We start from the raw sequence: 144,179 nt of genomic DNA on the forward strand, positions 1-144,179 counted from the left end.
TTTCATACGCAAATCAGTATAATGTTTTCCTAAAATTAAATAAGATTTGTTTAAACTGAGACACTGATTTATGAAAAAAGATGTATAGTGGTCCTCAATTGGACAATAATTGTGCTCCTATGGATAAGCAGATTTGTTTCCCTTGCAAAAACAAAGACGAAATTTGTCACCTGTGATCCCTATCTTGGGTATCAAAGACATTGTAAACATCCCAAAAAATATAGGCATTGGGTCAGTGACTACTAAATAGATCATGAAACTTTTGAAAATTAAAACAAATTCCCAATTAAATTTTAAGTGAACCAAACAAGATTGGGATTTTCATTTTCCATTCCCATTCCCTTTTTCCATTCTAATTTCATGTTCCTATGCTTGTAAAAGGATAGGTCCTAAGGGTATATAGGGTGCAATGGAAAGGGGTCTGATATACATATCATCTTTAAGAACTTCATCCATATGCCCTCCTTTTTCGAGTTAGGATCACCAACATGGTCGGACACCAGTTCAACTTTGACTGCACTCAAGTCTACATTATCGAAGTGACCATCCTTGTCCATATGAGGATTAATTGATGATGAAAGTGCTATATTAAGATTGGAGGGAGTCTAGATGTCCATAGCAGTAGGGATAGGCATTTGTATATCAAAATTTGAATCCTCAATGGACCACTATTGGTTGTGCCTGAGATCGTATTAGTGGGCTCAACCGTCATAAGGGCGAGCCTAGGGCTGAATTGGTGTATAGCTAGACTTCAACTTGTCTTTTTGTAATTTTTTGGACTAAGAATATACTTATGCCCCTATTCTTTTCCAATTTAAGTAATCTTCCTAATTTTTTTCCACCAAAGGTTGTGCATTTTTTACTTTTAAAATTGTCTTTACATAAAGTTGTAGAGGGGGTGGTTCAAAACCATTGGTCAAAGAAGGAATGGGGGTTGAATCATTGGATCTAAAAGAGTCTCTTATGGCTACATGGAATTTTTTAAGATTAGCAATAATGGTGGGTTGAAAGTGTTAGAAATAGATAATACTGAGGGCGAGGGGTGAATCAGTATACTACAAACTTTTGTCCACAACTGAATATTGTTAATTACTTTATAACTTGCATATGAAAGTAAACCAACAATTTTGAATAGTAAATGTAACCATACACAAAGAGAACCCATAACACCATTATTTTTTAACTAGGGAAACCCTAGCCAAGGTAAAACCTCGGTGGGGATGATACCCACTAGATGATCCACTAAAAAAATAATCATGTTAAGGATATTGACCCTATTAGGAGTCTATGAAGTAGATATAGTGTCTTGAGTCCTTGTTAGAGGACTAGGCCTTGTTAAAAACCTCAACCCTGTTAGGAGTTGGTTGAACAAATACAATGTATGAAAGAAGAGCCCATTGCCTTAACATGCAATAATCAATAATGTTCTTCACAAGTTTAGGTATACATACAATACTTTTTCACTACTAAAACTCACATTTTATCTGATCATACATCATATCTCGCATCACATAAGGCTTGAATATCTTTCAACCTATCTTCAAATAGTTTGCATGTCATGATTTCACATCAACTACACATTATTTGTGCAAGATAAGATCTCTATTTATATCTTGCAAAACAAGAATTCTTTGCTCAGTCGGCCTTCGTGTCTTCACACACTTGACATAATATAAAATCACTTATGGATTAATATCCAAAAAGTCAGCTTATCGTGACTTAGTAATTATTTTCTTACCAAAATAATTCCTTAAGTCGTACAAGTCATATTTCTAATATACTCTGTTATGTTCTATCAAATACTTGAATTGGTATTTTAACTATAACTTGCATTGTATTGTCCATACACATCTGTGCACTGACTTATGTCATCATGACATTTTCATAAAGCTAACCTCAACTGCGCATGAGATAACTCGAAGTGTGTCGTCTGTACACACATCTACCTTTGCACTATTGCAAATTGTCTAACACTTCAACAATTTTCTATCTGTAAATGCATAAAGGAAATGTTGAATAGATGTTGCCAAAAAAGACAACTCTCTAGAAATCTAACTGACCATATTGCCAACAATCTCCCCCTTTGGCATTTATGGAAACATTTGAGAAAATTGGCTAAGTCCCAAAATGATGTCATACAAAACAAAAACAAATAAAAGTAACAACACAAAATTTCCTTCAAAAGATAACAATTTTATTCATGTTTTGATGGATCATTACATGCCTTATCGCTCCTTACATTGATACATAAGTGTACTCCCCCTTACATATACATATATAATCTCCTACATACAATTGCATTTACATATATTACTCCCTCTTTGACATCAATAGCAAAGGTGTCAAAAAAAACTGTAAACAAAAACTTTGCTTGATGTTGATCAAATTGATAACTTGGAAAAACAATCTGCATACACAAGTTTTAGTCGCTCAACATTTTTCTTCCAAATTTCCTTCACTGTATCAGATATATTGATTAGTGCAAAAAGTACATAGGATGCCACTTCAAATGTGCTCAAGTCAGTATAGGAAAATTTATCATAGGAGGCTTTAATTGCAATACACGCCTCCAATTGCCTTTGCAAAATGTTGAGCTTAGGTGGAAAAATCTCCCTAAGAGTAGAGAACCTTTTTAATACCTTTTCCTTATCATTCTTTGTTCCTCTAATTGCATCATGGATCTTCTCAACTTCAGTTCCAAAATCTTCAATGTTGGCCTCTGGAAACTATAACCTTGTAGTGAGTGTATTGAGTTCACTAATCTGACCCTTTAACAGATCTTCAAAATCTGTTAGGTATTTGTATGACAGTGCGCACCATCCATACAACTTCTTACCTTCATCAATATGCTTTCTTAACTCCCTAATGCATACATCGAGTGCCTTTAAGTCATTTCTTACATTCATGCATACTATATCAAAAAGTGATGCATCATGCTTTGTTTGTGCTTGTGTTGAAGTAACTTCAGACAAGGTTGTGAATTCTTCATTAAAAGACTTCACCAATTCTTTAGCCTTTGACTACAAGTCTGGATTAGTTACAGTTGTAGTAACTATATTCTGCATTCTCTTCGAGACTTCAGTTAATGTCTTCTCCAAAGACTTCACAGGTTTATTCTTTTCAAATAACTTGCTCAATGAGCTCAATAAACCTTTCTAGTCATCATCATCATCAAATAGTGTTGTCACAAGCTTCACCATTGATGATGGCCTAGTTGCAAGTGTTGCAATATATACAATTTTTGGACCTACATAAGGTATGTCAACCTCATGTTGAAACACTACCTTACCAAATTTTGACTCCACATGTTTTAGTCTGAGCAAAAGTGATGATTCTTACACCACAATCTTCCACATCTGCTTTAGCTCAAAGTCTTCTTTGATTTTCTTCCTTCTCTATTCCTCTTGCTTCTTTTTCTTTTCCTCCTCTTTCCTCTTTTCCTCCTCTTTATTTCTTTTCTATAACCTTTCTTCTTCTTTTTTCCTCTATGTTTCTTTCTTCCTTTCTTTTTCTTGCTTCTTCTCTTCTTTTCTCTTTTCTTCGTATCTCCTCTTTACTTCTTATTGCCTCTTTTCCTTTGTCTGTTTCTTCTTTTCCTCTTCTTCTTCTTCCTCATCAAAGCTTGTGTAGTCAATGATATTTTAGACAATTAGTGACCCATAACCTACAAAAGGATTTTCTTTTCCATTTGCAGTTATGTGTGTACTATCCACTAGCATGGATTTAGTGCCCATAACTCTATGAGGAGGTGATGGTGCTTGATGTGTCTCCTCAACATCTTCCTCATCGCTGAATGGTGTACTTGCTTGAACATATACTAGGCTTACTGATTTTGACTGGGCACTTACTTCTGGCATAGAAGTAATATGTTTTAGTATGGCTTCTTCAGTCTCCTTAACTTCTTCATAATTGCCTCCCATCAGAAGAATTGATCTTATTTTGTTCCTCGGCAAGGGCTCAATACCCTTCAAACTTTTGTCCATATCTTCCTTAGCATTAACTTTTAAAAAATTGTTTATCATGCTTTCTCTTAACTTTGTGTCTTCTTCTATCACTCTTTCCTTCCTGTTTAATAACTTATTATATAGGTCTTTTGGGATCTTGTTTTGAATGTTATCACACCTTTTGTTCCTCAAGATCATATTTTTTACTATGGCATTCTCTAGTTGCCTTTTATCCATATTATTATACAAGCTATAAAATTTATTCAACTGTACAAAATAATCATCATTTATAATTTGCATGTTTAGGTTTTCTACCTTTGGTTTCCATGCCTTCTTTCCTACTAGATTTCTACCCTCGTGTTGCTTGCTCCACTAGTTTGTCCTCAATTTCATCCTCTGATTTTTCTGAATCACTGACTTGTAAGGTCTTCCTCCTTTTTCTGGGTCCACTAGAAGTTTGCTTGACCCTTTTCTTTGTAGATGGTGAAGGTTATTAATTTACCTTTACCAATATTTTAGACTTCCTCTATGCAACAACTGAATCATCCTCTGATTGCCTCTTAGGTTGATCACAATGAACTCTGATTATTTGTACTTGTGCAACTGTTGCACAAGGTGCAAGTGTCTATGCACTTGGTTTTACAATTGCTACACCCTCAGAAGGTGTTGCAACAACAATTGGTGTTGTTGCCATCACCTCACTCTGTCTGTTGTTCTTCATTTCCAGCACAATACCTTTTATTTCATCAAAATCCTCTTGAGTTATACCATATTCCTTGAGGATGGAATTCATCTTCATCTCCACTTTCTTCTTAATATCTTTGTTGTGAAGTTTAGAATGAATTTCCCTTACCTTCTCATCATAGGTGCCCCATCTAGGGCATTCAATGTCCTTTTCTAACTAGATTATGATCTATGCATACCCTTCAATAAGTTCTACACTCATCACATATCCTATGGGCTCAATGAATTTTACCCTTGGTTCTACTGCTTCCATGCATGTATTGTCAATTTCCACAATGAAGCATAATTCATCTTTGTACTCTCCACCATGGAGGGAGGTATTACGTACCTTTGTTTCATCTCATTCTAAAAACTCTTCATCATCCTATCTATCTCATTGTCTCTGACATTTTCTAACTTTTCCCTGTAACATTGTGTTCACCAACTTCATTGTGCACTCATTGCTTTCCCAATTTCTCATTCTTAGGAACTTCTCGGTTGCATAGAAGAATAATTGTGTCAATAGAGACTCAAATCTAAAGACTACATTCTTAGTCCTTCAGTTTTGAAATGTTGTCCAATAATTGAGTCCTGACTATCACGCATAGGTTCACTCCTCTTCTATTAGCCACCATTATAGAGGTTGTATGCAAGAATTTGGTTTCTACCGAGTTAACCCTTGAACCATAGTTAAGCTTGTACCCTATAATCTTACTTAACACTTTAACTAATTTGTCTTGAATCATGTCCAGCTTCATAATTCTTCCATCAAACCTGGTGTAGAAGTTTGTCTCAATTGTCTTTCTCATGTTTCTATCATTCACTGGATTGCATCCTTCTTTGCTAAAACCTATGACCTTGTGAATTAGGTTATTATCAATTGCTACTAGTACATCACCTATCCAAAACATCTCATCATTAACATTGTTCAGAATGATTACGGTCCAATCATGATTGTCAAACTCTGTGTAAAACATATACTTTACTAGGTATAACTCATTTAGATGTGTGTACTCAGATTTCAAGGTTGGGTCATTGTTACACATGACTCCTAAGTCCATGTGTATATCCTTATCTCCAATACTTCCAATTTTACAATGGATATAACTCCAAACATCTTCTACATGAAGCACATTTTGCAGGATTTGCAAAAATGAGCCTAATAGATCATCTACTAAAGAAACAAATGTGTGTTTCTTGAACTTATACCTCAGTCTTTCACTAACATCATATACCATCTGATTAGTCATAATTCTTCCAACTGTATGCACTGAAAAAATAATTCAAGCTCCGTAAAATACCTTAAAATTTCGTGTTTAGGGCATCTACAACTTTGTGCTTCAAAGTCTTCTCTATGCACTTCAATTCAATGTCAAGTCGCTCTTTAATCACTCTAAACTCTTCGTATGAACAAATGGTACACACAATCTTGTTCGCAATCTTTAAATCACTTCAAACTGGACTCTGCATTAAATGTGTATCTACCACAAACTCAAAAATTGTCATTGATTACTAGTACACTTGTTTTTCATCTTTCAACTTACTGTGATCATATCTAAGCTTACGCACTCGACCGTAACTTTCTCTCTATGTCCTCTACCTTCTGTTAACTGTGTGACTTCTAATTCACTTTCTAACATCAATTTTGATTAACTAATGCACTGCCTTTTCTAAAACTGCTTAATTCAGATAGGATGAGTCACAAACAACTTTTGACTCCAATCTCTCATTAGGTGCATCAAAATATTGTTCTTCCAAAACTGTATAAGAACTTTTTGGATCCTTAGTTGTCACAAATGCTTCTTTGAATTCATTAACATGTTCCTTGACTGCTTCCTTCTGATTATTATCATTGTTGTTATCATTTCTATTATTGTTTCTTCTGTGATTAGGATTTTTGTTGAAGTTTCTTCTATCTGTTCTGCAATATCTTGTTGTGTGTCCAAAGTTATTACATAACTGACATACAAGTGCATTCCTCCTTTGATTGGTTTCATTCTTACTATCAAGTACTCTACAATTCCTTGCAATGTGTCCAAGATTGTTACATTTGTAACATACAAATTGTTTCCTTTCTCCATCAGATCTTCCTCCATCTTTAGATATGCCTTGTGATCTTTCTCTTTCATTTCATGTAGGGTTGATATTCCTAAACATTCCACTATTTGCATTATTACTATCAAACTTAGGTTTCTTGCAATCTATTGCTTTATGTCCATAACCATGACAATTATAACAATAGAAATTAGTAATAGATTTGAAAGACTTGCCTATGCAATCTCTTTTCATATGACCAGTTTCATTGCATATGAAACATCTACCTCTGAATTCATGTCTAACTTCCTTGGGTGATTCATCTTGCTTAGGTTTATCAATTTTCTCTGTTTTTTAGGCTCGTCATGTTTCGTAAACAAATCAACTAATTCAATCTCTTTAGATACTTCAGTAGTAATGCTTGATTCAATCTTACTCAGATCAAACTCTTTAGGGGATTCAACAACTGGATCTGGTTCTTTTCTAATTTCAACTTTCTTAGCAGGTTTCTCTCCAATAAGATAACAAAGCCCTGTCTTATCATAAGGTCTCTAGTGAAATATTTGTTCATCGATTTTCTCACTATTAGAATAAAGTTTCTCTAACTGTTGCTTAGCCTATGTCAATTCTCCTTTCACAATGGTATTGTACTTTTCTAATTTTGCATGTTCAATCTTAATAGAATCTAATTCTAATGTTACTTGACTCAACTAGGATCTAAGGTCTGTATTCTTAGATTTCATATCAGATTCACTCTTACTACCATCTTTCTTAAGACTCAAGTTCCACAATTTTCAACTCTTGTTTCAAGGTCTCATTTTTTTTTCTTGAGATTTCGTACATCATCATTATCTAATAGTCTGCACATTTGATTCCTTACTAGATTTCAGATCATCAATTTTGTCTTTGAATTTGCCAATGTAAACTTTTGCATCTTCATACCTATCTTTTAGGTTATCTCTTTCTTTTGTAAGAAGGTTAGTCTATTCAAAAGCTTCTTCAAGATTTCTCTTTAACTATTCCATGTCCATTGGGGTCTTACTCAAGTTGTTAAGTCTATTTATAGTAACTATGCTCTAATACCAATTGTTAGAAATAGATAATATTGAGAGGGGGGTGAATCAGTATTCTACAAACTTTTGTCCACAATTGAATATTGTTAATTACTTATATAACTTGCATATGAAAGTAAACCAACAATACTGAACAGTAAATATAACCATACACAAAGAGAACTCATAACACCATTATTTATTAACTAGGGAAACCCTGGCCAAGGGAAAACCCCGATGGGGATGATACCCACTAGATGATCCACTAAACAAAAGAATCTTATTAAGGATATTGACCCTATTAGGAGTCTATAAGTACATATAGTGTCTTGAGTCCTTGTTAGAGGACTAGGCCTTGTTAGAAGCCTCAACCCTGTTACAAGTTGCTTCAACCCTGTTAGGAGTTGGTAAAACAAATACAATGTATGCAAGAAGAGCCCACTGCCATAACATGCAATAATCAATAAAGTTCTTCACAAGTATAGGTATACATTCAATACTTTCTCACTATTGAAACTCACACTTTATCTAATCATATATCAAATATCGCATCACATAATGAGTGTATATCTTTCAAGGTATCTTCACAAGTTCACATGTCATAATTTAACCTCAACTACACAATATTTGTACAAGATAAGATCTCTACTTATATCTTGCAAAATAATAATTCTCTGCTCAGTCGGCCTTCATGTCTTCACATGCTTACATAATATAAAATCACTTATGGATTAATATCCACAAAGTCAGCTCATCATGACTTAGTAATTATTTTGTTACCAAATTTACCAAAATAATTTCTCAAATCGTACAACTCATATTTTTGATATACTCTGTTGTGTTCTGTCAAATACTTGAACTGATATTTTAATGTGGCATACTGTCCGTACACATCTGCGCATTGACTTGCATCATCATGACATTGTCATAAAGCTAACGTCAAGTGCGCATGAGCTAACTTGAAGTGTGTCGTCTGTACACATCACGTCTCTGTACTACTGCAAACTGTCAAACACTTAGACAATTTTCTATTTGTAAATGCATAAATGAAATGCGGAATACATGTTGCCATAAATTACAACTCTCTAGACATCTAACTAACCATATTGCCAACAACAAGGTCATAGTAGAGGCTCCATGGGATCCAAGAGGAGAAACACAACTAGGGCCAATGAGGGAGTGGGGCCATTTGGAGGAGGCTTTCTCGGGTTAGGAGGGTGGATGGAAAAAAAAATACGCAAGCTTAGGGAAACTAGGGCAAGGTTGTGATGAAAGGGATTGGGAACTTGCCTTATGGCCTATCTGGAGTTTTTCTTAAGGATACGACAATTTCTTCTAACGTACCCTTCTTGCTTATCACAAAAAGAAAATTATTGAGGCCACATAAAAACTCAATTGGGCATTCAAAAACTTAATTTCAAGATTAGTAAACAAAAAAATCAAGAGGTCAATACCCGACTTCATTGCAAGTAAGACGTGGGCATCCATTGGGTGAAGAATGGAAGTCATTAAATTAATTCTCAAGATATTTCCAATGGAATCTAGGATTTTGGTTATCAATCACCAAAGCAAAGGTGGGATATTTTAATGGCCACCCATCTTGGAGAAGAAAGAGCAATGACTTCATGGACATTTGATGTAGGGTTCCAAATTATAGCTCTAAAACATGTGCCCCCTATTGACTAGAACTCCTTTTTTAGGGCCTTGGCTTGGCTATGGAGGTCTTTAAAGATAATGAATAACCCCTTATAACTCATACGATACGAGATAAGATAAGATAAATATATTAATGTCCAACGAGAGGCCACAACACGGGTCTATGGGACTAGAAGCTTACGACCAATAAGATAGCACTAGACGAAACACCAAATAGTGCCAATAAAAGAACACCAAATGGTATTCATGAAAGAACAAGAACAAAATCAAGCAACAGACGAAGAAGAGAGAGCGAGGATATGTGTGTAGCGAAGTTGTACAGACTATGAACATCAATTAGCCTTAGAGGTTGACCTCGACACCCAACCTACAGGAAAAGTGTCTCAAATCACCGCCTTGAGGTTTCTGATCACTGCCCACTTACCCTCCTATCAAGCAGCCATAACAAGAACTTGAGCCTACTTAAGTTCTGTCACTTGTGATCTAGTAAGATCCTCATAGAGAGAGAATAACCTAATTTTTGAACCCATGTATTTTGAAACCAATTATTAATGAGATTATGTGTAGGTAATTTAATGGATTAAATGTTGCTTGAAAAAATAACTACTTCTCTAAGCCTATTCTTTTCCAGATTTAATTCTTTGAGCATCTCAGAGTAAGGGGCAATGAACAAAGTTAAACTAGAATGCTTACCTAGGAGTCCTCCATTAGCGCTACCATTTGAGTTCCTCTAGTTGCAAGGAAAGTCACTTTGTTGTTAGTTTCTTTGTCTCCCAAGACCGCTTCTCTGAAAGACTAGATTTTGCTAGTTGGAAGAACAACTTTGTTTGATGCCCTAGAAGGAGAGCCACCACCCATGTCAACACAAAACACCATGGAGAGAAAGAAGCAATAAATAAAGGGTTAAGTCGATGGCAACAGAGACTCTCACTGCGAAAGGTGACCAAATGCTCCCCCATGCGAGTGTGAGCTCTTCGTAGAGTGAATGTACTTACATGTGATTTCCCAAGCTCAATTCATGTAGATTTAAACTTTTAATTATATTTTTTTTTTTTTTTGTATATTACATGTGACTTCCCAAAGTCAATTCATGTTTTTTCATTAGCTAGAAGATTTAAGCTTTTAATTATAATTTTTTAATTTTTGTATATGTGCAACATAACTTTAGGCTTTGATTATTTGAGAATCTAGTGAAACTAAAATTAATTTTTCTATGATTACTTTTACATTTTGATGATTTTCAAATATCATAAGGATTATAGTAGTGAGCTGATAACCACTATAAAGAATAGGATTCAAGTCATAACAACAAATAAGTTGGTAGGCATGTTCATAGGTTTCAACTTTTCTATTATTATGCTTAGATATTCTAATAATTACTACTAGAGTTTCTAATTAAAGTTAGGATTCATAGTCATAAAGAATTACATTAAGGACTACAGTCATTAATTTAAGATTTAAAATGTTAGCCATTGACACAATTCCTAAATGTACATTTCCAAGTGTCTAGGGAAAGATAGTCCAACCCTAAGAGGGGAGTGAAGTCGAAACTTGAGGTTAGAATCACTATAGTTTGTAATTATGAATTATATTACTATTATATAATTTTTCAACTTGTCTAGCTACAATAAAGGTATGATATTTATGATTTACTATTCTTCATAACCAATATAACGTATCTTAATGTATTGCACTAGAATTGGCTTAGAATTCCTAAGAGTAGTTTTAGTAGTGGTTAAGATTTTCCCACTCCATTTATTCTTAAATTATTTGAAAATGATTAGTTAAGACTTCCTAACTATATTTAAGGCCTGGCATTTCTGATTATAATTATGTTTAAATATTGTAACAACTCCAATTTAAGGTTTCAAACTATGATCAAGAATATGGTTGTGAATTGCAATTGTAAATATGTAAACTAGAATTATGGTTTAGTTTTCACTTTATTTAGATTGGGAAAAAGAGAATTTAAAAGGGTTGCCTCTATCCTTAATGTGGAATTATTTTAATATGTACATTTAAGATTGCTTTGTTCCATGTGTACTTATCTACCTACCTTGATCACTCTCTCGCATTTCCATTCCTTTAAACACATTGTCAATCTCATCATTGAATAACCTCTCTTCTTTAGTACTAGTCCCTGTATCCCCAAACAAGTAATTGAAGATGACTGTCCCGACAATATTTCGGTTTCACTGCATTCTTCAACAGTCCGATGACTGTTTTACTGTAGTTTTTATTCTTTGCATTTCTTCAATAAAAAATCATAATTAAAAACCATAACTTTAATAAAACCAAATCAAACAAAAGTAGCCGATAGAATAAAGTAGGGAAAATAACTCCAATCGGTTCCTAGTGCATCTTCGTTTCGCTTCTTTGTTCAGAGCTTGGGGCAAGTTGCCTGATGTTGGTAAAGTAGGTGAGAGGCAGTTTGAAAGATAAATAATTTAGCTGTGAGAAAGGTATTGCATCTAGTTGTCATTTGCCACGATTGAAATGATTTGGGTTGTGACTGCAACTATTTTCCACTTGATTGAAAGACTGGCATTAACCAGCAATTGCCATTCAATCTATCACTGGCCAAAGTTACAGATACCTTGATGTTCAAAGTTGCAGATAGTCAGGCAGTAGTGTAAGGAAATCTCCCCATGACATGACATATAATGGAATGCAACTAGCTTATTCAAGAGTGTACACAAGTTTCTTAAAAACGAGAAAGGTAACATATGAATGGCCATTCATGTCACCAATGAACCAAAAAACATGTATTGATGAGTGAAGATTAAAATGTTAATGAATTCCCCATGCAACAGAAGTAATACAAAAAGTACATGCATTGTTCCATTTATAGAAAAATGATCAATCTTATTTTACACATTCTATGTCTCTGGTTGTTGGCTGCCTCTCCAAATTGACGAAGCTTGATTTCTTTGAGGTGAAGGCCCAGTATAATGCTTATGGAGCTCTTTTAGTTGTTCTGTGAGATCTTGGAATGTTGGACGGCTAGCTGGATCCCTGCAACACGAAATGGGTAAATTAATGATCTTACGACATAGTGTTTAAAAATGTGTTATGCAGTGATACTGAGCTACAGTGTACAAATAAAAAATCAAGTACAATATATTACTCTTTCCAACAGCTTTCAATCATGGCAGCCCACTGAGGATCCATATTATCTGGGATCTGTAACCGCTGATTCATGAATCCTACAGCCCCAACAACCTGTAATATATGATATATCACAATTTTCAGTATATACATCGACTTAAGAATCTCATTCAAAATGACTGGATATACTGTTGAACAAAGTTGAAAACAGGTTCTGAAACTTTTTAGGCAATGAATGTAAATAGTTAAAGGTATGCCGAAGATAATAAGTGACACAATCCTCCTAAAGTTCTAACAATGAGCACATTAAGACAATGATTTAACTGGGAAGAATTTTCAGACAGTTTTCTCGTTAGAGACCACAGTGTGTTTTGTAATTCATAGATCTAAGGACAGTTAAATGTACAGAGATGAGCTGTGTCAGGAGGAGAATAAGACAGTAAATTTTCCTGCTGTGTCTCATGTAAAACACAATGGCTTTGTAAAATCCCCTTGCAACCCATCCTACCAACCTCATGTGACTGAATGTCAAAGTGGGATCAACCAGTCATGGCTATCATCATATAAATCCTCCCAGTGTCCATCCACATCACAATAATATATGGTAAATATGGAAAGTTATGCCCAGAATTCTTTTTCAGACACTTCTAATGCCTTTAGGAATTTAAAAAATGGCATGTTTACATTTATTTTTTATGCAACAAAATCCTCTCGTGTGTAATTTGTACAACATTTTTTTTTTCAATAAATGTAATCATGATTTTCAAGTTCCTATAAGATTCAACAATTTTGATGAGCCCTTAAATTTTAAACTCATTGAATTATTCTCCATTAGCTACCTATGGTTCGACTCTTCAATATTATATCTATACATTTATAGGAAAAATCCCACAGTTATTTTCTATTTACAAGGGCATTGGGTTTTCTAATCTCTTTAGCATTTGTTTAATATCTTATCGACAAGAGTGTTACTAAGAGTACGATCATTATATTTGGTGGTTTAGCTGTAAATATTAAAATATATATAAATCCATATGCTGTATTTGTATGTGTGTCTCGGGATAGCACAAAGGTATACAAGGACATCTAATTTTACAGCTGCAAAGCTTCTTCACAGGCTGCAAGGGTAAATATTAATGGACGGCCACTCGTGTAAACTCCTCCCAGTGTTTGAATGTGTTCAATTGACAGAAAACATCATTTTTTAATTATGTACTGGTTGGAAAGGTGCTGTTTGTCTTACAGTATTGTGTATATAGTTTGATTTACTAAAACTTGGCCTAGGTGACGGACATCATTCATTTTAAGTTTCAAAATTGAAAGTTCACTACCAGCATCAAAATGTTGATCTGGAGGCTCTATCATGAAAAATATATGTTAATAATTTTGAGTTGGCTGTGATTCAGGACAATGCTGACTCACACTGATTCTGTTTGATAACTGCTTCTTGTAACATGAGAAAGGTTTTTTAAATTTTTTATATCTTTGGCAGTATAGAAACCTGAAATACAGTTGCAGATAAATATGATGACAATAAATGGTAGCCAAACACAAGGATCAGCGTAAATTGTACAGACCATAATAATGCTACTTGTTTGAGATATGTGCCTTGGCATAGACCTGGTAGAAGAGGGATAAATGTCTGGTAGTACGGAATCATAAATGCTAATAATTAACAAATATTAACCCTTGTCAACAATATTAAAAAAACTTCGTTTAATATAATAAATCAAAGCAAAGCTCAAAGATATGGAAGCAACAAAACACTCCAGGAAAAAAGCTAGCTGAAAGAAGTGCCACAAAAATTGCCTACACTCATACAAAGGAATTAGTTGGAAGTAACATCAAATTTTATTATGCACAACAAGGAGTAGACGACAAGCCAAGGCATTCACATTAAAAATTTATGTGACAGGAATCTGCAGGTCATAGAGCTTTTGGATGGTTTCAAATTTATTTATCGCGTGTCCCTCATTCTGTCTTAAAACAAAGATAAAAATGTTTTAAGCCATGGCATTGAGTTTATCCCTTAATTTAAGGTCATATTAACATTAATCTATAACAAATTATCAGGTGGTCATGGAATTTAGTTCCAGTTTCCAATTTGTTAAGTGGTGAGTCTTGACTCTTAAGAGAGATATTTGATTAATCATTCCCAGACACTGTACATTTTTTCAGGATTATGACACTAAATTAATTAAGTGGTAGATGGTTTTGAGTTTTAAAAATCCTTGCAGGCTTGGGGAAGGGCAGCCAAATCCAAGTTGCATGTGCCTAGACAGCATATGGAACAAGAGACTGCCTACCCTATCAGGTTTAGATTTATCTCATCCCTCTTTTCTTTCTAATATTTTGTTGATGTGCATATTCTCTTTGAAAATTAAAAAATCTTATTTGGAGATGACATTTTCTTCCAGGAATTTTCATTTCAGTCAGTAGATGACAGTAATTACTCTACCAGTCAAATGCAAATAGCACTGCCTTAGTTAACATTTTTACATATACAACAGATTGGCAACATATTGCAATAGTTTTTACAGCGCCATGCCCAGATACCCTTTGACCCAACAAGTATCATCTAGTGCCCACTTAGAAAGAACTCCCACACCCATCATTTCACTTTTATAACTACATTTGCACAACTGAGAGTGGCCCACCAGTAGCCTTATTTTGCAAAATAGTGAAAAAACAACCCAGAAGAAAAATCATATTTTACAGAAGTCGCGTGTTAGGCAACAAAAGTATCCTCCCCGTCAAAAATAAGATTTTCAGAAGCACAACAGTCTTGACCTCTTGCCCTCTGGAGTTGCAACAAGAAATGAGAAATTCCCAGGATTTTCAATGCCTTTACTTTAACCGAAGTCTTTATACATCTGAACAACTTTTGACTAGAAAAAAGGAAAGCGATGAGCATCATAATAAATTAAACATTGTTAATTAATTTAGCTTTTACTCGTCAATTCAATGGTACATTTATAGCATGTGCTGAGAGCGAAGTTCAAAATCTCGGCAGATTTTCCACAGATTTGTTTTTAAAAATTAGCTTTTTTAAGGAAAAACAAAACCTTTTAAGACAAAAACACTGAGTATTAAACAAAATAGAGTAGAGAAAGCTTCACGCAAGGTGTGAAAATCTCCACAAAGCAAGATATAAAAACCACATGTTAGTTTGGATTAAAGATATGAAATTGCACTATGAACAATATTGATGAGTTTTACTTCAAATATGAGAGAAAGACAGACGGGTTTTGGAATATTCAAACTAGACAGCTTCTTTGGGAGGATATTGTCATCCACAAGAAGCCAGAAAGGAGAGGTTCCAATGCTGTCAGCAATGCCAAGCATAATCTTCGTCTAAGTCACAAGATTCGAGTTCGACAACTATGAAGTTTGGATGATGTTCGACAAGGCAAAAAAAATCAAAAAAAGTTTGACAATAAATTCATCTTATTTAATTTTCCAAAAAAATATAAATATATGATCATGATTGTAAAGAATAATGTTTTTTACTCTTTTTTACGAATAAATAGAATTAAAATAAATAAAACATAATTGTTCTATTTAATTTTTACTAATAAAATAAAAGTGTGAATATTACAAAATAAAAAATAATAAAAAAGTATTATAATAATAAAATGAATAATTATAAATAAACATATTAAATATTAATATTTTACTGATAATAAATAAATATACATATATACAAACATGAATATTTTCCTACAATAAATACATTTCGATACATATATTTTACTCTTAATAAAGGAAATAATAAAAATACCATTTTTTTAATAATCTCATAAAATATAAAAACCTAATAATAAAAATGCTATTTACTATTATAATTTTAATAAAGTTTCCAACCTAAGCAAATAAACAAAAAAATGGTTGCAAAATGCACAGACCAAGTTTTCACTGTCACTGGAGAGACCGTCGACTGGGAAGTTTATGCAGTTAAGCAAACCCACAGGTCGGACAGAGTGAAGCAGAGGTGAACGGCAGGAGGCTGGAGCGGAACGCATCTTCAAATACGAGAGCTTCAAACACAACCTTCAACGGCACCACAATATTCAGATGTTCAGACAATCTTTCTGCCCTACGTTCAGATATGACTGGATGCATTTTCAGTAGACTATGGGCAACATTTTACAAGCTCTTTTTGCCCAGAAATCTGATAACAGCTCCATATGAATTTCAAGAAGAATTTAGATGAATTTTTTATATTTTTTATTGGTTCACTGAATTTCGAACCTAAAGCCAAAAATTCAGCGAACCCTATGACTTAGATCTTCATCATCTAATAGCAGAATTCAAGCATATCACTGAAGTCATTGTGATCTTAGCTGAAGCAGGCAAAGACAAAATTGTAAAGGGTGTAGAGCTGATTGGGGTTCTGCTTGCCTTTGATGATGACGTGGGCTGAAATAAGTGAAATCTTTCAAATGGCTTGCTTAACTCAAAGTTAGAGAGGATACCATTGTCGATCACCTCTAGCATTTTGAACTTGTCATTGATGAATTTGTCGAAGACCAACTCTTCCACAATGAACTAACTTACCCTCAAATTGGATGAGAGTTTTTTAAGCAGGACACACAATTTCTCAATAAGTTTATTAGTGATCACCAAAATATTACCCCCAAGTTTTTGGGCAACTTCGAAGCAGATGTTTCTTAAAAAACTCACACATTGGCATGTTTCTAGGTGATCTTTTAATCTATGGTTGAGAGGCTTTATAACATCCAACCACTAAGCATATTATTCATCACAAACTGAAATCTTTGCAATGGATTGTCAAGGCCAAGTTTGCCACCTAACAGCTTTTTCTGGAGATATCTTTAGGGCCACTTTTTTTCAGACTCACGCTCCACAAGGCTCAACCTTTTACGACATACAAACCCCTACTTGGCATTCATTTCTTCAAGAAGGTTGTTACCTTGCATCTCTTGTTTGGTATTGTCAGAGTATTGATGATGGTTGATTGCTACACTTAGTTTGTTCTTGCAATCAGTTAGAATCTTGATTCAAACACTTTCATCAACATTTTTTGTTTTCTTCTCCCAAGTAATGTGAATGATAGAATTGCCTTAGAGGAAATTTCTTGATTATATTCCCATGTAACCCGAGGATGCATCCCCAACCAAAATACAGATTTCCCCAACAGGAAACGTCTCAAGGATGCAGGCATGAGATGAAAATGTCCCAATGTGCCTCACTTGTTTTTAAGCCTAGTAGAAACATGACCCAACAAGTTTCCTTTTCATTTTAAAAGGGAACACAAAAGCAAAAACGTGAAGGGGTTTGGTTTGCACATAGCAAATGATGAATTGCTTGGGGTTCCATTGGATCAGGATGAGACAATCTATCATAGTGATAGCAAAACAGAAACCAATTTTGATGTGGTGTTAGCAGATGCTGATTAGGGACAACAGCATATTTCTATATTTTTGTCATGTTGTAGTTGAAACTTTCAGTCTTTAAAAAGTTGCTGTAATTTTTATATAATATGAATGCACATTGTCAATTAATGCAACTAAGATTTTGTTAAACTTAATTTGTTTGTCGCTTTCTATGAAATGAAAATCACAATTAAATTTTAATATTACGAGTTAAGGTTTATGATATATATGATGATTGCCTTAGCACACTATCAGATGTATATTTGATGTTTTCAAAATTAATTAGCCACCCCCTATCGTCCCCTAAAAATGATCTACTTCTTGTCCTCATCTCTAAAATGCATCCCCCTATCACTTATCCCTCTCAAACTCGGCATAACATAGTTATACTCATTTCCTTGAGGAATCACGCCCACAACCTCTCGTTCCTAAGATAAATGTTTAATTTTTGCATTCCCTTTAGAGCATTGATGGCAAATAGTTCAGTCCAACTTCCAACTATCTCTAGCACCACTAATTCCATATTGTTAAGGATATTGAGCCCACAATGTCTCATAGGAACAGGTTTCTAGCATTTGGTCTTTTCATGAGGTGGAGAACGAAGAGCTATTTGAATAAATATCTCCTTCAGATAGTAAGTTCATTTTCTAATGGTCACTCTAGATTCCATTAATATCTTGTCGATAAGTTCTTTCTATTTCTCAAATGTTTCTTTTTAGAAACACCTTGTTCGTACATTCTATAAGAACAACTTCATTACATTCTTGTTAATAAGCATCCCATTATTCTATAATCTGGCTTGTGTAACATGGTATCAGAGCTAAGTTATTTAAAAAATTCAAAAAAATAAAATTTCATTTTGAAATTATTTGAGCCCTAAAAACTCCTAAAATTATTCTTTTGTGGGATATTCAAATTTCTTTTTGAGAAATTTGTTTGGGATTTTTGGTTTTTTTTTCTAAAAATCAGTCATATCTGTTTTATCAACACTCAACTAGGGTTTCTATGGCTCTTGCTTGTCTACTGATCATGCCATTCTTTGGCCACCTTTTTTGCAAAACGCACCTTTTTTTGGTCATATTTTCATCGAATGCCAAGATTTTTTGCAGCTTCTGGTTTTGTGCATGATTTCCTCTACTCAACCACCATTTTTTGCCTCCTTCAAGGTTTTTTTTGAGAAAAATGGTGTCCATTTATAGCTGCAGCTTCATTCTTAAACTTAAGTGTTTATTGAGATTTTTGCAGTTGGCTAGGGTTTCATTTGAAACTCTCTTTTTGTGTGCCGGTTTGAAAAACTAATTGCAGATTCTCGGTGAGTTTTTTGAAATCTCAACTTGATCATTGTCAGATTTTTCTAGGTACCTCAGTTTCCATGCCTCACATTTGTACAATTGAAAATTTATTCTGATTTCAGGTTCTTTATGGATTCTTAGAGATCTCTTATGGGTCTTAGATTTCTTTGGGTCAGCCGCATATTTTCTCAAAATCCATGTCAGTCGTTTATTATTTTTCAGCAACCTGTACTTCCATTTGCCTCTATTTTTTGTACTGGAATTTGTGTTTCTAAATCAGTGCTATTGCCTATTCTTTATTTCTCATTTTCAGTGCAATGGAAATGTGTAAGATGGCATCATTGACCAACTTAATGTTGGAAGGCAATCAAAGATTAAACGGCAAAATTATAACACCTAGAAGCATCACATGTTGGTAGTCTTTGAATATCGGCCCCTTGATACAATTACTTTGGGCATAATTCCCAAACTTGAACTCAACTCAGACTCCAAGGCCAACTCGACTCGTGACTCGGCAATGACTTGGCAAAATGAAAAAACCTTTGAAATTTGGAGATTTTTAACAATTTAAAACTTGTTTCATGCACCCTTTACTGAATAAAACATAAAAGACACGATAACATCATCAAATAAAAGCTAATTTTCCATTATATGCATGAACAAGGAACATAAATGATAAATCCATCATATATGTAAATTGTAAATTGTAACTAAGTCTATGAGGAATATAGAATTGAAACCAAAGGGATTTTGGATGAAATAAGTTAAAAACTTGAAACCTTTAGACAATCTTTGTTCTAGCTTCAGTTTGACCTTAGAAACAAAGGATATATTATGGAGGCTTAGAGTGTTGAAGACGCGTCGAATACTAGAATTTGGTACAGAATGTTTTGGAAAATCCCAAAATCTAGATTTTGCATCTTAACTCCTACGACATTGAAACCTATCTCAAACATCCTTACAATATTTATGCAAATATAACTTAAAGTATAACTTATACTTAAATATTACATTTGTATAAATCCTCTCACCCTTTGAGCCAAGTGTTGAATTGCAAAGTAAACTTACAAGTTTTGCTCGATCTTAGTTGAGTTATGCATGCTTGAACTCCACAGTTGGGCAAGTTATGCCAACTCAATGAGTTGTGTGAGTCATGTCCCAAAACTCGGCGATCTAATTTGTCAAGTTGACATAACTCAACTATGTTGACCCAGCTCGCCAACTTGCCCAACTCGCCTAGCTCACAATGAGTTTGAGAACTCTTGTTTTCGGCATAGAGACTACTCCTACCCCAATCCAAGCAAACCAAGACAAATTTGATGAACGAAATCCGGAAGCTAACATGCTTCTCAAGCTCACTATTATAGATGATTTGTTGCCTCAGAGTTCTTCTAGCAAGTTTGCAACAACAAGGCATCTAGAAGCATCTAAAGGAGTTGCATGAAACCTCTAACAAGAGTCAAGTGTTCCTTCTAAACAAGCAATTGTTCTCGATCATGATGGATGAATGCATGTCCTTATAGGAGCATCTTACAAAAGGACATTCAAGATTAGCTTGAAAGCTATTCGTTGGAAAATAGAGGATGAAGATATGGTAGTCATCACCCGGAAGAGTCTAGCCAAATCTTCTAAGCACTTTATAGAGACTCTCAACATTACTTCCAGTAATGCTGATCTTTTCCAGAGTTGTGCAGCAAACTTCTATACCAAGATTGTTGGAAACAATAGTTTTGTACTAGTGCCATCTTGTCCTCCTCAATGCAAGCCTTTGCAACCAAATCTCATCAACGAGATAAAGACAACTCTCAATCTTCTCATTGTCTTCAAAAGCAACCTCTTCCTCAATCCTCAAATGGTTCGAAGAAAAAGTTGTGCAACGATTACTATCACAAGTTTGGTCATAGGAAATTGAGTGCCAAAAATGTTTGGTTGGCAATGCTAAGTAACGTGCTTCATAGCCAACAACACAACATACTGACCAAGCAAGTTTTCCTTTTATGCCATTTGTTATTCTAGTTTAATTAATCGATTGACCATTAAGAGAGTGTATTAGAATCACTTCTTTCTTTCTCTCGAATATTTCTTTTTAGAAACATCTTGTTTGTACATTCTATAAGAACAATTCCATTCTTTGTCAATAAACATCTCATTATTCTATCATCTGACTTGTGTAACAAGAACGTCTTATTTTGAGATGTTTTCTTACCATAAGATTCATAAAAGGTAACAATTGTTTGCTGATCCTTCACGGTATCCTTGGATGATTAGGTACTTATCAAATCTTCCATACCAAGCTCTAGGTACCTGCTTCAATACATACAATGCCTTTTTTAATCTACATACAACATCATATTCTTTCTCTAATTTAAAAACCCTTCTAGTTGATCAAAGTAAACCTCTTCCTTCAGTTTTCCATTCAAGAATGTAGACTTGGCATTCATTTGAATTATCTTTTGCATTATTCTAACCATAAATATGTAGTTGTGTTCCTTGTGAAGATTGTTACTCTAGAAATTGGATATTACACAAAAGTTGTCAGGTTACCGAGCAAATTAACTCACTTTTATGTCTATACTATGTGATGTCCTTATCTTCAAAGACTTAGAAATATAATTCAGATATGAGAATTATGTGTATAACAACTTCACACAAATAGCTCCTTTACACAAACCACCAAGCTACATCAAAGAACAATTATATCATTCCACTCCAAACTTCTCCAATGGTAATTGTTTGTTCATCAATGAGAAATGATAATTCACAGGACTAACTATAGACTCAATAATAGCGGCATACTGCTCTAACACATTCCTAAGGCTCACTCAACAGAAAAATCACAAACTATGCTTGAATAGCAATCCGAGCAACACCTAAAATAAATCTTGAAACTATAAAAGCAGCGACAAACAAAGCCACCATTTCTGCTTCAGTGCAAATACAATCTCAAAGTGAGAATGTAGTCTATGAACAAAGGCTTCGATCCACAGCTCATGGGTTTCCACCAATAAGCTCTCTCCTTCAATGGGATTCTGTGCACTAAAGAAGCTTCCAACAAATCTGCAAATGTAAAGAAGAAAATGATTATCAACACTCCAAATTGCCAAAAGCTCAATATTATATCCATCGTGTATGCAAAGATTTGGACACACAAATCCAAACTCCCTCATTTAGAATTTACACTATTTTGATTATGATAGATTGCAAAACTCCACTTGTAATGACAAAAAAATCCAAAAATTCATCCTATAGAAACTTTCCTCAAATAGCATGAAATTCAAATTCAAACTCCATTGGAATTCCTACTAATTTAATTATAACAAGTCCAATAAGCGCGCTCAGGCTGGAGTAGTACTGGGATGGGTGACCTCCCGGGAAGTCCCGGTGCTTCACCCCTGTGAGCATCACCTAGATCCAATGAGTGCTAAGTGTTTCATTTATTCTCATGAGAGATGGATTCATGTTGAATCACTACTCATGAAATAGGGGTCATCGAGTTTGACTCAAAATCACACAGTTAAATCCTGATATTCACATCACAATTTGACTAGCTGTGGAAATCATCTCCTACTTATCAATTGATGAGCTTAAGGGGCTTTCTAATGAATGGTTCATAAGGCACAACACTAGGTGAAGGTTTTGCAAATGGGGTTGCAAGCTTTGGGTTTAACTGTGGAGGAAACTCCGTAGTTAAGCGCGCTCAGGCTGGAGTAGTACTAGGATGGGTGACCTCCCGGGAAGTCCCGGTGCTTCACCCCTGTGAGCATCACCTAGATCCAATGAGTGCTAAGTGTTTCATTTATTCTCATGAGAGATGGATTCATGTTGAATCACTACTCATGAAATAGGGGTCATCGAGTTTGACTCAAAATCACACAGTTAAATCCTGATATTCACATCACAATTTGACTAGCTATGGAAATCATCTCCTACTTATCAAGTCCAATAAATTGTCATTGAGTTATCAAAGATTGACACCTCTACTTGTAATCATGGAAACTTTCAATAACTTTTCCTACAATAGTTTCTCCAAAATGGCATAAATTGCAATAGCCCATTGGGTGTTTCTTTAAAAATTATTAAATTTCCTTTTGATTTGACAATATTTGGACATTTCTAATTGTTAAATTAATTATCTAAAAAGGGGGCAAGTCCTCCTGCTAGAAATTACTTGTCCTAAAGCAATGAAAATTTGGATGCTCAAACATCTCTAGAGCTTCCTAAGTTGCATCTTCTACTGGTAAATTCTTCCAATCTTTTCTCCCTAGTTTTCAAAAATTCTCAAGAATCAAGATCAAATATCCTTCACGATCCAAGGATGGCAAACCAAGTAACGGCTTAATCTGTAATCCAAGGACTTTCTTCAAACAAGAAACATGAAATACATTGCGGATTCAACTGTTTGGAGAAAGTTCCAACTCATATGCTACCTCGCCTATTCTTCTAATGATCTTCTACGATCCATTGAACTTAGGCTTCATCTATTTAGCCTCACTCTTCTTTAGAGATCTTTGTCTACATGGCTAGAATTCCCACTAATTTTATTTATGACAAGTGCCAAAAATTGTCATTGAGTTATCAAAGATTGTATTGAACTCCCACTCATATGCTACCTCGCCTATGATCTTGTACGATCCATGGAACTTAGGCTTCAGTTTTTCAGCCTCACTCTTTTTTAGAGACCTTTGTCTACATGGCTGCAATCTTAGGAAAACTATATCCACCACCTCAATAAATCTGTCTATTCCTTTCCTATCTACATACATCTTCTATTGATTCTATGCTTGCCTAAGCTATCTTTCAATGACCTTGATAAGTCTTGACTCTAATAAGAAGATCACGAGCTACGGGTACTCTATTGTATGGAAACAATTATTCAATATATGAAAGTGTCATACCCACATAAAGCTTGAAAGGGTGACATACAAATGGACATGTAGTAATCTGCGCAGTAGCAGTACTCTCCCAAGTGTAACCATTTGACCCATGTAGTTTTCTAACTTGAAACCTAATTCCTCTAGTAACCTTCTATCCAATTACTAACAATTTCTCTATGTGACCATCTATTTGTGGACGATAACTTGTGCTAGATGTGAGTTTATTATCTGTCAAGCGAAAAACCTCCTTCCAAAAAGAACTCATGAAAGTACCATCTCTGTCACAAGCAATGCTCTTTGGCAATCCATGCAATCTAAATATCTCCTTGAAAAACAACTTTGTTATGTGGAGAGCCTTAAATTCTAATGTCTATACTTTGTCAATCTATCTAAGACAACATAAAAGAAATCTTTACCTTGGACCTTGGGAAGTCCCATGATGGAGTCCATAGATATGCTTTCCCTTTTTTGTTCCACTATGGGAAGCGGTTATTGTAACCGTGCAAGAGATATTTATTCTCCCTTGTTTTATTGGCTAGTCTTACATTCCATAATGTGTTTGAACACATCCTTTTTCAGCCCTTTCCAAAAAGAGATCTCTCAATCTCCTTACAAGTCTTGTAATACCCTTGATGACCAACCAAGAAAATGTCCTGAAATGCCCTCATGATCTTCTCTTCATTCTTTGATTCTGGTGCTAAAAAAACTCGTATCTTGTACTATATCATCTTGTCTATCACTATACACCAATCATCTTGCATCTTCTCATCCAAGATACTAGAATCAAATCAATTCTTAGCATAATCAAAAATAACATTATCCTTCCAATCACATAAAATAGTCGACGGTGAACTTCAAATGGGGTTCCTAGAAAGTGCATCTGCAACCACATTTGCCTTGCTTTTCGTGTATTCTATCTCCAAATCATAAGAGATTGCAGCTTGCTTGCCCATTTTTCTTGGCGATCATTTAGGTTCTTTTGATTCATGAAGAACCTCAAACTATTATGGTTTGTCTTCACCACAAACAAGACATTATCTAAACTTTTCTAAAGCAAGCATTAAGTTCAATATTTCTTTGTCAAAACAGAATATCCCTTCTCCAAATTACATAATTTTCTACTCACATAAGCTATTAGATGTCCTCTTTGAAATAGGACAACCCCTATGCCTTCACCTAGCGTATCACATTCAACCAAAATGGTAAAGAAAAATGAGGAACTGCAAGCACTGGGCATGAGCTAATTACCTCTTTGAACTTGTCAAATGTTTTTTGAGCTTCCTCAGACCATACAAATGCTCCTTTCTTAGTCAAATCAGTCAAGCGAACAGCAAGTCGAGAGAAACCCTGTAAAAACCTATTGTAATAACAACAAAGCCCAAGAAACTCTCTCAATTGTGTTAGATTGGTTGGTGGTGGCCAGTCTAAAATTACTTGTATTTTGTGTTTATCTGCTTGAACAACCTTGCAACTTATGACATGTCCGAAAGTACAAAATTTCAGTCAATTCAATCTCACATTTTGGATAGATTAGATTGCTGCTCCAAAATTCTCAAAACAACATCTAAATATTCCAAATGTTCCTTCCATGTTTTGCTGAAAATTAAGATATCGTCAAAGAATACCAAAACAAACTTTCAGAGTTTTTTACTGAATATCTGGTTCATGCATGATTGAAAGGCTGTTTGTGCATTAGTGAGCCCAAAAGGCATGCCAAAAATTCAAAATACCTATATTGACATCAAAAAGCTGTCTTTTCCACATCTTTGTCTCTCATACCAATTTGGTGATATCCTGATCTCAGATCAGTCTTGGAAAAGTAAACTGTCCATGCAACTCATCATGGAGTTCATCAATTCTTGAAATAGGATATCTATTTGTGATGGTCATCTTATTCAAAACCCTGTAATCTATGCACATCCTCAAAGTGTCATCCTCCTTAACAAGAACCATTGATGACGCAAAAGGATAAGAACTAGGTTTAATAAACCTCCTATCTAAGAATTTTTTTATAGTCTTCTCAATATCTTCTTTTTATGCCCTTGGATGTCTATATGGCATAGTTATAACTGGTTTGACATCCTGTTCTAACTCTATAAAATGTTTCAATCCTCTATCTAGGGGTAATCCTAGAGGTATATCATTGAAAACTATGTTGTGCTTATCTAGAATTTTTTGAATTTCAAAATTATAAATATCTTTCCCATTTGAAGAGCTTTAAGGATGAATCAAACAAGTGGATGCCCAAGCAACTTGACCCCTTCAAAAAGTCCTCTCTATCCCCTTGGATGTTACCACTCGGGGAGTTCCATTTAAGATCCCTCTGAGAACTTCTTTCCACTCTTATTTTAATCTCGAGTCCATGGATTGATAGTTTTGTGTGAACTCCCCCAAAGAATGTAGCCATTGAACACCCAAAAACATATCAGTTTCTCTAATCCCAATCACATAAAAGGCGCCACAAACTAAATGATCACCCAAATTTATCTTCAATTGTTTGACAACTCTATTGTGAAACCATCTGCAACAGTGACATTAAAACGATTAAATTCTTCAGTTTTCAGCCCTCTCTTCACAACTAACTCTTTGTCAATGAAATTGTGGGGCATTGTAAGTTGCCCCATTATCAATCGATAATGATTCACTTCCTTGCTAACACTTCACGAACTCTAAAAGTGTGGTATTTGGTGCTCCTGAAAGTGCAGCTAGTGAACATTCTTTAGTAACCTCTTCTTCTTCAACTTCATGCTTTGAATCCTCAACATCGTCAAACTATTCCTTTCCCTTTGAATTTGAAACTTTATACGACTTCAATATACTAGACTTTCTTTACCCATACACCTATGCACAGGAGCCCATGGGACTCTACAAGAAAAACAAAGCTTCTTCCTTATAACACTCATTCCTTGTCTCCTCATATGTCGTCCCTGCCATATTATGAGTTATATTTTTTAGTGTACGAATTGGTGCATGTAATGACCTTTTCTAGAAACCTCCCTTATGATGCCATGTATTGGATTTGGATGGATGAGAGAATACATTTTTTGGAATGGATGGCTAAAGAGTTAGAGCCCTTTTAATAACCTCTAGCCTTCCTGCAAAGAAATTGGAGCAAAAGGTTTTACAAATCCTTAGAGAGGTTCAATGAGCCCTTGTGACGAAAAGATGCACAATCCTTTGTTCTAATATTCCAGGTACCATCACCACAACTTTTTGAGATTCCATTATGTATTCATCCATAGAGTGATGTTGCTTGATCATGACTAGCTTGCTGAAATATTCTTCATCTTTTAATTCAAATCTATCAATAAGCTTCTTCCTAAATTCATCAAAATTGTGTATTTGTTCATGGCCTTGTGTGGTCTGACTTTGAAACCACCATTCGGATGCTCCCCCTTCAAGATGTAAAGAGGCAAATTGAACCGCATCTCTCTCCATCATAGGGTTCAGCATATAATAAGTTTCCATCTTTTGTAACCATGCTCCAGGTGAGATTTTGCCACTCCCATCAAAACAAGCAGCTCCAAGTTTTCACAACTTATGCTTTAGATCTTTGCTTTTGTATGTATCTCTTCCTTTTGTGATTCGCTCTTCCTTGCAAGTTCTATGTATTGACAAGCATAAGACATCTCTGCTTTGATCTCATCGGATAAACACTAGTACTCTACAAGCCACCGATGAATAGTTTAAGGATTGAAGGCACTAGTGTCCACAGGTTCATTCCTCTCTTGTTCATTTTCTGGTAATAATATATTCCTTGAAGCCTTGAAAGGAACATTATTGGGTGCATCATTATTTCCACCAGTGTTTGATGAAGCTTCACCCTTTTGACCACAGTGATTCAAATTTTCACCTGACATTTTATTTACCAAGACTCTAAATACATCATTTGTCTCCAATAAGGTTGCAAGTATAACCTCATGAATTTCTATAATTGCTCTCTTAAATCTTCCTTCTTCTTCTAACATCTTCCCTTTTTGTGGATGTGAAATTTCTTTAGCCACCTTTCTTTGCTATCTTATTTGTCTCCAATAGGGTTGCAAGTAGATCCCTTAAACATCTTGTAACCTCACGAAATTCTATAATTGCTCTCTTAAATCTTTCTGCTTCTTCTACCATCTTCCCTTTTTGTGGATGTGAAGTTTCTTCAACCACCTTTCTTTGCTATCTCATTTGGTATCTTAATTATCTGTCACTGGGAATCATTCAAGCACACACTTCAGGCTGGCAAGCTCATGCTTCGATACCACTGTAATGTCCTTATCTTCAAAGATATAGAAATATAATTCAGATCTGATGATTATATGTATAACGGCAAACCAAACTATGGCTTCATACAATGGGCTCCTTTACACAAACCACCAAACTATACCAAAAAACAATAGAATCATTCTACTCTAAACTTCTCCAATAGTAATTGTCTGTTCATCAAAAGAAAAATGATAATTCATAGGACTGATTACAGACTCAAAATTGTACCATACTGCTGTAACACATTCGTAAGGCTCACTCAACAGAAAAATCATAAACTATGCTTAAAAAGCACTCCGGATAACACCTAAGATAGACCTGGAAACCAGAAAAGCAGAAACAAACAAAGCCACCAATTCTCCTTCAGCCCTTAAACCATCTCGGAGTGAAAATGGCATCTACGAACAAGGATTTCCATCCTTTGCTCATACAATGCTCATAGGTTTCCATCCACAAGTTCTCCTTAAACGGGGTTTCGTCCAGTGAAGAAGCTTCCTGCAAATCTGCAATGTAGAGAAGAAAATGATAATCAACAATACAACAAATTACCAAATTCTCAATATTTATATCCACCATGCATGCAAGATTTGGGCACCTAAATTCATACTCCCTCCTTCAAAATTCCCGCTAACTTAATTATATGGTTGCCAAAAGTTGTTTTCCTCCACTTGTAATGGTGGAAATTTTCTAAAACTCATCTTGTAGCAACCATGTATGCAAGATTTGGGTACCCAAATTCATACTCCCTCCTTCAAAATTCCTGCTAATTTAATTATGATAGTTGCCAAAAGTTGTTTTCCTCCTCTTGTAATGGTGGAAATTTTCTAAAATTCATCCTGTAGCAACTTTTCCAAAACGGCACAAAGTTCAAATTCAAACTCCTTTGCAATTCCTACAAAATTAATTATTACAATTGCCAAAAACTGTCATTGAGTTATCAAAGGTTCTCCTCTACTTGTAATGATGGAAACTTTCTATAATTGTTCTTCCAAAATATTCTCCAAAATGGCATAAATTCCAACACCCCATTAATGTTTCTAAAAAAATAATATTTAAATGTCCTTTTGATTGGAGGATATTTGAACATATCTAAATATTAAATTAATAATTATTAAAGGGGGACATGACATCCTAGATGCTAAAGGTAATAAGTACACCTTAGATATAAGTGATGTGCAAAAGCAAAACAAATTCTGTTAACACTGGGATATCTAAAAGGTCCCACGTGGCTGCTAAGCTTATTTTGGCTACAGGCCACTGCTCAACTATTTTAGCAGCAATATGCGGAGCTGGTGGCCCCATGGTTACTGATGTTTGCTGCTTATTTCTTAGCAGACATCTAAAACAGAGTGTTTAAATAAAAATCTAATAATAAATTTTCTAGATAAATTTCTTGGGAAAAAATAAGAAAAAATCATGAGCAGCCATGTGTCTTTTTTTCTTAATAAGCAGCGGCTGCTTATTCTAGCCCCCCATTTATTTCAAAGCTTATTTTTAAATTTTAAGCAGTGGCTGCTCCAAAAAAATAGGGATAGATTCTAAATTATCCCTTTCCCATGATTAAAAAATGGCATGGGGACACTATTGCTGCTTAAATTTAAGCACAAATTGCCCTTAAGCAGCTGCATGGAGACACAGGGTTAGTCATCGTAAGTAAAAAATTATTGTAGATCCATTTATACTCAATTTAATGAGCCCCTTCAAATGTTCTTTGCAAATTGACAAGCATGTATCTTTTTTTCCTCCTTGCCTTCAAAGACTCGTCAAACTCAATTATTAGGAGATGACTTGCCTGAAATGTTCTTCCTACTAGAATTGTTTGAATGGAACCCCTTTAGCTTGAAACGGTCTTTAATATGTGTTATCAGATCTCACATTGGTGTTGTACATTGGTGTTGTGAAAATAGTGATAATTCATGATGTTCTGTCATAAGAGTTCATGCAAACATCTAATTTGTGCTTGTTTTGATATTCATCTTCCAATTATTTTGTTGTGTTTCCATTGAAGCATCCTCCTCCCCTTCTTAACCATTGACAATGACACTTATGATCCATGTCTAGGGTACACTCCTCATGTGCTTTCAATTGCTAAGTGTGGGTTACCTTTTTGGCTTTTAGGGTTGATTTAGTAATATTTGTAATGACCCCTTCCTATTTTCCCCTAAAAGCTGCCCTAATTTACAATTGCAACTGATTAGAGTCAGGTTTTTCCAAATGAATGGTTACTTTAGTTTGTGATCAGTCAATTGAATCCTACAATCATCACATGAACACAATGCTGACATACAAATAGGTGTGTGTGCATGCGTGTAATGTTAAGATTAAATCATAATGCAAACATTATTCATAAATAAATCAAAGGTTAGAACAAAGAGAATATATCTTCATCATTGTGTGGTACTTAAAATTGTGTGTGAATTCCACTTATAGATGTAGAGGCATAGTAGGGTGCCCTAAAACAGCAATTCTCTCTTCATATGGTCCTCGATTTTTAATATTTAAATGTCCTTTTGATTTGAGGATATTTGAACATATCTATATAATAAATTAATTATTATTAGAAGGGGACATGACATCCTAGATGCCAAAGGTACTAAGTATATCTTAGATATAAGTGATGTGCAAAAGCGAAACAAATTCTGTTAACACCGGGATATCTTAAAAGGTCCCCGTGCGGCTGGTAAGCTTATTTTGGCTAGCAGTCGTTGCTCAACTATTTTAGCAACAATATGCAGAGCTGGTGACCCCATGGTTACTGATGTTTGCTGCTTATTTCTTAGCAGACATCTAAAACAAAGTGTTTAAATAAAAATGCAAATAATAAATTTTCTAGATAAATTTCTGGAGAAAAAATAGGAGACAATAAAAATTGTGCCAAATTTTTGTTTTGATATTCATCGTCCAACTATTTTGTTGTGTTTCCATTGAAGCATCCTCCTCTTCTTAACCATTTATAATGACACTTATAATCCATGTCTAGGGTCTGCTCTTCATGTGCTTTCAATTGCTAAGTGTGGATTACCTTTTTGGATTTTAGGGTTGATTTAGTAATATTTGTAATGACCCCTTCCTAATTTCCCCTAGACGCTACCCTACTTTACAATTGCAACAGATTAGACTCAGGTTTTTCCAAATAAATGGTTACTTTAGTTTGTGATCAGTGAATTGAATCCTACAATCACCACATGAACACAATGCCAACATACAAATAGGTGTGTGTGCACGTGTAATGTTAAGATTAAATTATAATGCAAACATTATTCATAATGAATCAAAGGTTAGAACAAAAAGAATATATCTTCATCATTATGTGGGACTTAAAATTGTTTATGAATTCCACTTATAGATGTAGAGGCATAGTAGGGTGCCCTAAGGCAGCAGTTCTCTCTTCATATGGTCCTCAATTTTTAATATTTAAATGTCCCTTTGATTTGAGGACATTTGGACACATCTAAATATTAAATTAATTATTATTAAAAGGGGACATGACATCCTAGATGCCAAAGGTAATAAGTATACCTTAGATATAACTTATAAGTGATGTGCAAAAGCAAAACAAATTCTGTTAACACTGTGATATCTTAAAAGGTCCCCATGTGGCTGCTAAGCTTATTTTGGCTAGCAGCCGCTGCTAAACTTTAGCAACAATATGCAGAGCTGGTGGGCCCATGGTTACTGATGTTTGCTGCTTATTTCTTAGCAGACATGTAAAACAGAGTGTTTAAATAAAGATCTTAATAAGAAATTTTCTAGATAAATTTCTTGAGAAAAAATAGGAGACAATAAAAAATAGGAAAAAACATATGCAGCCATGTGTCTTTTTTCTCAATAAGCGGCAGCTTCTTATTCTAGCCCCCCATTTATTTCAAAGCTTATTTTTAAACTTTAAGCAGTGGCTGCTCCAAAAATATAGGGATAGATTCTAAATTATCCCTTTCCCATGACTAAAATATGTCATGGGGGCACTGCTGCTGCTTAAATTTAAGCACAAATTGCCCTTAAGCAGCCGCATGCGGACATGGGGTTAGTCCTCTTAAATAAAAAATATTGTAGATCCATTTATACTCAATTTAATGAGCCCCTTCAAATTTTCTTTGCAAATTCACGAGCATGTATCTTTTTTCCCTCCTTGCCTTCTAAGACTCATCAAACTTAATTATTAGGAGATGACTTGCAAGAAATGTTTTTCCCCCTAGAATTGTTTGAATGGAACCCCTTTAGCTTGAAACGGTCTTTAATATGTGTTATCAGATCTCACATTGGTGTTGTGGCACTAGTGATAATTCATGATGCTCTGTCATAAGAGTTCATGCAAACGTCTGATTGTGCCAAATTTTTGTTTTGATCTTCATCTTCCAATTTTTTGCTGTTTTTCCATAAAAGCATCCTCCTCCCCTTCTTAACTATTTACAATGACACTTACAATCCATGTCTAGGGTCCGCTCTTCATGTGCTTTCAATTGCTAAGTGTGGGTTACCTTTTTGGCTTTTGAGGTTTAATTTAAAAATATTTGTAATGACCCCTTCCTAATTTCCCCTAGAAGCTGCCCTAATTTACAATTGCAACAGATTAGAGTCAGGTTTTTCCAAATAAATGGTTACTTTAGTTTGTAATCAGTCAATTGAATCCTACATTCACCACATGAACACGATGCCAACATACAGATAGGTGTGTGTGCACGTGTAATGTTAAGATTAAATCATAATGCAAACATTATTCATAAATAAATCAAAGGTTAGAACAAGGAGAATATATTCTAGAATGTCTTTCAATCATACTTTTGGAATGGTATCAGTAATTCTAGAATGTCTTTCAATTATACTTCTGAATATTTAATAACTTTCACTCTCCACACAATCAAACTAATAATAAATTTATTGATAAATAAACAATTACTTTTGATGAACTAAAACAAATGTTATAGTATATTAAAATCAATCTATATTCCAAAGATATTTTCTTATAGATTACTACTTATAATATATTTTTAGGTCACAAGTACTCAAATAAAAAATTTGATAAAATATATACATATTTTAATTATTCTTTGGTTGTGAGCTAGAGGGGTAGGGATAGGTGGTGCACAAAAGAAAGGTATTACTCTTTTAATTTTAATATTAACACATTCTTAATATTACAAAGAAGAGGTGCCAAGTATCTGATACATATAGGGAATATATTAGTCGATAGGAGCACTAAGAGCTCACTGTCGAGGCATTACAAAATCTCACACCACCTCAAGCATCTATTATGTAGGTTGTATTGTTTTCAAACCGGTTTCTGAATCTGTACAATGGAACTATAGGACATGATTGAGACCTATTGCACCAAAAAGCTATTGCATCTCAAACAAGATAAAAATTTCAGACATTAAAAAAAATTCAGCAAATTTTTTTACCGAGTTACAGCGACGTTGTGCTCTTTTTGCCCAATAAGTCGGGATAGATTTAATGGAAGATTTGTCTTCGAGTTTCCATGTGAGTGACTCCCAGCCACGTGCAACTCATGAGCCGGACAATTTTTCTGTTATGTTTGCAACTATGGTTGGAGTCAACCATGATTTGTCAATAGTCTTCTGGCATAGGAATTGAAAAGGAACTTGCAATTCTCCCTCTTGTAATGCAGTAGGGTGCCCTCATAGCTCTTCTCCCTTAACTGTCATTGCAACAGGGTGCCTTAGGCGGTTATCCCTTAATTGCAAAATCTTTTCCCACTCCTTTCTAACAGAATATTGCAAAGACAGATGCATTATAAATTCATAAAAATAAGCTAATCAATGTTTCTGCATTATCAATGATAGAATAATACTAACACCCTGGACTCAGATCTGATTTCTGTATTCTGTCCCTGGTACTGGCGATTCAATTCTGCTTAAGGATTTGTGTTATTGTAATTCAATGTTTGTTTATTTTTCCATTCAATGCATAAGTTAGAGCTGCTATATGTATATGGTGCTTGCAGTCTGTATTAGATGCTGACTGATCTTCCTTTCTTGACTTTGATGCAGATATACACTTCCAAATTGGTGTTTGTTATTCCATTTCCCTTTTTTATCTTTCACCCATGTTTCTTCCCCCATTGTCTCCTTCAATTCCATTCTATATATACCCCCTTCTCTCAGATGGAAGGGTTGTATCCTTTCATTCATCTTAATCGCACCCCTTTCGTTTCAAGTTTTTATTAGTTTGACTAAGATGCACTTTTAACGACAATCGCACTTCTTCATTGTTTAATCTCATCCTCACCAGATCTCCCATACAACTATTATTCCTTTTGCCATTGTTGCAACATATTTTCTTACTTTATCTGAGCTGATTAATACATTGACTCTACTGCTGCTTATTAATACAAATTGCTTTGTTGATTTTAAGTTAACTATTCATCGTTGCCTCTTGTTAATGATGAATAACTGTGACTTATTCCAATAGATGTATGCAAACTGTATCGGAAAAACCAACACATTGCACTGATGGTTTTACCAGTTATGAGTCACAGGATGAATGAAGACATCATCAAATAGTCTGAAACGGACTACATGGGATGATCATGGAGCAGGTTGTACATAGCACACTGGAGTATGGAACTTCAAAAAGTTAGCGAGAGAAGACATGATGAAGTTGGTGAAATGTGACTCCTCCCAACATGGTTGGGACAAGACAATATTGCTTTGGAATAAGTTATATACTGAATGGAAATCAGTAATTACAAATGTTTCAAGCCATTTTTTATGCCTCTTACCCAAGATGAGTGACTGATGAAGATTGTTTAACCATGCCCCCTTATAATATATATGGATTATATCCATATACAACAAGATGTGGGATTGTCCATACTGACCTCCAACAATTACCAAATCACAAGCAAGCCCAAAAAAGAAATTCCATACAAAGTCTTGTCTTCTTTGTTATAAAATATTTTAGAGAGATTAATGAAAATATACAGTTTTGTTTGGTATTTATCTAATGCATTAAACAGTTTATAAGAACCGATAAATAGTTCATGCAGTTGATATACATCCTCTATGTCCAAGCAATCTTCTAAAGTTGCACTTAAGGATCTCCACAGGACACTGATTTCCAAGCCTTCATCTTCGTTAAATTATTAGAATGTCTTTCTCTGAATGCTTTCTTATATTATATTCAACAGTTGTAAGATTCTTTAGCACATTATTGCATTTGGCCAAAGTGGAGCTTCTAGTGCATTTATAATGGATATATTTCCTGTATTCATGCATCTTTTCTCAATATTCCTCCATGTTTTCCATTGCATGGGGCAATGGGCAGCCAAAAGAATACTAACATTATAAACTCCAATTTTGGACTTAAATTCAAGCAGATCCTTAGTTGTTTATAAAATCTTACCAAATTTTAATCTCACAGAGGCAGATTGGTTGAATATTGTTTATTAATCATGTTTTAAAACTCTTCACTGGAAGAAGCAACAATCATGTCCTACCTCTAATGAGGATTATCTTCAGTGAATGATCCAGCATTCAATGCTGGAAAAAGTTTATGGTTACCTGGTTGGTTGAATGCAATTAAAATAATAAAAAACCACTGTTGGTCTTGGAGACTTTTTTGTTCATCGTGCTATTACTCTAGGTTTGTATACGACTACATTGATTTTAGTAAAAGGTGTTTTAGATCCATGCAATCCTAAGATAATGCCTGATAAGAAAGATTTTGGTTATACTTTTCCTTGCAATGGTCCGGGATGAGGCAGTACTTGTGACATCTTGGCCTGGGATGCTTTTTATTTAGCAGTTTTCTGGAAGTTGAATACCACTGGATGGGTTACTTTCTATCGGCATTGGAAGCATATCACCTTCTGGCAAGGAAAAGTAGCTTAATATAATGAGTCTTCCACTTATTTAATGGGATGGTTAAGAGATAAACTTTGGTTAAATTCTTCACAACTAATTAATGGAAACAATCCTTTGGGTTATTTTCTAAATTCCAAAGACAGCTAACGCAAGTAATAACCATGTCTTCTGCAGATGAGGGAAATTTTGCATATTCATAGTGAACTAAGCAACCCTTGTATCACTCTGCTTTCTATGCGATTCCCCCGCTTACCTTTATTTGAACTGCCCTTACCTCAATGTGCGGTTGGTGCCGATTAATCCTCGCTTAGTTTCATTGCACCCTCGATTCTATACTACACATGGGGGGTCTTCTGTGATGGATGTGATGGTTCACCCCTAGTGTTGCTATTCGTTCAACTGCCCTTTCCGTCATCAATCTTCATTTCACCCATTATTTCTATAGGGCAGAATGGCACCATCGTTGCACAACCGATCAATCCTTACGTTGGCGGTTCAACAGTTTTTTTTTGTAGTGTCTCTAAATGGGAATTAACCTGTTTGTGCACAAAATTACAGTGCCAACAATAACATATTAAAGTGAACTTGCATTAATCATTAACAGTTTAATGAGCAAATACATTCGTTAGTGAATAAGCAGATCATGATGAGTATTACAACTAGCTATCTGTCTTATAACTAATCATAACTTAGTTGGGTAGGAAAGTGGAAATGGCACCAGGAAACTGCCTGACCCAACTAGCCCAAGAGCATGCAACATCCAAATCATGGCAACTTGCCTCTTATCCCACAAGCAGCAGGAATGTCCAACAATGACAAGTTCCATCCCCTGGCGTAATCAATTTGCCTCTTTGCTCACAAGAGGTAGGAACACCCAACTATGACAAGTTCCATCCCTTGGGGTAATCAATTTGCCTCTTTGCTCACAAGAGGTTGGAACACCCAACTACAACCAGTTCCATCCCTTGGGGTGATCTACTTAGTTTGAGGAAGCCAGTAAACACCATCTACCTAACTACTCCCCTATACACTTAACTGTTTATGGGCTAAATACATGTATGTGAGTGTGTGTAGGAATATAGCATAAGTATTTATCTTACTGTAAGTAATATCCATCAATGCAAATAAGAAACTGCTTGTACTAAATACTTAGAAATTAATATCTACAAATATATGTAGGCAGACTGAATGCATAAAATACTTAAGACTTCATGCCAAATTGCTGATGCAAAGCATAATAGCTGAATATCTGATTTGCAAAAGATCTGATTCTAATCACTGGTTCTTCTGCTGTTTAACTATTTCATCGCCACAGTTTGAAATCACATAATCGCTGTCATTAATATATTTATTGTTTGTTGTTGCTTCTGTTTGTTAAGGATCTATCTCTGCTTATGTCTGCTAAAATATTTTATTCCCCATTTTCTGTTTTCTTTGCAAACTCTCATCCCATACTTCTCATATATCTCCTTTAATGCCTTCATGCTCAAAGAGGGTGAGTTATTACAAGGGATCAGCACTTTTCAATTAAACACATACCGGGTCAGCCTTAATTAGAGCATAATTAATTTATTATTAAATCCTATCAGAAAGGCACTGCTCTAGGTAGAGTTGGCCCACATATTGATTAGACTAAGTTATTCAAGTAATTTCATTTGAATCCCCTTTGGAAATTTGCTGCTCTTAGAGTTTCTTAGCTGGCCCCTTATTGAATCGATGTCATGCCTATCCTTCAAAATAAATATGCATTGCTTATTTTGTTTCTATTTTGGGTCAGCCTATTTGCTCCTAATTCAAGGCATGACAAATTTCTTGCTCCAAATGTGTTCCAAATACAATCCTGAATGTTCTTCTCTGCCTTAGTTATTAGCTTACAGGATGTGTGCCATCATAATTTCACCAGCCTACTTTGGCCATGGATTTTATTATACTCACTTTTTTCGACTATGTGTCATGTCCTGCCATAAGGGGATGTTCACGCCATAGACAAATTGTCTTGCCAAGAATAACAATCAGAAAACTCTATTATTGAACAATAGCAGGGTTGAGATTAAACAGAAATGATGATGATCAGCAATTAGAACCTAGTCATTTCAGTGATCAATGAAGCTATAGACTTAAGCAGCCATTTAATTAACTAATACACAATACAGCCAAAGACAGAAATCAATGATAAGGGATGGTAATAAATTAATAGTAGCCATTTAATATTCAAGACAATGAAGATAAAATATGTTAAGCAACAACAAATGTATAACAGCAATTATAACAATTAAAAATATAAATACAAACTAAAGGGGGCTAACAAACAAATTGAAATAGTTAATATTAATTATGAATCTCATTTGACAAAATTTCCTGAAGGATGCAATTTCTTTATGAAGTGATTTGATTAAGATGTTTTCATTAACAAAGATTAATTAGATATAAAGGCTCATTCCCTTGTAAGAGTCGCCTCTCAAGGAGAGCTCATGGAGAGGGCATGTTTCAAAGACAAACACACTCCTTGGAAGGCATATAAGGCATTGGTGAATAGGGATGGGAAGGCATCAAGTAACAAGACTTGGACCCGGCTCAATTCGACTCCTGACCTGGCTTGGAATCAGTCGTGGCTCAGCAGTGACTCGACAGGCTAGGGTATATGCAAGAGCAATTTGACTCGTGACCTGGCTTGGAATCGGTCGCGGCTCGACAGTGACTTGACAAGCCAGGGTATATTAATAGAAATACCTCATAGAAATATAAAACATTTGATGACTTGGCAGGTCAAGATCACAGGTAATTTTGACACGGCAGGGGTAACCCAACTCGCCAACCCAAGTGGCTTGCGTGACTCCTCGTTACTATGCATCAAAGACAAGAGACGAGACAAGCATTTGATCAAGCAAGAATGGGCAGTTTCATTATTATTAAATTGAACAGCAATCTATACACTGGTCAAAGAAATCTGGTATGCTGTATAAGGCCTGAGATTCTTATTAGGCTGAACTGTTATTTATCTTCCATTTGTTATGAAATTGGAAAACTATATAGATAACACATATTGCTACTATTACACACAAATATATTATTATTCTTGTTAATATGCAATCTATGCATAGACTATAGATATAATCTAAGTTACCGATGCTGCCTCTTGGATGCGGTCGGATGTGGGATGCATTTGGAAACTTTGTGGATGCCAGCAGGATGTGTTTATTGAGTGCTAACTATTGTTATAGTTCTATATATATATATATATATACAACTATTGCTGTCCAAAACTTAGCTACAGACCAAATCACTGCCTAGAACTCTGTGACAGACTCAGTCGCTGCCCAAAACTTAGCTACAGACCAAATCACTGCCTAGAACTCTGTGACAGACTCAGTCGCTGCCCAAAACTCAGCTACAGGCCTGGTACGGGCCTCAATCAGCTTGTACGACACCCTTAATGGAGTATTTCAGACTTGTATGGAACTTCTGTAGCAGTCCCTAACATAGACGGTCCTGTGGCAGTACGACCCTCCAGCAGGTATGTATATAGCACTAAGCAAAGGAAGCCTTTGCGTAAAGCCCTACTCCAACCTTGGATGGCTCTCACAAAACACCCAACATTGCCCACATTGGTATGACCAGCAGATAGACAATTATATATATAATGTGTGGCAATATTACATATATATAGAGAGAGAGAGAGAGAAAGAGACATATCCATACGCATCCGCATCCCTCCCCAAAAAAAGATCACACTTTCCGATCAGTTTCTAAATCCACATCTGAATTGGTAACTTGGATATAATGATTCTTTTAAACTTTCGTCCAATCTACCATTCTGTTATGGGGGGTGGGGTAGGGTATATAAGGAGTGCAAGTAGCATAAGGATCCATTCCAATTAGATTACCCTGGACAGGCTAGGAGGCCAAATGATAGGTGTCATTCAATGCTCCTACATCTGATGAACAAACTTGAAGCACCTTACGAGATCATCCGTGGTGCTTCATGATGTGCATAATGTGCTTCATAACATTACTATGATGATTAAAATTCTATTTTTAATATTGCTAAATTATATAGTTGACAAGATATTAAGTTGACAATTTACATCCCCAAGCATAATCGAATACCCATTTGGGAAGTCTAGGGCAAATTGAGTAAGAGCTTTAATAGGGGACTGTTGATGTGATTTGTGTTCCACTACAACATGCAGCATTGAATACTTAGTATTCCAAACGAAACACCAAATCTCCAACTCTCTTTTGAATAAGGATTCATATGCCGAACAATATACACAGATTGTGTGATCAAATGAGACAACCTCATGGTTCCTTCTCTGTGGACTTCACTCAGTTTTCTGATGTGATATGTTGGTTAAACTTATCACAAAGGGACATAATTTTTTCTATCAATGGATATCAACTACTTCCAATCAAATGACTTGCAAAGGATAAAGGTTTAGAGAATCTAAACTAACTCTAAAAATGTAAGACAATGTCAATGATGGGGTAAGCCTCTAACCAGCCCTTGTTTTGTCATGTCAATGATGGGGTGAGGAGGGTGTTATCTTCTAAGCATGTGGGAATGGTTTTCACATTGTCAATACTCATTCAAATGCCCAATGAAGGCACAATCTAAACGAACATTTCTAATAGAAGTTAAACACTTGCAATTTAGGCCCAAATTGACCTTGCACTGTTACTCGCAATAAGCAAATACCAAAAGGTATGGACACTAGCTCCACCATTAATCAACATTCAACAATATCTTGCATTCATCAACTTCTACTTCTACTTAACTTGAAGTAAAATGATATTCTAAGAAAGGAAATACAGAAACCATGCAATACTCCAAAGCAACAAAGTAATCCATCATGAAGACCAACAACGAATTAGCAATTACTTTGATAGCATGAGGCAACAATTTCAACAAGTCTCCTCCTACTCTAATCTAAAACTAATTCTAATCTTTATGAGCTACAAATGAGAATGCCTTGGACCTTATATAGATCAAGGGTGGAGATTTAGCCAACAAAGCCCTAACCTACCAAACTGCTGCAATCATTAAATACTCATTCAATGATATGAAGGCACCACCCTATAGGCCAATTAGAAAATTACAATGCTTTTGAGAATGAATGAGAAAATAGAATAGGGCCACAATGTGAACTCCATGTGTACACTTGGTATAATCTGATTTGACTGTGCATGGACACATGTAGCTAGAATTTTCACATTGGTTGAAGATGAGTGGTGGCCACCTCAGCATGATTTCCTTTAAGACATGGTAAATATCTTTTGATGATAAATATCTCTTGATACTCAACATTTTCCAGCCTTAGCTTTTGATGGTGTTGGCATGTAAAATGTTTCATCTTCACAACTTTTCATCCTTGTTCTTTGAAATTTTCTCATTTTTGGCTTCTTGACCTTGACATTCTTGAAGTGATGAAGTCTTTCATGTTGTGAGATCTTTCAAAATGAACTTGATTTTCCAAGGAAATTCAACTTTTGATAATTTTCTCTACTTGTAGCCTTGTAAATGTGTTCACTCTCCATCTTGATTTCTCTCTGAGTCCACATTTTCAATTTGATCCTTGACCTCAGACAATCCTCGTGCTTAAGATCTTTGTTTTATGACAAATGTGGAAGTGATATTAGCCACAATAACCATTGATTAATGTCATACAGCAAAATCTATTGATAACAGAAGGACAGTACAGCAGTAAACACATAGTACATTCAAATGGCAAAATATTATTTTCATTAATTGTACCAAAGTCTTCCATAAGCATAATCCCCAGAGTCTTGGCAACCCCTTACATTAGTATTCCAAGTTGGTTAAGAATACCAACCGTTGCAACCCTTTGGTACAACTCACTTATTATAATCCTGTACTAACAAGTCTACTAATATTATTAATCACCTACATTATCCCCCCTAAAAGTTATCATCTTCCAAATGACCAAAATACAAAAAGGAACTAGCTAGCACATATCTTCCTACTGGGACAGGTGAGAAGATGTCCCTGGAGTAATGGATGTGGTGGTCTACAGTAGCTATTGTCATAGAAGTTTTAGACCTCTCCACGACTAGTTGTTTTGCCCGTGTCGCCCACAAAAGTCTCAGTACATCTATTCAATCTTTTTCAATCGTGGCCAATTTCTCCTCTTTCTCAACTCATATAGAATTCTCTTGTCCTAGCTTGGCCTACAACGGTCTTGGCAGTCTACTAGGTAGCTTTCTGAAGCTCCATGAAGGTAGCTCAAAATGTCTCCTCGATTTTTTCTATCTGCACTGCTTGTGGCTCCATTGTCTTGCTCTCCCATGAGCTAGCTCTTGGCCTCCATTCTCCCAATCTCTAGTTGGTGATTTACTTCCCCCTATTGTCCCATCATCATGATGGGAGAGGGTGGAGGTATGTCCTTGACCCCCATCTGAGACTTGGCCAACAATCTGTCAGCCTCAGCATCCATTCTAGTAGTGTGCTCCCCTACACTCCATCTATAAGAATTATTGCGATCGGGACCATTAGTACAAAAGTAGAGGACGATGTACTAATCTGAGCAAGCAATGTTGTTGGTGTGAATACAAGGGCAATTGTGTAATGTCCCCTTTTTTTGGGACATTAGAAATATTGAAGTCTTATTTTATATAATGTTAAAATTGACTCTGAAACATAGACTCAAACTATTAAAAGGTCAAATTTAATGTTATAAAGAGGGCAAAAGGTCACGGAGGAATTAGACGAAATGCCAGAGGGAAGTTGAAGTCACAAGGGAATAGGACGAAAGCCAGAGGGGAGTTGAAGAGTCTTAGTTTGTGTATTCAAAGGGGAAAGAGGCTCATTGTTGCGCATGCTTGATTTATGATTCAGTTTCAGTTTTCTCTCTTGTGAGAGTTATTCAGAAAGCTTCAGCTTTCAGCTAGTTTGAGGATGTAGCCCATCATTCCAGCAGAGAGTGGACGCAAACCCATTATCCAGGAGACATCAATTCAGGTGTTTCATTCGCACTTACAGGTTCTTATTCTAGTATCCCAATCTGACTGTTAATCTGTATTTAAGGTTGGGTTTTTGTACTGCTTATTGTATTGTTGTTGTATAATACAATAATGTGTTTATAGATTTGTATGAGAGTTTTTTGGTTTTATCATTGTGGGTCTGTAATGCATTTCTATATGCTTGAAATCTTGAATATTAATCTGAAAAGAACGAGTTTATATTTATTGGAGAATCAACTGGTTTTCTACTATTGTTCGTAATTCATATGCCTTTGGTTTAAGTTTTGAATATCAATTTTGAAGAAACAATTAGACAACTATCAGTTGGATTATTTCCTATGGTTTACCTTGCTGGTTATTTATGATACGATTTCATGTTTTTATTATCTAGATGCTATTCTGAGAAGAAATCTAGTAAAAATCCAGTTCGGGATATTTCAAATTGATTGTGTTTCCTCCACCCCCTGTGAAGTGGTAATCCTCATTGTGTGTGTGGCCTTTTTATGTGATCTAATGTCAACTACCTTCGAGTGCAAGATCTTCTGTATGGGAACCAGATGTGCTACGGATGATAGTTAAGATGGGGTAAATGATATCCTCTTGGCACCCCAATCTGGAAAGGACAATGCATTGCCAACTCCCTTATCCTCCATCCTATTTGTCCTAACTATCGTGTTTGTTGTACTACCAAGTGTACGCATGGATGACGCACTGCCAGCTATACCCATCGCCATGCCGACTTCTGTGGTTGGTAACACAGTACTTTGAGCTCTAGCGTCAACTCCCATATCAAGTAGTCCATTGTCCAATCCAAATCCATTGCCAAGGTCTGTGCCAAACCCGTTGTCAAGTCCTAAACCAAATCCAATGCTAACCTTCTAGCATACAACCTATATGTGTGTATTTGGTTCCTATCGTATCATTCCTTTGTCTCCTAAGGCATTACCCCCAATCACCTCCAACGCACTTTTTGGTATGGATCCAAGTAATGGCCTTTCTGATTCCGACACAAACTCAATGTCCTCTGATATTTCCTCCACGTATCTTCCTTCCTAGCATGGACAAGTGTTGTCCTAAACTCCTCTCCATCATCTTAGTTGGAAGATATGTCTTGCACAATGGTCTCCTCTTCCTCGAAGCTTCCTTTTCCCCCTCCTCAATGTGATGGGCATTGGTTAAAACTTCTTGTCCCACCTCCTTCTTCCTCAGCTCAAGGTTCCCTATTGAAAATGTGTCTAAATGGAGCCAAGAGCTCATTACAGGCCTATATGTCTCCACCAAATAGGCTAGAATGAAGGTACCCCAGTACTTGGGCACCACTTGTATGCAAAGTGCATCCAAGAATAAATAATGCTATAACATGATGGGGCATTAAGAATGTTTTGTGTTTGAGCTGCAAAAACTCTTTTATCCTGTCTAACAAAAGTTGAGCCCAACTATATATCCTACCATCATTCAAGCCATTCACCTGCAACAACATTTATATGGCAATATTTGTGGTTCCACTTCCCCTCGTAAGCTTATATTTTATTAAATCCACTATGCAACACCCTTCTGAGTTGGCTATGAACACTTTCTTTAACCCCTTGCTATTATTTCTACTTTGTATGCTCTCCCATTGTTTATGAGTTAGGTCCTCCCAGCAAATAAGTTGGACCAACTTTTTCTTGTCCACTATAGACATTTAAGAAGAGAATTTTGCAGTTGGGTGCCCATTATTACTTAATTCTTTTGGAAAGTAAGACACTGTAACGGTCCACTACAAACACTTGTTGAGGACTTATGTGTCTTTTCATCATATTTGTAAACCATGGTGAATAGGAGAGGTTCAAACTCTTTTAAATCAAAAAAGGGTATGAAAATGATTTTATCTACCTCAACTTTGTGCAATGAAAACTTTAATGAATAAATCCATGCCCTCCCACCAACCTCAGTATTTGCTTCCAAAGACACTTTCAAATATGATATTCCTATTGTGAAGGCTTCATCCTTGTCTTTGCCTTTGCTCCTCTTTTTGTTGGAGGCCATGGCCTCTTGTGTTTGTAATTGTTTTTCCCCTTCAACTTTATAGCATATGGCAACAATGCTTGCTTTAGGGTTCCTGTAGCTAGTTCTTGCCATCTCCCTTACTTCCTTCGGAGCATACCAACCTTTTCCATTAATTGTCAAACTTCCTTTTTGAGTGTATAGATTTCTTTTCTCACCATATGGGTGACTTCACCTGTATGAGCATTCCTTTCCTTCCTACAAATTATACCAGGTGTATAGGCTAGTGTATTTATTCATGATGCATAGGACTAGTGTATTTACGGTATGAGTTGTTGTACAAGCTATTGCCTTTCTTTCTAACGTACAGATTGGTGGAAGATTAAGAGTAAATAGATTTCCACAATCCATGAAATCAATTGCTATTCTTTTTCTAGATTTGATTGTGTAGTTTTTTTTGCATCAACGTTTCAGATCACACGCGGTGATCCATCATCACTCATCCCGATGATGGATCACACTCTGTGATTCATCATCACTCATCCTAATGATGGATCACAAAGTGTGATCCGAAATGTTGATGCAAAAAAAGCTACAAAATCGAATCCAAAAAAGGAATAGCAATTGGTGGAAGATTATCTATTGTATAGACTAATGTCTTTGTTTGTGTCGTACATCTACTGACTCCCCTATTTAGATATCATACGAGAAACACTTGTTCATTATGTTTCTTCATTCATACAGGCCATCATACAGATCCTTCTTCTCCACCCTCATATGGATATCTCCTCATGCACCAATCATACAAACTGTACAGACTTGGTGAGGGTTGTCCTACTAGTCATACAACTCAGGATTGACTTGGTGTCTAGTACGGGTTGTGTCGTTCACCGTCTCCCTGCTTCGTTGCTCTCCTTTATCCTTAGTACTAACCCTTGTGGAAGTGTTATATTTCTTTCCAATATGTCATGTCGGTCCTTTATATCCTTTTGGTAGGATTGCCTTGCAACAGTTTTTAATAAGGATTGTTCTTCCCTTGGTTATACCTTTTCTAATCATATAAGTTCCTTTTTTAAACTTTTCCCTTCTTTCTCCATTTTACTTCCACTTTGAGTTTCTTTGCAAGTCCCCCTTGTCCCTGTGTTTCCTTATTAGACCTCTCGTCTGTCCCACACTTCTACCTCAGAAGCATACTCCATATACACATACCTGGGAGAGTTTGTAGCATTCATTTTCACATGTCTCCAAATATTCTAAATCAAAGATTTTGTCTACAAGGGGGACAAGTCTCACTCCCTTGAAACTTTCATCCACATGTCTCCCTCCATATTTTTGGTACCAAGTTACTTCATCCCCTTCCACTATTGGGGGTTCTATCAAGTAGGCAATTACACTCTATAGAGCATTTGTTTTCCATTTGCAAGGTGTCTTTCCCACCTCCTTGGGATATTTCTGAATTATTTCCTCCACATAACCATCCATAAATAGATCATCTTCCTTTACCACTGATTCCCAATATGGTCTCAAGGTTGCCATGTACTCCTCCCAGTTGCTTTCTTCCCCTAAGTCTCTCTCAAGAGTGTCTTGATTAGTGGCTTGGCTCTTCTTTGTCAATGTCATCTACAATAAACTCTTCTCTTCTTCCTTCATAGGGCGCTTTCAACATCATAAACCTATTTATTCTCATCTAGAGAGTAGGTGCACCAAACAAAGCGTTAGTAAGACACTTGTGTACTCTAGGGACTATCAGCTCTTCAACATGTTTTCTTACTAGTTGTTCCTCAAGAGCCACTACTGGATTGGCCCATTCTATATCTGGTCTATAAGGTTCCTAAGTTATTATAGGATCCTCTTCTATCTTTTTCTCGTAGCCAAAGTCCAATCACCTTTGGTTGCATACCCCAGCATGTTGATCCTAATAGTGTATACCTTATTTTTTCCTAGTAAACTTTTAGCTTGGATCCGCTTACAAATTCCTTAATAGGTTGTTCTTCCAGTGTTGCAAGTTTTATAGTCTCATTATCACCTACTTCTCTTATTTTATCAGGTCTTGGCAACGAACTTCCTCAATTTGATTTCGTTATGACAGTTGTATTTAAGAATTAAATGCCATAGTCAAAAGTTCATCTGACGAAGATGTTTATCGTGCCAAAAATTTCTACACCATTGGGCTACCTCTGTTGTCCATTGTGTTGTCCACCTCCTTTCCTCCAATTTAACCAATTTCATTAATTGTTCTTTTAGACTATTTGCATCTCCAAATCTATTCTCTATGGTCAACCTTAGGCTAGGTGCGATATTCTGTTGTCACTACATCCTCTTGACCGTACATTAACTAGAACAAAGTGTGCCTCGTTGTTGCTTTGTAAGTTGTCTTGTAGTCCCAAAGTTCTGCAAAGAGCCTCTCTTCCCAATCTCCAGTATTTACTCCACATGTCTTATACAGGACTAAGACCAATATTTTATTCGTGGCTTATGCTTGTCCATTGGTTTGAGAATAGTACGTGACAAGTTGTGGAATATGCAGAACTTTGTAGTCATGTTCTGGATCACTTGGTTTATAAGGTGTACTCCCCGATCGTTTGTGATGGATATTGGAATTCCAAATCTCGATAAGGTATGCTCGTAAAGAAAGAAAGTCGTGCACACTACTATCTGAAAGTGCCCTTGCCTCTACTCAATCAAGTATTCTGTAGTGACCACAATGTATCCACAACATCGAGCCCTACTTACTTTGAGGGGTCCCACAAAGTCTATCCCCCATCTCTCAAACAACTCTTGGGGTTGTAAAGTAAATAATGGCATTAAGTCCCTCTTGAGGGGTTTTCCTGTTCGCTAACAAGTGTCACACCACAATACCCATTCCCTTGGGGCGATGTGTAACTTTGGCCACCATAGACCAACTAGCAGGACTTTCCATGCAGTAGCGCCATGCCCCATGTGTCCATTATGAAGGAAATAATGGCATGAAGTCACTCTTGAGGGGTTTTCCTATTCACTAACAAGTGTCACGCCCCAATACCCATTCCCTTGTATTGGTGTGTAACTTTGGCCACCATAGACCAGCTAGCAACACTTTCTAAGCAGTGGCATCACACCCCAATACCTATTCCCTTGTGTCAATGTGTAACTTTGGCCACCATAAACCAGCTAGCATGACTTTTTGTATAGTAGCGTCAGGCCCCATGAGTCCACCTATGAGTCCCTCATGTGACTCCCTTACTACACTAGGGTTCTCTTCCATTAGCATCTACAAAGTACATGGTCAGGTCCCATCTTGTAGAGAAGGCATAGGGTCTATCCTATCTCAAAGAGGACATCCAATAGCTTATGACAGTAGAAAATTATGCAATTTGGAGAAGGGATATTCTGTTTTCACAAAGAAATGTTGAACTTTATGCATGCTTTAAAAAGGTTTAGGCAATGTCTTGTTTGTGGCAAGTATGTGGTGAAGACAAACCATAATAGTTTGAGGCTCTTCATGAATCAAAAGAACTTAAATGATCGCAAACAAAAATGGGCAAGCAAGCTGCAATCATATGATTTTGAGATAGAATACATGAAAGGAAAGGCAAATGTGGTTGCAGATGCACTTTCTAGGAAACCAATTTTATGTTCATTGTCTACTATTTTGGGTGATTGGGAGGATAACATTATTTTTTATTATGTTAAGAATTCATTTGATTCTAATGTCTTGGATGAGAAGATGCAAAATGATAGCTATATAGTGACAGACGGACTGATATACTACAAGAAAAGAATCCCTTGGCTGGTCATCAAGGGTATTACAAGACTTGTAAACAGACTGTGAGAGAATTTCTTCGAAAAGGGCTGAAAAGGGGCATGCACAAACACGTTATGTAATGTCAGACTTACCAGTAGAACAAGGGAGAACAATTTTTTCTTGCAGGGTGACAACAACCGCTTCCCATATTGGAACAGAAATGGGAAAGCATATCTATGGACTTCATCATGGACTTCCTAAGGTCCAAGGTAAAGACTGCTGTTATGTTGTCTTGGATAGATTGACAAATTTAAGGCTCTCCACATAGCAGACTTTTTTTTCAAGGAGATATTTAGATTGCATCGATTGCCTAAGATCATTGTTAGTGACAGAGATAGTAGATTCATGAACTCTTTACAGATGGAGATTTTCCAAAAGAACTCATTTCACACAACTAAATTTTCTGTGCAAGAAACTGGTCACAAAATTATCTCCATAGTCGTGTGGCTCTTTTGCTTAAAACATGTGATGTGATTGCCTTCAAATTGTGATGTAGGAAATTTTCTCAAGTGTTATAAAAAAGGTAGGATTTCAATCTAGAGAAAGCCTGCGCGAACTTCAGCAAAGAGGCCCACAAATTTTCAAAGGTTAAAAACCGAAAATCTTCCACAGAAGAGAAACATGAGTCAAAACAAAGTCTTAAAAACCCTTCTACGATTTCTGCCAAAAAGAACATCCACTTTTTTAAAATTCAGTAAAAAGCTCAATAATATTCCTACATTCTTCACAATTTTTCATAAAGATTTGTTAAAAGCTACTGGAAATTATTCCAGATATAATAACTATGAATTAAAAAATTGCTAGAAAAACTATGGGTTTTAATAGCAAGAAATGATAATTGATAGATTGAATGAAGTGATTACAAAGGAGACGAAGGATCCTTGAATAAGAAATTACAAAAACAATGTTTTTCAGAAGAAACAGTACTTCACTGAGAGCTGAAATAGCAAGATACTAAACTATCTAACCAACGATACAATAAGTGACCAGATGATAAAAAATGTTAAGTGACCACTAAATAACTTAGTTACCGATTCGGGCACGTGAATCGGATCCGTGGATTCGTGAATTTTTTTTTTCCCCAATTAGGATTCGTGGGGGATTCGTGAATATATATATATATATATATATATATATATATATATATATATTACTGATCTTGCCCAAGCCCCAACTATATATATATATATATATATATATATATATATATATATATATATATATATATATTTGTTTCTCTCATTTATTAGTATATATAATGCATAAAAAGGTCATTTTAGCACTAGAAAGCAAAAAAATATAGTTAAAAAAGTCATATTAAATAACTTAGACTCACTTAAACCTGTCGATCCTTGAGGATTCACGCTGGATCCTTGAGGATTCGTGCCTGGATTCATGCAGATCCGGGCAGGATCCTTGTTTTACACAGTGGATTCGTCAGGATTCGTGGGCCATGAATCCGGACGAATCCACTGTGTAAAACAAGGATCCTGCCCGGATCTGCACGAATCTAGGCACGAATCCGGATCCGGATCGGACCCAAATCCGGATCTGGCCTCTAGGGCACGAATCCGATAACTAAGCTAAATAATAAGTATGAGAATATTATTCTAATAGAAACAGCAGATGACAGCATTATGTATTGTGGAAATTTGGTATCATTAATGCAAAAGGATTCAAAAACATTTCACTACATTAACAAAATAAAAATAAAACTCAAAGTCGTACCAAGGATGTGGGGATCACGTACCATAACAATAGTATTTAAAGTTAAGGGGTTCAAATGTATACATAGCTCAAGGTGACCTAAACAGCCATAGCAATCATGTAGGAATAGACTAAGAAGGCAGCATGCCGAGATTCAGTAATTGAATAGAAGCATGTTACACGCAAAAATTATCAAAATACAAATAAACTATGACAAATATTGAGGCCAACATGTCCTGTAATACTAATCTAAGCTCCCAAACTGGCTTTAAATAGTCACTAATCCCAGCATTACAAGCCTATGAAGTGCAACTGTGGATGTTTGACCACCTAGTGCCCAAAGAATAATGGCATGTTAAGATTATAAGAACATAAAATCCTACCAGCAATGAAAGCGATCTCCATGTTAAAAAGACAGAAATTTCAATGCATATACTATGTGAAACAAGCAATTGCATATTTAATTCAAGGCTCGGACATTAGATTCAAATCACCGAGAAGCAACAAAACAGCTTCGAAAAAAATTCAAGTCCTCGTGAATCAGACAGCATAAGCTGTCAAATTGGTCTGCCAGCTGCCACCAAACCAATAGGCATGTCAATAACGACGACACATATTACCCCTAAAGAAATAAGTATAAAGATAAAACAATTTGTGGCTTAAGACCAACTGTGGCGTTCAACTGGTGTTGGTAACCACCAGAAAATTGTCTGACCTATCTGGAATGCAGCCAGCAACAGTAATTGGTTTCACATTGAGTTGTATGGCATAGATTCCAAAAGAAAAAAGGCTTTTCATAAAATACCAATGGTGCAGACAGAATAGACACTAGAAGGCATTACTTAAGTGTCTATGGATGCCTATGATGTTAGAAAGCATGCCCTAAATGTCAACTCTTGTACAATAGATATGGATTCAGCAATTGTTTCTCAAAAGACTGACCCGCCCACTTACAACCTGGCAAGTTACCTAGATATACATTTATAACTACTTGTGGTGAAGACCTGACCTTCATCAAGGATTCCACTATTTTTATGAATATCCTTAATGGCCAACAGATGAAGCATTTTCGATCAGTTTTGATGTAGTTTCACTGCTCACAAAGATCCCAGTTTACAAGGGCATTAAGGTCAAGAGGGATGGTATGGATAGCAAAGCTACTAAAACAGTGGAGTTATAATTAAGATCACTTCTTTCAATGCCTTTGAAATTTATGGGTAAACAGATGGGCTCCCATCTCAAACCAAAAGCATGGTACCATTATATTGAACTGGGCTAGTGGTAGAGAAATTCTCGAGGACTTACCAGCGTAGCTTTGCGCAAAATCAGAGCACATTCAATTAACCATGGAGGTAAAAGAAAACTATTATCTCCCCTTCTACAAACCGCATATAAAGCTTTGCGAAAGATTTATGTCAAAAAGACAGTTGCCAATGTATTCATTGGAGTTGATACCAATCACAGAACTAACTGTACAAACCTAAAGAATGAAAAAACTCATCACAACAAATCTCTAAAGAAAAGTGGGTCCTGTAACGGCTACAGAAAGATGTAGGAGCATCTTAGGTTCATTGGCAATCTTGCATCAGCCAAAAACAGTTTTCTTTCTTTTTTGTTTCCAGTTTGTTGATCACATGAACAGTCTTCTTGTTCTTACTTGTTTCATCTATGAACATGGGTTTGAGGACCGGACCTATCATGGATTATACTCCTTTGATCACGGATCTTAATGTTTCATCGTTGGTGTGTTCTTATTCGTTCTTGCCCATGACATTTTCTTCGTTGGCACCTCATGTAACATGTGGGAATTTGCTTCTGCAAAGTTCTTCTGTATATGTGATCTTCCATGGCTTTTCATGTGGATTCTTCAATCTCGTGTGTACCTATATCTAAGCTCACATATCTTCTTATGCTTAAATATGTGGTCACTCATTTCTCCTTGAGGGATGGGACCTATATGTTGTAACATGTTTCACTTGAGGATTTTGTGATTGGCTAGCACTAGTCTTTATTTATTTATTGACGTGCTAGGCAAAAAGGGGACATTCACAGAAAAACACTGAGATCCCAAGTTCGGACCCTACCAGCCAGGTTCGGGTTTGAATTCGCGTTGGGTTTATGGTGGGTCCAGGCAGGGTCCGCGCGACAAACTGTGGGTCCACAGGTCCATGAGGACTCTCAGTTCATAGCGCAGACCCTGCCCAGACCCGCCATCAACCATTAAGGATCCCGTGCAAACCTTCAAGGACCCATGGCCCATGAGGCCATAAAATATGTTACGAAGATTAAAAACCCAAATTTGATGACCCATTTGACCCTTGAAGGACCTTCATACAATGATAAACAATTAAACACTTGTCACTATTATGATATTATCATTATGTTTCAAACTTATTATTTGATGAACTAGTCTATGTTTTGAAATTTCATTTTGCAATTCAGTAATTCAATGTATGATTTTTGTTACAATCATGAATATAGACTAATGAGAGAGTATTTAATGTTTATCTTCGACATTTGGCATTTATCAATGATCAAGCAACATATATTCGTACTATGAAATGATTTAGTTTAGCAATTATGTATGTTTCTCTTATATTTTGTATATATAATGCAAAATAAATAAAAATTGCCCAAAACCACAAACCCGTTCCGGAATCTGAACCAATGCCCAAACCCAAACTAACATCTTAAGAAAAACAACCTGGAAATCTTAAAATGAAGGTTGGAAGCTTAGTAAAATTTAGATGTCTTTGAATTGTAGGGATGACTTCCTTTAAACACCATCATATGCTATGCAACTTCTTGTGCTTTCAAATCTCATCAATCTAGTCATATAAAACATTCATCTATCTTATCTCCTTCCTTTCTTTCTTTATCTAAGGGAGAGAATTTTGATGTGAATCACACATTTCCACGTTGAAGTTTCTATTTTCTGCTACTTGTGTAGCTCTTATTGGTAATGCAAAAATAAATTCAGTACTTTAGAGTCAAACCCCTATGAAGAAGCTCTATATATACAAAAAAGTTATTGGTGGTCTAAAATTCCTGAAATCATTTAAAAAGTTAAAACCTAAGATAACCATATAATAGATCCTTTTAACCTGGTACACTGCAACAATTAACACAAGAAAAAAACCACATCTAACATGTATTTAAAACACAGCAATTCTTCATGAAATGTGCTCCAAAAGGCTCCGCATTTTCCACTGATACTTTAAGATATCTGCTCCAAAGGAGAGCTCATTAAAAACCACAAAATAGTAAAATACAAGAAGAGAGGCATGCCTGCATAGGATTAAGATCGCCCCATGGAATCTTCTCAGTAGCCAACTCCCACAATACAACACCAAAGCTGTAAACATCAGACCTGTTCGTGGCATAACTTCACACATTACTGATGATCTTTGCAGATTAAAAAACTTGAAACAGATGCAACACTCAATAAGACAACACAATGACTCCAAGCTGCAAAATAATTAAAGACTTGTGCTCATCGCACATCATAAATGTCAAAAGAAAATAATGCAGCATGGCATGTAAACTTGATCACATATGAAATAATTTTTTCAATTTCCATTAAATCTCATCAACATAGAGCTTAACAGTTGATATTAAACCCACATAAGCACCCATACAATGCATGAAATTGCCTGTTGCAATGTAGCTATAAGCATTGAATATCAGGGTTACTATTTATTTGGAAATAATTCAAGTCACATTATAAGAACATCTTTCCAACTTACTTTTCATTTGAAGGTTCATTTCGAAGGACTTCAGGAGCCATCCACTGAGGCTGTAGAAAACAAATGCTAACAAATTAACACACTAACCTCAAGATATCACCATGGTAACTAAGCTTTGAGAAAAGAACAAAAATTACCATGCAAACAAACATTAAAAAACATGATACATAGCTACAATTACAATATTCACTAACATAACTATCCACTACCAAATGCATCTCACTCTGCTGTAAAACCATAAAGTAATACCCAGAAAATTAATGATTACAATGTGAAGAGCCATTCATGAAAATGACATGCAATTCACACTTTGAATTGGTTTTAATTAGAAAAAGACTACTATTTGGGGCTTCTGACCACCTATTTAAAGGCTCGCCCCAACTTCTTAAAAGAAGTGTTGAAAGGCAAAAGGGGAAAAAACATCTAAAAATTAAAAAAAGCCACATGTAATAATTGGCAAGAAAATAATAAAGCAAGCATATACAGTTTAACATTGTTGTGAATTACCGTGCCCTTTCCAGATTTGGCCGTCAAAAATGTTGCATTCTTCAGTCGGGATAACCCAAAATCTCCAACCTGAATATCAAGAGAAGCATTTGAATAGGTAGCTAAGAAGAGAACTTGAGTAAAACGACAGACAGAAAAGGAATGTAAATAAAGATAGAAACCTTCACAGTCCAGTTTTTGTCAACGAGAAGGTTGGAAGACTTCAAGTCGCGGTGAACTATTGGAGGATTTGAATGATGAAGATAGTTCATTCCACGTGCCTGTATAAAAAGTTGTTTGGTGAATATTAGGACAAAATATAGAAGCTTTAATATACAGAGAGATCTAATATCCTGATAAATAGACATTCTTGGAATAATAGTTTCTCACTCACTATGTCCAATGCCATGCGCGCCCTTCGTTTCCAGTCCATCCCAGGAGTATTTCTTTGAAGCAAACGAAACAAGCTCCCTCTGCAATTAAGAAGTGTAACTACCCATGAATCACTTCTTGAATGCAATGTGAAACAAAACAAAAATTCAAAGATATGATAGACATGGCTCAAAGTCTTTACAACACTTTACCATCAGCAAAAGTGAATCATTAAGAGCATTTATATATAGAAAGGTGTATTACTGACATTAAAATGTTTCTAGAACAAATATACTTGTTACTTTGGAGTTGGAAATGCATTAAAACCAGTCATGCCACATTCTACACAATAGTCCAAATCCAAATTTAATATTATATAGCTTCGAATAATGAACTTAAAGAGCAAACCTTGCACACGACAGATTGATTGTGAAACCCAGGCATGATGCAAATGTTTGTGTTTCACCACACCTAGCAAAATGATGAATCTTGAACTAAAAAATGCAGACTTGACTTCACAAACCAAGTGTGAAGAATCAACTATAAGTACCTTGGAAGAAATTCTGTGACTATGCAAAGCCGTTCAGAAGTTGTAACTGCCCCCATGAAAAGAAGTATATTCGGATGCCTTAGCTTCTTCATAAGTGCCACCTTTTTGGAAAAAACAGTAAAGAACAAATTCAAATTCTAGTGATAACATTAAATTTTGACTTGTCTAGGAAAAGAGTTTGATGAAAATAGTGTATTCTTAGTATGCAATACAAGCATTATCTACAAAATAAAAAAGAGAAAGAAATCAATTAAGTGGATGATAAAACATGAACAGACCTCCTTCCGAAATGCATCGATAAGTTCATTGGAATATTCCTGCTCAGTAAAAACCTTTACTGCCACATCCTGGATAATATTGAACTGTGTTATTTAGGCATTAGTGAATTCTCAGAAACCCTCCAAATTGCAAGTTATATTTCATTCCTTCCACTCTCTAAAAAAGTAGGTTAGATACAATTCAAAATCTGGGTAATAGACCAAAAAGAATCAGTAACCATACCGAACCATACCAAAGACCATGGTAGACAGTCCCGCAAGAACCTGGCCACATTCATCAACATAAATGAGCAACATGCACAGAATCTATGCTTGCAGGGAACAGACACAAAGAAAACACCTATAATTACCATGACATCAAAATCAAAAATCATTAGTTCAAAGTAATAATTGTCAGATGACAATGAACTTGCTGAAGCCCCAGTCGCATGAGATGGAAGGCAAATGTCAACTTGTATCCAAGAATTCAATAAATATAATAAAAATTATGATTCCTAGCATAATACAGCGCCACAAGAAAATAATTTAAGAAATCATTTGACCAAATTCCAAGAAGACTAGTCTTCTGATTTAATTCAAATGCATCTATCAATTACTAAATGAAGCATGTGAGATAAGAAATACTGATTTTCCAGAGATTTATCTTTACAACTTCTAGCAAAAAGGCACTCAAATGCAGTCATTTGCAATGTTGTTTTAAGAATTGCCTCAATATGAGTTTTTGTGTTTTGAAGGAAAGATACTCGCTTTTACATGGCCTCTAAAATCTTACCTCGACAAGTACTAAGCTTTATAATAAGCACTTGATATGAACTTGAAATTACAAGGTCTATCCATTCAATGTTATCTTGGATATGGATGAAGGAGCATACATTCACACTGCACAAAGACTCCATACCAAAGTTTTGAGCCATTTTCCCAACACATCCTTCTCTCTCCCCTTCTCCTTTTCCTGCACTATACTTGAAATATGAAATAATCGGGTGTATGTAAATATGATAGCTGTCCTGAAAAATGTTTACTTGATATAGATCAGGATGGTCACATTCTCTACAAACAAATACTCGCTATCTTGGTTTGTACCAGTTGCCTATTCTACTGGTGCCTATGCTTTTGAAAATCACTACAAGAGATATCAGGTTGATACTTGGAGTGGCTTTTTAGATGTGTATTCTGACTTTCCAAGATGCAGCTAATGTTCTAAGTAAAATGATTTTAGTGATTACAGGAATCACCAAATAATAAGTTTTCCAGATGCAACCAGAAGAGCTCACTGGTTATGCATTTGAATTCATATTTTTTAATACATTTGCGTCGAGCCTGATGGTGAAAGTCAGTATGCTCTATAAAGGGAAAGACGCATGTTAATTTCTAGTGAAGGATAGAATCATGAATTCATTGAAGAACATATAAGGTGGACAGATCAGCATCTCCTTAGGAACTTAAACACTGGTGGCTTCATACGCCAAATAAATGTCTTGCTTGGTGATGACCTAAAAACATACCTTACCTGAGTACAAACAATGCTGCTACTTTAAGATGTTTCAAAATAAAGGCCAACGTGGAAGATATATAGAGGTGCCACTGTAGGTAGATGCTCTGACAGGGAAACTTCTCATGCAAATGCAATGAAAGACAAAAAAATTAGCTCCAGGTGAAATTATTGGGTACAGTGGACTACAATCTTGCATGTTCAACCTCTGTAAAACTGAGTTTACATACTTACTCTGGCCAACTCATAGCTTTTTATTTACTCTATCTCTTCTAATTATCATACCAAGTATGTTCTTAGTTGCACTTAGATCTTTCATTTCAAGTTTTCAATTTAACTACAAGTTAAGACCTCAGTTCTGAAATTGTTTCTTTCCCTTTACTAATAAATAATATATCAACAACATATAAAGCAATAACCAGGAAATGACCATCGTCAGGCACAAAAGAGTGACTGGAATGTCCCTTTTTCAGTGAACTATTTTGAAGAGAACATACCTCCCATAATGACAGCTGCTGATAGGACTGACAAGCTAATTATGACGAAAAAATTGTTGAAGTTAATACCATGCCTCTGTTTAGCCCAATTGATACATGATGAACAGTACAATTTATTGGATATACCATGCACAATGGATGAGTTATTGTTGGCAAGGCCACGGAGTGCCAAACTTCTGGTTTACTGTTTTGATATGTAAAATGATGTAGATATTGCTGCATTTAATGCAAAAATTAAAATTGACAAATAAATTAAAGTTTACCAAACAATTATCAACATTGCATGCAATTCTTTGAACAAGATAAATGAGCATTTAACTCATGAAAGCCATGCAAGAGAAAAGTCAAAACAAACAAATTGGATTCTAAAATGTTAAGTCTATATCTTATTAAATCTGAGATGGAAAATAGGAATAAAGGAGATTGCCTTGCCCTATTTGTTCTCCAATTTTTAGATCCTCCCATAGAATTTCGTAGTCCAAACTGTCAGCATCCATTTCCAGTTTTTGGACAGCAGTGCTACTTGTGCTACTGCTGCTGCTATTACTGCTTGTACTGTTGATGTTGGTTGATGACCAAGACCCTAGAGCCTCACTAGAGTGATGGCCATCAACTGAGTAGCTTTCTCTACGACCTCCAATGTGATTTCTTCCTTGAAGACCAACCTCCTTTTCACGATCAGAGTGTATCCATGGCCACATAAAGCGAGTCTTTCCCTCTCCTCCATCACGTTCAGCTCCTTTCCAAGGCCATGAAATACCTTTCTTGGCCATCCATGCTTCTGCTTTTGATCCTATGGCCTTGATATTGGGAATACCATTTTTCCCATCATTTTCATCTAAAGCCTCAGATTGAACTTTGTTCCTTGACTTTTCTGAAGGAGATGATGGAGGAGAGATTCCAGACTGCCCCGGTGCAGATCCAGCCCTAGGCGTACTAGCTCCACTGGAAGTTGCATCACCACATCCTTTTTCATCTGACATTCTGCCAAATTCAGGGTAACCATGATCAGAGCATTGGCTACCTCCACTCCCACCTTCATGCTCCACAGAATTCTCTCCAATCCGTATACGTGAACGCACCTTAGACGACACCTTAGAGGCCTGTTTCAATGATACAACCACTAAAAACATCAAATATCAATTGCCGGGAAGCTTATCAGTTATTATCATTCTGCAGCATTTCCTGCCAAGCCCTTCTCATCCCCAAGATAATTTTTCTGAAAAAGAAAGAATGTATCATTTACAAAAGATTACCAGATTGGATAATTTTGATGCAATCGGAATTTGCAAATGTTCAAATTTGGATTTGACTGTATCATTACTCTTCTGCCACTGATCACAGTTTGGTTCATTGAATGCACCGGCTGGTTCCCGGAAAGGGTGAGCATCAGTTGACACACAAATAACACCCACAAATGTACCATCATCATCATAAAATGGGGTATTGGACATAACAGCTGAAAATAACTCTCCGGATTTCTTTTTAAGTGGAAACTGACCCTTCCAACTTTCCCCTACTGTAATTCGATCTACAATACTGTTCGCGACATCAAAACTATTCTCATCCACCAGAAGTTCAATAGCATTCTGACCAACTGCTTCTAATGCCGAATATCCATAAAGCAGCTCTGCAAAACGATTCCTGGAAATTCAAATCAACACACGTAACTTCATGTCTAGCAAGATTTAATGGAGAGAAAAAAGCATTTGCACAAATGCACTGTGAACCAATTCCATTCGTATTGTTTCTAAATTGTACAGTTCCAAGAAAACACCTGGAAGCCATCAATTCAAACTTCCACAACAGCATTAGAACGTCTGTCTAAACAAAAGTTATGATCATTGATTGAACCAAAATCAAGAAAACTCATTTCTATAATACATGCAACATCATTAAGAGTACTGCCAATAGTGGCATGTTGTGATGGTTAAGTTGTTGAGTTGTTATCCTTGCCATCAAGGTTCAAATCTAATGGGGATGAGGTCCCCTATTTGTGGCCTCATTGGTTCATAGCTCCTAGTCAAAGCGTTTACCCCTCTTTTTTAAAAAAAAAATCATTAAGAATACTGAACTATTTTTTGATGTAATGTTTGTCTTGGCATGTTATTAACATAGCAAAATAGCTTTCATAGCTACCAACTCTTCACACTCAACAATTAATATTGAAATTATGAGATTCTATTTGCAAGATTTCTGTTAATTTTGAATTCTAAATGTCTTGTTTAATCAGATGTTGAAAACAGATAATTGGAAAAGCTTCCGTTTTCTACAATTGTTTCCAGAGAAATTTTCCTTTTCTTTTATTGCTTGTTAGGAGTAGATTTTACCGGGAGATAAACAAGAGCTAAGCAAATAAATCAAAGCATGTTAACACATAAAAACTGGAACAAACCCCACGTGTCAGAAATATGATTTACAAATCATAAAGTTAGAATCAAAGGCCACATAGTTATATCCAGACATGATTATGTGTACATGTGAAAATCTTAAATAAAGTAGACACGTTACCATAAAATTGCTCTCTAAGACTATGCCAGACTTGCTGAGAATCGGATTCACGCCCCTCAATCGTTTACAAATTAAATCCAAAATAGCATGACGATTCAATTTGTTTGAACCCTTCTATTCTCCAAGGATAGTTGAATAAAAGCAATATTCAACATCGACAAAACAACTGATATCTCACAAATGGCAATGGCAGAATGTTGAAAGCATACCAATATGTAATTTCTCCTGTGGGCTTGAATATGTGAACTGCTTGCCCCAAGGACTGAAGAATGTTGATATAGTGTCTCTCTGATAATTCGCTTGAAAATTTACCCTCTGGGACTTCCCTCTGTCCAGACTGTGAAGAACTGCATTCCTGCTGTAAGGGAGATGCCTGATGCCTGTGAGGCAAATTCTGCCCTCTTCTCTGCCGGGCGTCGAAACTAGACCTTCTAGAAGTTGCCATCCGTGTTCGTTGCGGAGAAACAGAATGTGATCTCTGTCCCGAGGGCGGTAACCTCTGCCCCCTATGATGCACAGATGCGTGGCGAGACCTGTCTTGAGCGCTAGAGCGCCGGAAGTTTTCAGAGGTGCTGGAGTGTAATAGCGGCCTTGGTTCGGCTGCTAAAGAGGAATCCAACTTGGATCCTTCTTCTAGCCTGGGTGTGTTACAGCCAAGCAATTTAGACATCTCTTCTTTGAGGTGGGCATGGCTCGCCTCCAATTCATTAATTCTCTGGAGCAACTGCTCCGAGAGGGGAGGCAGCGATGTCCCAGCACAAGCCTCTGGCTCGTTACGCTCGCTAATACAACCAAGGGGATCCATGACTGCCCAATCCGGTCCCTTTATTGCAAAGAGGACTGAAGAAAGGCTGCTACAAATCCAGATGCTAACCCATATGCTTGCGAAGCTATGGATGTACAAGCCAAGATAAGGACGACGCAGACAACGACGGTAAAGCAACACTAATCAGCAGTAGTAGCAGCTGCAGCCGCTTCCAGGCACTCCTCATTATACTAAAGTTCAACAAGATAAATAAGGCATTGAAAAAGCTGCTTAACGAATCTCAACAGTACCTTTGACTCTCAAATCTTGTGCAGCGTGGAATTGGAGATTAAACTTCAAGTTGGAGTTGGAGTTGGAGTTTCCATAATGGCGTTTGAAAGAAGTTCCCTTTAACTTTCCATTATTAGGGTTTGAAAATGACAGCAAAATGCCAGGTACGAAAGATTAGCATGCCAGCATGGCAGTCCGAAAGGAAGAAGACCATAAATATAAGGAAGAAGACCTTACTCCTTTTCCTGCTCTTCTTATTAAACTTATTGTTGCTCTTCCTGGGCAGGAACTCCACCGACCTTGCTTTGCTTTTGCTGGGCCTGCGTCATCCCATCCCCTATTTCACCGTTTTTTCCTACGCAACAATAACAATAAGAATACTCATGTTCTTGTTTTAATGGGGATCTTCTTCTACTTCTACTCACGGTGGAAATGGAAATGGTTGTGGCTGACGATAAACATCCCCTAGAGAGATGATCGGCCAGCCGGTGGAAATGTCTGTTCCTTTCAGGTGACGGGACGGGACGTCTGAAACGATTGGCTGACCGTTTTGGACATATATAATACTCGGCATTTCAGCAGACCAAACGGATTGACGGCGGGCTGTTGGACGGAATTCCAGCATCGGGATTTCTGTGCGATCCATTTTCTCCGTGGGTGCTGCAAAAGGAATTTACAAATTCATTATACAAGCATTCTGTTTAAAAATTTAGGATGCACCTAATCAATGTAGGGATTGTGGAGAATAGGATCAGTTCGGTAGTTGAAAAAATATAAATTGGACAATTTTAATATTTTAATATATATTTACAGTATTGTCATGTCGAATATGAGCATCAAACTAATTAAAATTATGAGAAAATAAAATCTAATTATGCTTATCTGTGTTAATTAATCTTCTCTCTATCATTCTAATTTTATAAGAAAAATATAAATTGGACAATTTCAATTTATTTTTTTATATTTGCAGTGTTGTAGTATTGTGCATGTGTAATATGAGGATGAAACTAATAAAAAAATATTATGCCTATGCTTGTTATTTTTGCAGGTAGATATCATGTTAGTCCTTTCTATATGATTCTAATTTTATGGGATGTCTCTTATAAAATTGGATAGTAAATTTATGTATTGTTTATAGAGTAGTTTCATAATGTTTATGAATTACGCAAGCATTCGAATGTCATAGTACTCTTCTCTCGTTATAATTTTATGGGATGTCTCTTATAAAATTGGATAGTAAATTTATGTATTGTATATAGAATAGTTGGATAATGTTTATGAGTTATGGGATTAAAAATTTAGGATATAATCAATTTGAGGGTTTTTTGCGGAGAATGCAATCAATTACTTGAAAAAAATACAAATTGAAATAGACAATGTGATTTCACTTCTTGTTTTTGTATATTCTTTAGTATTGTATTGTTTAACACCTCCAATATAAAGATCAACCCAATAAAATTTATTGAAAAAACTTTTTGATAAGTAGTAAATGTGCCAATAGAGAGTAGTTTCATATGGCATAGAGTCTTGAAAATAAATTAAGAGTGTTTTCCCTAATAAGTGGTGAATTTCATCTAAATCAAATACTCATTCATTCAAATGTCTTCAAAATTAAATGTTAATATGATAGTATCTAGTTGAAAATTCAATAGAAATATATTATGATAAATATTGGTTGATGTTTAAAAATATATTTTGAATTCTTAATATCAATTGGAAAAAATATTACAAATTGGACATAATGCAATGTGATTTCACTTGTTTTTTAAAATTATATTAATAGTAGGCCAATAAAATTGTTGAAAATTCATTATGATAAGTAGAAAAATTATTTTTTGTGTGTCAAGAGAGAATAATCATATTAGAGGTTGGATATGGAAAAGAGTCTTGAAAATAAATTAGGAGTGTCTCATTTAATTAGTAGCCCCTTGAAGTGTTTTCTATAATAAATTGGGACTTCATTAAAACTAAACATTCATTTATTCAAATGCTAATATGATTGAATCGGTTGAAAATTCAATACAAATATAATATGATAATTGTCGGTTGATGCTTAAACATGTATTTCTTAGTTCATAAAATTATATCAATTACACATCTATGATTTCAAACTATTGAAGTGTAACTCTAATGAATTTACAAATTAATTACATAAGCATTGTGAATTTAATTTAGATTTAAAATGTAGGATGTACTAAGTGTGTGAATTTTTTAGGCAAGAGCCTACAACACAATGGTAAATTGTGAGTCTCTTATCCGAGAGGCCTTAAGTTCGACTCTCCGCAAACTTAATAAATAATAATAATTAATCACATCACATAATAATAATGAATCTTGGCTTCGGCCTCTTATCGATCAAAAATAAATAAATAAATGTGTGGATTTTTTTAAAAATGTGGATACTAAAGATCAATCAATTTTAAAAGTATAATTGGGCAATATGACAACGGGTTTTCACTATTTTGTTTTGTTTTGCTTTTTGACAACATTGTGGAGGCAGAATGTGAGGATCAAAATAGTAAAATCATGTGGAAAGCCATCATGAAATGCAAATTTGGATTTTTTAGCAAACCTCAGCAATGTTGCTAATTTGTTTCAAGAATAGTCATGTTCTAGTTTCAGTATGGAAAAGAGTGTGAATATAAATTCAAAGTGTTGTCTGTAATTAGTCTTGTGGACATCATTGGAATCAATTATTTGTTCATTCAAATGTTTTGAATATTGATATGAATATAATTTACTACATAGTTGAATTTGCTCTAAATATTAGAAAATTGTGAAGGAAGTATTGTTTGAAACCTAGCTTCCCGGTGAACCCAACAACTGACTTTTGATGACAAATAGTAATATCACGAAGGACAAAACATAATGAAACTATTCAAAAATGTAATTGGACTCAACCTTACTATGTCACAGGGGCAAATAGGATCTTGTTGGGCCAAAGAAGGAAATTTGTCGGGAAAACATTCCATCAAAACTTTCAAAGGGATAATAAAACTTTAGACGAATTTGTTTCAAAAGAGTGACAAAATTACCAAGAAGTAAATGTAGAGATTTCATTAAAACCCTACCCACCTAGAGAGCTTTGATTCAAAAACCCCAATCTCACAATAAGGATAAATAAAGTCCAACAAAGATTTATACCTGGTGTATAAAGGTATCAAAGAAGGAATGAAAAGAGGACAAAAGGATTTCGTGGATTATAAAGCCTTTGTCATCCCAAGAGATGTTGTGAACCCTATATGGGAACACTACAAGAAGCATGATCTTTAAGCAATATGAAATGAAATAGGGAAACTTATCAACAAAATCATGGATTGGTGGAAATGGATCTTCCTAAACCAAGTAAGTACGCCTATCTTAACATAGAATTTTTTGTTTATCGATTGTAAAGAAAAATCACTTGAAAAAGAAATATTATATGGAGAACCATTAATTTTCAAGGGATTTAGTTTTCACTGAATAGATTGTCAACCAAAATTTATTTTAAAATCCTACAAACCCAAAAGGATTCATAAATGGGTCAGAATAGGATATATACCTATTAAAATACCTGATATTAAAACCCTTGAGGCTATGGAAAATGTAATGGGTGATTTTATAGGAATAGAACAAAATTATATGATAAATTGGGAGATGTAGAAATGCTAATGAATATTCATACCGATGTTGAATTCCAAAAGCCCTTGGAAATTACCACATTAGATGGTTTCTTCATTAAACCAAAATTATTCAAGGGACATATTATTGAAAATGTGATAACCACTAGCTTATATATACCTCTATATATATTATGCCGAGAGTAATCGTTCTCGAGGCGCCTATTTTCATTTAATCCCAAGGTTATTTTAATCACAGTTGGGATTTATGAAAATGAAAATAGGTGCCTCGAGAACGATTACTCTCGGCGTAATATATATAGAGGTATATATAAGCTAGTGGCAATCGCGGCGCAATAGGAAAAGTATTTTTAAATTTTTTTCTATTTTTTTAAGGTAAGTGTTGAATTATTTATTTCTTTTTAAATACAATTGTATAAACTTACTATAAAATTATTCTTGAATATTTTATTTTTTAATTCTATATATGGTGTTTATTTGCATCACTTTAATTTAGTTTTATTTTAAACATATTGTTACGTAAAATGTTATATTGAAGAGTAGAGTTATAGTTAGGGTTAGGGTTAGTGTTAAGGTTGGGGCTATTGTTAGGGTTTGAGTTATGGATAGGGTTAGAGTTACGGTTAGGAATAGAGTTACAATTAGAGTCAGGATTAGCATTAGGGTTAGGGCTAGGGTTATTTTTAGGATTATGAATCTTGTTATGGTTATAGTTAAGGTTAGGTTTAGAATTAGAGTTAGAGTTAATGTTAGGATTAGGGTTAGAATTTGGGTTACAAATATAGTTAGGGTTAGAATTAGAGTTAGGGTTAGGGTTAAGGAAAGGGCGAGGGTAAGAATAAGGGTCTAGGTTAAACATATAGTTAGGATTAGGATTAGAATTAGAGTTAGGGTTTGAGTTAGAGGTAGAGTTAGAATTGGAGCTCGAATAAGGGCTAGAGTTAGAGTTTAAATTAGGGTTATAATTAGGGTTAAAATTAGGCTTAGGGTTAGGGTTAAAATTAGATTTACAGTTAGAGTTAGAGAAAGGGGTAGAGAAAGGGTTAGTTTTAGGGTGATGGTTAAGGTTAGGTTTATATTTAGAGTTAGGGTTGTATATAGAGTTACATCAGGGTTAAGGTTAGGGTAAGGGTTTGAGTTGGGGTTAAGGTTAGGGTTAGGGCTATGGTTTTCATCTAGATTAAAGTAAGGGTTAAGGTTAGAGTTAGAGTTTTGAGTCAGGGTTAAGGTTAGAGTTAGGGTTAGGTTACGGTTTTAGTGAAGGTTAAACTAAGGATTAGGGTTAGGATTAGAGTCTAATTATGGTAGAGTTAGATTTACAGTTAGGGTTATATTTAGGGTTAGAGTTAGGGGTAGGATTATGGTTGAAAAAAGTAAATTTTTTTTTGGCATATTCTAATGTAAAATGTTATAGTCAAACATAGATATATGGTTAGGGACAAAGTTACCATTACAATTAATGTTAACCTAAGGGATAGAATAAGGGTTAGGGTTAGCATTAGGGTTAGGGCTGGAGTTAGGGTTAGGGTTTGAGTTGTGGTTAAGGTTAGGGTTAGAGTTACGGTTATGGTTATTGTTAGAGTTATGTTTAAGGTTTGGGTTAGAGTTATGTTTATGGTTAAGGTTAGGGTTAGAGTTATGGTTATGGTTAAGGTTTGGATTAGAGTTATGTTTATGGTTAAGGTTAGGGTTAGCATTATGGTCATAGTTAAGGTTAGGGTTAGAGTTATGGTTATGGTTAGGGTTAGTGTTATAGTAAGGCTAGGGTTAGGGTTTGAGTCAAGGTTAAGGTTAGAGTGAAGGTTAGGGTTTGAGTCAAGATTAAAGTAAGGTTAGGGTTAGGGTTAGAGTCCAATTATGGTAGTGTTAGATTTAGGGTTAGAGTTATGCTCATGGTTAAGGTTAGGGTTATTATAGGGCTCGAGTTAGGGTTATTGTAGGGATAGGGTTAAGGTTTGAGTCAGGGTTAAGGTTAGGTTTAGGATTAGGGTTAGGGCTTTAGTTAGGATTAAAGTCAGGGTTAGGGTTAGGGTTAGAGTCTAGTTATGGTAGAGCTAGATTTAGGGTTAGAGTTAGGCATAGAGTTATGTTTATGGTTAAGTTTAGGGTTAGAGTTATGCTCATGGTTAAGGTTAGGGTTAGACTTATGGTTATGGTTAGGGTTATAGTAGGGCCAAGGTTAGGGTTAGGGTTAGGGCTTGAGTAAGGGTTAAGGTTCTAGAGTTATGGTTAGGGAAAAGTTTTAAGCCAAGATTAAAGTTAGGGTTAGGGTTATGGTTAGAGTCCAATTATGGTAGAGTTAGATTTAGGGTTAGAGTTAGGGACAAATTAATGTTTATGGTTAAGGTTAGTATTAAAGTTAGGGTTAGGGTTAGTGTTAGAGTTAAGGTTAGGGTTAAGGTTAGAATTAAGGTTAGGGTTAGTGTTAAGGTTAGGGTTAGGGTTAGAGTTAAAGTTAGGGTTAGCATTCGGATGAAAATTAGGGTAAGGGATAGGGTTTGAATTAGAATTAGGGTTCTTGTTAGGGTTAGAGTTATAGTTAGGGTTAGAGTTAGATTAGGGTTAGGGTTAGGTTTAAAATTAGAGTTAGAGTTGGGATTAGGGTTAGGGTTAGAATTAGGGTTAGAAATATAGTTAGGAATAGTGATAGAGTTAGGGTTAGGATAAGGGTAAGAATTAGGGTGAGGGTTAGAATTAGGGTTACAAATATAGTTAGGGTTAGAATAAGAGTTAGGGTTAGGGTTAGAGATAGAGTTAGAATTAGAGTTCGAATAAGGCTTGGAGTTAGAGTTAGAGTTAGAGTTAGGGTTATATTTAGGGTTAGAATTAAGGTTAGGATTAGAATTAGTGTTAGAGATAGGGTTACGGTTAGTGTTAGGGTTAGGGTTAGGATTAGTGTTAGGGTTATGGTTAGGATTAGCATTAGGGTTAGGGTTACAATTAGAGTTAGAGTTAAAATTAGAGGTAGTGTTAGTGTTAGTGTTCATATAAGAGTTAGAGTTAGAATTAGAGTTAGAGTTAGGGTTCAAGTTAGAGTTAGAGTTAAAGTTAGGGATAGAGTTGTGATCAGGGTTAGATTAGGGTTAAGGTTAAAGTTACCTGATTAGATTTAGGGTTAGGGTAAGAGTTAGGGCTAGGATTAGGATTAGAATTAGGGTTAGGGTTAGAATTAGCATTAGATTTAGGATTATAAAGGGTTAAGGTTAGGTTTAGGGGGAGAATTAAAGTTAGAGATAGAGTTAGAGTTAGAGTTAGAGTTAGGGTTAGGGTTAGGGTTAAGGTTAGGGTTAAAATTAGAATTATCTAATTAGAGTTAGAGTTAGAGTTAGGGTTTGTGTTATTATTGTTGTTAAGATAATTTTTGGGTTACTAATCATATTATAGCTAATAAAATTATAATTAATAAATATTATTACTCTAAATTATAATTATAATTTAGAGTTAGGGTTAGGGTTAGGGTTAATTGTAATCACACTCTCTCACATGTCCCATTCTATAATTCCCCCCCCCCCCCCCCCCAATAATGTATACCCTCCCCACTCCCCCTACGTTGTTCTCTTTGTCCATCTCTTTCTCTACATATATACATCTCTCCCTCCATAATTATTGTCATTGTCTATCACTATCCATCATACTCTTCCTCTCCCCATCATTGTCTACATCTCTTTTGGGCCTTATATATTCTTTTTCTTATTTAGCTCATCTCTCCCTACTCCCCTTCTATATATCTACATCTCCTACCCCCTCTAATCATCTCTCTCTCTCTCTCTCTCTCCTTATTTTTCACTACATCTATCTATGTCTACCTCATGTCTCTCACTCTCTCCCCCTTGTCTCACTCTTTCTCTCTACCACATCACCTCATGTGATCTCTCTCTCTCTCTCTCTCTCTCTCTCTCTCTCTCTCTCTCTCTCTCTCTCTCTCTCTCTCTCTCTCTCTCTCTCTCTCTCTCATGGCCTCTCTCTCTCCACTATCTCCATCTCCATCTATTTTGGACCCTTCTTATGCTTTTTCTCTCCATGGCTCATCTCTCCCCCTGTCCCCTTTTCCTTCTACCCCCTCTAAGATTATCCTCTCTCTCTCTCTCTCTCTCTCTCTCTCTCTCTCTCTCTCTCTCTCTCTCTCTCTCTCACACACACACACACACACACACACACACACACACATTGCATCATGTTATTTATCTCACTCTTTCTCTATATCATGTCACCTCATGTTAACTCTCTCTCTCTCTCTCTCTCTCTCTCTCTCTCTCTCTCTCTCTCTCTCTCTCTCTCTCTCTCTCTCACACACACACACACACACACACACACACACACACGTCACCTCATGTTATTTGTCTCTCTTTAAATTTGACTTCATTTCTAAAGTTTGTCCCAATTTATAATTTTTGTTTGTATTTCTATAATATAAAATCAAGTACATTTAATAGAACTTAATTATCTTTAATAGTTTTTTATACAATTAATAAATTTAGGTAAAAATTTATAATTTTTATATTTGATTTAAGTAACAATTTTATTATCTTTTCTTTCTTTAATATAAATATTATGTTAAAATTCATTTGTAAAATCTAAAATAATTTCTAAACTTCAATATTTTACAACGTCCAAAATCTTATTATTTTAATAATAAAATAAAATTACATATATAAAAATATTTATTTTAAGATTTGAAAAAATAATAAACTTTCATATAAAATGAAAACTGCAAGTGAAACAGTAACCGAAAAAGATTTATAGAAAGTTTTTCCTTTCTACTTTACAATTCATTACCAAAATAATAGCAGATTTTCGAAAGAAAGAGAATATTTGTGAAAATAAAAACTTTTTGCAGTTATCTCAAACTGTTATTACTAAGTTTTTCTAGATTTAGTACTATTTTCTGGATGAACTCAGAGATATTAATAATCAATATTTGTAATAATAAAATGAAAAACAACATCAAGACTAACAATAATTATAAAAAAATAAAAAATAGCAGCAACAATAATAATAAGAAAAGAGTAATTTCTTTCAGTGTTTTGTCTCTTCCATGCACTGTTTAATCTAATAGTCATGCACCAATTCACCGAATAAGGAAGAGAATGTAACATGCAGTTTGAACTTTGAGTTTTTAGAATCATGAATTTACGCATGAAATACGGAGAATCAAGCAGTTATAAATTATTAATCACAAGTTCTACAGCTATCTATGTTTGTTATAACAATAGTTACATAGGAATCTTGGGCCAATCTCATTCGATAAAATTAGATTAAGTACAAAGTTAGTCTTGATTGTAGTGTAGTTAAATAAGCATGTGAAAGTCCATATGAGGCATTTCTCAATATAAAATATGGCAATTGTAATATATTTTAAGCAGACGAATTAATACAAAAATTGAAATTTTTTCTCCATTCTCGTTTTGCTATAGCAATTGTGTTTTTGATATTTTTGATAAGTGTTGTAGCATGGTATATTTAACATTAAATTAATCTTTATTATTATATTTAATAGTAGTTTCAAACATTATTAAAAAGACTCTAAATACAACCAAATCACATAATCTAAGAAATAAAACATAAGTACCCATCACAGGAACAGTTAGAATGCCCAAAATTGCTAAAATAATTGCACCTGCAACTGCCGTTACAGAAGCAATTTGTTACTCCAATCTGTTATCTTTCTTAGACTAAAGGAGCACAAGAAAAAGTGAGATTGATATTATGAGTTACAAAAGAAATTTGAATGTATTTATAAGCATTTTTGCTCAGAGATTTCCTATAACATTGTGTTAATACCAGATTTCCCTTTTTTTCAATTGTATTGCTAAGAAAATCACCATGGCCGCATTCTATATCTAGAGCAATTATCACATTGGACAAGTCGTTCAACATTGACATAATTATTCGCACCATTTTCCAATGAAGAATCCCATCAGAATGCCACACGCTAAACATCGTGACAAAATTACAAACCGGTGGGAATGAGCTAGAACCTCTCAATCCGCACTTAACCAGATTAAACCACCAAAAGAATAGGTAGCAGGAAGGAACCTATAAATTGGAGCCACAACAAAGCCAATTCCAAATGCATATCCAGATCCAGAGTCAGTCATTTATCTTTAATCCATTCCCATTCAGTCTCAGCAATGCGCTAATAGCGTCAGGAAGCTCCATGCATGAATCAGAAGAAAATGGATAGATCTGGTTAGGAAAGTACATATTGGACCAAAATATTTCAGAAATAGAAAAGAAGACACCCCTAAAACACTCCCATCAAGCACCATTAACAATGAAAAGTATTATAAAATATATATATCAAATAGATTTTGAATACAAATCTAAATCTAAATCAAACATGCAAGACTAAACTATGAAATGCAAGCCTAAATAGTTATGAACAGAATTCTAAATCTAAATGAAATTAATTAAAATTGAAATCTAAATCAAAGTAGAATATTATAACTAATTTTGAATTTCAATTTACATCTACCTCTAAATCTAAATGAAAATGTAAATAAAAAATAGAAATCTCACCTGAAAAAATGTTACTCCAAAACTTCAATTTACTCCTATTAAAAAACTCCAATATAATCCTCCAATAACCTCCACCTCTTCCTTCCTGCAAAAACATAAAATGAAAATGAAATGAGGAGCCTTGGTTTTATAACTTATGAGAGGCTCCTCATATCCCCCAATAGACGTCTCTTCATATTCCACGAATTTGTTTCAAATTCCCCCACTCCCCACAAAAAAAAGCATGAATGTGAATGCAAAATTATATTTAACAAAAAAAAAAATCATATTGAAATTATTTCGCCCCTATTTTTTCGGGCCCTATTTTTTCGAGTCCTACTTTTTTGGGCCCTACTTTTTCGGGCCTATTATTTCGACCTCCATTTGACTTCCTATTATTTCAGCCAGCTATTATTTTGAGAATTCTTTTTTAATATTTAATTTGGAAGTTTGTAACCACTCCCAATTCTTTTTTATTGACAAGGAATCTTGGCATATTCCTGTGCTAGGCATTTGTGCTGCCATTGTATAGAACGCCTCTCGACGTAATTATAAAATATATATATCAAATAGATTTTGAATACAAATCTAAATCTAAATCAAACATGCAAGACTAAACTATTAAATGCAAGCCTAAATAGTTATGAACAGAATTCTAAATCTAAATGAAATTAATTAAAATTGAAATCTAAATCAAAGTAGAATATTATAACTAATTTTGAATTTCAATTTACATCTACCTCTAAATCTAAATGAAAATGTAAATAAAAAATAGAAATCTCACCTGCAAAAATGTTACTCCAAAACTTCAATTTACTCCTATTCAAAAACTCCAATCTAATCCTCCAATAACCTCCACCTCTTCCTTCCTGCAAAAACATAAAATGAAAATGAAATGAGGAGCCTTGGTTTTATAACTTCTGAGAGGCTCCTCATATCCCCCAACAGACATCTCTTCACATTCCACGAATTTGTTTCAAATTCCCCCACTCCCCACAAAAAAAAGCATGAATGTGCATGCAAAATTATATTTAACAAAAAAAAAAATCATATTGAAATTATTTCGCCCCTATTTTTTCGGGCCCTATTTTTTCGGGTCCTGCTTTTTCGGGCCCTACTTTTTCAGGTCTATTATTTTGGCCTCCATTTGGCTTCCTATTATTTCGGCCAGCTATTATTTCAAGAATTCTTTTTTAATATTTAATTTGGAAGTTTGTAACCGCTCCCAATTCTTTTTTATTGACAAAGAATCTTGGCATATACCCATGTTGGGCATTTGTGCTGCCATTGTATAGAATGCCTCTCGGCGTAATAAAGGGAATAAAAGCTGAGAAAAGTAACAACATTAGTATGATATAGTACCCATGGGTAGGAGACATCAACATAAATTTCAATAGTGAATTAGGTGGTTTCAAAATTAAAACCCTAACTTCCAAGCCCCAAAGAAAATTAGCAAAAATCTCTCAAGATTATAGGAACAACAGAGAAGAATGATCTATGAGAATAAGGATACATTAAACCAACTACTAATAAATGTATAATCCTTTGAAGAGGTGAGAGAAAAACTAGCTCTTTTAGGTGAGGTCTACAAGGAGAAAATTGCCTCAAAGGTAGAAGAGCACAAAAAATTAGAGAAGAAGACATGTAAATAACATAAAATAATTTATAGGCAAGAGCCTACAACACAACGATAACTTGTGAGCCTCTCATGTGGGAGGTCTTGGGTTCAAATTTGCTTAACACATAAAAATAATTAATTCCAATAAATAACAATAATTAATCTAGGCTTTGGTTGTTTACCAATTTAAAAAAAAACATAAAATAATTTATCCCACCATAGTTGGAAGCTATTTATGACATGATGGATATAAATCAACCATTGGGAGTAGAGTATGAATCAAAAGAGGAATCAAATATGGAGAGGGAAGAGGAGAAGCAGAGGATAATAAAAGAAATCATGGAAATATAAATCATGGATGATGAAGAGACTAATAATGTGTTTGGTCTATATGAATAATAATATGGGGAAGAGGGAAAGGAAATGTACGCAAGAAAGTTAGGGTTGACTAAAAATTTCCTTAATAAAGAAATACCTAAATATGGAAAGAAGTCAAAAAAGAGAGGTAGAAGATCTATACCAAAGTTAAGAAAAATAGTTAGGACAGTAAAGGACTAATCTAAAATAACAACACTATTTTAAGAAGGGAAGGGGAAAGCCCTTCTCAATGAGAAATTAAGGTCACCGCTTTGAATGTTAGTGGCATGATTGCCCCTAACAATTATTTTCTAATAAATGTAGTATAGTAAATCTCGATAATGAAATAGTAATGATATAAGAACCAAAGTTGAACAAAGAAGATATGTGTAACTTTGATAAGAAGTTAGGAATTTTTAAAATAGCAAGTGATATTGTGGGATCCAAGGAAGGTATATTATGTGTACCATTTTAAATTGGAATGACTTCAATTTAGTGATGGTTTAGCTCCTCTTTAGTGTGTTCGCATTATACACTTGCATTGTGAATTTACTTAATTCAATTTCCCTCTTTATTTCTTAAGTGAAATTGAGGTAGGACCTAACCCATCCTAAATAGTTTCCCTCATTTGCTTGTGCAAAAATTTAGGTAGGATCTAATATCCATGCATCCTCCTCTTCATCTCCCACCTTAACCATATTTTGCATTCAAATCACACTTTATCACTTATTTTATTGTTTAATACTGGACTAATTGCATATTTGAGATCTAGGAGGCTTTCTTATGATTTGTGTCTCCTAGGGTATATGTCGAGGTTGACCTATACATGGGGTAGAGGTCAAATTCAACTTGTACCAGAGGCATTTATTTTATGGGATCTCATTCTCATTTCAAATTAAATCACCATCCTGTCTAGTATAATCATCTTTGTTTCAATCTCAAAATCACTATAAAAATGCCCTCATTTTCTTCGTTTGACAATGAGGAAAAAGACATAATTTGATGGACATCTTAATATGACATAGGAAAATCACAAGGTAGAATCCAAAGACATTGAATTATCCATTTAAGCAAAGGAGTTCATCATCTACAATATTTCAATAAAGCATCTACAACTACAATCAAGCATTCAAGATATCATCATGGAGTTGCAAACAAATTGTGAAGATTAGTAGGATTACTTTAGCCCTTAGGAGCTTGGTATGATTTATGTGTTATTTTCGTATCTATGTTTTTTTTCTTCATATTTATATACTTTGGAATTCATTCAAGCATATATTGATTGCATTTTCATGCTAGGGTTTTGCTCTCTAGGGTTAGATCTTGGCATTTTAAATTACATTAACATAGCTCGTTGCATTTTAGATCCACATTCTAGACTCACAAGAACTACACACATTACATTCCTAATGGGTATTTGTGGATGTGGAAATCTTCAAAACTGATATAGGATCATCTTAGGTTCATTGGTAATATTGCATCAACCAAAAGGATTTCTATTGTTTTCAGCTTTTGGTTTGTTTATCATGTAAAAAGCCTTGTTGTTCTTTCTTTGTTTGTTTTCAAGCACAACTTCAAAAAGAGGACCTAGTATAGATCTTTCACCTTGATCACAAATATTAATGTTTTTCTACTAGCATGTTCTCATTCATTCATTCTCGTGACATCTTCTTTGTTGACACCTAGTAGCATGAGGAAATTTGCTTATGCGAAGTTTGTGTGTGCATGCAACCTTTTGTGGATTTACATGTGGATAATTGTTTCTCATGTGGACCTATCTATAATCTCATGTCTTTTCATATGTGTATTTGCATGGTCATTGATTTCTTTGTTGGGATAGGACCTATCTATTGTAACATGTTTCATTGTTTTCGTAAAATGTAATTCTTCAGCCAACTTGTGTGTCCTGACGGCTATATTATGTAATGTAGTCGATGTTTGGAGGTAGAAATATTAGAAGGGAAGATCTAGAGGTTAATCTCTTGAGAATTTAAGCTTTCATGTTGGAATTTGATTATAATTAAAAGGTTGCAACCGAGTAGACCTTATACCCAACATATTATTATCAAATTCCATTAGATTTGTATATAATCAATTAAATTTTGTTGTCTTTGTTGTATTGTGATTTTTTGGGTTACTCTTGCTACTTGGTTTAGGAAATAACCATTGTGGATTCTCCTACCTAGCCTGCATAAGGTGGTATCAGAGTGAGTTTTTGTTCCTTGTGGAATTTGAGATCCTGTAGAACCTTGTTTGGTTTTGCTTGTAGGGTGGCATGCCTAGTATCTAACCTATAACTTATAGAGGGTTATGATCTTGTTGGAACTATTTTCAAGATGGTTCAAGGGAGAGGAAATACATATCCTACTATCACAGATATGTTGAGACAAATTGCAGCTGGACTTGAAGTTGTGAAGATGGCCCATTGAAGAGGTAGACCTATTGAAGATGTTAGTGAAGATGAAATTGGGAAAGTAGCAGAACAAGTCCCTAATTTGGAATAAGGTAAAGATAGATTCTTAAGAGATTTGACAAGAATGAATGCTAAACCACACGTTAATCCTCATGTTCATCATGGTAAGCTTGATGTTGATAAATTATTGGATTGGGTCTCTAAAATGGAAAAGTATTTTGAGTATGAAAGTACATAAGTGGATAAGAAGGTAAATGTAGCAACTATAAAGTTGAAAGGACATGCATCTCTTTGGTGGGAACATGTGCAAGTTGATAGACAAAGAATAGGAAAAGAAAAGATCAAAACTTGGGATAATATGGTTGGTAAGTTGAAAGTTAAATTCCGACTTGGTGATTATCGAGTTAGTCTATTGAATAAAATGCAAAATTTGAAGTAAAAGGGCATGACTGTGAAAGAATATACTGAATAATTCTACAATATAAAGTCAAATTTGGACATGTTGATGATGAAGTGGAAAATATTGTAAGGTATTTGAATGGTTTGAGGATTTCTATACATGATGGTATTAGTTTCATCAAGATGGATAGTATGGAAGAAGCATATCAGTTCGTACTTAAAGCAAAAGAAAGGTTGGCAAAAAGACGTGAACAAAGGCAGATAGGAAGAGGTAGTAGATTTCAGAGGAACAGAGGTAGATCTTATGGTGAAAGTAGTAGATCTCAATCAGATAATGAAAATCACGAGAAAGGAAAATCAAAGTGGATGGATGAAAGTTCATACAAAGGTAGAGGTAATTATACAAGTTACTCTAGGAAGAATAAAAATAAAATCAAAGACATAAATTGGTTTGAATGTAATTGTTTTAAATGTGGAGAAGAAGGTCATAGAGCTTTTATGTTCCCTAATTCTAACAATAAGGCATGTAGCATAGTAAAAATTCTTTGATACAAGAAGATACATCTAGCACACCAAATGAACCCAAGGAACGAGAAAATTTGATGGTTATGAGAACTTTGTGGAATGAAGGAATTTTTGAAGATCTTGTTTTGAGGAAGTCTTTTCAAGACCATATGTAAGGTTATGGGTAATTATTGCAAGGTAATTATTGAGTAGCAATTTAGATGATTTAACATTAGAAGAATTGGTTACAAAATTGTAGTTACAAAGATTGAAGCATCTTAAGCCTTATCACATTGCTTGGATTGAGGATGGGCATAAATTACTCATAAGTGAATGATGTCTTATGAAACAAAAGATTGGAACATATTATGATAAAGTCTCATGTGATATCATGGCTATGGATTTTTTTCACACCATTTTGGGTAGACCTTGGCAATCAGATAAACAAACTTTTCATGATGGTAGATTGAATCATTGTACTATTTGGACTAATGGGAAGAGACAAGTTTTGTTGAATTTGGTAGAGAAACCTAAGGATGAACATTGTACTAGTGTTAGAGTATTCTCGGTTGAAGAAAATCAAACCATTAGGGATTTGAAGAAGGAGAATGTGTATTTTTCCTTGATTCCTATAAAGACATAAAAGAAGGGTGAGAATACACAAGCAACTAACATTGAACCATTGTTGTCAGAATTCTAAGATATATCTTTGATAACGTACCTGATGGATTGCCACCTTTTATGAGTATTATTCATTGTATGGATCTTATACTTAAACTTAGTTTTCCTAACAAAACACTACATAGATTGAAACTTGTACAGAAAGAAGAATTGAATAGACAAGTCAAATAATTGTTGCAAAAGGGTTTGATTAGAGAAACTTTGAGTCTTTGTGAAGCGTCTATAGTATTGTCACCTAAAAAGAATAGAGAATGGAGGATGTGCATCAATTCTAGAGTTGTAAATATAATTATAGTAAAGTGATTACCCTTGCTTGGGATGAATTACTTAAGTGGAGAAAAGTATTTCACCAAAATTGATTTAAAAAGGGGTTATCATCATATTAGAATCAAAGAAGGATATAAATGGAAGACTACTTTTAAGACAAATGGAGTTTTATATGAGTGGTTGGTTATGCCTTTTGGTTTGGTTAATGCAAGTTTAGTGCTTTCAAGAGCTTGATGAATGAGGTTTTGAAGAAATTCTTGGGTAAGTCTATGATTTTTTACCTTGATGATGCTCTGAATTTCAATAAGAGTAAAGAAGATCATTTGATGCATACATAAGACAATATTATAGAGGCTTTGAAGAGAAGTTGTTGATTAATTTGAAGAAATATTCTTTTATGAAAGATGAGATAGTGTACTTGGGTTTCGTTATTTATGTTGATGGTTTCAAGATGAACCCTAAAAAGTTAAAAGCTATTTTGAATTATCCTACACCTAAGAATGTTGGTGAGAATAGATTTTTCCATGGATTGTCTAGTTTCTATAAGAAGTTCATCAAAAATTTTAGTTCAATTTGTAATGTGATGACAAAGACAATGAGAGGTGATAAAAAGTAGTTTAAGTAAGCACATAGTGCATATAAAATCTTTGAGTCTTTGAAACATAAGGTCACATATATGTATGTATTAGCTTTGCTTGATTTTATTAAAGTTTTTCAAGTTGAATGTGATGTTGGTGGAAATTTAATTGGAGTTATTTAGATCCAAGAAGTTAAACTTATTAGTTGTTTATAGTAAGAAGTTGAATGATGCTAAAAGGAATATTTAGTTTATGACCAATAACTTTATGCTATTGTTCAAGCTTTGAAGAAATTGAGACATTATTTGACACCTAAAAAATTTGTGTTATGTAATGATCCTCAAGCATTGCAATATTTGGGTAGTCATCATAAATTGAATCAAAGACATATGAAATGGGTTGAGTACTTGCAAAAAATTATGTTTATGTTGAAACATAGAAGTGGACAATCAAACATTGTTGCAGATGCATTGAACAAAAGAAAAAAATGTTGTATGTGGAGCCTAATTAGACTCAGAGATTATTTTTTTCCCACTTTATTCAATGAGGTTTCCCCTTAGATTTTACTATGGGAGTTTGGGGGCAGTGCCCCCAAGACGTGTTCAAGGGGTAGCACCCCTTTTGGGGTCTTTGGGTAGAACCCCAAGTGTGCTCCCTATCATAGTACATGGTGGGGGCAGTACATGTTGGGGTCGATGGGCAACACCCCCGCAGGGGTTTCCAGGGATAGTGCTCACAAAAGCTCAACTGAATTTTATTATAAAAGGCGTCAATTACTATTTTTTATTGGGAAAATTATTCTAGCCCTAATTTTATAAGCATAAAAAATCTTGTATATAATTGCTTAGGGTTAGGGATTTCATAATGAATGATGAGATTGTAGCTTCTTGCAGTGGTATTGAGTTGTAAGAGATTACAGATTGTAAGTACTAGATAATAAGAATGTTGGACTCACTATTGGTGGAAGTAGCCTAGATATTGGGTGAACTATGCTAAATATTTATGTATTTTGTTCTCTTATGTATGGTTTATCATTTTTTGATATTGGTTATATTTGCATGTAATTGTTATTTTTGTCTCTTTATTCCTAACAAGTGGTATCAAAGTAAGGTTGTTCCAGTTATCCTCTGCAAGAAGGTCTCATAGTTGAGTGGGAGTCTCATGGTTTAGTGGAAGTCTCACAGTTGAGTGGGAGTCTCATGGTTTAGTGGAAGTCTCACAGTTGAGTGGGAGCAATGGAAGACAAGGGTAAGCTGAAGGTTGAGAAGTTTAATGGGCAAAAATTTTAGCTATGAAAAATGCAAATAGAGCACTATCTTTATCAAAATGATATATGATATCCATTACAGGGAAATTCCAAGAAACTAGTGGCTATGATAGATGAGGATTGGGATATTTTGGATAGAAAGACACTTAGAAGTATTCGATTATATCTAGCACAATTGGTAGCATTTAATATTACAAAAAGAGAAGATGACTAACGAGTTGATTCAAATCCTTGCGAAGTTGTATGAAAAACATCTGCTTCAAATAAGGTATTTCTCATGAAGCATTTATTTAATATGAAGATGGTAGAAGGTGGATCAATTTTTTATCATTAAATGAGTTTAATACAATTGCCAATCAATTATCTTCTATTGGTGTTAATTTGATGAATAAATTAGGGCTCTCTTGATTTTGTGTTCTTTGCTTAAAAGTTGAAATGGCTTGGTGGAAACTCGTAGGAAAATACTTAGGTGGATCTACATTAGGAAGTGTTTTGAATACACAAGGTAGAGGCATAATTAGTGAGAGAGGAAAAAAAATCTGGAAATCATGGGAAATCAAGGGTAAAATAAAAGGGAAAGAGGTCTCGATCCAAAGAACCAAGATATTGATGGTATTGTGAGAAACCAAGGCACAAGAAGAAAGATTGTTGGACTCAAAAGAATAACGAAGGAGACAAAAAAGAAGGGAACAAGGAGGCAAATGTGGTAGGTAATAAATTCGAAGAGGATTCTTTTCTTCTTTCTTTATAAAATGTCAATGGTTTATGGGTTTTAGATTCAGGGGCTTCATTTCATACGACTCCCCATAAAGGTTACTTTCTTGATTATGTCCAAGGGGATTTTGGGCTAGTTTATTTGGGAGATAATGAACCCTATCAAATTGCTTAAAAGGGGAAAGTTAAGAATAAGTTGCAAAATGAGAATCATTGGCTACTACAAGAGGTACAACATGTTCCAAGACTAAGTAGAAATTAAATTTTTAGTACAACAACTGGGTGATGAGGGTTGCATAGTTACTTTTAATGATAAAAATTGGAAGGTTTTGAAAGGTCTCTTTGTAGTAGAAAAATGTGTGAAAGTAGGAACTTTATATGTTTGTACAGGTCACACTATTCCTTCTACTTTAATTGTTTTAGAGAAAAATGAATGTCGATGAACAATTGTTGTAGTTGAGTGGGGAGAACAAGAGATTGCTTTATAGTCTAAAACAACACTATGATAGGACAAACTTGGGCACATGAGTGAGGAATGTATGAAATTACTTCATTCAAAGAAAGTTTTACCATGTCTAAAATGTGTTACTATAAATTTCTGTGAAAGTTGTGTGTATGGAAAACAAAAGAGAATTAGTTTTGTGAAGAGTGGAAAGGAAAAGAAAAATGAGAAATTAGAGCTTGTGCATACATATGTATGGGCACCAACTCAGGCATCTTCCCTTAGTGGCCATCATTATTATGTTATATTTATTGATGATGCAACTAGAAAAGTATGGGTTATTTCCTTAGACATAAATCTGATGTATTTGTATCTTTTAAGAAATGGAAATACTTGGTTGAAAATGAAACTGATAAAAGGCTACAATGTCTTAGATCTAATTATGGTGGTGAGTATTGTAGTAGCAAGTTTTAAGTTTATTATTTTACAAATGGTATTCATAGATAGAAAACTATTCCAAGAACTTTGCAAGAAAATGGAGTGGCTAAACGCATGAATAGGAAAATAATAGAGTGTGCAAGGAGCATGAGATTACATGTTGAGATGCGCTTAAACATGTGAGCGAAGGTTGTCAATATTGATGTATTTTTTATTAATAGAGGTTCATCTACTCCTTTGGATTATCGTATTCTAGACGAAGCATGAACTAGTAAGAATGTTAGTTATTATTTTCTCACAACCTTTGCTTGTGAAGAAGTTGTACATATATAATACAAAAATAGAACCAAGTTGGAAGCTAAACCATATAAATGTGTATTTGTTGGTATAGCATTGATAAATTTGGGTATAGGCTTTGGGATTTTGAAAATCATAAAATCGTAAGAAGCTTGGATATCATATTCAATGAGAAAGTATTATATAAAGATCTTGTTGACGTGTTTCTCTGGAGTAAGTTTTTCTATTTCCACCTTAGGGTTCCTATGTTCATGTTTTAATGCTTATTAGTTTTCTTCTTTTGAAAAAACCCTAATTGCAAGGATTTTTAGGTTGAAACCCGAGGTCAAGCTTTAAAATCCCCTCATCTTTTCTATTTATTCAATACATTTTTTCTTCACCTAAGCAAGGGTGTTTTCATCATGAAATTGGCCCGATGTATGCATACCCTAGGCATTGATCTTTTTGTTTCCTGTGGTCACATTATTAGTTAATCATTAAACCAGGGTCTTAAGCAATATTTAACTTTATTTGGTTTTAAGCACATGAATTGGTGTGACCTTAGAGCAATAACACACATCTTTTCTCAAGCTCTTACAACTCTTATAGCAAAACATCTCATGACTCCATGTGCTTGATGGTGGGGCTAGATACTTTTCTTATGAGCTAGTAGCCCAGAAAATTAACCATCACTTATTCGCTAAGTGTACCATCTTTAATGGTGCTAGAATGAGATGGTGACACATGTCTATATGCTTGCAATTACAAAAATATAATCAATGGTCTGTGTTAGCCCACAACCTTTGGCTATTGTTATAACGATGAAGCAAGATGTTGCCACATAGAGTCAAACTCAGGCTCAATTTTTCCAATGTGACCAGTTCTAGCAGGGCTAACCACATTTTGATTGGTCCATGCATATCCATATCAAGAGGTGTGAGTTATACAATGAAGATGCTAAGATGCTGCCACGAGGACTTAGCAAATGGGTTTCTCTTTTATATCATAGTGGGTCCTCTCCTTGTGAGTCGGGAGCTATCATGTCTTATCAAAATATGATAAGGATTATAGTAGGTAAGTGAGATCATGACATGTGTCTTGATTTCTAGAGAGAATTTATAGTGGGACCTAAGGAGTCAGTAGGGACCTAATAGATGATTGAGCCATGTGGACAGTGTTAGCAAGTCAAATTACATAAGCACTTGTAGTCTTAAGAATAAAGGATAATCAAATGGCCTATGTTGTGTTGCAAGGGATTTGTTTTTTCATGGTGATGAAGCATGATGCCTCCATGTGTCCCACCCATGCCTAGATGGTACATTGCCACTTAAAGGGAGCATTATGCATGCGGAGTAAATCAACAATAAATAGTTAATCACCCACTAAAGATTAGTTTTCCATGTAGTTAGAAGAAAAAGGAAGATCAATGCTTGCGTGTTATTGCAAGGGTTTAGCACTTGTATGGCAATGCTTCCATGCGTCCTTCTCACTCAAATGTGTTGAATTTTTAAAGGAGTTCACGTAATCACTTTTTTGATCCATCATTAGTTGGTGATGGGTGTTAGCATGAATGTTGATGGCATTGCTTTGGGGGAGTATCCTAAGCATTGGAGTGTATGTAGCATGATTGATATGTTGCATTCATGACTTTGTTTGTCATTAATGACAACATAGTATGGTTTTTGTGAAGACTAACAAAGTAGAAGATATAAATCAAGTTCGTACAAATAAAGGTTTCATGTTCAGTTGAAGAGTGGTTAAGGATATGTTTTACATTGTATCTTGATATAAAAGTTAAGTGTGCATGATGTAAGTTGAAGATGTGCATAAGACATGCTGATTTATAGAGAGCATTATAGAGACAGAGTACCTAATAAGCAATTTATGATAATTGGATTGTATCTCCTAATAGAGATAAAATCATGATATGTGAAGTTATATAGTGATAGAGGACAATCTGATGATGATGTTAGTGAGTGCACAAGGTCTGGAGTCACACGTGTGAGAAGTTGTAAAGACTCTGAGCTAACAATGTTATATAATTGTGAAATAATTAATTATCCTAATGTGGTCCTCTTATAATTAATTGGGAAAGCCTCAAGGATGACTCAAGGAATTGTTTCGAGGACACGGTAGAAAGGAAATATGGTTTCCTTGTTTGGAATGTATGTAGCAAGTGTGAACTATGATTGGAGAAGTGTGAACAAGAGTAGAGTATTTGGCAAATGCGAGTAAGCGATCCAAGGGATTATCAGATATAGAGTTGGTGATCTAGTATCGAGATTAGAAGAATAAAAAGTCCTATTTACAAGATAGAGAAAGAGGAAAAAAAGTATAGTTCATTTCTATTATTCTACAAGGAATAATACAGAGATCATTTGAATAGTGAGTTCATTGGTCTTGTTGTTGAAGTTGTTTGGACAATGGGTCCATCTACCTTCTACAACTCCTAATAGGGTTGGAATCTCCTAACAGGGATTTAAAGTCTCCTAATACAGATTGATATGTACTAAATATTTTTATCGACTCCTAATAGGGTTCATCCTCTAACAAGGAGTATTTATATTAGTACATCATCTTGTGCATACCATCCCCACCGAGGTTTTCCCTTTGATCAAGGGTTTCAATTAACATAGCTTGTGTTATTGTGTATGACTATCTTGTTATGGTTGCTGATTATATTTCTCATATGGTTAAGGTTCAATAAGGTTGATAATTGTTAGAATAGTTGGATAACTAATTCGCCCCACACCCTCCTCTCAATTATATTGGTGGACTTTATATTCTAACAATTGGTATCACATTGTCAGGTCCTTGAAGAGAAATTTTAATAGCTTTGGGAGATCAATGATGAGTCACTTCAAAAAGGATAGTCCTAAGTTTTATGGAGTTAACTATGGCATCTAGAAAGAAAGTATGAAGACTCATTTTCTATGTGTGGGTCTAGGATATTGGCTCTTGACAAAAATTGATAAAGCTATTGTGAAAGAAGAAAAGCTTGAAGAATGCAATGAAATAGAAAGAAATTTGTTTATGTGTAATATGCGAGCAAGAGAAGCCTTACTAACAACCCTTCTTGAGAATGAGTATAGTCGGGTAAAGTCACTAGAAACATCTTATAAGATTTGGAAAGTTTTAGAATCTACTTTTGAAGGTGATAAACATACAAAAGGATAAGATTACAAAATTAGATATGCTCATTTCAAGATACTAAAATGATGGAAGATGAATTTGTAAGAAGTTATGTTGGTAGGATATCTGAGATTATTGCAATAATTAAATCATTTGGTGGATCCAAGGAAGAAGATGAGATTGTATGGAAGATTTTGAAAACTTTGACATCACCATTCAAGCAAGCAACACAAATTATTGAGCTATTGATACCCTGCACTGAGAAGTTTTCCTTGGAAACTTTGCTTGGAAGATTGGAAGCAACAGAGGCAATTTTGAGATAGTTTGGAGAATTAACAAGAGTGGAGACAACTTTTAGTGCTTGAAGTATTCATCCATGTTTGTCTGGAAGTGCAAGCACCCATGGAGATTTTTCTAGCAGTAGTAGAACTAGATCTGAAAAAGACAAAAAGATTGAAGAAGGTATAGCCTTGCTTATGAGAAGAGAAGCAGATAGTAAGAAGATTTTTAAATGTTGGACTTTTAATGAATTTGGTCCTTATGTATCTAAGTGTCCTAAAAGAGAGAAAAAGTATAAGAGAGATTTTAAATCTAGAAAATCTATCGATTGTTTATATACAAATGAAGATGAGGAATTTGAGTAAAGAGTTCAGAGTGAAAGTTATGATGAACTAGGATTTATAGCCATTAAAGAAGACGATCTCGATAAAGAAATTAGAGAAGAAAATGCTCTAGTTTCTCAAGTTGAGAAGAAATCTGATTGGATTATAGACAATGGATGTTCACATCATATGACTAGTGATATGAATAAGTTTGTTATTTTAGAAATCATGATGGAAGTATTGTTAGAGTTGGTAATAATGTAACCTGTCACTTCACAAGAATAGGATCTATTACTCTTGATGGAAAAACTAACACTGATGATGTTTATTTTGTTGATGGTTTAGAGCACAACTTGTTGAGTGTTTAAAAGTTGGTGGATAAAGGTTATCAACTATAGTTCACAGAGAAGACTTGCACTATCAAAGACAAAGATGGTAAGATGATAGGTATAGGTACGAGATCTAGAGGTAATGTATTTGAATTGAATCCTACTAAAATGACATGTTTGTTTACAAAGGTGGACAACAATTGGTTATGACATAGAAGGTTTTGTAATATAAATTTTGATGATATTGTGAAGGCTAGCAATGCATTTTCAGTTAGAGATTTTCCTAAGATCATGAAGCCTACTAATGTTATTTGCAAAGAATGTATCATGGCTAAGCAGAAGAAGGTATCATTTCCCAGCAAGAAGTTCACTACTATAGAGAAGCTGGAGATTGTTTATATAGATTTAAGTGGCCCTACTAGGACAAGAGGATTCTATTGAGAAAGGTAATTTATGATTTTTGTTGATGATTTCACTAGAATGATGTGGGTAGCATTTCTTAAAGAGAAATTAGAAGCATTTGAGAAGTTCAAGATATTTAAGAATAGAGTTGAAAATGAATATGGTGTGAAGATTAAATGTTTGAGATTAGATAGAGGTTGATAATTTATGATTCAATGGAGCCTGGTGTAGTGATCCTTTGATGATGATCCATTCCTTAGATCCTCTTCATTGAAGGTATGCCAAACAAAAGTGTCTTTGATCCTGCCAAATGTGCTCAAAAACCAACCACAAATGCTCAAATTAGGATTTTAAGTTTATCACAACCTATCTCAAAAATAAGGAAATCCCAATCACAATGAAGATCGTTTAAACAAGACAACTTAACACAAATTGCCCAATAATGCCCAAATTAACAATTTTTGACACAAGACCCCAAAAACACATATAAGGACCAAGGGTGACTCAAGGTTGAAATTGTGGTATATTTAGGTCCATTATGAAGTGGATTGAAGGTTAAGACCATACTGTGCAACTTATAATCAATAGTTGCTTCACAAATCCACTATATTAGGCTTGCAACCCTTTTTCTTGTAAATGAGACTTAAATTCAACAATATACACATAACCCTATGAAAAAAAATCATATATTCAAATACCATTTTTGGGTTTGCTAAAAATTTCAAAGCACTACGATTGGAAGTTTTAAACAAATTAGTTTTACCCAGTTTTTCTTCTAGGCAACTAACCCTATTAGGCCTCCAAATACAAAGTAGGTATACTTTTCCAATGTCCAAACTTTAAACCAACAATGGGATAATGAAGGGGAATAAATGAAAAGATTATGAACCTTATTTCAAGACCTGGTGTCACTTCTAGAGCAAGTTATGGGAGATGCTAATAAGCGTTATAAGCGTGCACATGGATCTTGCATGCCTAGGACATCAAATTTCTCATTGCCACCTACATATTAAATTATAAAAACAAATCCATATTAATGTACATAAAAAAATTGGATTTCACTAGAGGCCATTAAATTCCCATGGTGAAATCCCTAGTAATGGCAAATTCTTATTGAAACCCTAGGTATGACAACTTTTTAAAATAACTTCTACAAAAACCTCAATATCTTGAGCTAGGAGATTGATTAGGAATTCAAATAAAATGCATCAGAAAGGTGTTTCAACAACCAATCTAAAAATCTAGATTGATCCTCCTGGTGTGTTTGTACACATATGTACAACCTATTACAACATGAAAATGGCAGCAAATCTGAGTTATTTTATTGATTAGAATGCAAAAATACATCATGTTGTCATACCACCCACCTGAAAGGGCTTATGTAGGCATCCCCAATGGTCGCAAAAAATTTTCAAACAATTTTTGGCCATTGGGGAGTCAAACTACAAATCATGCAACTTTTTGCTAAAAGTTGCTTGACAACTTTTTAACATTTTTTGCAAATTATGATCAAAACGTGATCAAACCTTATCTAAATGACCCAACTAGGATAAAAACATGCTAAAAGCATTAAAACATGAAATATCCTGCTAAAAGCACTGACTCTGAAATCTACCAAATCCAAAGGACCTTTAGGATGAAGTCCATAGATAGTTTGGAAAGGAGTTTATCCAATTGATCTATTCATGTGGAGTCATTGAAAGCAAATTTTGCTTGAGGTAAGAGCAAATCCCAAATTTGAGAATGTTGCTTGGTTAGGCATCTTAGGAGATTGCCTAATGACCTATTTACCACCTCAGTCTGCCCATTAGTTTGTGGGTGATAGGAAGAGCTACAAGTCAAGTTAGTTCCAAGATTCTTGAAAAGAGTCCTCCAAAAATACCCTTAAAACTTTGCATTCCTATTTGATACTATAGTTTGGGGTAGGCCATTGATTCTGACCACTTCTTTGAAGAAGAGATGTGCAATATGAGATGAATCATTAGTGCTTTTGTAGGTACAAAGTGGGACATCTTGTTGAATCTATCCACTATAAAAAATAGACTGTCAAATGCTTGTTTTATTCTAGGCATACCCATTAGAAAATCCATTTAAATTGATTCCCATGGCCTTGCGAGAATTGGTAAAGGTTGATACAATCCTTGATTTGTGGATACTCCTTTGGCTTATTGGCAAATTGTACAAGTTTCAATGAACTTCTTGACATCATTTCCCATCTTTGGACAAAAATAACTTTTATTTACCATGTTTGTTGTCTTGTCAATTCCAAAGTGACCACCTAAGCCACCACAATTCTTCTCCCAAATAATTTTTGTTCTCATGGAACATTTAGGGATGCATAGTTGAGCTCCCTTGAGTAGGAGTCCATTCTAAATCATGTAATTAGAAAAATCAATATCGTACTTGCTCACCATTTTTGTGCAAATTTCAAAAGCTTCTTCAAAGTTCGGATCATCTGCATACAAGTGCTTTTGTGAGTCTATGCCCACACTCTGGTGTTTAACTTCTTCAACCAATCCAACTCTTTTGTTGAGGGCATCTACCACATTTTTAGCCACTCCCTTCTTGTGCTTGATATTGAATGTTTATGCTTGTGCAAAAGATGATAGGTTTTCCTGAGAACTAAGGAAACTTAATGCCTGATTATCAATATAAACTACAAATTCCTTAGGGATTAGGTAGTGTCTCAATTTCTTTAGGGCATGCACCATGGCATATAACTCTAGATCATATGTAGATTACTTCTTTGCCTCATTTAGTTTTTCTGAAAAGAAAGCTACTGCTTTATCTTCTTGACTTAGGACAACACCTATAGCCAAGTTACTTGCATTTGTCTCCATAATGAATACCTTGTTAAATTCAAGAAGCACCAAAATTGGATATTGAGAAACTCTATTCTTCAAATATTGGAAAGCATCATTAGCCTCTTTTGTCCAAGAAAACTTGTTCTTGCTTCCTCCTTTGATGGTGTCTAGCATAGGAGCACACACATGACTGAAAGTATTGATGAATTGACTATAAAAAGTGGAAAGGCTATGAATGCTCCTTACATCACCTTGGTTCTTCGGTGGATGCCAGTTGACAATGGATTCAACCTTCTCAGGATCCATCTTGAGGGTGCCTTATGAGATTACAAAGCCTATGAACATAATTTTCTTTCTTCATGAATATTCACTTTTCAAACTTGATCACCGACTTGTGTTGATGAAGTCTCCTCAAGACCTATTCCACATGATCAAGGTGTTCTTCTCTGCTATGACTAAAGATTAGTATATCATCAAGGTACACCACAACAAATTTTCTAATGAAATGAATGAATATCTCATGCATAAGTCTCATAAATGAACTAGGTGCATTACTTAGCCCAAAAGGCATTACCAACCATTCAAAGATGCCTTTAGTTGTCTTGAATGTTGTCTTCCATTCATCTCCTGGTTTGGTCCTGATTTGATGGTAGCCTAACTTCAAGTCAATTTTTGTAAAGTAGAAAGCACCTCCAAGTTGATCTAAAAAGTCCTCAATCCTTGGCATGAGAAATCTATTATTTACTATGATCTAATTTATAGCCCTGTTGTTAGTGCACAATCTCCACTTTCCATTCTTTCTAGGAGCAAGGATTGATGGGACTACACATGGACTAGACTATATATCCACCTTTTTCAAGAAAATCATTGACTTGTTTTTCAGTCTCTACATGTTGGGCTGGAGTCATCTTATAGGGTTCCTTGTTAGGTAAAGATGAGCCAAGGATGAAGTCAATTTGATGACCTATATCTCTTAACGGAGGGAGGCTTGAGGGAAAATCACAAGAAGTCACATCACTATACTTAAGCAACTGATCCTTGATTTCATTTGGTACAGGCTCTTTTTTCTTAGCACTAATGTTATCCTTAGGCTTAGAAACAAGTATGAATCCTTTGGAGTCAGGTTCTTTCAATGCTTTCAACATTTCCTTCTCTCCTATGGTGACCATAATAGATTCTACCTTAAGATTAGGCAACAACTTCATGGTGAAAGTTAACCCATTTCTTATGATGGAATAGGTGTTCTTTCTACAATTATGTGTGGAATCCACATCATATTTCTAGGGTCTACCAAAGAGAATGTGGGAGGCATCCATCTCAACCACATCACAAAGAACTTTGTCCTTAAAGCCTGCAATAGAGAACTCTACCCAAGCTTGTTCAATTACTAATGTTTGCTGACCTTTTGTGAGCCAAGGGACATGATAGGAGAAAGGGTGGGTCTCCTTAGGAAATTTAAGTTTCTCAACTATTTTAGAGGACACCAAATTTTCAATTGAACCATAAACAATCAAAAGACTAAATTGTTAGAAATAGGGATTACTCGGAGGGGGGTTGGGGTGTGAATCAATAATCTACAAACTTTAGTCACCAACTGGATATCATTACTTACTTTAAACCATACATAACAAAGCAATAAAGTAATGTTGAACAGTAATAGTAACAATGCACAAAGATAACTCATAACACCATATTTTGTTAACTAGGGAAACCTTGGCCAAGGGAAAACCCCGGTGGGGATGATACCCACTAGATAATATACTGATATATAAGTTCCTTGTTAGAGGATGGACCCTATTAGGAGTCAATGAGAAAATTTAGTATAAGTAGTCCCTATTAGGAGACTTTGAATCCTTGTTAGGAGATTCCAACCCTGTTAGGAGTTGTAGTATAATGTATGCAAGAAGAGCCCACTGCCCAAACATGCAATTTCAACTATAGGAAGAGCTCACGGCTCAAACAAGTAATTTACTATTATTTTCTTTCCTTCTCTAATTTTTTATCTTCAACTTTATCTCGGATCACTAGATAGCTCATATAAAACTTTGAATATTTCACTTTCACAAAAGTTCACTCACTTCACAACCTTACAAGATAACACTTCACAACTTCACAATTACATATAAGCACACTTCTTATCACAAGAAGTCCTTTGCATAAATACCATGCCTTGGACATAAGTTATTTTTGGGTCAGCTAAGACCACAATTCACTTTTCCAAGTTAGAATAAACATCTAGGATGTCGGCCCTAATTAAACAAGTAATTGTTTTGGAAACAAAATAGTTCTTTCCTTCAATTCCATTATCCCGCTTCATCAAAATGTGATTATCTCTGCTATGTATAGTCTATACAAACTTCCAAGATTATACACATTATCACCAACATGTATACTATCTCTATGTAACTTTGCTTGTCATAATATGACGTCTGCAACATGTTTAAAACAAAACAATACACTATTGTAAACCAAATTCTATACTTAGACAATTTTTTGATTACCAAACACTAAGTATCTTTATTTCCAAAGATTCCTATCAACATGTACATCATTTGTTGCCATAAATGACAATAATTACATATCACTATTAGCCGATTTGGCATTGATGGCAACAAAATAGGGAAAATTGGCTAAGTGACAAAAACAAAAGTAAATAACACCTTACATCTATTAGTTAAGTTTTTACATATGCTCCCCCTTACAATATACTTTACACTTTTACAATTCCCACATGTATCTCCCCATTTTATCTCTATCTCTCCCAACAATCTCATGTATACAATTTTCACATGAATCTCTCTCCCTTTGACATTAATGACAAAGGTCAAAATGTCAAGATTTTGTCCAAAAACTATTGTCCTTCCTTATGTTGAAATAATCTTCATACAATCATCAAAAACAGTTTTTAGACTATCCATACCTTTTGTCCATGTCTCTTTGGTAATATCAGATGATGTGAGAATCGTACATAATGCATATGATGCAATCTCAACTACATTGATATTTGAATACAAAAGGTTTGTATATATGTCCTTGGCCTTGACACATTCCTTTAGTTGCTTCTCAACAAAATATAGTTTTAGAGAAATGGATTCTCTAAAATCAGATGTTCTTTTCAAGATATGCTCTTTCTGAAGTTCCAGTTTTCTGATATTACTGTGAAAATTGGCTACTTGACTCTCAAAATCATCAACTTTGCTAGATGGATGTTGGATTAGGTTGGATAAAGCCTCTAACTCATTCATCTTTGTCTCTATCTAATTATCCAAGTCTTTAGTTAGTTTGTATGATAAGGTACACTTGACATATAAAGCTTTTCCTTCTTGTTGACATTTTCAAAGTTCTTTTATGCATGTATCAAGAATGACTAAGTCATTCTTGATATTTTGGTAGATGGTGCTAAAAAAGTTAGCATCATGGGAAATTTGATCCTTCACCTTTGCAACATTCAACAAGTTTTTAAACTCTTCATCAAATGATTTTAGCACTACTTGTGCTCTCTGTTTGGGATCTGACTCAGTGTGTTGTACTGTCAAAGTACCGTGCAATCTATCAATCACTTGCATTAATGATCTCTGTAAAGTTTTCACCATTTTATTCTTCTGTATAAGTCTAGATAAGAATAAAATCAGATTAGTTTGATCATCATCATCAGTAGCTAAACTAGCAAGAGAGAGTGGAGTAGATTAACTAGATGGTTTAATCTCATCCTCCATCTATTTCTTTGTTGCTTCTTTAGTTCTTCTCTCTTCTTCTTCTTCTTCTTTCTTTTCCTTTTCCTCTCTTTCTTTCTTCTCTTCCAATCTTTTCTTTTCTTCTTCCTCAGTTTTCCTTTTCCTTTCTTCTTTTGCAATTCTTCTATTTTCTTCATCTTCCTTTTTTTCCTTGTCTTCCTCAAGCAATTTCTGCTTGGCTTCCTCTATCTTTTTCTTTTCAACTTCCAGTAGCCTCTTCTCTTCCTCAATTTGTTTCAACTTATCCTCAATACCTTCAGTATCTGGTACATTTGGTTCAGAACCACCAAATGGATTGGTATCACCAATGTTAAGAGTAACATTGGTTTGATCAATCTTTATAGTGTCACCACTTACTGACACTTTTGAGGTTCTAGGAGCTGAAGGAGAGATTGCCTGTGACTCTGACAACATCTTACTAATAGTTTTTGTTGTCTCCTTTCTCAACTTATCCTTCTCACAAACCATGAACAAGAATGGCCTCAACTTATTCCTCAAGTATGGTGTGAGGTTATTCAACAATCCGTTTATTTCATCTTCATCATCAGTCTTGCAAATGGTCCTTAGCATAGACTTTCAATGTTGAAGGTCTTCTTCTCTTGCAAGCGCCTTTTTCTCAATGAGTCTCTCATAGACCTTTTGATTTACAATGCTCTCAAGGTCCTTCAATTTCAAATTATTTAATACAATATATCTAATAGTAGATATATCTATCTGATCTTTTTCAAAATTGTTGTATAAGTCATAAAATTTGTTCGTCTAAATAAAGTTACTTTCATTTGCAATCATTGTGTTTATCTTCTCAATCTTTGGCTTCCAGGGTTGCCGAGCTTTTCCTGCTACTTACTTAGGTGAAGTCACCTTTTCTGCTTGCTTGGTTTCTTGTTCCTCATCTTCTTCATCACTTTACTCAATTGTCAACAATGTTTTATGTCTCTTTCCAAGTCTTGTGGCCATCTGTTTGACTCTCTTTGTCTTTGTAGACACTACTTCAACTAATCTTTTAGAATTTCTCTTTTGTTCACTAGGCTGAACATTGGCACTGCTACATATGAAATGCTTTGTCCTGAAGATGTCTCAACAATAGATACTAACAAGGGTTGTATGTTTAGTACACCTTATTTCATTGTCTATCTCATTGCCTCAGATTCACTCTCTATCATTCTGGCCTCAGATAATGCCTTCTCCATGATTGACTCAACCTTCTTGTGAGATACCTTTTCTAAGGTTGCTTGATGAACATGTTGAATGATCTCATCAAATGTGCCAAATCTATATTCTGCTTTTTCTCTTTTTGAATTTTTCAACAAATCAATGTAACCAACTACACATCATCATTTAATTCATAGCTCAAAGGATCTAAAAATGTCTCCCAAGGTTCCACTGCTTGAATATATGTATGATATGTATCAATTGATATACACATATCCTCCTTGAATCTATCTACAATTGTTGGTGAAATCGTAAATCTTTGTTTTATCTCATTTTGAAAAGTCCTCATAATTAGGTTTCCACTATCTAATATTTTGTCTTTAGGATGCCTTTTACATACCTCTAAAATATTTTCCATAGTGCATCTGTCACTACTCATTATGTTTGTTACTGATAAGTAAGGGAATCTCTTTAGTACATGGAAGAATATGTGATTTATCAATGACTGGAATCTAAACACACCATTCTTTATTCTCTTAATCTTTTCAAGGTTTTCCAAGAGTTGCATTCTCAAAATTTCACCCAGATTTACTTGTTCTTTTTCAAAAAATATATTATGTGCTGCATATATGAATCTTGTTGAAAGTTCATCTATTTTAGAACTTGCACAAACTGAATAAGTAATAATTATATTAAGAAATATCACATCATCTTGCTTGATGGAGCTAGTTACCATAGCCTTTCCATTTTATATTACTTTAGTGTAACTTTCCATTTTATTCTTAACCATCTTCTCACCTATGGGTACATTTCCTTGTTTATTAAGACCAGTTACCTCATGAATAAGGTTGATAGAGAAGTGAACTACATTATCTTGCATTAACAATTTTCCATCATGTATCCTACTCAATATGATTTGAGTTCATTCATCTGTGTCTAACTCAAGGTAGAAATGATACTTAAACAAGTCTAATTCCTTTATATGTTCAAATCTGGGCTTCACTATCATGTTGTGGTTGAAAATAAGTTCCATATCTTAATTCATATATTCACTACCAATTGACTCAAACTTGCAATTCAAATAACTTTCTATGTCTTCAAGGTAAACTACATTGTTCGGAGTGATAGACAATGCAGAGTTAGGGTTTCCATCATTAGGCTTTATGGAAACTATCTTAAACTTAGTTCTATCCTTATGCTCAACACTGTGTACTATTGACATATCCATGATTCTTATCAACAATATCTTTTACCAAACAAATTTGCAGAAAAACAATAAAATACCTTTTTCCAAAAATAGGGTTTGCTTCAAAATTGCTTAGACAAGTTGCTTCTGAATGCTATTCACTTAAAATGTGTTCACAATAAAGTGAAATTCAATTATGTACTCCATTTATCCATCAACTTGAACTTGCATTAATTGCATACTTCATAAATATGAAAAAGTTGTCAATTACATTGTGTAATCAAATAACTATTCAGAATCATCTATCCGATCTTCAAATGTCACCCAAGGTTTACTATGGCCTCCTTCCATTATGACAAACATCCTCAAGACTTCATATCATGAAATTTTCTACAAAAAACATACTTTTCATCTTTTGTTACAGAGTCAACCTTTATTGTAATACCAATAACTCTGAATTTCATAATAACTTGTTTAGATGAGCTCCAAATTACAAGTGAGCTTAGGTACCATCTAAACATAACTAGATACACCTTTTCCCAACTTCACTACATCTAATTCAGTCTATGAATGAAGTTCTCAAATTCTGATGTTGTAAACAAGCTTAATTCAACTTAATTGAATCAAACTCAACAACTAACTTTGGTCTTACTATCTTATCATCATCTAACTTTTCTTTAAAGATATTTATTCCTTTCACGAATGCTTCATTAAGTTCTTCTTGAAGTTCACTCACAATGTTTCTTTTTTCTTCTTTATTTCTGCTAGTTCTAGAGTTCCTTTCCTAGTTCCTTCTATCATTCCTTCTGTTCTTGAAGTTTCTTCCATTGTTCCTTCTATCTCTAAAGTTTCTGTCCATTTTGTAGTACTTCGTTGTGTGTCCAAAGTTATTGCATAAATGACATATAGGTGCTCTGCTTCTAGGATTCTACTGATCATCAGGTGCATGAAAATTCCAAGCAACATGTCCTAAGTTGTTACACTTATAACACATGATCTATCTTCTATCTTCATAAGATCTTCTTTCTCTCAATGTCCTTTCATTAGATCTTCTTCTATCTATAGGGTTAGTATTTCTAGACATTCTACTATTTCTTCTATCATTATCATACTTAGGTTTCCTACAAACAATTACATTATGACCCATACCATGACAATTATGAAAATTAAAATCCTTAACATGATTAAATGACTTATTAGTACAATCTCTTTTCACATGACATATTTCATTACATAAATAGCACTTACCTCTAAATTTATACCTGGTTTCCTTAGGAGTTCTACTTGCTTTGGTTCATCCAAGATTTCAACTTCCTTGTTTTTCTCAACTTCTTTTGGTTTCTCAGAAGATTGACTAGATTCAATCTTATCATCAGATTTGTCTTCTTCTTTTAGATCTGATCTAATCTTAGGTTTCTTTGTAGACATGTTAATTAGATAACCAAGACTAGTCTTATCATAAGTAGGTCTTTGTATTGACATTGAATCATCAAATTTTTCTCTGCTAGAATAAAGCTTCTCAAGTTGTTGTTTGCACTATGTCAATTCACCTTTCACAATAGTATTGTATTTATGGAGTTCTTCGTGATCTTTCAAACTCATATGTTTTCTTTGCTAGACTTGCTCTTAGATTTGCATTTTCGGTCTTTAAATCAAATTCAACTTTGCTAGGATCATTTCTCAAAGTCAACTTCATATTTGTAATCTTCAACTCATGCTTCAAGATCTTGTACTCTATCTTCAACTTTGAATAGTCATCATCACTAGTTCTAGATTCAATAGATTCAAGCTTTGATTTTAGATGTTCAATCTTTTTCTTTAATTGACCAATGTATACCTTGGAGTCTTCATACTTGTCCTTCAACTTATCTCTTTCTTTAGTAAGGAGATCAATTTGTTCAAGAGCTTCTTCAAGGTTCTTTATCAATTATTCCATATCCATTGGGATCTTACTTAAGTTGTTAAGCCTCTTCAAAGTAACTAAGCCCTGATACCAATTGTTAGAAATAGGGATTACTGAGAGGGGGGGTGTGAATCAATAATCTACAAACTTTGTCACCAACTGGATATTATTACTTACTTTAAACTATGCATAACAAAGCAATACAATAATGTTGAATAGTAATAGTAACAATGCACAAAGATAACTCATAACACCATATTTTATTAACTAGAGAAACCCTGGCGAAGGAAAACCCTAGTAGGGATGATACCCACTAGATAATATATTGATATATAAGTTCTTTGTTAGAGGATGGACCTTGTTAGGAGTCAATGAGAAAATTTAGTATAAGCAGTCCCTGTTAGGAGACTTTGAATCCCTGTTAGGAGATTCCAACCTTGTTAGGAGTTGTAGTATAATGTGTGCAAGAAGAGCCCACTGCCCAAATATGCAATTTCAACTATAGGAAGAGATCACTACTTAAAAAATTAATTTACTATTATTTTCCTTCATTGTCTACTCTCTGATCTTCAAATTGATCTTGGATCACCAGATAGATCATATAAAACTTTGCATCTATCACTTTCACAAAAGTTCACAATCTTAAAAGATAACACTTCACAACTTCACAGTTACATACAAGCACACTTCTTATTGCAAGAAGTGCTTTGCATAAATACCATGCCTTGACATAAATTATTGTTGGGTCAACTAAGACCACAATTCACTTTTCCAAGTTAGAGTAAACATATAGGATGTCGGCCCTAATTGGACAAGTAATTGTTTTATAAACAAAATAGTTCTTTCCTCAATTTTGTTGTCCTGCTTCATCAAAACATGACTATCTCTGTTCCATATAGTCTATACAAACTTTTGAGATTATACACTTCATCACCAACATGTATACTATCTCCATGTAACTTCACTTGTCATAATATGACATCTGCAACATGTTATAAACAAAACAATACACTATTGTAAACCAAATTCTATACTTAGACAATTTTTCAATTACCAAACACTAAGTATCTTTATTTTTGAGGTTTCCTGTCAACATGTACATAATGTGTTGCAATAAATGAGAAAAATTACATATCACTATTAGTTAATTTTCAACATACATATTTTACCTTGACATTTTATCTTTGTTCTGAATATGTTCTTCCTTTGGGGTGGTTCTTGGGTCAGAGGAATTTGCAAGAAGGCTTGCCTCATTATCAAGCACTTTCCCTCTTCAGGTTCTAGATCCCTATTTTTGTCTTGTTGATCCTCTTCTTCAACAAGTTATGCTCTCCTCTCCCCTTGATTATTGCTCCTCTTTTCAAGACATATGCTTGCATGGTGATCCAACTGATTGCAATTATAGCATTTGATAGGACCTATTCCTCTTCCCTTGCCTCTACTGAAGGACTTACCTCCTTTATAGTTCCCTTTGGAACTAGAATATCATTGATCCTTATTCTAATGAGAAGCCTTACTACCATTATTTTCCCCTTTACTCCAAGAGTTGTTCTTGCCCTCAAAATTCTTGTTGTTGTTATTTTCCTTCCCTTTGGTTTGGTCTTACTTCCTCTTCCATTTCTCCTCTACTTTGATGGCTAGCTAATAGCACTTATTCATAGAAGTAGGGGTGTGCAAACTTAGTTCCTCTTGGATGGATACCTTGAGGCCATTCATGTACCTAGCAAGTTTTTCTTCCTCATCCTCCACTGTGTTTTTTTTCATACACAAATTTAGGAACTCCTCTATATAGGAACTCACATCTAAGTCTTTTTGTTTTAGACTCTACTTCCTTCTATGGAGTTGTACCCCATAGTCTTCAAGCACATAGGTTTCTCTTACTAGTGCCACCATTCTATCCCAAGAAGAGATCACGCTTCTTCCTTTCTTCATCATTTTAGTTTAGATGAAGTTCCACCAAGTTAGGGTTGATCCCTTCAAATTGGACTTTGCCATTTTTACTCTTTATTTCTCTAGAGTGTCTTCGCATTCAAAGAAACTTGTTAAGGCCACATAAAAATTCATCTTTTCATTGAAAGTTGGTAATTCCAACTTCCCTTTCATGGTCCTCTTTTCCATGGACTTGAGAGCATTCAAGAGAGGTCTCTATTCTGTAGACACTTCATCATCTTCATCAAGATCTTTAGCCTCATCATTCTTGTCATCTTTAGAATGCACCTCCTTGTTCTTATCCAACTTTCTTTCAAGGTCCTTCAACCTTTTTGTTAGAGAAAAATTAGTTTCCCTTTGTTCTCTCATGATCTTTGCAAGTTCTACATTTGTTACCCTTGCAGGTATTTCTTCTTCTTTAGTAAGAGACATGGCTCTAATACCACTTGATGTAATGGAGCTTGGTGTAGTGATCCTTTGATGATGATCTAGTCCTTAGATCCTCTTCATTGAAAGTATCCCAAACAAAAGTGTCTTTGATCCTGCCAAATGTGCTCAAGCAACAATCACACGTGCTTAAATTAGGATGTTAAGGTTATCACAACCTATCTCCCAAAGTAAAAGCACAAAGTTGTGTCACCTTTCAAGTTGACTATTCAGAATGACTGAATTTGAGTATTTCTTTCTAAAAATTAATTCTATTGAAAGATATGATCTAGATAAATTCATTCCAGCTAAGTTATATATGGTATCACACTTTTCCAATTGGAAATGTCTATTAAATTATTATTTTATGCTAGTTTGTATCCAATTACTAAAAAAATATAATTATTTCAGAAAACTGACACTTCAATAACTCTTACAATTTTTTATGATATATTTTTGATAACTTATAAACACCATTTTATAGAGCCCAAAGTCAAGAATATTATCATATAGAGTTTATAGTGTTTTAATTAGATATAGTACATTATAATTAAAAAATTCTACAAGCACATTTTTAATGCTCGAAAAGATGTAAATTTTGAGAAAGAAATAAATCGTAAATCATATCATAAAAATTTAAAACTTATATGATGTTCTAGAGGAGAGAGCCCTCTTCTAGAATGCATAATTTGTATTCTAGTTAGAATAGATTTGTTTTGAAAAATGTGGTGGGAGATAAAAACTATCGATTTTAGGTGAGATGAACTTTGAATGATTATAAAAGTGAAAATATAAGTCTAAAGACAAATTTTTTTTTTTGAATATTCTAGATATATGCTATCTATAACATAGTCTGAGATCAAAGGGAAATAAGTTTATTTCCATATAGTTTTGTGGTGGGAACTAGACCCCTAATTTTCAGCATTTTTCAGCAACTAAAAAATTATCTATAAAAATTATGAAAATATATCAATTCCTAATGCAAATAATTGTTAAAAATTATAATCCTAAACTTGATCAATTTCTACACATTTCATTAGTTTACTTCATTTTTAAGTTCTAAATAATAATACCAGTTTTATATCATTGAAGGTGAATAGTTGTACTTTTGTTAGCCTTTTCCTTCACAAAAGGGTGATATAGGTTCGTGCGAGAAAACAAGGAAATCCCAATCATAAGGAAGATCCTTCAAACAAGACAAATTATCACAAATTGCCCAATAAAGCACAAATTGATAATTTTTGACACAAGAACCCAAAAACTCATAAAAGGACCAAGGGTGACTCAAAGTTGAACTTGTGGTATGTTTAGGTCCATTATGAAGTGGATTGAAGGTTAAAACCATATTGTGCAACTTATAAGCAATAGTTTCTTCACAAATCCACTATATTAGGCTTGTTGCTCTTTTTCTTGTAAATGAGACTTAACTTCAACAATATCCACATAACCCTATGTAAAAATCATATATTAAGATATACTTTTTTTGTTTACTAAACATTCTAAAGCACCAGGACTCGAAGTTGTAAACAAATTAGGTTTTACCTAGTTTCTCTTCTAGGCAACTAGCCCTATTAGGCCTCCAAATACAAAGGAGGCATATTTTTCCAATCCCCAAACTTAAAACCAACAATGGTATCATGAAGGGACACAAATAAAAAGATTATAAACCTAATTTGAAGACCTGGTGTCACTTTTGGAGTGAGTTATCAGAGATGTTGATCAACACTATAAGCATGCACATGGGTCTTGCATGCCTATGGCATCAAATTTCTCATTGCCACCTACATATTAAAATTTGAAACCAAATCCATCTTAATATACGTAAATAACACTTAGATTTCACCAGAGGCCATTAAATTCCTGTTAGCCATTTTTGCCCTCCTGCCAAAAAATTAGGTTTTGCCAATCAAACATGGCCAACGATCATATTTTAAAATATTCAAATGATCTAATATTACAAAGATATATTTTAACTTAGGTCATATACGTTATATCCTAAGTCTTCAAGTGGTCATGCATTATAAAGATCCTAACAGGCCCACATCTTCGCAACGACCTGATCTTCCAAAATTTATAGTCGTTGTGTTGTTGCTATGAAAAATGTAAGTCCATTTTCCATAGTGACATAATGACAATATGCCATGCGTCTTGGTGGGTTTTTCTCCTTGTAACTAGTGGGGATGTTAGAGAAAGTGACAAGTGTTAAAATTCTATTCACTACCTTTTGATGTGGGCTAGTTTCTTGATGTACCCTTGTCCACCATCAGATTGGAGATGATCAACGGTTGTCATCTTGTCATTATGCAGAAATGTATGATCAATTTTCATAGAAAGATAACAATGATGTGACACGTGGACATGTGGGACCTATTTTGGCTATGGGCCACAAGTGAGGAGGTGTCAAAATGGGTTGGTGTAGGGCAAGGTTTTGATTGATGAAAGTACTGGCAAAGATCGATGCATCTTCAAGACTACCTAATTAAAGGTAGATGTGTGGCTGTTGTTATGTCACTAACCAAAGATGTGAGGTAGTTATTCATAGTGATATAACAATGGGTTGACATGAGTCTCAGTGAGCTTGGGTGGAAAGTAAGCAATGGTAGTTAAATTTGTGGTTTCATGAAGTAAAACAACTAGTTAAGATAAAAGGTGGTGAAGTAATGATAGGGTAAGATGTGGGTCAACATAAGTTTGAATGTTGGCAAGGTGGAAAACTATTTTAATATGGTTGGACCATGTAGTGAAGCTCAAAGATTAAATCTAGTTGACTAATGACATGGTTGACTTAGTGTGCTGATAACAAAGAAAGATAACCCTTTAATGACGAATATGATCTCCTCGATCACTTGCAACCACTTTCATCATTATCTATGCCATTTAAATGTAAATGGACACTCCATCACTGCCTGGTTATCCATCTACTTGGTTGAAACATTAATGGCCGCTATTTCTATTGTTAGGAATAAGGTGTCTCAACCTTGGATAATTCCTATTCTTATTATTTGTATTGTAAACGTATTTTTTGCAAATACTGTAATTAAGTGCTAGTGTACATGTCTAGTTAGCATGTTGACGTGTCACTCCACTTGTATGTGTTGACATCTTGAATTGTGTGTAAGGAGATCATGACTAAAATAGTTATGATAGATTCCTATGATGCATAAGAGCTATCTTGGGAAGATTTGATGATGGGTGAAAACATGAAGACATGTGGCAATTGATCATTGAGTATTATACACTTGAGTTTCTATCTAAAACCCTACTACGATTATTCTTTGGAGGTTGCCCTAAAAATGGAAAGCACATGATATAAGTGTTTTTAGGGTTGCAAATAGGAGAGAGTGAAAAAGTATGTTTTTGGTTGCTATTGGATTAGTCTTATGTGTCCTACAAGAACTTACATTACAAGTGTGTTGTAACCTTTGTGTTGAAGATAATACATTGTGTAGGTTTTGGAGGGGTGAGGTTGTTTTATTGAAAGGTTTTTCCTCACTGACATATCTTTGTGTTTATGTATATTCTTTCTCTATCCATTTTCTGTATTCATGGTTGACTGCAATATTATTGTTTACATAATATCAAATCTTAAATTCTAAGGATTTAATAAGAATTTACACAATACTTTCCTTAAGGGATTAGTTTAGGAAGTTGTTTCCACACCCGAGTTTCCTTACATCTATCTTCTCAAGGTTTTTTTTGATGAATAATATGACTTTATTCCATCTGGATGTGTACCCTGATCAGATCTTTTCTCTAATTTGTAGTGTTTGTTCTCTACAACCTTAAATGTAGTGGTTGTGCTTTGCCTTGGGGTAGAAGCTATCTGAGTTATGCTTGCACTATAAAAGAAATTTTTGTAACCCTTCTTAGGGTTGATCATTTCTTCTCTGATTTTGTAACAACAATATTCTATACTCTGCTATTGCAATTTCCTTTTGTTTATGAGTGAATGTAGTCTTTTGATTTACCTCATTCTCCGATCAATATTATTGCAAAATCTTCTTGCCTCTATTGGTGTTTTGTTGTCATTCTTCATTTTTCATAACAATATCTACTTTTGCCTTTGAATGTTATAGAGTGAACTTCCTTCCTTGTGCCATTTCATTTGGTTTTTGACTTGTATGTAATTGTTCGATTAAGACAAAGGTTGAATCAATGTATTTTGAGTTTATATTGATAAAAAGTGCATTATTAGGCACAAATATGACTGAACAAACTATTTTTGTGTATCGCCCCCTTTTAGTTAGATTAGGTAGTTTGCTTTCATGCATTCCTTCTTCCTTTTCCTCTCAAAGAGTAGTTAGGTGCACTATAATAGTAAGGAAGTTGGCCTTCTCCAGAGACTCAATCTCATAGTTCAAGTCCCACAACTTAGAGATTGTTTCCATGTTTCACTAGGTTTCCTTTGGGTAAAAACTTTAAGCAAGGGTGCAAGCTTTTGTGACAACAATTCCCATGGTGAAATCCCCAATAATGGCAAATTCTTATTGAGACCCTAGGTATGACAACTTTTCAAAGCAATTTCTACAGAAACCTCAATATCTTGAGTTAGGAGATTGATCATGACTTCAAACCAAATGCATCAAAAAGGTGTTTCAACAGAAAATCTAAAAAATCCATATTGATCTTCTTGGTATGTTCGTACATGTCTGTACAACCTGTTACAACATGAAAATGATAGGAAATCTAAGTTATTTTATTGATTAAAATGCAAACGTACATCACGTGGTCCTACTACCCACTTGAAAGGGATTATGTAGGCATCCCTAATAGTCACAACAACTTTTCAAACTATTTTTGTCAATTGGGGAGTCAAATTACAAATTATGCGACTTTTTGCTAAAAGTTTCTTGACACTCTTTCTCTATTTCATCATGATGATGGATCACATAGTGTGATTCAAAACATGATTGGTAAAAATCTTAACACAATAAAATCTAGAAACAAATCAATATAATGCAATGGATTATGGATATTTGATCTCTTTAATGAACCATCTTTACTACAACATCTTTGATTTTCTTGACATAATTAGAGGCAACCATAGCCATATTTATGGTATTTTCCCTGGTTCTTTTATTAGGCCCATCCTTTCTATCAAAAAGACCCCCTTGATCATTAGGAACTTTAGCAATGACCTTCTCCCCAAGAGAATTCTACAATTTTCTAATAAGATTTTTTATGTGCTCATTGGACACCTTAAGGATTTTATAACTCTAATCAGCTATACCTGTTAGAGTGTCTTCTATCCTTGTTACTTTTTTGTCTAGGTCCAACACCTTGTCGTCCATCCTATAGAAAGTCTCCATGTCAATTAAGGATCCCATATTTGGGCTCTCCTTATCAACAACATCAAAAACCCTCTAATTATTCATTTTACCTTCTAAAGAAGCCATCCTATCATTTATGTCATCGATCTCATGATACAACCATTTCATGGACCTAAAGTTGTCTATCATGCTATTTTCGGCATTATTAAGCTTGTTCATCTACACCTCTTTTCTAGAGTCACTCGTAGGATCCATGTTGTTGAGTAATTGTTATTATTTCTAGTATTAAATCCTTAAATAATTAGAAAATGATTTATCCATATTGGATTCATTAATTTATTGCACTATGGATAATTACCTTGTCTCTTCAACAATTTATGCAAAATTACGTGTTTAATGATTATTTAAATGGGGTTAATTAGATCTCCTTTAATTATGTGATTATGCATGCTTGTTTCTTTGGCTATGATATAATTTGCATCTACATTTGATTGTGTTTGTTTACTATGCAAGACTTATATCCCCATCAGTGGCACATGGAGTTAGTAATTAAACCTATTAGTTTGAGCCAAAATTATCATTGGTAAATTTGGATTCATAATGCATTATGTGATTAGTTATGTGAGCATGTCTGTACATTTAGGATTTTGCAGTTGTCACATAAATGATTAAATTAATTTTTTTTTTAATAGCTTAAAGCGATTTTATTTATTTAATTTTATCTTTATTTTATTATCGACTAATTTTCCATAGTTGAATTCCAATTTGATTAGAATCTCTTGATTTAATTGGGGATGAGAGATTAAGTTTTAAAGTCTTCTTATAATATAGGTTATTAATATAGTGTTATAACTCTTAAAAGTTCATTATGCAATTCTGAGTTGGGGTTTGGAAAAAAATTGTTCAAATCCTCAATGCGAGCTTTTCTTGTTTTGTTCACTGGGAGAGATTGGCTTGACATATCAATGTGAGAGTGGCCTCATTGGATTCATAGTGGGGAAATCTCCATTTTTCAAATGTTCCATTGAATTCGGCGGTGGCCAATTCTTTTTATGGTTGTATTTTCCCTTTTTGTCCTCTTGGTTGTGACGTAAGGCTTTCTCATTTCTTTTCTTTTTCTTCGGTTAAGATTCTATTTTTTATTTCTATTTGGTCGAAGGCTGATAACTAGTGTTCCCCTTTGTTTTCATATGCTAATTCGACCTGATTGGGTAGGAATGAATAAATGTAGGTTTTCATATTTTAAATAAAAAGTTTTGGTAGAGTTATGCTGCTCAAATTTGTTTATGAGCTTGAAACTCAAATTTTATTTGATTTTTGGGTGTTTTATCTCTATTTTGGAAATGGGTTTTAATTTCATTGATTTACAACAATGTTAATTTTTGGGACATTTTTACATCACTTTGTTTTGCGTGCTGGCTATTTTTCTTGGGTATTTCTTGGCAGTTATTTTGGTCATGGATTTGGAATGCATGTTAGGTTTCTAATTGGACCATAGTCTTACTTTACCATCATTAGGATTCGTGTAGAGTTCAAACTCTCAAATTTAGGCAGGTTGAGTGAGTTCATGATGCTTGGTGATTTGTTGTATAATTGGGATTTGTGTCGAATTTCTACTCCCGAATATAGGCCATTTGAGTGACTTTTTTATACTTGTATCATTATTTCATTTCTCATATTCGACTCTTGCATTGGTATTATGTGATTATATCCATGAAGTTGGTTGTGCACACATGCGAGCATACATGTGTGCATATGCCAGGATCTTGTGAGACCCAAACTCTTAGAGATAGGCTAGTTGAGGGGTTTTTCATTTGGAAGTTGGGTTGGGAATTTTCATTAACTACAAGAAATTGGCGTGTGATTATCATGACTATGTAGGGTAGATGTATAGAGTGGCTTCTCTCATGTATCATGACCCATAAGTGGCTAACAAGGTAATGTGAAGAGGTTCTAACAAGTGATAACCAAAATTAATCAATGGGAATAAAGACTAAGATAAGATAAGTGAAGTCTTGTATGGTTATCAAGCATCTCAAGGGAGCCGATACGAGGGTGTGGTGTTTGTATAGTTACTAGTCTTATGCGAAAGTTAGTAAGATGGCATGGTGTGATGACCTCCCAGGCGAGTTGTTTCTGCACCATCTTTAGCTTAGGTTTTCTAATGCCAAGCAACTTATACTCCACTAGAGTCCCTACATAGTTATCCTTAGTGGGTCTAACCAACAAATTGATGTACTACATTTTCTTCATGAGCATATTGATGTTGGTATCACATTCTCAATTGGCATGTCTATTAGCCATGGGCAATTATCTTATGTGATTGTGGTCAAACCATTATCTCCATCAGTGCAAGGGGATTGGTCTTGTAATTATGACATGGTTGGGAGGCATAGATACATATACCACTGCTAGGGATCAATATACAAAGGCGATCTTCTTCTAGTCTTGAGGCCAAAGTTGATGCGTACTCGGTACTCTAGTGTATCTAGAGTATGTTCACTTGTGATTTATGCTTTAGTTTGGATGCATTGATGCCATATTTACTGGTTCCATTCTCTTATCATTATGTTAGATATTATTTCTTAGATGTTTTCTCTTACCATCACTACGTATTACCAATGCTATTGGTAGATTAACATGTTAGATGTAATTAGATCATGTGATATTAATTGATGAACTATTGGTAAGAAAGATATCCTAAGAGCTTACCAATGATCTTATTTGAAAATTGAGATTTAATGCTCATGGGTATGATTAGGACCCTTGAGGTCTCACAATGGCATTAATGTTGGGAGGAAACAAGCACAATTATTTTAGTTTGGTTAGATGTTTTCTTCTGATTTCCCTACTTTGTGATGTTTCTTTTGTACATGTTTCTTTGAGAGTGTTGATTTTTATGGGATAGAGTAGTATGATGTACTTGTTAGGTATGTTGACTCTCTTTTTGATTATTGATGCTCTCAAGTGTTTTCTATTTGAGTTTGGTGGTTCCAGTACTCCCTAATGCTGAGGTTCTAACCCTACTTTCTTCCTAAATTAGCCTTTAGTTTTGTTCTTGGACAATGCTAGGACAATATTTGGGACAATATTGGTGAATTATCGCTCCTAGTGGAGAAAATGTCATATATGTAGTATTGTAGCTATATGGTATGTAGTATGATATTGATGAAGTGTAGTATTACATTTATATGGCCTATTGTACTGTTTATATGGTCTATCATACTACAATTATAAGATCTATTGTACTATAATTATGTAGAGTATTGTAATGCATTTCTCTAGAAATGTATATGTCCAAACAACGGGTACTTCTCGACTTACCCAATGAATGCCAGAAGGTGATTTAAATAATTTTTTTAGAGTTCTTGATCCCTGAACCATGTCATTTCACCTTTGGGATGAATAGGATTCAAATGTTAGTTTTGGACATCTTGTTAATGTTGTTGATGGTAAATTGAACTTGTTTGGGTTGATCTCTTAAGAAATTTGGATTTGAGCTTTAAAATGAACCTCAATTATGATATTAGATTAGATCTTGAGATGAACCTTGGATAATTTATTTTGATAAATGAAAATGCTTTCTTTTGCAAGTAATGAATGCTTGAGGATCTTTGGTGGTTTGGTTATTAGTCTTCTGTTGCGATGTATTTTATGGTTGTAGTTAAATGTATCTATGCTTTATATCTAAAAATAAATATGTTCATCTTTATTTATCCTTGTTTCCAAGGAACTCCAGGCAGTGGATTACATGATTTTGGAAACACTCAACTTTTTTCCCAAACATCCCTAGAGAGAAGACACATGACATACATGTATCAATCCTGACTAATCATTAATCATTAAGGCATGGTGCAATGATCCAACATCTATATAATATCTACTTATAATAGAGTTGATGGTCAATACCTTGACACTATTAGATCAACAAAGGTCAATGGCTTGAGATGTAATTCGAGCTGATTTCAGCAACACTCTACTTTTTTTTTCTTGAATTCCCCTGAAATGAAGTCTTTAAAAAGAAGTCTCTAACTCTTCAAAAAGTAGGATAAATTATAAAATTTAGTTTCAAATTATATGTTGCACATTTTAGATACAAGTTGCATAATGTGCATTTGTAAAAGTAACAGAAAATAATATCAAACACAGTCTCCTAATTCTACAATTTGTACAATTTGTCCTTTGTGTGGACCATAAGTTTTTTTTTCATCATTCAATATTAGATCTATGTGTTTTCATTATACCAAGATTCAATAAAAGTATTGAAGCATTAGAAAGGGGTTACAATTTATAAGTTGCAATGTAGTCTCAATATTCTAAGTTAGCTTATAGTTTTTAATTTGAGTTTTAACTTTCTAGGTAAAATTTGGAATACATTTTTCTCACCACATTCTTTTTTATTGTAAGTGTATTATTGAATATAGAATTTAGGGTTTAATTTTGAACCACTCATGCATTGTAAGCCTAAATTGTTATATTCTTGTAGCTATCTAACTTGCTATGTAATATAATAGAATTATAATTTAGGGTTTAATTTGTAATCATGCCTATTAATTTGTGATTTTGTATAGTTATTTCAAAATTTCAATGATGATGAAAACATATCAAAGGAGTGGAATTGGCAATGGAACCAAAATTAAATTATAGGGGATTGAGAAACCGATAATAGACTTCAACAAGCTGGTTAAAATACCAAGTTTTTCTGATGAATTCCATAACATTTATGAAAATATTATCTACCGAAGGGGTATCAAGGAAATTAGATTTGTAGTGTAAAATAAGTGGAATGATCCCAAAAAGGAGTACAATATATTAAATTTAATACCATGATAGTGTCCTATGTAAATAAATTTGCAACATTGATTGTGGGAATGACCTGGTTGGGATTATGTCCAATATTCTCTTATCTATAAATTTTAATGGTCTATGCTAAAAACTATGATGAAAATAGAAAGGAAATTGTCAATAAAAATACACATGAGATAATTCTACTAGTACTACCAATTGATTTTTCTAGTCTATTGGACCTAGGGTATGAAGCACAAAACTCAACCCACGTTGACCTAGGAAACTTAGAAGAAATATATGAAAACTTACAAGTAGATAGAAAAGATTTATATAGAGGACTAGTAGATAGATGCAATATAGCTCATGATCATAAACCTCCTAACCATTTTGATATTATTTTGCAATTGGTTTAGGATAGTATATCCCTACTATCAATATGTTTGGGATTGGAAAGTAAAGGAAAAAGTAGTTTCCAACATTCTGTAAATGATTTTCAATATTTATTGTAAAAAAAAACCAATAAGATACAATTTTATTGAGCACATTGTTCATTGCATGAAAGAGCAATTGTTAATAACTAGAAGAGGTTCACATAAGACATTTAAATTCACAACCTACTTGTACTATCTTTTGTTATCAAAGCATCGTCATATATTTGAAACAAACAAGCTTCAACTTATTTTTTTGAAAATAATAAATGAATGAACACTTCTGATAAGGATGAGTGATAATGAAAGGGACTACAACCACTTTGTAGACTTTTTTTTCGCAGCCATGTTTCATAAAATTATAGGCGCTTCAATGTCTATATTTCCTGTGCCTTGTAAAGATCACATTCAATTGGGAAGTTAACTTTAATTAGTTGACTAATACTTTATGGAAGAGTACACTCTATTAAGGTTTTACAGAGTAGCGGTACCATACAAATTTTGAATACATGTGATAGAGATGTTTTTTGCATTGGAATATGTATGGCATATGCAGAGCCAAAATATACTCTTTCATGGTTAGTGAAAGAAAACCATATTTCCTTCCTTTCATTTCTCATGTGAAGGTTCACATTTGAGAGAAAAGCATTTAAAGTGGAGCATGATTTTTTTTAGTTTTTAAATTTACTATTTCCAAGCACTAACAATATGATTCACTAAATATAATTGGCATAAATCTTATATATAATGAGAACCCCACAAGGAAATATCAACAGGAGAGTATGCTATTTATTAAAAAATCTAAAAACATGGACTCCTGGGAAGTGGTCAAAAAAGAGATGGAGAAATGCCCCAATGAAAATAGTATTTCAATAAAGGAATTTTCAGCACAAATTGAAGAATTTCCCAAAAAAGAATAAAAGTGAAGCCTAAGATATCTTATAATCTCTACCAAAGAGTGAATCATCCAACTGAAAAATCTATTCTAGATGCCATAAATAAAGACTATGAAGCTACACATTGGCCTCAAGGAAAAATTACTGCTTTTTGGGAAATGAGGAAGAATCTCTGTGAGCCTAAGTTCTCTGTAGATTTTGAGGACTTGGATGAGGATTAAACATATATAAAATTATGGGATAATGAACATTCAGATGAAGAAACAACACATCATGATGCAGAGGATGAAGATATTCAGTATGACGTTTCTAAGGATCCTACATCCATTAGCACTAGTTCCACTCCCCAAAGTACTACTAGTAAATTTCCTTCACCATATATTGTATACAATCAACAAACAAGGCAAAATTATGGCGAAAGTACAGCAATTAAAAAAAATGGTTATTTAGGCAATGGTGGGCTGGGACCAATAAGTTAAGGAGCTTGGTATCCACTTCCCACACTAGATCCACCAAAACCTGGTCATAAACTAATAATTGGAGATTATCACTTAGGCTCATAAAAAAAAAGGTAAATCTCTTCCATCATCATTCATCCCATATTCAATTCCAACTCCACTTTTTCCAAACACTTAGATTCAATCTAAACCAACTACCATGGTTACTTCCATTGCCACTAGTGGAGACGACATGGGTAGTTCTAGTAGTCCAAAAGGAAATTATGGCTACAAATTGACATGAAGAATATAGATGATCTTAGCTAGCAAGGTAGTGCAAAGAAGAAAAAGGTTATGGATACTCATACAATGCCACTCACAATTCCCTTAGGATAAAACCCTAAGGACAGTCCAAAATTTCCACTTACTAGTGATAGTGTGGTAGGATTAGGAAGGGGTGAGGTCATTGCACATCCTCATAATATAATTATTACAATCTCGAGCATTGGTGGAGACAAGTATAATGTTGCATGTGATCTTTCTCCTTTCCAACAACATATAATGTTAGTAGACCCATATTTTCAATTTAATAATTTTGTAAGAAATTTTGAACAAACCCAACAAATGAATAGAAAAAATAATAAGAATTAAAGAAGGATGTTTTGATATAGCTCATTTTAAAGAATCTACATTGATCAGGGTATTTTTAACATATAACCCAAATAAAAAAATGTTGGAGTTCATGGTTGTTTTATCCCCATAGATAGATACTAATCCACTAGAGAGTAAGATAAATGTACCATATTTTCATGTTAGTATGTTATCAATGGATTTATCCAAAGTAAAAAAATGTGAACAAAGTCAACGTGGCAAAAAAGACCAACTCCGTGGTCTATAGTTCACTGTTAAAGATGGAGAAAGAGAAAAAAAAGGTTGGAGAAGACAATTGAAAAGTTACAAGCATACCTAGAAAATGCAAAGGAAAAGGATAATGCAATAGATAATAGGTGCAAAGAATTAGAGTAAAGGATAAGAAATGCTTCCTCTCAAGAATCAATTGTACAACTAAAAAAATGGAGGCAGAAATGAAAATTTTGAGGGAACCATTGGAAGAAAGCAACAATAAACTAAGTGTTGTAAATATGGAGAGAGAAGTAGAACTCAAGAAACTGAAGGAAAAATTGGAAGAAAGAAATAAAAAACTTAGTGATGTTAATATGGATGCATAAGTTAAATTCAAAGAGCTAAGGGAAAGTTTGCAAGAAAGAAATAAACAAATTGAGAATGAAAGAGCATCCTCACTAAATATTTTCAAAAAGTTATAGTCTAATGCACATACAATCACTAAGTTAAATAAGGAATCGGAGAATGAGAGGGAAAAACAAAATAAATGGGAAGAGAAAGTAGAGAAAATAAATACACAAAGTGAAAATCAATTGTTACAATTGGTGCAAGAGGTACATAAGGAAAATAAAACAATCACAACCTATGAAAATAACTTGAATAAGTCAAATGACAAAATTAAAAATCCAGTCAAGCAATTTAAAGAAAAATCTAATAGGTGGTGTGATTGGTTTAAATTACATGAAATTATTTGGATAGTCAAATAGTAGGTTGAGAAGAAAACAAACATTTTTAAGCTTGAGAAGACTACAAGACAAATTATACACATGATCAACACAAACAATGATAGGTATTTGGCAAGCAATAGAATTCATGACCAAGTTTGTACATCAATAAAGACATCGAACATCATTCAAAAATGCCAGAGTATAAGGGAAGGAGAGGAAAATTTGAACTCACTTGTGAGAAAGCTCACAAAGATGAATGAAAAAAAAATTAAAGATAGTCTTGGTTTTCTAAATTCTTTCCCTAGTAACTTATCAACAAAATTTTTGGGAAGGGAAGCTTACCAAAAGTAGTTGGAGGATAAAATGAGGTTTAAAGTAGTCAAGTTTCCTTAGGACATAAATCCTTAAGGCATTGTGAATTGCATCAAACCATTGGAAAATCTAAATTCACTATTGGATGTAGTATTTCTTTCAAGTAAATCTTCCAAATTTGGATGTCTAACAAAGTTACAAGTCATTTACTATTATATAACAAATCTTCAAATTCCATACAAAGCAAAATTGAACATCCTAAAAAAGATGATAGAATCTTCAACCATCTCATAAGTCATCAATCAGAGTATTTTAAACTTGGATTCTTGAAAAGTACATTTAATCATCTTTATAGTGTATATTTTATTTCTATTTCTAATGGTTTGATATGAGTTTAATGTTTATACTTTGTTTCTTGAATAGGATAAACGTAGCAAAATCCAAATGTTATTTTGTTTATCTAGTATGTCAAATGAAAATTTCAAGAATGTTTGTGATACTCAATTTAATACTACTCCTCCCATGAGGCAAATTGACCTAAAGTTGTTGTTGCTCCATTATTTCTATAAAGGGAATCCAAGGTCATTTGCTAAATCTAATAGTTGTAAAGTTATAACTTATGAGTATGAAATTGGGTATTGAAATTTAACTTTTGGAAAATGAATTAATTGAATTTTATCAATTATCATGTGTAAATAAAGTCATGGGAATCAATATGAGTTTTATCATACTAATTGTTATATTTTCATAAAAATAATGATAATCTTCAAGGAATTTACCATAACAATGTATCATATGAGCATAGTAATGCAAATAAACATTAGTAGTAATGGTAAAAGTTGGTAAAAGTTGACTGATTGATGCCGTCATATAACATACAATGTATATGAGGCCTCATCCCGACCCAGCATAGAAAACTTTTTAGTTGTATTTTGGATACTTTATGTTTTGAGACCTTGATATACTTAGACTTTTTAGGATAGAGATTTAAACTATTTGATACTATGTAATGCTTTATTTTATGATAATTATGACTTATTGATGATGTTGGATGATTATATATATCCATGTACTTGGTTGTTTAGTATATTTATGGATATAGAATCATGTGTTAAATGCAAATGTTGGATGGATTATATTGAAAGTTAAGAAATGGTGTGATTGGTTATATCATGTTTAGTTTGATTATGCAAGTATTATTTACGCATATTGTTTTATACATAGAAATTTTATATGGATAATAATATGATTTAGTTATGAATATAGATATGTTTTAATATACTAATATGCATGTGATTTTATCTTAGACTATTGATATGCAGTTTAAGTGTGCAAGAGTAATAACCATGGTAAAATTAGAGAACCAAGGCTAAACCCATGTAAAAGCCATGAATGCCAAGGTTCAATCTAATGAAGAGATCCAAACCTCACTGTTAAGTGTTTTGTTTAATAAACATAATGTGAATGAGTATTTTAGATTAAATTCATTTAGTGAAAATTGATTTGTTACTCGTAATGTAAATTATATTTTAATAGTATCACTTGATACTTGTAATATTATGTGTATAGTGGCAAGTCAAATTAAGATATTTCCAAAAGACACCTAACCTTAGTTTAAACCAATTAGAATTGGTTAAGTTCAATCTAGTTGCATAGTGTTGTCATGTGAAGGTTTTAATTAGATGAAATTAGAACTCTAGGTTTAGGGTGACTTTAGAGGGCTTTGTAAGAATCCCAAAGTGTTATTTTAGTGAAATTTACTTACCTACATGTTTTTGATTAATAAAACAGGTTGTGAAGGACCCTGAAACTCTATACAAAAATGATCTAGAGATTAAACATTAGAGTCCAACAAACTACAACCCAAAAATAATAGAGCCAACAACAAAAGGCTACCAAACAAAAGACGACACCAAAAAGCCAACAAACCAAAAAGTCACAGAAAGAGCTAGGAGCGAGAAGGGCATTAACTCGTTCTTTTAATCATTTCCACTGCTTATTCCTACAACACATCCATCTTCTCAATGGCAAATTTGATTTGTTTGATCTTAGAGGAAGCCTAGACATCATCTTCTTAGTAGTAGTCCTAGTCCTTCCCATTCCTTGTTGTTAGCAACCAATCCAACATCCCTAGTCACATCAACAATATCTTTCTCCCTTGGGCTTCCCTCCAACTTATTAATTATAATCTTGATATGTTTGTTGGAGGATCTGGGGATATTATAGCTTTGTTTAGCTATACTCTGGAGGGTACTCTCAACACCACTGACTTTTTTTTTTAGCACCATCACCTAGCCTTCCAGCCTGTGGAATGTGGCCAAGTCAACTAGGGACCTAGTCAGGGGGATTGTCATTATTGTCTCCATCCTGCACCTTGTTATCACCAACCTTCTCCTCAACCATGGACATCCTATCCTTCAGACCTAGTATATGATGGAACATCCATTTTATTGATATGAATTTATTTCCTCATATTTTTTAGGAGGTCCATGTCTTCCTCTTTATTTTTGTCACTAAGGATGAACACAAATGGATCAATAAGGGTTTGGAAGTCCACCTTACCTGGATCTATTTCTCCGACCTTTAAGTTTATTGTTTCTTTTGCAAACCCCAACTTCACAGAGTCTAAGAACATATTTTTCCAAGTATATTTTCTTCCTTTTCCTTATGACTGAGGCTCTTCTTTACATATATTTTCAACAAAAGGTGGGTGGTTATCTTTATCCTCAAGGGATAGAGATCCACCATACTGAATCTTAATGAGATCTAGGAGGAGTACTCACCCTAGTCATTTTTAATGCCTTCTTTCCCAGTGGTATTTTTTTGTAATGCTACCTTAAAAAGAACATCCACTTGACCATCAGTATCCATATCATCTCCATCCTCCTCATAATCATCAGAAGAAATGACCACCTTAGCCTATTTGTTTGGCTTATGGGGTTTGACATTCTGGGTAGGCTTTCTCTTTTTGGGATTATCATTTCGTTGTAACTACTCTACATCTTCCTCCAATTCTAATTAGTCTTCCTCATACAACTCTTATGACTCTACCTTCTTCTTCTATTTTTCAGAGGCATGTCCACTTTTCCTTGGTGGTTTCCTAGGGGCATTCCAAGTGGAATTATTACCATTTCCTTTGGAGATCAGCCTTAAGTCCTCATCATTAGAATGTAGCCCTTCACTATCTTTTGAGTCAGAAAAACCACAGGAATCCTTAGTATCACTATCCACAATTACCTCCTTGCCCTTCAAGTCAAGTAATTTCCCTATATAGTGGGCTTTACTATGCTCATTAATGAGAAACATGAGTGTAATGGCCTTTGGGTGAAGGGGTTAGTTGGGCCTTTCCTTATGTGCAAAGTCTCTTCCCTAAAAGGAAGAGCAATAAGAATGGAGTATGAGTTTCATGTGCTAATATAATGTTTTTCACTTGGGGGTGATAAGGGGAGAAAATTATGTGAGTAATGGTATATGTATTTTAAGCCTTGTGAAGGCATTTATATTTATATATATGGCTTCTCCTCATGGTTTATGCACATCTTCACCCTTCTTCTTGAGTTGCCCTAGTAATCCATTGTTAAGCTCAAAATGGGAGTTCAATATTATATTCTATAAATGTTGTTTGTGAGATTGTGCTTGTATGTTACCCGATTGGTCTTGGTTCTCAAAGCTTAGTGGGTGATCTCATAGAGACCTAAGTTGGGAGCTGAGATCTCCATGGTTACTTCTATTTAGTTCTTAAAAGTTTTTAAGTGGATTCATGTTGAAGAAAAAAATCTTGGAGGATTGTTACTATGTTGGTGTTTTCAAGATGAAAGTTCATGAATATTTGTAAAGCATTATATTGAAGAAAGTTCATATGACATCCTTCATTATTGTGTTGTGATGTTTCAATTTTAAATTGGATGAAATGTACTTAGTTGGAGTTATAAAATGAAGATATTAATTCAATATTGTAGATGTATTTCATTTAGAATGATGTCTTGAGATTCAATGTGTAAACTAGAATGGAATGAATAGTAGTATTCATGAAATATTGATTGCAATATATTTTCAATTGCTCAAGAAATGTAAATGTTGGATATCATATTTATAAGAAAATTATGGAATGTAAACTATTGATAGATAACACGTTGTCTAAAATTTAGTGGATAGTAGATTTTTTAAATTCAAAAGTATAAATGAAAGTGTATCAAGAAATTGAATTTGAATGGATAAAATTTTTTTAAAAGATAAGTAATTTCTTGATTTAGCAAGCTTCAAATTTAAGTTGAAGGTTAGATTTAGTTTCATTTTCAATTCAAGTAATTAATTCTATTGGTGTATTTGGAGTTTAATAAAAGATGACATTAGAATAATTAGTATCATAGCATCAAAAATCATAAGCTAGAAAATATAATGGATTAGTGAAATGCTTAGTATTCACAAGTGAAAAAGACAAAATAAAAAAACATGTAAAAATTTCCATTGGAGACCCAAATGTCTTTGGAAATTGAATGGAGAAAATAAATTATTCCCTAATAGGAATATTATAGAGAACATTTAATAATATCTTAAGTTAAATCCTAAACTCGTGCTATTTAAAAGGTGTAGTAAACATTAGTCAAACAAATGTTATCACATTGTGAAAATAAGAATCATGAGAGACCGAAATATCCCATGCTCACAATCTATTTTTAGCAAATTCTAAGTTACGTTTCAATTAATTTTCCTACTATATTATTAGTAAATGAAAATTTTATATAATAATAATAATAAATATATAAACAACTCATCCACAAGGCTAAATTAATTTCAAAGCTATTTTCCTTGACCTGTCGTTTTTAGTTCTGTTGAGTGCAACACATGTTTTACAAAGAAGTATGTTATAAACAAAAAATAAAATTGATTAAAACATTGGAGGGGACCCCGAGTTGGCCCCACTCCCCATTCCTTACCTATTCAAGTGCATGAGAACTATACAAATTTATTAGTGCCAAGCATAAAAAAATTATAAGGTGCAATAAGCAGGGCTTATTGCATGGTAAACAAGAAATAATTTCTAGTAATTTGTTTTTTAATTATCAAACCTTGTTTGGGAGTGGGATTTTCATCATCTTCCCACACATCCTACTCTACCTTGACTTGTGTCCTTGTACCATTATGCTTGAGTACATTCCTCATAAGTTTTATTGTAACGAAAAAATTAAATAGTCGTTATGGGGGTAGCCCTCACGTGAGCCCCACCCTTGAATCCTCCATCCCTTTTGCTAAGGCCTCATTTGATAGCGAGAATTCGACGGGAATAGGAAAATTTCAAAACTTGCATTCACCAATTCCATGTTTGTTTCAAAAAATAAAAATTCGAATAAGAATCTGTCTACTAATTTCACTCCAAAATGGACATAATTGTATTCCTAAAAAAAGCTGAAATAAGAATAAGCTATTCTTATTCCACTTTTTCATAAACCCAATTGAATGAACTATTGAGTTTGTGAGTTTGCCTTGCTGATTTATTTCATTTTGGGCTCGAATGAAAATTTCCACTTCAATTTATCATTTCCTCCATTCACCATCAGTTGTAGAGCTACCATTTCCCTGGAAAAGTCTTCATTTTATCTTCTTCGACAACAGATCAGGTATTGTTATTTTCCTTTCCCTGTTTTAATTTTTGTTGAAATTTTAGCTTATGGGGTTTTATTCTCTGCATCTCACAGATTAGGGGTTTTCTATTTTTTAATAGGATTTCTCTTGCATTGTGATTCACTATGCAATTTTCAGGTATTTTGTTGGGCCCTCCTTTATTGGTTTTCTATATGTTTCTTGATATGAGTTTTGGTGTTTTCTACATGTCTCTTGCTATGGCTTGCTTTCTTCTGCATGTCTCATTTTTGTAACACAACTTTGCACAAATGTGTCCTTACAAATATAGTTTAGTCAACCTGCCAACAAGAACCCCATACCTACAACTTGTTTGAGTTCTCCCTTCGAAGGCCACTGAAAAAGATCTTGTTTCCCTTCAAAGGAGCTTGTGGTAGATTTGCAAGGTTTAGTGATGTAAATGTGGAATTTATGTTCATGGTGACGTAGTTGCCATTACAAATGCTTCATTACAAATAGAGAGAGGTTATGCTTGGTTTTGAGTAGACAGAGAAGTTGTAATATTGATTGCAAACCTAGAGGATCCATATGACTTTGTGATAAGTCATTCTCTCAACTGGTCGTTACTCACACTATAGTGGTTTCCTAGTCACCACGAGATCCCCAATTGTGGGGAAACCTTGTATCATCATGGTCATACACCACATTTTGTGCATATAATAGTTGTGATTGATGCATCTCCCAACATTTTGATAGTTTTCTGCATCGATGGAAAATCCATTGCATCACGCTCAGCTACATCAATGGAAATTGGACTACATGAGTACTCTGATTCATGTGCCAAACTAGACACAAGCTTGGGGGCTTTTGAAGAGTGGGAGAAAATGGAAATTAAATTTGATAGAATAAAGACCCTAGTTAGAGCTAACATTTTAGGGAAAAAGGGTTTTCAATGAACTTGCATTTCTCTATTATGTTGTGGTTTATACCAGATAGGAATCTAACACCCCCTTAATGAACTTTGTTGGTTCTATGATAGAGCTAAACCTATTAGTTTAGATCTCATGTTTTATGTATTAATTATCTATTTTGGATTAATTAATAAGCTTCTTGAGTTCCCATCAACCTAAACATTAGCAATACATCGATTATATAAATGTCATATGATTTTTTTAGATATAACATTTTAAAGATGTGTAGTTTTGAAACCATTCTACCAACACTATCAATTCCAATGATTGTTGTCAAGAATAATGTGGTTACTCCTTTAGTTTTTTCCCTAAAATCTTTTAAAAGTGACCTCATTTTACTTCTAAAATCTTATATTTTATTTCAATCTTTCTTAATGATTATAATAAAATTTATGGTATGTATATTAATAAATATAATCTATACACACACACACACACAATAGTCATTGAACTAGTAGCTATAAATGAAGCCACCTTTGACTTTGAAAGGTTACAAATCTTAGTGGAAAATTTAGTGTATGTTGAAGAGTCCATTAAAAGCTCCATTATATTAACAAATGGGAGCACCCTCTACAGTAACCTCTTCCTTTCTTGCAACTTCTTTGATACTTGGTGACTCATAGTTCTAGTTTTCTTCTCCAGCCTGTGTGGTCCCATATTCCAAATTTTCATTGACATCATGCTCATTCTTAGGATTGGATGTAAATGCTTTGTTTGTGAATGCAAATAAGAAGTTGCAACAACTATTATTTCATAAGCAATTGTTGAGCTTATAGTGAGCCTCCTTTTTGACTTTGCTTCACTATTGTGGCTATTATTTCTTCCTAGTGATGTAGCCAAAGATATATCATTTTTTGCTAATTCCTTTGTCTTCCATGAGTTTTACCAAGTTTAATATAAATAAATTATAAGCCCATCAACAACACATATAAATTCTTGAAGGTTCAATTAGATGGATACTCTAGAATTCTCTCTATAATTAGGCATGTATGTGTAGATTGCAAGTCTGTATGTTGTTGGCCAATTGTACATGATTTCATAAATTTGTAATAGAGTGAACATATATTCTATGTGTGTGTGTGTGTGTGTGTGTGTGCGAACATAGTTATTGTTAGAAATAATTGATTAATTGTGTATTATCTTTGATGTTACACAGAATGTCATATCATTGCTAGTCAGTGTTTGCCGAACTCACTCAGGCATTGAAGATAGTTTCTTATGTCTACCGAGCATTTCAAAGTTTTCCTAGTTTAGAAATCAGTGTCTACCAAGTTCACTCGGGTGACAAAGGAAAGTTTGTAGAAGTTGAGTGTTAACCAAGCTCACTTAGTTATTGAAGGAAATGTTGGATGGAACCAGTGTTAACCAAACTCAGTCAGTTACCAAAGGAACTTTGTGAATATGTAGTGTTAACTAGGTTCACTTGGTTAACATAGGAAAATTCCTTTGAGTTAGTATTTACCAAGAAGGGTCGACTAACGAAGAATTTTTCTTGTTTTGGCAATGAGTTCAATTGAATTGTTTGTTGGTTCTAGCTGACTGAGAAGATGAATATTAATTATTCTAAGTTGTATCCAAGATGGCTTGACAATGTGTAAGATATAAATACAAGGTCAAGTTGAGGATTGAAAGTGTGGAACTAAATTTAAAATTTGATGATGCTTAGAGGAAGTGAATTAGAAGGATAAGCAAAATATCTTTGTTGAATTGCAGAGATAAATTCAATCACGAATGATCAAGTATACATGCCAGAATTGAGATCTATAATTAGTAATTTAGTTGTATCAGAAATCAGGTCATCTCATTGTTACTCTCTAACCATTGTAGTAGTGATCTAAATCTCTTAATTGAGTTGGCTTAACAATTATTTGTAAATCCTTGAACAAGGTGGCATTTCTATTAAAGTATCTAAAGACCTCTAACAAGGTCACTCCTAACAAGGTGATTAAATCTTCTAATAGGGTCACACCTAATCGTGTGTTTTGTAACCTTTAACAGTGTTGGCTCCTAATAGGGCTAACTTCAGAAGAGTGAAAATTAGTAACTAGTTGCGATCGGTGGTTTTTCCCAAATTGGGTTTTCACATTAAATCTTGGTATCACTTGTGTTCATACTATTTCTTTTATGTGTATGACTCTAAATTAAAGTAAGATTAACCATAGATATCATCTTAAGATTTTCATGTTAAGAATTTGCCAAGTTATTTCAATGTTTACTGAGTTACAACAGTTGTTAATGTAAACTGAGTGCCTGTATGTTTGTTGAGTTATAATAGAGTTCAATTTACATAGAGTTTTGATTTGTATTGACATCTAAGGGATCTGCAATTTATTTTGTGGTAATTGATTCACCTTTCCCCTCTCAGTTACTCCTCTTATATTTCCAACAATTGGTATCAGAGCTTTTGGTGCTTGCAAAGAAGGTTTCAAGGACCAAAGCTAAAGATCAGGATGTCTTACAGAAGAGAGATTCCCAAGTTGAACAGAGATAACTTTGTAGCATTAAAGGACTTATGAGATTTGGCAACTATCAGTGATTCAGGTTGTAAACATCTTGATACTAAATACAAGACTCCTACTGGAACATTATTAGTTGAAGAAATTGTTGAAAAGAAAAATCATAACATCGTGATGATTTGCATTGTTTTTGCTCTTAATTATGCTAAATTTGATGAAGTCAAAAGTTATACTACAACTTATGATATGTGGATGAAACTGAAGGCCATTTATGGAGGAGATGATAAGGTAAGAAGAGCTAAATCCAAAAGTCTTAGAGGAAAGTTTGATTAGATGAAGATGAGAGAAGATGAAAATATTGGAAAATATGTTGAGTGAATTAAAGAAAGTGTGAGCACAATCAAAGCATCTGGAGGAGAAATTGATGACAAAATAGTTGTAAGCAAGGAACTCAAAATCCTTCTTCCTATTGATGCAATTAGTGTGTCTTCTATTCAAGAAATGAGATGTGATCAAAATAACAATATAACTTTGGACACTCTAGTTTGAAGATTGACAACTTTTGAGTTGGATAACTATGATAACTATGTCCCTAGTTCCAAAGGTATTGAGTCTGCATTTGAAGCCAAGCTTTCACTCAAGAAAAGGAGTAAGAAATCAAAAGCCAATCAATTAGAAAGTGAAGAAGAGGAAGAAAGTTCAGACAATGATCTTGAAGTTATTAAAGCTCTACTTGCAAGGAAATATTCCAAAGATAGAGGAAAGTACAAAGGTAAGATTCCTCTAATTTATTTTTCTTGTGAAGAAGTTGGTCACATGGCTGTAAAATGTCCCAACAAAGAAAGGAGAAAAAGAGAATCAATAAGTTCAAAGGCAAGAAGGAATTCAAGAACTTCAAGGACTACAAGGACAAAGGTAATAAACCTTGTTTTATGGCTAAAGATTTTGATAATAGTGAAAATGAAATGGTATGTATTGCTATTAAAGATGAATTTGATGATGAAGGAGAGAAAATGACACTTATCTCTCATGTTAGAAAAAATGATACATGGATTATTGATAGTGGGTGCTTGCATCATATGAATGGAGATAAATTTTTTTTTGAACATGTGGAACATTATGATGGTGGTAATGTGAGATTTGGAAACAATGAACCTTGTTGCATAAAGAGAAAAGGTTGTATCTCATTAACCAATGAACTTAGATGTGACAATTCTTATTAGGTTGAAGGACTAAAGAATAATCTACTAAGTGTGGCATAGTTTAATTCATTGGATTCAAGGTAGAATTCATGAATGGGAAAGCCATACTACTAGATGGAAAAGGTTATCTGGTTGGGTCTGGAAAACAAACAAAAGGTAATCTATTCTATCTAGATCTTAGTGAAAGTTCATGTTTTATTGCTCAAGTAGAAGAAATCTAGTTATGGCACAAAATATTATGTCATGTAAACCTTGATAATCTGGTCAAGATAAGCAAAAATAGAAGAGTAAGAGGTATTCCTAGCTTTAGGAAACTTGATATGGGTCTATGCAAAATTGTCAAATTGGTAAGATGGGAAAAACTAGTTTCAAAATAAAGAACTATCATTTTAAAGAAGTCTTAGAGCTTGTGCATATAGACTTATGTGGATTTTTTGGAATAGAGAGTTATAGCGGAGATACGTTTTTCATTCTTTTTGTTGATGATTATTCTAGAATGATGACTACAATGTATCTAAAAGAAAAACTCGAAGCTTTTCAAAAATGGTATCTGGAAAGAGTAGAGAAGGAAGCTGAAAAGAAACTAAAATCTTTGAGATCAAGCAAAGGTAGTGAATTCATTTCCAATGAGTTCAATGAACTTTGCATTGAAAAAGGAATTTAAACATAAGTATCAGCCCTTGGTACACCTCAGTAGAATGGTAGAGCTGAAAGAAGGAACAAATCCATCATGGATTTTGCAAGAACATTAATGATATAAAAGAATGTTGCAATCAAATACTAGAAGGAAGCAATCAGTACTACAGTGCATACCTTGAACAAAGTACAATTGAATAAAGACTCAAAGCAAACTCCTTATGAACTATGGTATGGCTACAAACCTAATGTAAGTTACTTGAAAGTATTTGGTAGCAAATGTTATATCTTAAAAGAATCTAGGAAAGGTAAATTTGATGTCAAAGATGATGAAGGCATATTCTTTAGATACTCTTGCTGAAGTAAATCATACAAATGCTTGAATTTGTCTAGTCATAAAATCATAGTAAGTTCACATGTGAGAATTGATGAGTTTCCAAAGAAGAGTGAAGAAGAGAGCAACATAGAACTTGAGGATTACAGAAGATTTATTTACTCTAAACTTGATATATAGTGTCAAATATATTTGGAAGTCAGGAGGCATCACCCCCTGAGTCCCCAAAATATCCAAAAGCTCCCGAGTTGCAACTAGTGAACCCAAGTCATAGTTTGAAGGACTCGAGTCATAGTTAGAAGCTATTAAGTTGTTGCTACAAAAAATTGAGTCTGATGGATCCGAGTTACAGACAGTGGGACTTGAGCTTGATATAGAAGATCATTAAGAGGTTAGTGGAAAAAAATCCAAATCCAAAGTAATTGTGTTAACAAGATATGTTAGAAGGCATCATGCACCCGATCAAATCATTGGAGATAAGTCAGATGGAACAATGACAAGAAACAAATTGAAAGCTACATGTTTGCTTGCTGAATTTGAACCTATAAATGTTAAAGATGCTTTGGATAAAGAAAGTTGGATTGAAGCTATGAATGAGGAAATATAATAGATAGAGAAGAATAAGACTTGGACTCTTGTTCCTAGACCCAAGGATAAACATGTAATTGGCACAAAGTGGGTATTCAAAAATAAGCTAAATGAATATGGAGAAGTTCCTAGAAACAAAGTAAAGTTAGTATGCAAAGGTTATTCTCAAGAAGAAGGTATTTATTATGGTGAAACTTTTTATCTTGTTTCAAAATTAGAAGGTGTTAGAACTTTACTAGCATATGTAGCTCACAAAGGATTTAAAGTTTATCAAATGGATATAAAATCTACATTCTTGAATGGAATTCTTGACGAGGAATTCTACATAGAAAAACTAGAAGGTTTTGTAGATCTTAAAAACAGAGATATGGTATGCAATTACATAAAGCATTGTATGGTCTCAAGCAAGCTCCTAGAGCTTGGTATGAAAGACTTCATAACTACTTGATAAAGATTGGTTTTCAAAGAAAAAATGATAACAACAGTCTGCATATCAAAGATGGACTAGACAAGAAGATTATGTTGGCTAAAATATTTGGGGATGCCACTTTATTCACAGGAAATGATGACTTGTGCAAAACATTTTTAGAAGAAATGAGTAAAGAATTTGAGATGTCTATGTTTGGAGAGATAAAATTCTTTGTTGGATTATAGATCCAACAGAAGAAAGATGGTATCTACATTACTTAATCTAAATATATCAAGGAGATGCTAAAGAAGTTTGGAATGGAATATTCAAGACTAGTTGGAAATACTATGTCTACTAGACATAAGCTTTCTAAAAATGATGATTTCAAGGAGGTAGATCAAACCACATATAAATCAATGATTGGAAAATTGTAGTATGTAGTGAACAAAAGGCCTGATATTGCATTAGTAGTCAGAATGGTGGCAAGATTTTCAACAAATACCAAAGAAAATCACATGGTGGCAATCAAAAGGATCATGAGATATCTAAAAGGTATTGAAGACTATGGATTATGATACAAAAAAGGGAGGCAATTTGGATTTGAAAACATTTACAGATTCTGATTGGGCAGGATGTGTTGATGATAGAAAGATCATGAAGCATTGTAGTGCCTCTCGTGTTTGCAGTTTGTACCTTGTCTATTTTGATTCGAGAGATACTTGATACTCTTATTTTGTACCTTATGATGACCCGAGGGTCGGATGTTATACTTTGATTCAGTACCATAGATGTTATATTGCTATGTTGTTCAGTTTATCATATTTGCATGTTGATGCTACTTTGAGATGACAGTAGATCTATGATGATATCTGGTTATATGATGTATTGGACATGTTGTTGATTATATTATGAGATGAATTCTATGCTATGGTTATTTACTTCATTTATGTTCTTTACGCTTCTGCGAACGTGAGCAATGCAAATGGATTAAATAGGTATTTTAATACATGTTGCTTCGGCTATGATATGTTGGGTGATGCGACGCGCTCCCCTGCCCATAGGTGGTTAATTATGTGGTGTTCCATGTTCACTAACAGTCATGGCTTTTGATGCAATGGAAAATGGGCCCTACAATTGGTATTAGAGCCTGGTTTTGGCCTGGTCATGGGTTCAAATCTCCCCGGTGCCTTCCCGACCCGTGTAAGCACCTGGTATGCACGTCGAGGGGGAGATTGTTGGGTGATGCGACGTGCTCCCCTGCCCATAGGTGGTTAATTATGTGGTGTTCCATGTTCACTAACAGTCATGGAACACCACATAATTAACCACCTATGGGCAGGGGAGCACGTCGCATCACCCAACAATCTCCCCCTCGACGTGCATACCAGGTGCTTACACGGGTCGGGAAGGCACCGGGGAGATTTGAACCCATGACCAGGCCAAAACCAAGCTCTGATACCACTTGTTAGGATAAACCACGGACAGAAAGGCACTCGGAAGCATTCGATTATGCTTGGCACCATCGGTGGCATTTAATATTACAAAAGCAAAGACGATAGAAGATTTGATGAAAACCCTAGCGACAATGTATGAAAAGCCCTCCGCTTCAAATAAGGTATTTCTCATGAAGCGTTTATTTAATATGAAAATGGCAGAAGGTGGATCTATTGCACATCATTTAAATGAGTTTAATACTATTACTAGTCAATTATCTTCTGTGGGTATCAATTTTGATGAAGAAATTAGGGCTCTCTTGATTTTGTGTTCTTTGCCTGAAAGCTGGAATGGCTTGGTAATGGCAGTGAGTAATTCTATTCCTGGATCTAGTACCCTAAAATATGATGATGTGATCGGTGTTATTTTAAGTGAGGAAACTCATAAAAAATCCTCAGGTGGATCTACATCAGGAAGTGCTTTAAATGCACAAAGTAGGGGTAGAACGACTGAAAGAGGAAGTAACTCTAGAAATCGTGGGAAATCAAGAGGAAAGTCAAAGGGGAGGAGGTCTCAATCGAGAGGACCAAATGATTGCTAGTACTGTGGGAAATCAGGGCACAAAAAGAAAGATTGCTGGAGTCGAAAGAAAAATGAAGGAGATAAATCAGATGGAGACAAGGAGGCAAATGTGGTAAGTAACAAATCCGAAGAGGATGCTTTGTTTTTGTCTTTAGAGAGTGTTGATGATTCATGGGTTTTAGATTCTAGTGCTTCATTTCATGCTACACCTCATAGAGGTTATTTCATTGATTATGTCCAAGGGGACTTTGGGCTTGTTTATTTGGGGGATAATGAACCCTGTCAGATTGTTGGAAAGGGAAAAATTAAGATTAAGTTGCAGAATGGGAATCATTGGCTGCTACATGAGGTAAGACATGTTCCAAAACTAAGTAGAAATTTAATTTCAGCAGGGCAACTCGGTGATGAGGGTTGTCTAGTTACTTTTAATGATAAAAATTGGAAGGTTTCAAAAGGTTCCCTTGTAGTAGAAAAAGGTGTGAAAGTAGGCACCTTATATCTTTGTACAGGTCATATTGTTCCTTCTACTTTCATTGTTTCAGAGAAAAATGAATATTCAGGAACAATTACTGCAGTTGAGCAGGGAGAACAAATAGCTGCTGTAAATTTTGATACAGCGCTGTGGCACAATAGACTTGGGTACATGAGTGAGAAAGGTATGAAAGTACTTCATTCAAGGAAAGTTTTACCAGGTCTAAAATGTGTGAATATGGATTTCTGTGAAATTTGTGTGTATGGAAAACAAAAGAGAGTGAGTTTTGTAAAGACAGGGAAGGAAAACAAAAAGGAGAAATTAGAGCTTGTGCATACAGATGTATGGGGACCAGCCCAGGTATCTTCCCTTGGTGGCTCTCATTATTATGTTACATTTATTGATGACGCAACTAGAAAAGTATGGGTTTATTTCCTTAGATAGAAATCTGATGTATTTCAAACTTTTAAGAAATGGAAATGCTTGGTTGAAAATGAGATTGGTAAGAAATTAAAATGTTTCAGATCTGATAATGGTGGTGAGTATTACAGTTATGAATTTGAATATTATTGCTCCACTAATGGTATTCGTAGACAAAAAATTGTTTCAAGGACTCCACAGGAAAATGGAGTGGCTGAACGCATGAACAGGACTATAATGGAGTGCGCAAGGAGCATGAGGTTGCATGCTGGGTTGCCCTTACACATGTGGGCGGAGGCTGTCAATACTGCAGTATATTTGATTAATAGAGGTCCCTCTACTCCTTTGGGCTATGGTATTCTAGAGGAAGCATGGACTAGTAAGAAGGTGAGTTATTCTTTTCTCAAAACCTTCGGTTGTGAAGCTTTTGCTCATATAGACTCTGAAAATAGAACCAAGCTAGAAGCTAAATCAAAGAAATGTGTCTTTGTTGGATATGGCATTAATGAATTTGGTTATAGGCTTTGGGATTTTGAAAATCTTAAAATTATTAGAAGTCGGGATGTCATATTCAATGAGAAAGTGTTGTACAAAGATCTGTTGCAGCAACATGAGAAGAAAGAAGATGATTATGTAGTGCTGGATGATACTCCAAAAGCTGATGTTCCAGCCATTCCTCATGATGTGCAACAACTGCAACAAAAAATACCACACACACCAGTGAATGTTAGACGGTCAACAAGGCAAATTAGACCTCCTCAAAGGTTTTCTCCCTCTTTGTATTCTATTTTACTTACTGATGCTGGTGAACCTGAAAGTTATGATGAAGCTATGCAGGTGGATACTAAGATTCAGTGGGAGTCTGCAATGAAAGATGAAATGGACTCTTTGCTGAAAAATAAGACATGGGATTTGTGCAAGTTGCTTGCAGGTAAAAAGGCTTTACAGAATAAATGGGTTTACAGGTTGAAAGAAGAGGAAGGAGGTAAGAAAAGATTTAAGGCCAGGTTAGTTGTAAAAGAATTTGCACAGAAAAAGGGAATTGATTTTGATGAGATATTTTCTCCTGTTGTTAAAATGACTTCTATTCGTACTGTTTTAAGTCTTGTGGCTACTGAAGATTTGCATTTAGAACAAATGGATGTTAAAATAACCATTCTTCATGGTGATTTGGATGAAGAAATATATATGGCTCAGCCACAGGGTTTTGAGGTCATAGGTAAGGAGAACTTAGTGTGCAAATTGAAGAAAAGTTTATATGGCTTGAAGCAAGCACCTCGGCAATGGTATCTGAAATTTGACAGTTTTATGCATGAGCATGTATATAATAGGTGTCATTCAAATTACTGTGTTTATTTTAAGAGGTTGGATGATGATAGCTACATTATTTTATGTTTATATGTTGATGATATGCTTATAGCTGGGTCTAACATGGATCATATTAAGAGGCTGAAACGCCAATTAGCACATGCATTTGCTATGAAGGATTTGGGGGCAGCAAAACAAATCCTTGGTATGAAGATTTGTAGAGATAGGAAGAACAGAACATTGACGCTATCTCAAGCTGATTATGTTGAGAAGGTGTTGCAACATTTCTCTATGGAGAATGCTAAAGCTGTCAACACACCTTTACCTGGTCATTTGAAATTGACTAAGGAGATGTGTCCCAAGACATAGGAAGAGGAGGATAAGATGTCCAAGGTACCCTATGCTTCAGCTATAGGAAGTTTGATGTATGCTATGGTATGCACTAGGCCAGATATTGCACATGCAGTGAGAGTTGTTAGCAGGTATATGAGTCATCCAAGATTTGAGCATTGGAATGCTGTCAAGTGGATTCTCAGATATTTGAGAGGAACATCCAATAAGTGTTTACACTTTGGGGGCTCTACTACTGATTTACAGGGCTATGTTGACTCAGATTTGGCTGGGGATATTGATACCAGGCGGAGTACTACAGGTTATGTCTTTACTGTTGGTGGGGCAGCCGTGAGCTGGGTTTCTAGGTTATAGAAGATTAATGCTCTCTCCACTACAGAGGCAGAGTATGTTGCTGCTACAGAGGCAGCCAAAGAGATGATATGGCTTCAGTTCTTCTTGGAAGAATTGGGACATCCTCAAAAGGATAATTATTTGTTCACAGATAGTCAGAGTGCCATTCATCTTGCTAAGAATTCAGCTCTGCATTCTAAGACCAAACACATACAGTTGCGGTACCATTTCATTCGGTCAATTTTAGAGGATGGACAGTTAAAGCTGGAGAAGATACATACCAATGAAAATCCAGCAGATATGTTGACAAAGGTTGTAACAAGGGAGAAGCTGAACTCCTCTTCAGCTTCAGTTGATCTTTTAGATTGAACATGAATAAAAGAATAGTAGAGTCCAGGATGGTTTGATCCAGTGGGAGCCCCATGTGGTAGTGGTATTGCTACAGGATCAGTCTCCAAGTGGGAGATTGTTGTTTAGTGTGGAGCCTGCTCAGTCCCCAAGTGGGAGATTGTTAGATTGTGGTGACTGATCAGGAAAGTATTGTACATACTTCATAAATAGTGGGGTTCGGGGCATCGCCTCAAAATTTTTTTTTTGGGCAGTAGCCGACATATTATGGCCGACATATGGCCGACATGTTATAAGCCTAAAGTGGTTTAATACTTGTATAAAAGGGCTTAGGGTTGGGTATTTTTTAATAATGTTGTGATACAAAATTGGTTCTTGCGATGGTATTGAGCTGTAAGGGATTACAGATTGTAATCAGGTTGTAATCACTGGATTGTAATAAGATCGGACTTGCTGTTTGGTGGATGTAGCCCAAGGATTGGGTGAACCACGTTAAATCTTGGTGCCCTATGTTCATTTATGTGTGTTCTATTATTTTTCTGTTATTGGTTATATTTGCATGTAGTTTTTATTTCTGTCCATGGTTTATCCTACCCTAAAGCAGTTTAATACTTGTATAAAAGGGCTTAGGGTTGGGTATTTTTTTTATAATGTTGTGATACGAAATTGGTTCTTGCGGTGGTATTGAGCTGTAAGGGATTACAGATTGTAATCAGGTTGTACTCACTGGATTGTAATAAGATCGGACTTGCTATTTGGTGGACGTAGCCCAGGGATTGGGTGAACCACGTTAAATCTTGGTGCCCTATGTTTATTTCTGTGTGTTCTATTATTTTTCTGTTATTGGTTATATTTGCATGTAGTTTTATTTCTGTCTGTGGTTTATCCTAACAAGTGGTATCAAAGCCTGGTTTTGGCCTGGTCATGGGTTCAAATCTCCCCGGTGCCTTCCCGACCCGTGTAAGCACCTGGTATGCGCGTCGAGGGGGAGATTGTTGGGTGATGCGATGCGCTCCCCTGCCCATAGGTGGTTAATTATGTGGTGTTCCATGTTCACTAACAGTCATGGCTTTTGGTGCAACGACAAATGGGCCCTACATGATATTATATGCAATTGCACTTGATCGTGTGTTTTAGTGTGCAGGAATTATATCCCTGGCAGTGGCATATGGATTTAGTGATTCAGCTATTCATATTTACCAATGTCGTCCCTATATGGCCGATGTATCCTTATTTTAATTATTTTAATTAAAAATTTTCAGTGTTTAGTAAATCTGAACTCATCTGCATTTTGTAACTAGACCAGTAAGCGTGTCTATGCTTTTAGAAGTTCGCTTTTTCCGCGAAAGTGTTTAGTGATTTTTTTGTGATTTTGGGTTTTAAATCTTTTCAGATTTAATTTCTTGCAGCTTTGCCTTAGGTGAATTTCCATTACAGATAATAACCTATTTTTGTTTGGGTCAATTCGGAGTTTAGCTACTTCAGCTGGCTATTTTCCAGAATTGACTATTCACTCAAAAAAGTGAATAAGTATTGAAAAAGTGAATTCATTATTCACTTCTCACAATTTGAAAATAGATTTGGAGAGAAAATTTGGAAATCCTCTTCTGAAGGATTATTGTTTTGTTCGTTGTGAGAGCTGTGAGCGTGGGATCTTCGCGAGGTTGGTCTCATTGGATTTAGCTTGAGGAGTTTTTGCTTTGCCGTCAGTTTTAGCAGTTTCAGCGAAGTATTTATTTTATTCTACGGGTTTCAGTTTTGGCCCCTTTTGTTGTTAGGTAGGGCCTTCTTGTTTTAATTTTTTTGCTCTGTTTCTGCTTTCGTTTCTTGTAGCACTATGTTAGGAGGTTGTGAACTAGTGTTCCCCTCCGTTTTCGTGTGCTAGTTCTGCCTAGTTGGTTAGGTATGAACGTTTTTCCTGTTTTTGAAATGGGGGTTTGAGATTTTGAGCCATTATGCTGGCTGTTTTTGCATACGATGTCCAATTTCATTTATTTTTGAATTTTTGGGGTTTTTGAACACAAAGGTCAAATGGGTTTTAATTTTGAAATTTTTCCAAAATTTGGAGTTTTTACCTTGTTTTGCATGTCACCCTGTTTTCTCAAGTTTTCTTGGCACATTGTGGTTCGTGGACCTGGATGATCCGTTTGGATACTAGTCAGAACACTTTTGCATCTTTTATTGCATTAGGATACGTGTAGCATCCGTCATCCTGAATTATGCTTTTGGTCAATTAACTTCTGTTGCATTCTCATCCTGTCCTTGTGTATGATCTCTGTGATGGTGGTGCGCCACACACATGTACATTTGTCGGGTGACCTACGGGGCTCGATCTTTCGTGGTACTTTCGAAAGTTGTGATCATTGGGGTTGAGTCGAGAGTTTGCATGCCTACGGGCACTCATCGTTGGATGAGCATGGGTAGGGTAGGGTAACATATGGAGGGGCTTCTATCTTGCAACCTGGTGACTATTTCTTGGTTGGCAGAGGACGTTTTATATATGTGATAATTAAATTAAAACATTGGGTGGTAATAAATACAAGATAATAAAATGTGTGGGTTGTGCGCCTTCCATCGTGAAGAGTAGCTAACCTAGGTTGTGTGCCTTCTGTTGAGAAGAGTAGCTGCCTATACTAGCTTGGGTTTGTGGATTCTAAGCGATTCTCCATGATGTCAGTCCCTACGTAGTAGCCCATTGAGATGTCTGACCAGGACCTATAGTTTATGCATTGTCTTTGTCTTGGATTCAGTCATCAGACTGCTTGGCATGTGTGTTAGCCATGGTTGTTGTTTTGTGTGTATGTGGTTGGATCATTATCTCCATCAGCATGATAGGTGTGGACCTACGGGTGCCATGTGGTTGGGAGCCATAGCTACCTTCACCACTACTAGGGATCAATGTATAGAGACGGTCTATTATTCTAGTGTGATCATTGCTGGATGTGTCACTTGGTACTTCGATTTGTGGAGTATGCTTTCTAGTGATTTATGCTTTCATTGGGATGTTGTTTCCATGTTTACATGATGTTGGTTTTATGCATTCCTTATTATGATGTTTAGCATATAGTAGATGATGTTATCTGATTACAGGGTTATCTTATGCTTTCTACTAGCATGTTAGATTTCATTTACTTATATTGTAGCATGTTCAGTAGTGATGTCCCTATCACGATAGCACCGATGATCTGATCGGTGGCTTGGGATGTTACGCGCGAGGGATGGCTATGGCCCACGATGGTCTTATGATGCCATTGATGGTTGGGAGGAACTGCGTACTTCTTGGTTATTCTATTCATTGTGATGTTATTTTAGTTGTTGTGATGTTTCCTTTCTATACTATTCCTTTATTGTTTGTTAGATGGTTAGATTCTCATTTTTCTATATTTCAGTTACTCAGTTCTGGTTCGAGTGTTCTAGCCTCGAAGTGTGGATCTAGTACTCCCTGGTGTGGAGGTTCTTTGGTCTGTTTTTCCTATTTTTGAGTTTTGGAACTGTCTTTGTTTTCTATGGGTGACATTTGTTCAGCAATGTGTGACATTTAAAAAGTATCGTATGCCCATACAAACTATATCGTACGATACTGTAAAGTATCGCACGCCTTCTTGAGAAATGTCGTGCGACACTGGAAGAGTATCGCACGCCCTTTTGAGAAGTGTCGCGTGACACTTTCCAGTATCACATGCCTCTTAGAGAAATGTCATACGACACTGTTAAAGTGTCACATGCCTTAATGAAAAGTATCGCCCAATCCCTGAAAGTATCGCACTCCTTAAGAAATGCCACGCGACACTTTTCTATGCTGCATTAAAGTATCACACAGTTTTTGTAAAAACCTTCGTGAACTTTTTGAGTTGATCTGGATAACCTTTTGGACGTTCTTTGACCCTATGTTGTTGCATTTTGATTTCAGTTGGTTTCTCTTGAAATCCAATTTTCGGGTTTATGTTATAGTTCTTCGGGGTTTAAAATATATCGTTTAAGTATAAGAAATTAAATATATCTTAAGTATAAGAAATTAAATATACGTTAAGATATATTTTAATATATGCGACGATTCATTTGAGATGGGTTTCAAAACTCTACGAGCTAAGATATAGATTCTAAGAAATTTTAGGGCTTCAGAATTCAGACTTAGCCAATTTTCAGGAGTCTATTTTGATCTTTTAGCTTGGTCGATCTCTTATGGTTTCTTGTTTGCATTTTGGTTAGTGGTGATGTTTGGAGATCTGTTGGGTGCTAGGATGGTCGTTTATTCTTCCATTGAGATCTGTATGATCCGTGTATGTTGTTGTCTTGTGCACTTACACTTGTTTTAAAAAAAAATTTATTCTGCCTTGTTTTTCATCCTTGTTCCAAGGATCTCCGGGCGGGGCATTACAAGCATTCTTTCTTGGTAAGAGACTAGTGTCTTGGACAAGAAAGAAACATAATTGTGTTTCTCAGTCCACAATAGAGGAAAAATATGTGGTAGCAACATTTAATTATTCTAATATTATTTGGTTCAAGCATCTATTGGTAGCTATGAAGATAGAGATCAAGGATCTAGTGGTTATATACTGTGATAACACTGGTGCAATTAATATATAAAAGAATCCTATGATGCATAACAAAACAAAAAACATTGCTATAAAATATCATTTTTTGAGAGATTTGGTACAAGATAAAGAGGTAAGATTGGAATATGTAAATACTAAAGGAAAAATTATAGATATATTCACCAAGCCATTACCTATGGATGCATTTCTATATCTAAGAAGTAAGTTAGGGGTCATTTCCCTATTTGAAGCTCACTAAATGTAGTTTAGTGATGCATCAACCAGAGCATGTTGAAGATCAGTCAATTGATGCAGTATTGACAAGGGCACATTACAAATGAATCAGTACACAAGGTACATTGAAATTTGCTAAATATTGTCTTTGGCATGAGATGTCAAAGAGGGAGAAGTTTACTTTCATATCTCATAGAAATTTTATAAAGATGAAGAGAAAGAGATGTCAAAGAGGGAGAATGAACTACATATGATATCAAAGACAGAGTTTGCTATCAGAAGAAGATGTTGAAGACAAAGTTTTGCTGATAGAGGGAGAAACTAAAGGTAGAGGGAGTTCACATAAATGGAGAGAGTTCTTATGGATGAGAATTAGAATGAAACTAAGGATATGTTCCTTGTTTTTATTCTTGCTCTAAATTTTTATTGCATTATGACATGTGTTGCCATGAATGCCAAAGAGGGAGATTGTTAGAAACAATTGATTAATTATGTGTTGTCTTTGATGTTACACAAAATGTCATATCATTTCCAGTCAGTATAATTTGAGCTCACTTAGGCATTGAAGACAGTTTCCTATATCTACCAAGCATTCTAAAGTTTTCCTAGTTCAAAAGTCAGTATCTACCGAGTTCACTCGAGCAATAAAGGAAAGTTTGCAGAAGTTGAGTTTTAACCAAACTCACTCAGTTAATGAAGGAAATGTTGGATGGAACTAGTTTTAATTGAGCTTACTCAGTTACCAAAGGAAATTTAAGGATATGTAGTGTTAACCGAGTTCACTTGTTAACATAGGAAAATCGCTTTGAGTTAGTATCTATCAAGAAACATCGGTTAATGAAGGATTTTCTTGTTTTGGCATATTGAGTTCAATTGAATTGCTTGTTGGTTCCAGCTAACTAAGAAGATGAATATTAATTATTCTAAGTTGTATTCAAGCCAACTTGACAATGTGTCAAATATATATATAAGATCAAGTTGAGGATTGAATGTGTGAAACTAAATTGAAGATTTGATGATGCTTAGAGGAAGCAAATTAGAAGGATAAGAAAAATATCCTTGTTAAACTACAAAGATACATTCAATTAGGAAGGATCAAGTATACAAGCCAAAAATGAGATCTATATTCAATAATTTAGTTGCATTAGAAATCAAGTCATCTCATTGTTACTCTCTAGCCATTGTAGCAGTGATCTAAATCTCTTAATAGAGTTGGCTTAACGGGTATTTGTAAATCCTCTAATAAGGTGGCATTTCTATTAAAGTGTCGAAAGACCTCTAACAAGGCCACTCCTAATAGGGTGATTAAATCCTCTAATAGGGTCACACCTAATAGTATGTTTTGTAACCTTTAACAATATTGGCTCCTAACAGGGCTCACTTCAAAATAGTGAAAATTAGTAACTAGTTGCAATTGGTGGTTTTTCCCAAATTGGGTTTCCACGTTAAATCTTGGTGTCAATTATGTTCATACTAATTCTATGTGTATGCGACTAAGTTAAAGTAAGATTAACCACATATATCATCTTAAAATTTTCATGTTAAGAATTTTCTAAGTTATTTTAGTGTTTATCGAGTTACAACATTTGTTAGTGTAAATAGAGTGCTTGTATTCATAATACTAAGTTTCTGGATTAGATTGTGTAAAGATTTTTTCATCAACATTTTGAATCACACTACGTGATCCATTATCAGGATGAGAGAGTGCTTGTATATTTTTTGAGTTACAATATAATTCAGTTTACATAGAGTTTTGATTTGAATTAACGTCTAATGGATATGGGATTTATTTTGTGGTAGTTGATTCACCCCTCCCCTCTTAGTTACTCCTCTTATATTTTTAACAACACACACACACACACACACACACACACACACACACACACACACAGAGAGAGAGAGAGAGAGAGAGAGAGAGAGAGAGAGAGAGAGAGAGATGCCAATCTTTGTTGGTTTGCAGCTTTTCATAAAATTCCTACTACAAAATGTGGACATAGGCCCTAGGAATTTCATGATTTTTATTTTGATAAGAATAAAGAAGTGCACTTGATTGATAAGTAGGAGAAAATTTCCACAAGAAGTCAAATTGTGATAATGCTACCAGGATTTAATTGTGTGATTTTGAGTCAAACTCATTGACCCATGTTTCATGAGAACTGATTCAACATAGATCCATCTCTCATGAGAAAAAATGGAACACTTAGCACTCATTGGATATAGGTGATGCTCATAGGGGTGAAGCACCGGGACTTCCTGGGAGGTCACCCATCCCAGTACTACTCTAGCCTAAGCACGCTTAACTATGAAGTTTCCTCCATGGTTAAACCCAAAGATTACAACCCAATTTGCAAAACCTTCACCAAGTGTTGTGCCTTATGAACCATTCATTAGAAATCCCCTTAAGCTCATCAATTGATAAGTAGGAGATAATTTCCGTAGCAAGTCAAATTGTGATAATGCTATTAGGATTTAACTGTGTGATTTTGAGTCAAACTCATTGACCCATGTTTCATGAGTAGTGATTCAACATGAATCCATATCTCATGAGAAAAATGGAACGCTTAACACTCATTGGATCTAGGTGATTCTCATATGGGTGAAGCACCAAGACTTCCCGGGAGGTCACCCATCCTAGTACTACTCTAGCTTGAGCATGCTTAACTACAGAGTTTCCTCCATGGTTAAACCCAAAGCTTACAACCCCATTTGCAAAACCTTCACCAATTTTTGTGCGTTATGAACCATTCATTAGAAAGCCCCTTAAGCTCATCAATTGATAAGTAGGAGATAATTTCCATAGCAAGTCAAATTGTGATAATGCTATTAGGATTTAACTATGTGATTTTGAGTCAAAATCATTGACCCATGTTTCATGAGTAGTGATTCAACATGAATCAATCTCCTATTAGAATAAATGGAATACTTAGTACTCATTGGATCTAGGTGATGCTCATAGGGGTGAAGCACCGGGACTTCCTGAGAGGTCACCCATCCTAGTATTACTCCAGTCTGAACTTGTTTAACTACAGAGTTTCCCCATGGTTAAACCCAAAGCTTACAACCCCATTTGAAAAACCTTTACCAAGTGTTGTGCCTGATGAGCCATTCATTAGAAAGCCCCTTAAGCTCATCAATTGATAATTAGGAGATAATTTCCATAGCAAGTCAAATTGTGATAGTGCTATCAAGATTTAACTGTGTGATTTTGAGTCAAACTTATTAACCCATGTTTCATTAATAATGATTCAACATGAGTCCATCTCTCATGAGAATAAATGAAACACTTAGCACTTAAATAGCCATGAAAGGTAAACTCATAACTGAATTTGTTTTCATTTTTTCTAAAATAAATTTTTGTATATGTTAGTACACTAGTGCTTCAAGTTATGTGTAACTTTTAGCTATGAAGAAATAGGATTTTGACTAAAATGCTTTCTTAGAGAGTGTTCTTTTCTCTTCTTTGTGAGTGATTTCTTAGCATATTCATTGCTAAAAGTTTTTGAAGTGGACCTTAACATGTTGACATTTAGGCTTGAATAGTTTTCTAAAGTAGACCTTGTAACATGTTTACATTTAGGCTTAATTAGTTTGCACTCATTATCACAAAAAATGTAGAGTGTGTGATATAAATAGACTACATATACCTGTTATTTAATGTATTCTGTGAACTATATTTTATAGCATGGTCCTATGCAATTGTTAGCTACATAATTATTTTTTAACAATTTGTTTTAGTTATCATTTTTTATTTGTTAAATTTTGGGTGAAGTTTCTGGTGTTGTTAAACACAATGTGGTGCATGCTTTGGGTTGCATTGGTTTTTGAGCCAAAGCATGGACCATATTCTTATTTAAAAAAAAAACTTGATCAATGTACTTTATTAATCTTGGGTTATTGTCACTTGAATCTACCTTATCTCCATTCAAGAATTTTATTGGGATATGCTTGAACTATATTATAAATATTTTTATTTTAAAGTTGGGTCATAACCAAATTCATTCGACCACAAACATAGATATGTTGCATGATCTTGTAATTGGGTTGTACGCAAGCCTTCCATTGAAAGTATTATTGTTATTATATATATATTTTTTGAATATATGGGTAAATAAGATGATAAAAATAAAAACTATATCCAAAAGATCAAAACTATATTATCCTTTTTAGATTCTAAATTGCAACCACATGGTCTAGGATTTGAAAACCATATAATGCTAGGTAGACTATAAAGTAGTACTGAACATACTAGTCGAGTGGATATAAATGATTAATATTACTATTTTGATATGAAGCCTAATTAGATTCAAAGGTTTATTTGATGTGATTTCCCTCTAGATTATTTATACGAGGGTTTGGGGGTAGTACCCCAGGTGCACTCCCTATTGCAGTACAGGGTGGGGTCAAGGCGCAACACCCCTATGGGGGTTTTTGAGGGCAGTGTCCCCAAACCCAAAAATGACCTTATATTGTAAAAGGCATCGGCTACTATTTTAAGATTAATCTAGCCATATTTTTGTAAGAAGCAAAAGCTTGTATAAAAAGGCTTAGGGTTAGGGATTTCATTATGAATGGTGATATTGTAGCTTCTTGCGGTGGAATTGAGCTGTAAGGGATTATGGATTGTAATCAGGTTGTAGTCACTAGACAATAATAATGTTGGACTCACTCTTGGTGGGCATAGCCTAGGGATTGGGTGAACCACGTTAAATCTTGGTGTCTTGTGTTCTCTTTTATGCGACCTACTATTTTCTAGTATTGGTTATATTTGCATGTAACTATTATTTTTGTCTAAGGGTAATCCTAACAAGTGGTATTAGAGCTAGATGATCATCATTTTTTTAAAGCCAAATCATCATCATTTTTATTTATTTATAGCAATCCTCTATAGGAAGGTCTTACAGTTAAGTGGGAGCGATGGAAAACGAGGATAAGCTGAGGGTTGACAAGTTTAATGGGAAAAACTTTCAGTTATGGAAAATGCAAATGGAGGACTATCTTTATTAGAAGTATTTATGGACGCCATTGGAAGAAAAAATCAAGAATCAAGGATCTATGACAAATGACGACTGAGATCTTTTAGACAGAAAGGCACTTGGAAACATTCAATTATTCCTCGCACTATCGGTGGCATTTAATATTATAGAAGTGAAGACAATAAAAGAGTTGATGAAAACCCTAGCGAAACTGTATGAAAAGTCCTTTTCTTCAAACAAGGTATTTCTCATGAAACATTTATTTAATATGAAAATGACAAAAGGTGGATCTATTAAAGATCATTTAAATGAGTTTAATACTATTACTAGTTAGTTATCTTCTGTGGGTATCAATTTTGATGAAGAAATTAGGGCTCTCTTGATTTTGTGTTCTTTACTTGAAAGTTGGAATGGCTTGGTAGTGGTTGTAAGTAATTCTATTTTTGGATCTAGTATCCTAAAATATGATAATGTGATTAGTGTTATTTTGAGTGAGCAAACTCGTAGGAAAACCTCAGGTGGATCTACATCAAGAAGTGCTTTGAATAAACAAAGTAGAGGCAAAATGATTGAGAGAGGAAATAATTTTGGAAATTGTGAGAAATCAAGATGAAAGTCAAAGGGGAAGAGGTCTCAATCTAGAGGACTGAGAGATTGCTGATACTGTGGGAAATCAGGGCATAAGAAGAAAGATTGCTGGACTGAAAAGAACAATGAAGGAGATAAACCAAAAGGGAACAAGGAGGCAAATGTGGTAAGTAACAAATCTAAAGAGGATGCTTTTCTTCCATCTTTAGAAAGTGTTGATGATTTATGGGTTTTAGATTTTGGTGCTTCATTTTATCCCACACCTCATTGAGGTTATTTTATTAATTATGTCCAAGGGGATCTTGGGCTTGTTTATTTGGGGGATAATGAACCCTATCAGATTGTTGGAAAAGGGAAAAGTTAAGATTAAGTTGTAGAATGGAAATCATTGGCTACTACATGAGGTGAGACATGTTCTAAGGTTGAGTAGAAATTTAATTTCAGTAGGGCAACTCAGTGATAAGGGTTGTGTAGTTATTTTTAATGATAAAAATTGGAAGGTTTCAAAAGGTTCCCTTGTAGTAGGTGTGAAAGTAGGCACCTTATATCTTTGTACAGGTCATATTGTTCCTTTGCATTTTGATTGTTTCAGAGAAAAATGAATGTTCAGGAACAATTTCTGGAGTTGAGTAGGAAGAACAAATAGTTGCTATAGATTCTAATACAATGTTGTGGCACAACAAACTTGAGCACATGAGTGAGAAAGGTATGAAAGTACTTCATTCAAAAAAAGTATTACTAGGTCTAAAATGTGTTAATATAGATTTCTGTGAAAGTTGTGTGTATAGAAAACAAAAGAGAGTGAGTTTTGTGAAGACTGGGAAGGAAAATAAAAGTGAGAAATTAGAGATTGTGCATACAGGTGTCTGGGGACTAGTTCAAGTATCTTCCCTTGGTGGCTCTCATTATTATGCTACATTTATTTATGATGCAACTAGAAAAGTATGGGTTTATTTCCTTAGACATAAATATGATGTATTTCAAACTTTTAAGAAATGGAAATTCTTGGTTGAAAATGACACTAGAAAGAAATTAAAATGTCTCAGATCTGATAATGGTGGTGAGTATTGCAGTCATGAATTTGAAGATTATTGCTCCACTAATGGCATTCATAGACAAAAAACTGTTCCAAGGACTCCATAGTAAAATGGAGTGGCTAAACGCATGAACAAGACTATAATGGAGCATGCAAGAAGCATGAGGTTGCATGTAGGGTTGCCCTAAAATATTTGGGTGGAGGCTATTAATACTACTACATTTTTGATTAATAGAGGTCCCTCTACTCCTTTGGGTTGTGGTATTCTAGAGGAAGCATGGATTGGTAAGAAGGTGAGTTATTATTTTCTTAGAACCTTTAGTTGTGAAGCATTTTTTCATATAGATTCTGAAAATAGAACCAAGCTGGAAGCTAAGTCAAAGAAATGTGTATTTTTTGGATATGGCATTAATGAATTTGGTTATAGGATTTGAGATTTTGAAAATTGTAAAATTGTAAGAAGTAGGGATGTCATATTCAATGAGGAACTATTGTACAAAGATTTATTGCAGCAACATGAGAATAAAGAAAATGATTATGTAGTGCTAGATGATACTCCAAAAGCTAATGTTCTAGTAACTCCTCATGATGTGCAACAACCACATCAAAAAATACTACACACCCCAGTGAATGTTAGATGGTTAAAAAGGATGAGTAGACCTCCAAAAGGATTTTATCCTTCCTTGTATTCTATTTTACTTATTGACGCTAGTGAACCTGTAAGTTATGATGAAGCTATTCAGGTGGATACAAAGGTTTAGTGCGAGTCTACAATGAAAGAAGAAATAGACTCTTTGCTGAAAAATAAGACATGGGATTTATGCAAGTTGCCTATAGGTAAAAAGGCTTTACAAAATAAGTGGGTTTATAGGTTGAAAGAAGAGGATGGAGGTAAGAAAATTTAAAGTCAAGTTAGTTGTAATTGCACAAAAAAGACATCGATTTTGATGAGATATTCTCTCCTATTGTTAAAATGACTTCTATTCACACTGTTTTATGTATTGTGGCTACTGAAGATTTGTATTTAGAGTAGCTTGATGTTAAAACAACCTTCTTTCATGGTGATTTGGATGAAGATATATATATATATATATACATATATGTATATATATACATATATGTATATCTATACATATACATATATGTACACATATGTATATGTGTACATATATGTATATGTATACATATGTGTATATATATATACATATGTGTATATATATATACATATGTGTATACATATACATATGTGTACATATGTATACATAGATACATATATGTATCTATGTATACATATGTACACATATGTATATATATATACACATATGTATATATATATACACATATGTATATATATATACACATATGTATATATATATACATATATGTATACATATACATATGTGTACATATATGTATCTATATATACATATATGTATACATATACATATACATATATGTACACATATGTATATGTGTACATATATGTATATGTATAGATATACATATATGTACACATATGTATATGTGTACATATATGTATACGTATACATATACATATACATATTGTACACATATGTATATGTGTACATATATGTATATCTATACATATACATATATGTACACATATGTATACATATACATATATGTATACATATACATATGTGTACAATATGTATATGTATATGTATACGTATACATATATGTACACATATACATATGTGTACATATATGTATATGTATAGATATACATATATGTACACATATACATATGTGTACATATATGTATATGTATATATACATATATGTACACATATGTATATGTGTACATATATGTATATCTATACATATACATATATGTACACATATGTATATGTGTACATATATGTATACGTATACATATACATATACATATTGTACACATATGTATATGTATACATATATGTATATGTATACATATGTGTACATATATGTATATGTATAGATATACATATATGTACACATATACATATGTGTACAATATGTATATGTATATGTATACGTATACATATATGTACACATATACATATGTGTACATATATGTATATGTATAGATATACATATATGTACACATATGTATATGTGTACATATATGTATACATATACATATACATATATGTACACATATGTATATGTATACATATATGTATACATATACATATACATATATGTACACATATGTATATGTGTACATATATGTATACGTATACATATACATATACATATTGTACACATATGTATATGTGTACATATATGTATATCTATACATATACATATATGTACACATATGTATATGTATACATATATGTATACATATACATATACATATATGTACACATATGTATATGTGTACATATATGTATATGTATACATATATATGTATATATATATACATATACATATG

At 34.5% G+C, this 144,179-nt stretch overlaps 1 protein-coding gene across 1 annotated transcript; it reads right to left on the reverse strand.

The window, feature by feature from the left end:
• Positions 1 to 12,109: 12,109 nt before the first annotated feature.
• On the reverse strand, positions 12,110 to 62,106 carry LOC149553253 (uncharacterized). The gene is made up of 13 exons (XM_089788714.1): positions 60,750 to 62,106; positions 59,286 to 59,673; positions 58,457 to 59,132; positions 56,264 to 56,304; positions 56,041 to 56,109; positions 55,763 to 55,863; positions 55,235 to 55,313; positions 55,023 to 55,121; positions 54,862 to 54,930; positions 54,355 to 54,404; positions 53,897 to 53,978; positions 12,537 to 12,631; positions 12,110 to 12,424 (listed from the first exon to the last, which is right to left on the reverse strand). Exons 1-13 carry the CDS (start codon positions 61,343 to 61,345, stop codon positions 12,289 to 12,291), a joined length of 2,481 nt encoding a protein of 826 aa, XP_089644840.1. The 5' UTR covers positions 61,346 to 62,106; the 3' UTR covers positions 12,110 to 12,288.
• Positions 62,107 to 144,179: the final 82,073 nt, after the last annotated feature.

The sequence above is a fragment of the Cupressus sempervirens genome, chromosome 6 (genome assembly GCF_028749045.1).
Source record: "Cupressus sempervirens isolate cs-2001-9-10 chromosome 6, ASM2874904v1, whole genome shotgun sequence".
In the NCBI taxonomy this organism is placed as follows: Eukaryota; Viridiplantae; Streptophyta; class Pinopsida; order Cupressales; family Cupressaceae; genus Cupressus; species Cupressus sempervirens.

Bases quoted from the DNA above. Each gene is read 5' to 3' on its own strand.
- LOC149553253 (XM_089788714.1), bottom strand. From the start codon at position 61,345: ATGGATCCCCTTGGTTGTATTAGCGAGCGTAACGAGCCAGAGGCTTGT. The intron at 55,314-55,762 runs GTACTTATAGTT...TCTTAATTGCAG, and splicing joins GTCACAGAATTTCTTCCAAG to AGGGAGCTTGTTTCGTTTGC. The intron at 12,425-12,536 runs GTAATATATTGT...TTCGTGTTGCAG, and splicing joins ATTGAAAGCTGTTGGAAAGA to GGATCCAGCTAGCCGTCCAA.